At 34.8% G+C, this 144,179-nt stretch overlaps 1 pseudogene; it reads left to right on the forward strand.

Annotated features, from left to right (window-relative positions):
* Positions 1–118,086: 118,086 nt before the first annotated feature.
* LOC149789620 (innexin unc-9 pseudogene) lies at positions 118,087–120,044 on the forward strand (annotated as a pseudogene).
* Positions 120,045–144,179: the final 24,135 nt, after the last annotated feature.

A 144,179-nucleotide genomic window follows, 5' to 3' on the forward strand; every position in this document is an offset into this window, starting at 1 on the left:
TAGCTGCACAGCCACGTTAAATAATGGTAAGTGTATAATATGTACACCGATGTGTGCAGCCAAATTTGAATGCAGATAATTGCAGCATTTAATGAATATGTGATATCATCCCCTCACCCGAACATCAATATCATCACGGGTCAAGGGCTGATTTATCGGCCTACTGCTGATGTTACTATTACTACTACTGCATTATGTAACTACACCTTTACTACTTATATTACTACTATTACTATTACTATTACTACAATGTGTAGCTACAACTTAACTACTACTACTACTGCTACTTCCAATAATATTGCTACAAATGTTACATTGTGTAACTTCACCTTTACTACTACTACTACTACTACTGTTGCCACGGATACATTGCGTAACTCTGTACATACTATATAATAACCGAAATCCTTGACATTTTCATTATCTGTTTTCAAATCCATCTAGTTTTTACGAATCAATGAAGTAGATTGTTACAATCCGATGGCATAGAATTTCCTTGGATATTGATTACATATAACCGATAATTAATAACCACATTAAATACAACCCTCAAAAACCAAACTGGGCATTTAAATTTCATTACCCTTATGGCATATCATATAATTTATTTACTTCGTTGCCTTGTTATTTGAGTAAACATTTTCAAAACGGAGTTTGCAATTCATTTGATAAAAAACAAACATTATCTCCTGATATTCAATATGTTTTAATGACTGCATTCGTAAAGTTATTTTCTCTTTAATTTCACTAAACGCAGTCCATTTATGCCATCATTCAATACAAATATCTGTTAAATGGTGCAAATGATGTACATAATTCCATAATAGTTTCTAAAGTTTCAAGAGAACAGTCAGCGTTTGTTGACCGGAGGGGGAGTGGGAGATACGAAGCGACGTAATACAAGGGAGCAGCCAGTATTTGGCAAATGAAGGTAATGAGAATTGATGTAATAAAAATATATTTTCAGATAGCTCTTCTGTTACAGATAATAGTTTTCTTTGTTGGTTGACTGGTCAGCAGATTTAAGATTTTGTTCCGCGTAGACTTAACGCGCTGCTAGCTACCTGGTGGTCCCCCCCCCCGCCCCCCCCCCAAAAAAAATGAACAGACCAAACTACATCTTCCTGTGAATTTCACCGCATATGAATTTTTTTTTTAATCAGTGCAGAACGCAATTAGTCTTTCTTGACTGGGGATCGTTTTAGTAAACTTGACACTTCAGCGCATCGATCGAGTACGGCATTGTGAAGGGGCTAGACGTTTTATTTAATTATTCATGAAGCTTCATGACAATAACTATTCTCTGTTTTGTTATGAAAGTTATGAGAAAACAGGTACAAAATGGAACACCAGTCTACAGCGAAACTCTTCTCTGTTTTCTTGTGAAGATTATGAGAAAACAGATACCAACCTGGACACCAATCTACAGAGAAAATCTTATTTGTTTTGTTATGAAGGTTATAAGAAAATACGTACCATCTAGTCTGCAGCGAAAAGCTTATGTGTTTTGTCATGATGGTTATGATTAAATAGGTACAAACAATGACACCAATCTACCGCGAAAAGCTTCCATTTCGATTTCTATTAGACGTCATCACTAACGAAACTGATATATTTTTAATATTCTGACATGAACGATAACATTCGGGGGATTCCAAAACGTATCTCAGGTATGAGGAGGGTATCTACATGCTGAGAAATGTTATGCTTAGTAAGCGAATACAGTACAAATTACCCCCAAAACTATCTTTTATTTATTTATTTATTTATTTATTTCATTCATTCATTCATTCATTCATTCATTTGTTTTTACGTTATTCAACTTACTACTTTTTTATTCAAAGATGTGAAAATTTCAACGAATGATAAATTTGATTCTTTCTTCTATCATTTATTAATCGTTCTTCATTATCCCGAAAGAGAAATGCGAGTTTAAGAAAGGCAGCCGTTATCCGGGTGCAAATTTACCTTAGCTGATTGAAATTCGTCATATAAAAAGACAAACACCAAACATGGTGGAATTTGGCGGCGATATATAGTACACGTAATCATTTAGACATGATTTATTTAAATGAAGGATATTGTTTACCTGTGATATAAAAACTACTATGTTCATAACGATCTCTTCTCTTTGACTTTCTTCAGTACATAAAAGGACAAATTGGTTTTAATGACAAGCCATGTACCAAAGCGTGTATTGAAGTGTTAATTGAAACGTTAATTAATAAAATCTCAGTCAATCGTGTCTTGAACTGTTAATTGAAACGTTAATTAATAAAATCTCAGTCAATCGTGTCTTGAAGTGTTAATTGAAATGTTAATTAATAAAAGCTCAGTCAATCGTGTATGGAAATATTAATTTATAAAGTCTCAGCGAATCGTGTATTGAACTGTTAATTGCAACGTTAATTAATAAAATATCAGTCAATCGTGTAGTGAAGTGTTAATTGAAACGTTAATTAATAAAATCTCAGTCAATCGTGTCTTGAACTGTTAATTGAAACGTTAATTAATAAAATCTCAGTCAATCGTGTAGTGAAGTGTTAATTGAAACGTTAATTAATAAAATCTCAGTCAATCGTGTCTTGAACTGTTAATTGAAACGTTAATTAATAAAATCTCAGTCAATCGTGTATTGAACTGTTAATTGAAACGTTAATTTATAAAGTCTCAGCTAATCGTGTATTGAAGCGTTAATTGAAATGTTCATTAATTAAGTCAAACTCATTAATCTGCTCATTAATCAAAAGGGAAAAAACAATACATACGACAAATGTCGACAATGCGTGAAAAAGTGAATATGTAGAAAATATGTAGCTAATCTGGGTCAATCAAGAACATATTAATCTAAGCAAGAGTGGAAACAAAGGTATTTGTCTGGATTAAGTTTCATCTCGATACCACATTGAATTTTAATATATCTTGGTTTTCTCTAGTTTCTACTTGATTCATGAAGTCATTAATTTGCCGGGGGAATGAGCATGGTTAAACTTGCACTTCCGGTTTCCGTATGAATGGCGTTGTCAAAATACATCTCAGGTTTATATGGGGTTGAGCATGGTTAAACTGCTTCTGGGGTTGTCAAAAGAATGGCATGATCAAATTATTAGTTAAATTGCCGATGTAATGCGCATGGTTAAACTGCTTCTCCTGTTGCCAAAGTAATGGCATGATCAAATTGTTAGTTAAGTTGCCGTTGTAATGGGCATGGTTAAAATGCTCCACAGGTTCCAGTAACGCATTTTGCGAACGCCATTGCGGTCATAAGTTAATCTCTGCAAGAATTTGGTAAAAGGGATCAGTTCTTGATATTACTTCATATCAAAAAGATTTGCAAATAATAAAATAAATTTAAAAGGTGAAGCAATTTTCGAGGTGCAGAGACAAAATAAACACACACACACACACACACACTGTGCAGACAGCACTTGTTGTGTACTAACGTTATCAGCGAATCAATTTGGAGAACGAAAGTGGAATTAACTAACTGCAATTTGCAAGCAAGGGAGACCACCATTTAGTGATTGTACAAAGTCGGTTTTGGACAAACACAGTGATAGTTACTGTTCTAGCCATCGTTTTATATGAGGTCTTAGGACCATATACTATCTGGGCCAGAAAGAAATATCATTGAGCCTCTCTCTCTCTCTCTCTCTCTCTCTCTCTCTCTCTCTCTCTCTCTCATATCAACCCAGACAATAATGTTTGACAATTTGATCATACCGAAACGTCAGATCAATCTTTCCCACATAGAATACGTTTTTGACATTTTATCTAATTTCTTCAGATAATAGTCATCAGGGCTACGCAAAGTGATTCAAGTATAATAAAATAACATCCCCGTCATTTTAGTTTTGTCTTCTTTATTCACCATCGGTTCATAGGAAAGAAGGCACGCTTTTCCTGTGGCAAAAATCATTTCTCAAGTAGGATCGCTTTATTTTAAAATTGAACAGCATATCTTTACTCACACAATGACGGGATTTGTATAAATGGTCTTAAATTTTCATTAGTTGGCCCATGTAATTGAATAAAGGTTTTTAATTTCCATTAGTTGGCCCTTGTAACTGTATAAATAATTTTAAATTTCCATTAGTTGGCCAGCGGTAACTGTACTTTTGGTTTTAAATTTCCATTAGTTTTCTATTATTATTGGTTTTAAATTTCCATTAGTTGGCCCTTTTAATTTTATAAATAGTTTCGTGTTTCCATTAGTTGGCCTTGTAATTGTATAAATGGTTTTAAATTTCCATTAGCTGGTCCTTGTAATTGTATAAATGGTTTTAAATTTCCATTAGTTGGCCCTTTTAATTTTATAAATCGTTTCGTATTTCCATTAGTTGTCCCTAGTATTTGTATAAATGGTTTTAAATTTCCATTAGCTGGTCCTTGTAATTGTATAAATGGTTTTAAATTTCAATTAGTTGGCCATTGTAATTGTATAAATGATTTTAAATTTCCATCAGCTGGTCCTTGTAATTGTATAAATGGTTTCGTATTTCCATTAGCTGGCCCTAGTAATTGTATAAATGGTTTTAAATTTTCATTAGTTTGCCCTTGTAATTGTATAAATGGTTTTCAGTTTCCATTAGTTTTCTCTTATTGTTGTATAAATGCTTTTAAATTTCCATTAGATGGCCCTTGTAATTGTATAAACGGTTTTAAATTTCCATTAGTTGGCCCTTGTAATTTTATAAATCGTTTCGTATTTCCATTAGGTGGCCCTAGTAATTGTATAAATGGTTTTAAATTTCCATTAGTTGGCGAGCTGTAATTGTATAAATGGTTTTAAATTTTCATTAGTCGGCCATTGTAATTGTATAAATGGTTTTAAATTTTCATTAGTTGGCCCTTATAATTGTATAAATGGTTTTAAATTTTCATTAGTCGGCCTTTATAATTGTATAAATGCTCTTAAATTTCCATTAGTTGGCCCCTGTAATTGTATAAATGCTCTTAAATGTGCATTAGTTGGCCTTTGTAATTGTATAAGTGGTTTTCAGTTTCCATTAGTTTTCTGTTATTGTTGTATAAATGGTTTGAAATTTCCATTAGTTGGCCACTGTAATTGTATAAACGGTTTTACATTTCCCATTAATTGGACCTTGTAATTGTATAAATGGTTTTAAATTTCCCTTTAGTTTTCTCTTATTGTTGTATAAATGGTCTTCAATTCCTATTAGTCCGCCTCAGTAATTGGGAAAATGGTTTTAAATTTCTATTAGTTGACCCTTATAATTGTATAATTGATTTCGAAGTCCTATTAGATGGCGCTTGTAAGTGCATAAATGATTTCGATTTCCTATTAGTTGGCCCATATAACTGTATAAAAGACTTTGAATTCCTATTTGTTGACCCATAAACTTTATAAATGGTTTCACATTTCTATTAGTTGGCCCTTTCAATTGTAACCATGGTTTTAAATTTCCAATAGTTGGCCCTTGTAATTGATTAGATTATAAGAAGTGAATTCTGAAGACCGGCAGTAAAAACTTTAATATGTTAGTGCTCTGAAGAATTTTGAATTCAACGCCTTTTCTAGAATAATTCAACATTGAAATTGCCTTGGAAAAGTAGCATCAAATGAAAACATTTATCCCCGAAAATTATTTGTCAGTAAAGTGTCTAAAGCAGAAAAGACAAATTGATTAAGAAAGAAGAGCCATGTTACATGTGTTGGATCAGTCTCAATTAAATTTTTTTTCTGGAGATAAATTTTAAAATAAATATCGATTAATTTTTTTATGAACCATTAATCGCCGAAACTAAATATAAATGCGGATCATTTTGGCTAACTTATAAGTCCTGATCGTATTGACAAAAGTCTATATCCTGATCGTTTTTACTAACTTATAAGTCCTGATCGTATTGACAAACGTATAAGTACTGATCGTATTGACTAATATATAAGGACTGGTCTAATTGACTAATTTATAGGTAGTTATCGTACTGACTAATGTATAAGTGCTCATCGTATTGACTAACGTATAAGTACTGATCGTATTGACAAACGTATTAGTACTGATCGTATTGACTAATTTATTAGTACTGATCTATTACCTAATGCAGAAGTATTTATCTAATTGACGAATATATGATTACTTATTATATTGACTAAGTTATAAGAAGTACTGATCGTATTGACAAACGTATTAGTACTGATCGTATTGACTAATGTATAAGTGTTGATCTTATTTACTAATGAATGAGTACTGATCGTGTTGACGAATCTATAAGTATGAACCATACTGGTTAATTTGTGCAAAGGCATGTATCTTCTTCGTGTTTACTTTACCATTCTCTGAGTGTAGCTTATATACGATTGTTTATCACATTTGCTCAGCCCCAGTTCGTAAGTCGTGCATAAACTAAGGTAGTATTAAAAGCCACGTTTTGATGTCTGAACATTGCCGCAGCTAGAGTTAATCTCTTACGCAAGGTTACCATGACCAGAGAGAAGATCCGGCATCTTGAATCGACACAGACATTATATAGCGCGACTTCCCACCTATGTGTTACAGCTTTGTCCTATGATCAGAGGAACCCGCGAGGAACGGGGCGTGTTCTAAATCCGTTACGACGTGGACAGACAGCGAGAAGGACAATGTCCGCTAAGTTTGATTGGTTCGGGTCAAAATGACACCCAATCTTAATCCAGATAGAAGATGTGATAACAATTTCGATCAGATTTATAACTTCTAACGAGCAAGCGAAAATTTAGTCTCGCCTAAGAAGACTGCTGTGCAATTTAGGGTTACCTCCAGGAAGCCACTTGTAATTTGGCGGTAAAACTTAAATTAGGAAATTCAAACAAAGACAAAGCTTCGTAAAGGAAGCATTTTTGGGGAAAGAACATCCGGTTCAGTTAAGTCCCGAGTCTCTAAGAGGGGAGACGGAGGGGAGACTAGCAGTGCAGTCGGTGTCAACAAGTCCAGGAGGTGGATAGAGTCGAGGAAGAGGAGGAAAGGAGTCGAGGATGAAAAGGTGGAGAAGGAGGAGGAGTATATAGAAGTCGAGGAGAAGATGGAATTTGGAGAAAGTCGGAAGGAAGAGGAGAAGGAATTCGACAAATAGGAGAGAAGAATACACAGATGAGTAGAATACAAGGACAGGTGGAAAGCTATATCACACTACTAATCAAATGATGTAATAAGTTATCTCAGGGTCGAGCGGAAGGAGAGTACTTGGGAAAATTTTAATCATAGGACTATTGAATTATTATTAAATTATTATTCGTTGTATTTCAATTTGGTATATTCAATCATTAAACCGTCGGCCTTGCTGACTGTGGGCTCGGCGCTTTACATCAATCTTTCGCTAATTTAACTTCCAACCAAAATCAAGCCTGGGTGGGATTTCTATAATAATTTTAAAAAAATATTGGAAGCACCTCACCACACACCTACCACAGTGACGGCATAACAACCCGTCAAGACACACACACACACACACACACACACACACACACACACACACACACAGAGCGAATAAACAATGAATAAATACATAATAAATCAGCATATTAACTAAGTCCTAAACACTGGTCATTGACTTGTAGACAATAACGGAGTTGCCTAAATAAATAGTATCAACATGGACTTAATTAAAACGGGTGTAATGATCAGATTATCCGCCTATTCCATGAATGCAACTTTGAAAAATACAATAGACACTAGTGGATGTATCCATTGATATCTCTCTCTCTCTCTCTTGCTATTCATTGTTGAATTTCTGTAATTTTACATGTATACTTTTCTTCGAATTTGCTTTCAAATGTTATTTTTTCTTGTAAACGACAAGTTATCTTTTACATATTTAATCCGATTTCTGTTATATATATATATATATATATATATATATATATATATATATATATATATATATATATATATATATATATATATATATATATATATATATATATATATATTGTGTACTTGCTGAAAGAATTCAGATGAGTTGTTAACCATTGTCTATTGCGTAATTAAAAGACACGTGACTGAAGCATATCAGAACACGCGATTGTAAGATATTAGAACACGTGTTTGCAACATTTAGGAAAGGTTATTTTTATATAATTTCACACGAGTGCTATGATAGCAAGACAGCGTGAACCAGTCGAAAATTTGCTCATCTAGATGCTGTCATGAATATAGATGAAAGTCTAAATCGAAGTTTTATTTTTTTCGAACCCGTTTTAATGTAATTTCCGAAATAAATTATATGTTGCGATATTCTGCATACGCCAGAAATACGGATAAACATATATGCAACTAACCGATGGCATATTGTCTATCATGAGCCAACCTTTTTTGTCACGTGATCGTACATTCTGTCTTTATGCCTCTATTCGTATATATATATATATATATATATATATATATATATATATATATATATATATATATATATATATTCCTCCGCTCAGTGGAACAGCTTGTGCCGCTTCGATCTGTATAAAAACCGGTCGAATAGCCCCAGACACAACTGCGCATCAGCTGACATCAAATAGACCTTAGCCTAGGTATTCGCCAGGAAGTAGTAAGAGCCTATTAGTATGTTTGGGAACCGAATTCGTGTGTGTGTGTGTGTGTGTACCATCTCACCTCTGTCCGCGTGGGTTCGAGTCTTGGGCTTTGGACAACTATGTATGCGAGAAAACTTGATCACGTGGGTCTACGGTTCTTCCCGGGGTTTACCAAGGTCTCTTCTTTCACCATGTAATGGCCGCATTGTATACACTGTCTTGTGCTGAAAAAATGACGTTGAACACACAAACCAAGGACAAGTACACATCGCACATGTAATAACTTGAAACATAAAAGCAAGTAACATTTTTGTTTGATTTTTTTTACTATCATCATGTTTCCCTACGTTACTATGGGAGCTAAATAACTAGCGTGTGTCCTATATAGAGAACAACAGCTATATACATGTGCAATTAATTATGCATGTACAATTAACTATACTATAAATGCATAATTATGGTTCTATTTGCAGAAAACAAACGAAATGAATACATTTTTTTCTACCTTACATTGATTTTCAGTGGGATATGAAACACACTTTCAGATATGGCAACTGTTGCCATGCGGGGGGTGTAGTGTGTAGAATGTGTAGATTTGACAATGCAAAGTGGGTGTAGTGTGTAGAATGTGTAGATTTGACAATGCAAAGTGGGTGTAGTGTGTAGAATGTGTAGATTTGACAATGCAAAGTGGGTGTAGTGTGTAGAATGTGTAGATCTGACAATGCAAAGTGGGTGTAGTGTGTAGAATGTGTAGATTTGAAAATGCAAAGTGGGTGTAGTGTGTAGAATGTGTAGATTTGCAAAGTGGGTGTTTTACACAATGGTTAATATCTATGCAGTCAACATATCAATTGTTGAGACCATTTCCTATTAATATTGTAATTATGGTCACCATTTTCATATTTCCTTGTTGAGGTTTTAAACGTTATATTCAGATATGATCACGTGATCAATTAAGTCTCTACCACCTTACTTGATGCCAGTGACCATTCTTGATATTGTGTCCCACCAATTTCATTCAGTGAACGTTTTGAAACTTTATAATTTGTATTTTAAATGATTTGTGCCAACCTTACTTTAGTTTTGAATTATAATTGTTCTGGGGGAATTTTTAATAATTTGTCATTTAAATCTCCTTTTCGGAAGCAAAACACACATATAGATGGACTCATGTGTTACATAATATGACAACGATGATAACATATTTCAAGACCGCTCCGGTTGCCTACTGGTATGAGCGTCCGCCTCGGATGCGGGAGGTCGTGGGATCGATCCCCGGCCAAGTCATACTAAAGACTTACGAAAATGGTAATGACAGCTGCCTCGCTTGGCGCTCAGCATTAAGAAGTTAGTGTTAGGACTGGTCGGCCTGGTGTCAGGATAATGTGACTGAGTGGGACATCATGCTACATGTCTGCGACATGATGCCCGAGTGCTAGGCATCACTATAAACTGCCACACTGCTGCAGACATCGTAGCGATATGACTGAATGTTTTTTTATAGCTACATTAAAAATTTAAATCACACACACACACACACACAAACACACACTTCAAATTAAAATTGAAGAGAGATAAATGGTGATGGCAAACATAGTCAATTTTGACTATAATCATATTGTCTGATTAGCTTAATTACATAAATGTTGCCTGAAATGCATCATTAATATTGTTCGAAAAGGTGGTGTGCATGAACTTTAAATATAATGTAATATTCACTAATGTAATCTTTGACAAATAAAAGTATTATGCGCACTGTTTACACGTGTGTGTCTGTGATTTGATTTTTTAACGTAACTTTAACAATTTTTCAATCGTATTGCTATAATGTCTGCAGTGACTGTTTATAGTGATGTCTAATTTCCCACCCAGTCACATTATCCTGACACCAGGCCGACCAGGCCTAATACTAACTTCTTAATGCTGAGCGCCTAGCGTTGCAGCTAGTACCATTTTTATAAGTGATGGTATGACTCGGCCGGGGTTCGAACCCGCGACCTCCCGCGTCCGAGGCGGACGCACTAACTACTTAGGCTAACGGAGCGATCTGTTTACTTCTTCATTCGACTACCATACATAGGTCTATAAATTAAATCAAGGGTCTCCGAATGATATGGAAGAATGGAAGCCAGTCTAGACATGGATGAATATACAAATAGGTCATAGACGGGCATGGCTGGCCAGGTGTAGTTGACAACGAAATTAAAACTTTTAGGGAAAAGAAAATCTTTTGAGAGCTCATCCAAGTTGTAACTTTAAAAATAATAAAGAGACATTTTTTATTGATGGAATTTCAGTCATTTTACAGACTTGAGCTTAGAAAACTCATTAATGAACTTATCACCTTACTCTGGTGCGGAATTGGAAACACGTGTTTCAAACAAATGTAGATCCAAAACATATGGCAGCCAATATGGTTTGCGCTACACAGAAACTGGCGTCAAGGATATGTCTATACTTATAAACACAGATGTGATCAAGAGAAATCAGAAATTTAAAGTTATTGAATTGCTAATATAATGATGTTTCCATGGGTTTACAATAGGAACTGGATTAGTACTATGATGCCTGAAGGACTCACGGTAGAAAAAGAATTGATAGCTGGTCATATTTATAACTGAGAAAAAAACAGACATTGTTTTTTATTGATGGAACTTCAGTCCTTTTGCATACTTTTGTTTATAAAACTCATGACTGAAACGAGCACGTGATTCTTTGGTGCGTTTCGATAACACGCTTCAAACACATGCAGATCCAGAAATGCCGTGGCTCATGTGGTTTTCTCTACACAGAAGCTGTTATCAACGTTTATCTATACTGATAAATATATGTTTGATCATGAGCATTCAGAAATTTAAAAGGTATTGAATTTTTTATATCATGGTGATTACATAGGTTTACTATGGGAGCCGAGTTAGTACCATGTGTCCAGAGGCACACGGTACTCCTGTAGTCGTTAAAAATTTCTTTGAATTGCCACTATATAGCCGTCGTTGTGCTAATGTGCCGTTAAATACATACATACATACATATCTAGGCACGCACGCACCCACGCACGCACGCACGCACACACGCACACGCACGCACGCACACACACACACAAATACATACATACATACATACATACATACATACATGCATGCATGCATGCATGGATGCATGCATGCATACATACATATATACATGTTTGCTTTCTTTTTTCATAACAAAAAAATGCTTATATATTTTCATTTAATTTCTCTATTTTTTTCTCATTCGACGTCTATAGAACAGAGTACTTTATTTTTTCTCTGTACTTCAAAGAAGCAATTAATTAATTAGTCGACGTTAATTACGGATCTGAATAGGGATTATGTTTAATCAAAAGCAAACTTGTCAGGCAGCCTTATTGGAAAAGCTTTGTCCGGCAACCTAATTGGAAAAAAAATCGGTATAAAAAGAATTCAAAAGATGGATATAAATCAATATTTCTGACAGACCTAAAACTAGTTTCTTTGTGCCGTTTCAAATCGATATTCAGATAACAGTAAAAAAAAAAAAAAATGGCTATAATGGCACAGTTTCCCTTGCAAATATATGCAATATTTAATACCACTTACACTGGGTGCTTGGATTTATATTTAATATATATATATATATATATATATATATATATATATATATATATATATATATATATATATATATATATATATATATATATATATATATATATATATATATATATATATATATATATATATATATATATATATCTGTGTGTGTGTGTGTGCTATTTCCGTCAAGTCGCGAAATAACCTAGGAAGTGATGCTAGGAATACACGTCAATTTTATATGTTAGGTAATTCGACTCTGGCGGAGTGCACCACATTTGAAACGACATCAAAGGCTGAGTTTGTTCCCATTGTTACTTTGTCTCCTTCAGCCGCCATATTAATCCATACAAACGACGATAGTTCTCCATGGCAACGAATTATATGTTACTTTTTCTACTTGACGAAAGAGGCCGTGGATGTTCCGATTGGGCAGATATTGCTAAGTATGAGGGATTTCAGAAAGTTAATATTATTTTTCTTTTGAAATCTCTATACTATATTTATATTCGATCAATCTCCATGCTCTGTTCATATTCGATCAATCTCGATACCCTTTTATTATTCGATCAATCTCGATACCCTTTTCTTATTCGATAAATCCCCATAGCCTTTCACCTTCGTTAAATCCCCATACCCTTTTCTTATTCAATAAATCCCCATAGCCTTTCATATTCGATCAATATCCATACTCCGTTCATATTTGATCAAAAATTAATTCCGTCTAGACTTAAGTAAAACCAAATATGTATTAATTCATTAAACTTCTTAACGAGAAAAACGTGGAGAAAAAATCATACAGTATCTGTTGATTTATGCAACTTCCCACTATCTCGTCGCATTTTCTTTTCCAATTACATATTTTGTATCCCCATTTTGATAAGAAAAGATTACCAAAATCTGGCAGGCTTTAAAGAATCTATTATGATGTAATATAAGTAAATACAGATGGTGAAAAATGTGGATGAGATGTAATTTGTCTTCAATTTGATGTATTATTTTGTATGCATTGATTAAATAGGTTCATATATACATATGTTAATGGAATAATTTTATCATACATACTGACTCGTATTTCGCTTTTTTCCACAAAGGCCTGCATAAAGTCAGATGCAAAAAAAAAAAAACTTGGTTTCTTATTGTCGAAAGTATAATCTAAGCCGGATAAGCGATTTTTAAAGCCACGCCCTAAAACTATGTTTGTAGACCGGATCATGCCCGTTGACCATAGTTTCAAATGCCCGATCTAAGCAACCCGTTTCACTCACTCAGGTAAAAATAATCGATATATTGTCGATATATTGTCACTTTATTATGTACATAATTTGCAGGTGTTTTATATTTCTCATATCGCTAAAGATAAATGAACGACACCCTGTCTTTCCCCAATAGTTATCAGCAATATTGTCATACGACGATCATACAGAACGACGCTCCCAGGCTATGTTACCATGTTACCATGACACCAATATGTGTACCCACAGCCTCAATTAGTATCGTTCAATTAGTATTGATCCTCGGCGCAGACTTATTCGAGGCCCCATGTGGGAAAGGAGATCCTTTTGGGGGTAATCAGTAAATAAGTGTTCTTCAAACATGTATCTTAAATGTAATTTGTGCCATTTCTCTCTGTACCATACAATGGAACCGGAATGTATCTGTTTACTGCCATAGCAGTGGAATTCGCTTTGATAACAAGAGGAGCAGTTGCGACTATTATTTAATGCAACCGATATTTGAAATAATTGAATTAATCTCGTTTATTAATGTCAGTGTTAAGCCATGTTTTCATCTCTACATTTGGACATCTGGACATTACACTGACATAATTTGCTTACCCAACTTGCGTTTTCATGAACGTGTTTCTCTCTCTCTCTCTCTCTCTCTCACACACACACACACACACACGCGCGATTTTTCTATTTAAATTAGTTTTCGTAACTTTCAACTTTTCCTTTGGCAACTTTCGTAAATTTTTCTTACTTTCTTTTCTTTTCCCTCTCTCCTTTTCTTTTAAAGAGCGTTGCTGTTGTTTTTTTTTCCTTTCTCCAAAACGTCTTCTGTAACTATTTTTTCAAAAGTTTTATTTACCATATGTTTTGAATCTTATACCTGTTTTATAATTGTTCAGACAACATGTTTCACTGCCAAATGAAGATTTCGCATGATATTCTTCGTTTGCTTCCCGTATACATTTTGTTCCGTTTCCGATATATTTTTCTATAAAATTTATAATTTCATATTTTCATGTCACAATCTGAAGCAGGGCACTCCTTTTGCCAACTTGTCAATATTCCCAACTTGTCAATATTCCCAACTTGTCAATATTTCCAACTTGTCAATATTCCCAACTTGTCAATATTCCCAACTCGTCCACAGTTAATTATAACATTATCAACCGAGCTCGTCTACGCTTTATCCTACTTAAGTGATTAAACTTAGTGCTAGTTTGCACAATCAATATTTTTTTTGGTAAAAATGTGTATTAATTTTAAATATGTTTGGCATATGACATCAAACAACAGATGTCAATACCGTATGTTGTATCTTGCTCCAACGTTGCAGCTTCTCTGAAGAAAGCGCTTTACTTTCTGCTTTCCAATGAGTGACCCCAAGTTTCCATTGAATTATTATACTATTCTGACCTTGGGCTCATTTCCTGCCATTACCAAAGAGACATAAGTAAATTTTCAGCTAACCCTCTCCATAAAGGTTTTAATTAATTAATTAATTTTTTGTATAATATCCCTATCATCATTTATGCATGTTTCATCTCGACAAAATAAAATAAGAAAGGAAAATATAACGATAAAGAACAGCAAGAGATTTTGCTTCTTTTCACACACACACACACATGCTCTTGGACTTGTTAAGTCATCCAGTCCGTTCAACAAATTCTACGAGGTCATTATTATAATAAAAGCACAGCACTAACACAAATGTGCAGGTTTCACTGATATTTAATGATACTCCCTGAGAGGCTATAATAAAATCCATATAATTACTTTCATTAGTTGGCATATTCTCTCTCTCTCTCTCTCTCTCTCTCATATGAACCTCTTGGAAATGACGGAATGTCACTCTCCTTTTTCTTTGTACATGATCATTTTCTCTCTGACATGAAAACATACAAAATCGACTTCATGCATGTCTTATCGATTTCGTGAATGTCTTACTTCTAAAAAAAGGGCTTGGAAATACGTTTACTGTAAAGGGTCTGGAGTATATTTGAAGCAGTTATTGATTGTTCGCTTTGGTTCGTTAATCCTTTTTTAAGTTCTGTCGAGTTTTATTTTGGTTCCTTTTCCAGGTCAATTTAGCCATCTGACCCCATGATCTGAAAGGTCAACTCAGCCAGTTGACCCCATGGATTTAAAGGTCAACTCGGCCATTTGATCACATGGACTTAAATGGCACCTCTGTATAGCAGACGCATGTTTATAAAGCAATAGATTAAACCCATAGGCTTAGCTTTACTGCAATTTAACTTTCTTGTAAAAGGCACTTATCGATGAAAGAAAAGAAAATATTACGGTTTCTTTAACTCCTTTTATAGACATGTTTTAGTATATGAAACCACTGGTTAACTCGTGTTGGAGATTGTATTTACTTTCTGAATGCTTGAATATTCTTGCGATTAAAGTCATATGAACATTGTTTCTCTATCTCCTTTACGATCATTCCATTAGCCTTTGCTTTTATGACATGTGTTACATCTAAGAGAATATTTTTTACACTTTTAAAATCAATTACTCTGCTCTTTCTGGCAATCAAGAGATCCATTAATATTTTTTATTATGGGCATAACTAAGATAGTTTTCCTATCTGAAGAAACGTTTTTGCTGTTTCTTCTTTCACACTACACAATAAACATAAATTAATCTATCATTTCGGATGACTTTTATTAATCTATCGTTTCGGATGACTTTTATTCTCGTTCATCATCTGAATAACTGCCAAACTGAGTGGATGCACGATTCCTGCAGAAATATGACAATCCATCCGACATACGAAGAATCAATGCACATTTGTTTCCTTTACATACTTGGAAACTGGATCGCTCCGGTGGCCTTGTGGGTTCGAACCCCGGCCGAGTCATACCAAAGACTTATTTTTAAAAAAAGGTACTAACAGCTGCCTCGCTAGGCGTTCAGCATTAAGATGTTAGTGTTAGGACTGGTCGGTCTGGTGTCAGAATAATGTGACTGGATGGGACACCATGCTACATGTAAGCGGCATGATGCCCCAGTGCTAGACATCACTATAAACTGACACACTACATACATCGTAGCAATATGACTTATTTTTATATATAACTACGTTAAAAATCCAAAACACACACACACACGGTAACTCTGACAAGGAATATTCCACACCTGTAAGAAATGACAGCGTTAGTTCGAATATTGTAATTATAACGCGAACACCATCAGCAGTGTTAAGGTTTTTAACATGAATAATGTCTCCAAAATTATATCCAATGTTCTTTTAAAGGGTCTGGTAATGTATTTTTACATGAACAGTGTCATAACAATTATCGATGAGATATGTTTTGTTATAACATAGCTGTTAGGTTTATAATTAATTGTAAAGTATATAGTATTGTAAAAATCAGGGCGGGGAGGGGGGTATTAAATCACTTATTCGGATGGAACAAAAATGCCCACCGTTTGTCTCGACTTAAATACGAAACAAAATGAGGATGTACGAGTATTACCTACCGCGGTACTCGAGAAAAATTAATCTGACCGATATGTATCTATGTTGCACGTGCAGCCTTCAGAGAATTAATATGAACATTCGCCAACATAATTGAACGCTTTCTGTGTACTATATTCACATGCCTCTATATTGTTTATTTTCTGTACGAATACGGTTCAACATACCTGGGAAAAAGTCACTTCGATATAATTTTCATGCGACCAAAATTGATGTATTGCAACTTCACTGTCAACAATGTGCATCAAAAGAATGGCCCCAAACAATGGAGGATTAAAATTACTGGCACTGATATTGAGTAAATCTAACGAATACACAATCCAGAAATATTTATACGCTTTATTACTAACCATCCTACGCAAAACAATTAGTCCCAATTAATTACAATAAATGATATTTCTTTAAAGGTAAATAATAAAAGCATTAGGAACTGTGTACGTTGATCAGAAATTCTGAGTCATGTCTCGTGTTTACTCGCGTCTCGTGAGATATGATGAAACCACGTACACATTCGGGATGATACTGTTTGTAGGATCATCGTCCTATTTTAATAATGCGTTAATCTAACTTCCCTTCCATACATGTTAACCGTTATATTCTTATTGAGAAGTTTAATCCTGTGCATGCACGACAAACTCTTGCATTTAAAATGCATTTTCTGTGCATACTTGTTCTAGCCTTCAGAAAAACGCCATTGATTACATTTGTCTTCAGTGATGGCTATATATTTGTCTTCTCTTTCATAATAATGTTGTCCGTCTGTATTCGTTTATTTGTTTCTCTTTGACAATGAGACCATAGTTCATCTATAATACGATCCTGTTCAAATTGTTAAGTTTACGCAACCTAGGCGAGCATAAATACATTTGGATGAATGTATGGCGCGCTTCAAAAGTAATGTAACGATGAAGAAAAATAAAATCCCCAATGAAATGGTTGTTATTGCAATTTTCTTTGATGATTTAACACCCGCTAATTATAATTTGTCATCCCTCATTTCGTTATTACATGCCTTTAGCACCGTAAGGTTCTCTAACCTGTTCCACGAATTAAAGATATTGCTATGCGAGAAACACAGCTGTGCCAGTCTGGGTGATACTTTCCAAGAGTCTACATAAAATCCTAATAAATGAATTTCATTGATTTACATTAGAGCCATTTCAGTTCCCGTGCCGTAACGCTGACGCCAAGCTTGAGTCGCCGATAGGTCGAATTATACTTGCAACAGCAATGGAAAAAGATAACTCACTGAAACTGTATAGGAAGATAATTTTAGAGTAAATGTATACCACTTTCCTCGCCAATGCCTCCTATTTTAGGTGCTAGATACATAATCATATGTGTTTCTTTGACAAACTTAAGTATAACTGTTCCACATACCATGGCAAGTTCTTCATTCGATTGCAATGACGGGCTCAGTCGAATAGTACCTTTCTCGTGTCCCGGCATTTAATTTGTAAGATTGGTTTGGATGATTTTTTTTGGACCCTCAGAAAAGCTCTTGACCTTCAAGTATTTCCCTTTCGACTTCGCTTGTCAATACTGACGTATGCTTTTCCTGGCCCGTTTTCAATTAACGGGCAACGGTATTAAATGAGTAGCCAATGCAAATTGACTTTATGTTTAATAAAGCGAGAAAATTTTCATTCAGTGGGGTTCCTTGGTCCATACAATATTTGCTTACTTTTCCTAATAACATCCTCTTTAGACATTGATTCTTCTTTTATAGAAAAAGCCGCTTGGGCTCAAAATTGATAAGAATAATACGAATCACAGCGGTTTTGACGTCGGTACTCAGCTAATGAATCAAACGGTCCATTTATCTCGTTAATTTATGAAAAACTGTCATTTAGGTCTAAAAACAAGCAGGGACTGCGTTTATTTGACCTTTGACATATTATATTATGAGAAATGTCAATTCTTTTATGGCGTAATGGAGTGTTGTCGAGCCACGCAATGAATGACCATTTTCCATTGATTTTGGACGATTTTTATTCATCTGGGGTATATTTCGGTAGTATGACATTGAATAGATTCCAGAATATAACTTCCTCATATACCATCTTCATTGCTCAAATGAATCTCGTGGTACTGGAAAATGGACTCAGATGGAATTCTGAAATATTAAAATTTCCACAGAATCTGTGCAATAGTTAGTTCCCTGCATAGGAATGTTTCTGCAACAATGCCACGACAATTAGTTCAACTCAGCTGTAGATGCAGACATGCGTAAATATCGATGAGTCTCGAGGAAACGTTCCTCCATTTGATTGTAATATTTTAACATCAAAATAGGGAATAACCTTGTACAAAATGGATAGCATATCAATAGTGCTTTATTTTCAAGAAATGCAAAATTGACAGTAAACACAGCCAATTTAGGATAAAGCACGTTCTATAGTAAGATAGAAAAGAGTATCTAGCCGTCCACAGTCTGCTCAAAAAACTAATTTTGCATCACAGACGGATGATTTATTTTCCTGTTGACCTAATATTCAGTTGTATCTAAATGACCAAAGGAACCAAAAAGATAATTAAGGGAAGAGAAATGAGGAAACTGATGCAACATTAAAATTTATAATATGCGATATTACTTTGAAAATGTCAGCTTCTTCTGTTCAGAATAATATTGTAATGGAATGGCCACAATTATGTTCGGAGTAAAGATAATAATGTGTTGAGGCCAATCAGTGATTTCAGCCGAGCATCAGCTAAAGGTTGGACATCTTGTCCCATGTTGGAAGTTAAAACCGAACTCCAATCATTTTATTTAAAACTTTGCTTATGTCCAAATTTTCCAATTTTTATCAAGTATGTCATCACTTCTTACTTCGATATTGTTTAACTTACTTTCCAGGATAATGTTCGAGTCAAAACACAAAAATAAGATCTAATCATTTTAAATACTAAAGGTAGTTCAGATCGAATTTTAAAACTTATTGGTTACTTTCCTGCTGCTCTTTTGTCGGACAGACGTATATGCATCCTGCATAATTGCCTTGAAAATGAACAACAAAGGTATGTTGTATTTATTGTGTCTGGTGTTTCCTCCTTGAGAGTAAATAAACAATGCCTTACCATCAGCTTTTTATACTGGTAACAAGGTGCAATAGGTAGAAACAAGAAGGACATTTTGATGGTAGCAATATGGGTATATTGTTAAGGCAATACAAATTGTATTAGAAATGTACAACATATAGTATCGAGCCTTTCAAACTTTAACGTCCACTGAAAGCGGCTTTTTCAAGAACTCGTAGCAATTCGATCCGAAATTATTGCAATTTTAAAAGCCACGATATACCAATGAAACTTGCAAGCTTTATTGCGAACTAATGCGTCGTTTGGACCTTCGTTTAAATGATGAATGTTCTTCAAGGTTATCATGATTGAAAACTTCAGGGAAACAAACGAAGACCGTTAATCAATTCGATATTTCTTCAAACAGTTCTGTTTTCCAGAACAATCGATCGGTTTACATCACGGCAGCTTTACCAAATACCTTATAAATTTGTGGCATGGAGAATGAGTGCATACTGGTATTGTTCCTTGTTGATTCCACTTCCACCGAGTAATTAGGCACATTTAGACATTCATGCATAATTGGTTACGAATATCTAGATAGGTTAACAGTATATGCGGTTAATCTGTGCTCGTTGTTCTGTGTATTGTACTGATCCGTCATAGAGAATTCGATCGTTCAGGTATTGCAATACATGTACATTTCAACAATACACTCGCTTCACATCACGTAAGTACTGTGTGGAGGATACGTTCTAAAAATATAAAAGTTGTCTTTTGCAATTTATTTGTGTAAGATGGATATATTGTCTACATGATAGTTTCCGAAATGAAAAAAGAAAAGAAAAGAAAACTGTGCTGCAATGACTGACTGGCAGATGCCGTGTTCCGGTTAAAGGTCAATTGCATATCATCATCTTTTATACATTTTTACCTTTCTATCTTTAGTGGTCCTTAGAGTAAAAAAAATATTTGCAAATGCTTCCATCTCTTCAGATCCATTTCCGCCGGAAAGAAATAGACACTAGTGGGCATGTGTTATACACACAAAGAGCGGATAATCAATTGATCCCCTGAAGAATCGCCCTTCCGAAAGCAGGGAACTGGCCACCTTATCTCTAAATTTCCAGCTAAGGATGTTTTTTCGATTCCTGTTCAGACCAAGTCGGGTCTGCTGAATTGTGTGGCTTTGAGGAAGACACTTCACTTCAATTATCTTGGCCCAATATAACCTTACATGTATTGGTGTAGAGTTAAACACGAAACCAAACAGCAAATAAAATGACCTCCAGAAATGTGCTCAAATTCTTGAAACGACCAAATGAAAATCTGCAAAAACAAACGTTTCAAGAATATGCCGTTAGCAAATGCTTCCTTCTCTTCCGGTCCATGTCCGCCTGGAAGAAATATACACGAGTGTACATGTGTTTTACTCACAAAATAAGGATAATTAATTTCCCTGAAGAATCGTCCTTTGTGAAGGCACGGAATCGGCAGTCTCACTTTCCAACTTGCGTCTCAGCATTACTGGCATGATCAGAATAATTTAAGAACACCATAGGCACAACTCCCTTTCAGTGCCAAATTAATTTCTTTGCTTTAAAAGTAATTAACCAAAATGGTGATAATTTGCTCTTTCAATACATAAATCCATAATGCATACTGGTAATACACATATAACGTCTTTGATTTTAAAAGTTTATTTTAGGTAAATTTCTTGCGTAGTGACAATATTGTAGGGTCAGTGTTCTTGTCTGGCAATAGTAGAAAAAATGACTTAAGCAGGTCGACTACATGGACATTTGAAGAACTTCGTGCGATCTTTTTTTCGCAGAAAGTTTATATTCTGTATCAGCTATTACATCCTGCATATATAAGAACAGTTTTTAAAAAAAATCTCACTTTGACATTCAAGCGAAAGTAGGACTGTGGTAGGGATATGACGCAGAAAGTACTTTCCAATTAAGTACGTCTGCTAAGTAAAAATGCCCGTATGCACGACTATATGATTATATTCTTTCTCCATATATACGTTTCGTTTTATATTATCACGCATCTTCCTGTAGTTTTATAGGGAAACCACTTTCCGCAATGTCTGGTGTGTATATTTGTGACAATCTATATTAACTTCTGTCTTGATTTACGTCAAATGTGGGACCCCGGATGGCTGATTGGACTAAAGCACTCGCTTTACCGATCACTGCCATCTCACCTCTGCCCGCGTGGGTCAGAGTCTCCAGCTCGCCCAGTGTGGATATGTGAGAAAGCCATCCAGTACCTTCCCGTGGGTCAGTTGTTCTTACCGGGTTTTTCCAGGGGTTATTCCTCCACCAGTTATATTAGCCAATAGGTATAGCATATCTTGAGCTGAGAAATGGCGTTAAACCCCAAACAACAAACAACAACGCGTCAAACGTATCGAGTTTGAATGTGTAGCTAGATTAGTGAGAATTACAGGGTCGTCACGCCGTGTGTTTGCTATGCATTAATACCTGTATCCACGACAAAGTTCCATCTATTTATAGGGGATGTGCGCTTCATCGAGGTGCTTTGAGGGCTGGTACATGCTGGCAAGGCGATTGGTCGTGTGAACCACGGATCCAGTCAAAATCTCAGTAGAGGACAAAATAAAAAAATTATCAAACTTGTTAAATATTCTTTCTCCATTTATAATTTCACTTAAAATGTCACGTATCCCGTAATAGTACTTTTTGGTTTTGCTCTGTGTGTGTGTGTGTGTGTGTGTGTGTGTGTGTGTGTGTGTGTGTGCAAATACACATGGCCCGGGTAAAATAATAAAGTTTCCCTACGGTACGACCTAACGCAAGGTTTTCCTCAGTGAACACTAAAGAATTATACAGAGAGACACGAAGAATGAAGCTAGTAGATCCGGTTTGGTGTTTACGGCAGAACAACACCAGTAGGTCCTTTGGTTCCCAGCCAACTGGAGTAAGGATCCTTGCACAAGAATGCATATCGGAAGAGTGTAGAACAATAAATATTTAAACTTTGACCCAGAGAAGAAACACATCCCATAATAACAAAAGGTCTAAAATAACGAAAAAGACTAAAATAGAAACAGATAAATATCTCTATTCATTCTATCCCTTTGATATCATCGTGGCTGCATCATTTGTATGCTCTTTTATACACCCATTCTGCAGAAGAAGAAGAAGAAGAAGAAGAAGAATTCACTATTTAATGATTTAAAAGAACACCTGGAAATTTTCATCAATCAAATATGAACCAGGTCACAACATTGTTCCATCTCTCAATCAACGTTCTCTGTGAAATTCTTCCGTTTAGTAAACTGAATTAATATCAGGCTGGCCAGAGATCACTACAGAAGAAAACATAATTGTGGGAAAAATAATCAATCTAATCTCACGGCAATACTGGGTCTGGTCCTTTTTTGGCCTGGAGTAAATAATTATACATTTTACTGCATTCCTAAGAGAGATGTTGACATGAAGTGTCTGAAATTTTTATCACCAACTAGGCCTGAAGAACACTTTATTATTCAATTCTGCCACAGAAATTCAATTGTCTTTTCTTGGCCCATCTTGGCCCATCGACTTCATTACTGTGAAAGAACAATGGCTGAGATTTGTTTTCTTCATCCACACACATTTTTAACTTAGGATGAATTACACAGGGAAAATTTAAATTAAGTTTTCAACCACGGCAACAGAAACGTTAATTTCATTAAGGCACACGCTGTACATATGTGATCAGAACACTCGTGGATTTTCTGAAGAAAAAGTTCAGGTCGGGTATACTTCGATGGAGTAATACTGCCCGAAAGGAGGAAATCGCAGGAAATTAGCGAATAATTCAGTGACACTAAAGTACAAACCGTAATGAACGCGATGATGGTATGTAATGTACATATGAGGTCATAATATAGAAAACAACTGTATGAATAAAGCTTTGGCATCTGCGTGAGTATTTCAGAGATGTATTTCCTATCTTTGGCGGAAAGGCCCGAATATGTCCTAATTGACTGTATGTGAATTCTACGTTGTTCAAAGGTAAAAGATAAATTACTTAGACTCAGTCACTAATGACTTAGATTCAGTCACTAAAAACCAATCATTATTTGAATAGATACTGTCTGTAATGCATCCGTAAGTAGAACATTTACAATGTAACGAACGTTTCCACTGGTTAAAATCGGATCATATGACCATGAACCTTGAAGGTTTGAGTTCACAACACTAGAAAGGTGTCATTTGTGTACTGATGCGCCCTTTTTAGGTTCTGTGCCAACATTTTGTAAACAACAGCAAAAAGCAGTAAGGCTTTTTATTTCGTGAGATTCTTAATTTCTTGTAATTATAACAAATGAACATATTTCACATGATTCGTGAAGTTAGGAAGTTTGAGAGTCAAATGCATACCATACGTGAACGGCCTTCTTTCCCTTACCTTCATTCATGACGTCTGCAATATAATTTTATGATTCTGCGATCTGCTTTCTACTTGTAGGCATGCCATCAGTTCTTAAAAAGAAAGACATTATCTGTCAGCTGCCAGAAGTAAATAAAGACAATCAACTGGTTATTAACAATTAAAGCTAGTGCTAAAAACAATTCACACACCATATATATATATATATATATATATATATATATATATATATATATATATATATATATATATATATATATATATATACACAAAATACATGATTTTGCTGGAATTTAAATTGACGGGTATGACAAATTAATGTGCATCAGAAAACAAGAATAAACAGACTGTCAAACAATCTTTCCTTGTAGTAGTAATAGTAGTAGTAGTAGTAGTGTTGCCAACACCATGGTCATCAGAATTATCAGTGCATTCTCCCTCAGAGTCACAAAAGGACGCAACCCATAATGACCTTTCATGATATTTAGTTTTTGTTTTTGTTTTACTTTATAATAGAAAATAATACAGTAAAAATCCACAGAAGGAGAGCGATACCCCCCCCCAGAAATGCCAATAGTTTAATATCATTATCCATTTTTTTAAAAATCTTGCATAGAAGAAATTGTTACAGAGTGTTTATCTAAAATAATCTTTCTTTTTTGTTGCCAAGGACATGGTGCTGTATTCAATACTATCTCCTTTTTGTACCTTGGTAGCTTTTGGATGTTACTGCTACAATCATGGTTGTTGTACTGTATTCACAGTAAAAGGCAAATAAACGTCACTCCATAGCCACGATCCCATGGGGGCACACACATAGGGATAAGGTTTTCACCTCGAAACATGTTTTGGCCTACATCAGTAAAACCTAATAGCTGATTAATACATGTTTGCCCCGCCACTCCACCCCCGAAAAATATTTATGCGGGCGCACCTGGTCGTACCTGATAGGTATCATGCTTACCTAATATGGTTAAGTGTTTACTTTTCACGTGCTGTTTTCTAAGTACAATCAGTTAAAATAGATATATATCCGCCATGGCACGTAAAGGGTTAACTGAACATCGAAAGCTATTTTGTAACAGGAGACTAACTTCGTTTTTAATGATACAATAAAAATACACGCATTTATCTCCAGGGCTTCTTGATTTATTTTCGAACTAAATTGCCAAAGACGATTTCATTTTGACATTTATTGATGGAAGCTAAGGTCTCTATCTGGAAAAACAAAGACTGGAATTGTGTATTTTTTCCGTATCGAGTGCTTGAGTGACTAATGTGCTACCAACGTATTCTTGTTAATTGAATGGTTCTATTCTTTGATACTTTGTTGCGAAGAACTGAAGGCGTCATAGTAATGATGTAATGTTGGGACAGAGAACCCGGTCTAAAGAACATTTGGAAAAGACACACAGAAGTGTTTAATTATATTCAATATAAGACCATCAACTGTAGGAAGAAATCACATACTTAGGTATGTGTCGAAGTCTTTTTCAATAATTACTTACTGATTTCAAGCTATGCGCCGAAAAATGGTTGTTGTTGTTGTTGTTGGGTTTAACGCCATTTTTCAGCACACGATAGGCTATACATGGCGGCCAGTATTAATGGTGGAGGAAGAACCCGGGAAAACCCCGGAAAGAACCACCGACCCTCGAGAAGCTACTGGCAAGCTTTCTCACATATCCACATTGGCCGAAAAATGGTGTTCCACTCAAAATAACAACAAAGAGTAATTTACAGGAGTATGTTTGAAAATAGTGTTTGAGATTGTTCCGGGTCTTTCTTTGACTGAATTCTAATTACCCAGGGCCGGCGCCAGACCCGGCCAGACTATCTGGCGTCCTAGGCAAGGTTAGATTCTGACACACACACACACACACACACACACACACACACACACACACCGGAAAATATCAATTTCAAAATTTATAAACAATAATTTTTTTTTAAAAATGCGCCCCCCCCCCCGAAATCAGCGCTCTAGGCGGCTGCCTAGTTTGCCTATATGGTAGCGCCGGCCCTGTAATTACCCTTCTATGAAAGGGCAATCTTTTACTGAATTCTAATTACCCTTGTATGAAAGGGCAATCTTTTACTGAATTTTAATTACCCTTCTGTGAAAAGACAATCTTTTACTGAATTATAATTACTCTTCTATGAAATGGCAATGTGAGACGAATATTGTTGTTAGTTGGGAACATAATATAAAGGTTATTTACGTAAGAGAGACATATGCAGGGCCCAATTGTGGTGGCTTTCATAAATTGGTACGCAAATACAGTGGTGAATTAGAACGATTTGCTTATTTATTGTGCTATACTACAAAGATCTAAGCGCTACGTAGAAGTAAGATGAGCACGTTATGGTATTATTTTCAAATAAGTATGAATGACAAAACCAAGCATATAATTGTTCTGTCAAGATCGCAAACACATTTTTAAACACGGTGTGTGGGTTGGTTATTTTTTTTTTCTTTTCTTCTTCTTCTGTTGATTAAGCCGCAGGTGTGTATTGATTTTTGTTTAAACATTGTTCGTTTAGCTACTTTATATAAAGCAATATTTTACTGTCATCGTTTCTCAGTACATCAGCATAAAAAAACAGGAGCACAGCAACACTTCATTAATTATCTCCCCCTCCCGCTATGCAACTGAAGGTTGTTTGTCAGCTTAGGGTGCAGTGGGCAGTTTTTATGCACAAATTTAATGTTACATACATCTGCCTAATATAAAAATTCATTTAAAAAATAGAACACATGAGTGATGTCAAATAAAAAATGCCCATATTTTTGGATATGTATAATAAAGCAAAACATAAGAATATCTTTCACTTGATCTGATACGTCAGTTGAATAAAAAGTTGCTGCACCCTTCCCCCATATTTATACATGCATTTTTCATGTCCGAAGACCATTTTTGAGAACACGTGGTGCTCACAGTGCAAACACAAGCCATTTCCCTGGGTGATAATTTTGAAAAACATCATGTACTTAATAGTTTGATACTACTAAAAATAGTTGTCATCCAATCAGTTTTTGAGATATTCTACTTGCCTTGAACCAACGTGTCTATAGCTATAAGTAGCTAGCTCTGCTTCCTAGCCGACGATTGGTATTTCACTGACTACATACGTGGAGTGACTACATGAGGTGTACATACCTAGCCGACGATTGGTATTTCACTGACTACATACGTGGAGTGACTACATGAGGTGTACATACCTAGCCGACGATTGGTATTTCAATGACTACATACGTGGAGTGACTACATGAGGTGTACATACCTAGCCGACGATTGGTATTTCACTGACTACATACGTGGAGTGACTACATGAGGTGTACATACCTAGCCGACGATTGGTATTTCACTGGCTACATGCCGTGGAGTGACTACATGAGGTGTACATACCTAGCCGACGATTGGTATTTCACTGGCTACATGCCGTGGAGTGACTACATGAGGTGTACATACCTAGCCGACGATTGGTATTTCACTGACTACATGCCGTGGAGTGACTACATGAGGTGTACATACCTAGCCGACGATTGGTATTTCACTGACTACATGCCGTGGAGTGACTACATGAGGTGTACATACCTAGCCGACGATTGGTATTTCACTGACTACATGCCGTGGAGTGACTACATGAGGTGTACATGTCCAACGTCAATATCAAGAACACCACCACAAGATGGAAAAAGCAAATTCACAAATATGTCCAGATCTTTAATTGTTACTCAATAATAGCTCAAAAAGTTACACCATACCCTCAAGTTAAGAAATTTGCCTGGGACAAATTTACGAAAATGTCCCCTACCACCTTATTGGTTTACAGTGATGTTCAAACTCAAAGATACGGTTCACTTGTTTGTGCAACTTATAAAGTGATATCTGAGCCTACCTTATAAACCGATCAGATTAACAAACAAATTGTATTGGTCTAGAAATAATACCGCTTTGTTGTGATTCTTCCGCTAAAACCGGGTGGGTAGGCTGCTCTTTTGTGTGTGTGTGTGTGTGTGTGTGTGTGTGTGTGTGTGTGTGTGTGTACGTAAATTGTCCGACTTTTTACAATACAAAACTCCGTAATTTATGAATGGATAATATATAATTATGCAAAACTGTGCAAAACGTTAAGTTTCATTAGTTCCTGGGTTTCCTGCTGGACAGCACCTAACTCGAAAAAATAGTTTAGCACATTCCTTAAGGAGATTGTCGTTCAAACGCATTATGTGCAATTTATGAAGCGTCGCATTTTTGTCTGATGGGAAGTGAATATTTTTTATGCAGATGTGTGGAACAGTTCCACAATGTATCTCAATACCTTTCTAAACTGGCGTTACAGCTATGGTCAAAATGTCATCATCACGAATTAGCGACGAATTAGTCTTTTCTTTTGGGGGATGATGTTGGGGGCTTAATTAGTAAGCAGGGGATCTCCGAGATAAAACCCTTAGCTGGGTCCCAAAAATGAAGCTCCCGGAACTCCCTTTAATCGGTTCCAGTGAAATATTTTGACCGTATAACTGTAGAGAAAACTTGCTTTTGTTAACCCTTGAAATAACTCTGGGTAGCTGTGCGTGCTACGCTGATAATTTTGTCAGTTTTTAAGAGACCACCATTAAATTGTGGGGTTTTGATCTCTGGTAAATTGATAGGCTTCCAGATACCTTGAAAAAAAATATTCTTCCTCTGATTTGTAGAAAAAAAAATAATTATGTCCATTATATAACTTTAGAAAATAGCTTGAAGTAAAAGAAAACAAAATGTGGTTGTGCAAAAGAAAATGCCAGATTGTCCATCCTCTAAAAATAAAATGGCCGGTTCCTAACATCGTTATATGCGTGTGCGTGACGACTTGAACACCTCTAGCTTATTTACATGTAAGCTCACCTGCTCGACAATAAAATCCCTCCACGGGTCCCATTTTTATTCTTTTTTTTTTAAACTGATGAATGGTTTTGCAAAATAGTTTCTTTAGTCTTTCTAGGGAAATCAGAAAACCATGTTATGTCGATGTTTTTATTTATGCCGTTCTCTGTTTATGCCGTTGTTATACCGTTGTCTCTTTTGATACCGTCGTCTCATTATATACTGTTCCCTCTTTTTTTACTGTTGTCTCTGTTAATATCGTTGTCTTTGTTAATGCCATTTTCTCTGTTTATGCCGTTGTCTCTGTTTATACCATTATCTCTGTTTATACTATTGTCTCTGTTTAGACCATTGTCTCTCTATTTAGACCGTTGTCTCTGTTTACGCCGTTGTCTGTTTACAATATTGTCTCTATTTATAGCATTGTCTCTGTTTAGACCGTTGTCTCTGTTCATAACATTGTCTCTTTGTATACCATTGTCTCTGTTTAGACCGTTGTCTCTGTTTATGCCTTTGTCTCTGTTTATACCGTTGTCTCTGTTTATGCCATTGTATCCGTTTATACCAGTGTCTCTGTTTATGCCGTTGTCTCTGTTTATACCATTGTCTATGTTTCCACCGTTGTCTCTGTTTAGACTGTTGTCTCTCTTTATACCATTTTCTCTGTTTATGCCGTAGTCTCTGTTTATACCGTTGTCTCTGTTTATACCGTTGTCTCTGTTTAGACCGTTGTCTCTGTTTATACCGTTGTCTGTTTATACCATTGTCTCTATTTATGCCATTGTCTCTGCTATGCCGTTGTTTCTGTTTATACCGTTGTCTCTGCTTATACCGTTGTCTCTGTTTAGACCGTTGTCTCTGTTTAGACCGTTGTTTCTGTTTAGACCGTTGTCTGTTTATGCCGTTGTCTCTGTTTAGACCGTTGTCTCTGTGTATACCAGTGTCTCTGTTTATGCCATTGTCTCTGTTTATACATTGTCTCTGTTTATTCCGTTGTCTCTGTTTATGCCGCTGTCTCTGTTTATACCACTGTCTCTGTTTATACCATTGTTTTTGTTTATGCCGTTGTCTCTATTTATACCATTGTCTCCATTTAGACCGTTGTCTGTTTATATCGTTTTCTCAATTCATGCCGTTGTCTCTTTTTATAACGTTGTCTCTGTTCATGCCGTTGTCTCTGTTTATATCGTTGTCTCAGTTCATACCGTTGTCTCTCTTTATAATTCTTTTTAAAGGAAACGCAGCTATAACGTAATGAATTAGTCTTTTTCACACAAATCCACCTTTTTACTTCATAGATCTCCACGCCGACTATTTAGACATCTACATATTCAATAAATAATTTCTATATTATTCCGCTAATAAATCAAGATCTGTACTTAGAATTAAGGTTGCTATAAGACTCATCATCACAAATAGTTCTCAGAAGCTAGATCTGTGTACCATTCTGCCAAAACTGTCTGTCAAGATGCCAACCAAACGTTCAATATAAGACACTACAGCAAAACTACTTCGCTCTGCAAACAAATTTGTACCCGTGTCAGCTAAACGATCTACAGACACGATTTATCATTATATGTCCCTCGACTGCATATAATATAAGATGCCAAATAAGAAAAGCACTTCTGGCCAATTTGACTAAAGCTTAATACAAAAATTAGATTGTTCTTAAGGACAATTCCTTTAGTTTGGTATTATATAAAGGCTAGGGATACTGTTATGTGAAAACAACAGGAGTTTTGTTTGGTATTATATAAAGGCCTGGGATACTGTTATGAGAAAACAACAAGAGTTTTGTTTGGTATTATATAAAGGCTAGGGATACTGTTACGTGAAAACAACAAGGGATGAAACTGCGACTAGCCATAGAAATTTAACTCTCTATTAAACTAGGACATCTTAATTTGCAGGAGTATATTTATATTTATGTACTTGTCATTTTTTCTTCTATCCTCATTTACTTTCTAACTCACTTTCTAACATGCTTACAACTTAGTAAGTATTATTAAGTTTTTAGGAACTCGTATGCTTACTTATTTTTCTTACTTGGTTCCTTCCTACCTTAATGACTCACTCGCGTTATTACTTATTCACATTCATTCATGGAAACAACACTGCTCATATATATATATATATATATATATATATATATATATATATATATATATATATATATATATATATATATATATATATATATATATATATATAATACGCATCGAATAAAACGATAAGAAAGGGAGCATTAAAATTGTTTTATTATATCGGAATATTGATAAAGCATATTAAGAGATCTTTGAATCTGTATTGTAATGACAGATGTAGTTTTATATGCAATATCGTTACAACCAGACTTTTATGTACGCAATATCGTTATAACCGAATTATTTGTATGCAATATCGCTATGATCAGAAATTTTTGTATGCAAAATCGTTATAACTGGAATTATGTGTAGTACAGGAAGATAATGCGAAATCTCAGTAATGTTAGAATATCGTTATAGCCGGAATTATTTTATACGAATAAAATACTGCTAACGGTCACATAGGATCAATGTTAGTTTTCAAACAAAGCAATTGCTTTGGTTAGATAATCCGAATAATTTGAAGTACGCACGTGTTTATGAAAACAGGACAAGAAGCTAATTCTATATGTTCTAAAATATAACGGAAATCAGTGAAATGCGTTGAGCCACACTCCGGTTTTAGTCAACTTCTAAAACTTTCTTCTTCAAGTTGAGAGTTTTTAGTATGCTTCTTAGTACTTGGTTTGAAGCATTAATGTTTTCACTTAGCATTAGGATTTTCACTTAGCATTAAGGTTTTCACTTAGCATTGAGGTTTTCATTCAGCATTAAGGTTTTCATTCAGCATTAAGGTTTTCACTCAGCATTTGGGTTTTCATTCCGCATTAAGGTTTTCATTCAGCATTAAGGTTTTCAAGGTTTTCACTCAGCATTAAGGTTTTCACTCAGCATTTGGGTTTTCATTCAGCATTGAGGTTTTCATTCAGCATTAAGGTTTTCATTCAGCATTAAGGTTTTCACTCATCATTAGGTTTTCATCATTAAGGTTTTCACTCATCATTAAGGTTTTCATTCAGCATTGAGGTTTTCATTCAGCATTAAGGTTTTCATTCAGCATTAACGTTTTCAAGGTTTTCACTCAGCATTAAGGTTTTCACTCAGCATTTGGGTTTTCATTCAGCATTAAAGTTTTCACTCAGCATTTGGGTTTTCATTCAGCATTAAGGTTTTCACTCGGCATTTGGGTTTTCATTCAGCATTAAGGTTTTCATTCAGCATTGAGGTTTTCATTCAGCATTAAGGTTTTCACTCAGCATTTGGGTTTTCATTCAGCATTAAGGTTTTCACTCATCATTAAGGTTTTCATCATTACGGTTTTCACTCATCATTAAGGTTTTCACTCAGCATTAAGGTTTTCATTCAGCATTACGGTTTTCACTCAGCATTAATGTTTTCATTCAGCATTAAGGTTTTCATTCAGCATTAAGGTTTTCACTCAGCATTTGAGTTTTCATTCAGCATTAGGGTTTTCACTCAGCATTAAGGTTTTCACTCAGCATTAAGCAGCCGTGAAGAATTAAAATACCGTTATAATGTCACGCTTTGTCCTGAAAATTAGACTTGCATTATCGCCTAGGAAAGTATGACAGTTTCCTCACATTTGAGGAATTACTCAAGTCGTTTTCTAAGAAGAAAAAAAATGGCTGTTGGGTCTACTTATTTAAACGTAATGATGTTTTCATTCCATGCATAATCATTGCTTCTCATGAAATTCTTTTTGTAGTCAGAAATTTCAGAAGGAAGATAATGCCAAATATCATTATTTGTCAGAAATACCCTAAGGAAGATAATACAAAATCTAAGTATTTCAAAGAACATCATACAAAATCTCAGTATTCTTCTTCTTCTTCTACTACTACTACTACTACTACTACTACTAATAATAATAATAATAATAATAATAATATAAACTATTTTTTCTGACGATAGCGTATTTGGTTAAGAAGTGTAAGTAAGATAATGCAAAATTTCAGTATTGTCAAAAATATATATAATATATTAAGAAATATTATTGTTCTACTACTATTAGAACTAATACGACTACTATAACTACTACTACTACTACTACTACTACTAATAATAATAATAATAATAATAATAACAATAACAATAATAATCATAATAACTTTCTTTTGATTCAGAAATTTCAAGAAGATAATGTAAAATATCAGTAGCGCCAGAAATATAGTAGCGCCAGAAATATAATAGGGAAGGTAATGTTAAATCTTAATACTGTAATATAATAATAATAATAATAATAATAATAATAATAAGGTAACTTTATTTTAACCATAATACATTTGGTTCAGAAATGTAAAGACGATAATGAGATATTTCTGTAGTGTCAGAAATGGCTAAATAATGCAAAATCTCGGTAATAATAATAATAATAATAATAATAATAATAACTTTAATTTCCGACGATAATAAGATTGGTTTAGAAATGTACCGAAGATAATGCGAATGGTTCAGAAATATTGTTGTACTAGTTGTTGTTGGCTCAACGTCATTTCTTAGCAGATAATAGGCTTTACCTGGCGGCTAGTATAACTGGTTCAGGAAGAACCCGGGAGAAAACCGGAAAGGACCAATGACCCACCGGAAGCTACTGGCAATCTTTCTTAGGTACCCATATAGACAGAGACTGCGACTCGAACCGACGGTAACAGAGATGAGATGGCAGTGATCGGTAAAGGCGAACGCATTAGACCACTCAGACACTCGGGGCCCAAGTTCAGAATGTAAAAAAGATAATGCAAAATCTCATAAATATCAAGAATATCATAAGAAACATAATGCGAAATTTCAATATTGTCAGAAATGTCGTAACAAAAATAATGCGAAATCTCAGTATTGTCGGAAATACCACCAGGAAGATAGTGCGAAAATCGTCAAATTGTCAGAAATATCGTAAGAAAAATAACGCGAAATCAGTATTATCAGAAATGCCACCAGCAAGATAATGCGAAATCATAGCATTGTCAGAAATATCGTAAGAAAAATAGTGCGAAATACTGGTATTGTCAGAAATACCACCAGGAAGATCATTCTAAAATCTTAGCATTGTCAGAAATAACGTAAGAAAAATAATGCGAAATATCGGTATTGTCAGAAATGTCACAAGAAAGATAATAATATCTCGGTATTGTGATAGTAACATAACAGTCTTATTTTCCGACGGTGATAGGTTTGGTTCAGAAATGTAAGATAATGCGAATGGTTCATAAATGTAGCAGAATAATGCGAAATCACAATATTGCCAAGAATATCGTGAGAAAGATAATGTGAAATTACAATATTGTCAAGAATATCGCGAGCAAGATAAGGCGAGATCTCAATATTGCCAAGAATATCGCGAGCAAGATAATGCGAGATCTCAATATTGCAAAGAATATCGTGAGCAAGATAATGCGAAATATCCGTATTGAGGGAAAGTCTGAGATTGCATATTAGGATTTCAGTGCACATTATAAACAAATAATCAGGGTACCTTATATGTGCAGCATGAACCTTTCCATTTGGAAAAATCTAATGACCGAGTTCATGTTTTCCTAATAAATCGTTCATAAGCTTTTTAAAACCCGGAGAGATATCATCCATCCGATAAAACAACTGATATATGTATTTTTAAATGTGCAGGTTGGCATGAAACACTGGATTAGTTGTCCAACAGATCAATTAAAAATCTCAGTCCTAATTAACAATTTATCATTGCTTTCAACATCAATGTAGGATCTGTATCCGGTTGGCGTCACGACCGTACGTAGCCATAATGTATAATAGTTAATTCTAACTTGGCACCGACCCATGTTTTGAAGACCTGATGATTGCATCATATTACCAGAGTAGTTCTGTATTGCCCACCCGCACCCCCCCCCACCTCCAATAAAAGTTAAAAATCACAAAATCTCTATGCACAGTGCACATTTTCTCTTCTACTAATATTACTAATGAAGACACGAAAATATACATTCATTGCCTGATATCAGGCAGTCGAGCAGTTGCATAATATAGTGATCAAAATTATATATTCATAGGTCACGTGATCGTTGCTTTAAGATTATGCTATTACACAAGTTTCGATTATATGTGATATACATGACCGTCCGGATGTCACACATGTGCGACCCTTGCCGCGTACCTACTCGGACTGGTGAATTTCACAGAGAACAGAATTCTGAAAGCCTTCATTATCCGAGCTGTGAAAAGATATGAGGTACTGTAGCGGACAAAAGCTGGTCCAATGAGAAATTTGCAGGTGAAATTGCGATGTATTATGTCGAGAAATCTAAAATCACGTGTTGGATCAAATTGCATGTCCTAAAAGTTTCATTTTCTAGATTGAGATTTTATATGTTGAATTATACAGTGGTGGTTTAAAGTTCTATTTCCTATGTCGACGTTTTACAGTGTATATTTTGAATTACACAGCGGTGGTTGATATTTCAGTATCATATATCAAGAATCCCTAATTCACACGTTGAATTTAACTGTTTGTGATGAAAGTTCCATTTCATATGGCGAGTATTTAGATATTCTTCTGTTGAATTTCACAGCAACGAGAAGCAACATCTTTTTTTATAAAAACAATAACGCGGTCAGTTTACGAGAGCGACCTCTAGCGAAGAAATTCATAGTAATTCTCGACATGTAAATGGTAACTTTCAAGCTGTAAATGCATGAAATGTAACTGCGCCTCATGAATACACGAATTATGCATCTTAATACTCGATATTATTTTGAATTGTTAAAGCGGACATTGTAATGTTACTTTTAACACCAACGCATATTTTCACCATATAAAAAAATAGCAATTCTGACAAGTACAATAAAATGTCCAACCACCGCTGTTTAATTTAACATATGCAATCTAAAAACTCAACATACGAAATGGAACATTCAGCACAATCAATGTGATTCAACATCTTAATTTGAAACAATCGACATATGACATTAAAATTTCAACAACCGCCGTGTAATTCAGAAGATACAATCTCAAAACTCGACATTGTACATCAACATTTCATCTAATGCTGTGTAATTCGACAGGCGAAATCTAAATACTCAACATATGAAATGGAACTTTCAACATATACTCTTTGAACCAATACTTCAATTAGGAATTCTCGACGTATGACATTGAAATTTCAACCACCGCCGTGTAATTCAAACAACACAATCTAAAACCTCGACATAGAAAATATAACTTTCAACCACTACTGTTTAATTCAACAGATACAATCTAAAATCTCGACCTAGAAAATGGAACTTTAAGGACAAGCATTTTTTAAAAATACAACCCGTGAAATTGGAATTCTGAACATATGACATTAAAATTTCAACGGCAACATCCTGATTGGTCCAGCTTTTGTCCGCTACGGCGCCTCATAGAACAGTACTTCATTTGTTTTTGATAGAACATTCAAAGTTGGTACCGATAATCGGACGTTCTTAATCCAACTGCTCGAGATTTACATCTCTCGTTTAAGAACATCTATTTATTCTTGTGTAAAGAATTTTTGTTAAGTCTAAGAAAGTTTAAAATCTTACACATTGAGTGCATACGCTTTTCATTTCTATGTTCTTATTCTTTTTTTTTTTTTTCTTTTTTTTTCTTTTTTTTTTTTGTAGTTAAACCACTTATGTATATACCTGCACTTACCTTTAGGTCTGTGTTTTCATTGTATTGCTTATCATCCGTTGTACACAAATTCCCCTTTGTACATGTCTGATAAGGTGGGAACCAATGACATTTTGTGATTGATCAGATTTAAAGAGTTGTAAATTGAAATGGACGTTCTATAACTGTTCCTAACAATCGATCTACCACACCGTGTGATGTCGAGCCAGGAAAACAGAGACTGACACACGGCTGGCACGGAGTTTTGAAGTAGCTTCCAGTCGTCTCTTGTAGCTATCGTTCACCAGTCGTCTTCAAATCAAATTCCGTCAATAAGACTGGTGACAATTTCCATGACCGAAACAGATGCCGGACATGGAGTTTACTAAAGGCCAGTCATGGATTTGTTATGCTCATGAACTATTTTTCGATGATGAAAGCGCATTTCTGATGCTTAGTCTACACTAAACACAGGTCACCTGATTGCAATTGATCGCTCTCGGGAGAATCAATTCCCAGAACGCTGGTTTAATGTTGGCATCGCGCCTTCGTAATCCAGAGTAAAGAGGAGCGGTGTCATAGGCGGTACATGGTTAAACGAGACGAAATTTTCACCCGGTTTCCAAGGTGCGATTATCAAGAATGAGGTATTGGAACAATAATACATTGTTGGCTGGCTATAGTTCATCCGCTGATCTGAGGTTCAGTGATTTATCAGAGAGTGGCTTTCTTGGGAGGAAATGACTGAATCCTAGGCTCCAGCTTGGAAACGTAGAATGGTTCACGGATATCATCACCATCACCACGGCCTGTAAGTAAAAATAACTTTTGCCAACTGTCTATTGAGACATTATTCGTACCGTCATAATTGCTTTAAACGTTGTATAATTTGCATTCTATGAGCCAGGTCTTGTATAAAAGTGGCATGCTCAGTGATGTAGTCAACATGTGAAAATATTTCAATGAATACAAATGTTCAGTTTATGACGAAGCGGGTATACTGCTTATATTCTGTATCATTATTGTTCCAAGAGAATAATGTGGAAATATAAAAGTTGATGCCCTGATGGGAATCGATATAGGCAAATTGCATGCAATATCAAATGGAATCTCTCTCTCTCTCTCTCTCTCTCTCTCTCTCTCTCTCTCTCTCTCTCTCAGGATTTATGCTATGCATCTTAATTAAAATGGATCTTCAAAATTTGACCGCCGGTTTTGGCAGACAATGACGCTGTTATTAATTGCATAACCAAAGCTATTTCCCACTCTAAAGCCGATGAATTGCTGGTATCTGTGCTGATAATGTGATGCAGGAATTTTATTTTTACAAATAGATTACGGCATATGTTTCTGTTACGATACTAAGTTATATATATATATATATATATATATATATATATATATATATATATATATATATATATATATATATATATATATATATATATATATATATATATATATATATATACACACACACACACACACACAGGAATGGGATCTCTCTCTCTCTCTCTCTCTCAGCAATTATACTACGCGAATTTTAAATAGCAAGTGTCCAAGTGTCCAGTCTAAAGCTGGCGGCCTGTTTGTCAAAAATACTCATGCTTTTGTTACCTAATTCGACAATTTGATCAGGAATATGTGTTTAAAATGGATTCAAGTGTATTAGTTTAAATGGATTCACGCGTATTCGTCTATATGGATTCAGGTGTATTAGTTTAAATGGATTCAGGCTTATTCGTCTATTTCAATATTAATTATACATTTTATATTATTTCAATATTATATATATATACATTATATATTATTAATATTACATATCGCTATTTTGTCCTCACTTGGAGACAAGCAAATTCCCCCAGGGTGTTCATTTTATTATTTGTCTTGCAATCAAATACTTCATATTAGAAAAAGCAACATGTCTTTAGGGGAATTTTTTAAAAAAAAACTCGGCTATTTTGTTAGGAAAACAATCCAATACGGTAATAGTCATCTCCCTTTCAAGAAAACACAGATAATCGTTTTCTGACAACTAGTAATTTTCCAAAATTTTAAAGTTTCTTTTTATTAGGGGAATGTTGGATTTTATATTTTGCGATAAATTGATCAGAGGTCCACCTTTCTAAAAAAAATCATGCCTTCGTGGGATCCCACGCATTTCCGTTAAGAAAGTTTTGCTTAATCAAACTTCTTGGAAAAATAACTTTTAGATCTGTTATAGCTTTAGCTTGATTTTCATATTCATCGATCGTGAATGAAGATGCTTAAGTTTAATTTCTTCTTTACTCACAAGCATTCTGCAATGATTTCATGGTTCTTATTCTTGACACATTTGGGGACATATCTGGGGACACGAAACTCAAAATCAAACTGACACATTTGGGGACACGAAAGAAAATCAAACTGACAACCTGAGAAAATATGTAACTTAAAGGATAACTCTCTCTCTCTCTCTCTCTCTCTCTCTCTCTCTCTCTCTCTCTCTCTCTCTCGTTCATATTTTGCACTCGTGTGGAGAAACTTCAGATACAAATTCTGAAAGGTCTGCGAAACTCACATGATTCTAACTGAACTTAAAAACGATTCGGATTTTCATCGTGATCTTGGATGTCGGGCCCCGAAGCCGAACAATATTTATTGAAGAAAATAATTCGCCAGTACAAGATCTTAAATGGCAAGTTAATATCAAAGGCCGTTAAGTAATAAAATCAACTGGAACATTGCTCGGACATTTCCGATAGGTGAAGAAATTACCTCAGATGTTGTAGTCGGATATAAATTTGATATGTTGTTACAAAAAAGGCCGACCATATTCCGATTTTGATTGTGTTTCCTTCCGCCGTTATATATCTCCTGATGAACAAAATAGTTCCGAATACAGTTCTCAGTGGCGACAAATTACTTATTAGGTTTCTTATTTTTGTTTGATAGGAAAATGTCGAAGATGTTCAGATTGTAATCAAATCTTGCACTCAACTGATTTGTCAGTTACGCCATTCTCACAATAGTCAAATGTGTAGTGCTGTGGGAACGCATGTGAACTACGTTCCCATTTTTGTTGCGCGTTCCTTTACCTTTTTGTGCCCGTCTTTGTTCTATGTGAGTACGGAGCAACTGAGTGTGTGAATATTGAATAATGAAGTTTGTTAGTATTCACAGTGTTTAAATATTGAACAATGACGTATGTAAGTATTCCCCAAGTTTATGAATATTGAGCTATGAAGTATGTAAGCACTGAGGAATAGTGTTTGTAAGAATTCAGCATAGAGTATGTAAGCATTGAACAATGATGTATGTGAGTATTTTAAGCAATGATGTGAGCACTGACTAATGACGTATGTGAGTATTTTAAGCAATGATGTGAGTATTGTAAGCAATAATGTGAATACTAATTAATGAAGTATGTGAGTATTGTAAACAATGAAGTATATGAGTATTGTAAGCAATGAAGTATGAGTATTGTAAGCAATGACGTGAGTACTGAATAATGAAGTATGTGAGTATTGTAAACAATGAAGTATGTGAGTATTGTAAACAATGAAGTATGAGTAGTGTAAGCAATGATGTGAGTACTGAATAATGAAGTGTGTGAGTATTGTAAACAATGAAGTATGTGAGTATTGTAAACAATGAAGTATGAGTATTGTAAGCAATGCAGTGATGAGTATTGTAAGCAATGCAGTGTGAGTATTGCAAGTAATGCAGTGTGAGTGTTGTAAGTAATACAGTGTGAGTATTGTAAGCAATGAAGTGGTGAGTATTGTAAGCAATGCAGTGTGAGTATTGTAAGCAATGCAGTAGTGAGTATTGTAAGCAATGCAGTGTGAGTTATGTAAGCAACACAGTATGAATAATGTAAGCAATGCAGTGGTGAGTATTGTAAGTAACGCAATGTGAGTATTGTAAGCAATGCAGTAGTGAGTATTGTAAGCAATGAAGTGGTGAGTATTGTAAGTAATGCAGTGATGAGTATTATAAGTAATGCAGTGTGAGTATTGTAAGTAATGCAGTATGAGTATTGTAAGCAATGACGTGAGTACTGAATAATGAAGTATGTGAGTATTGTAAACAATGAAGTATGTGAGTATTGTAAACAATGAAGTATGAGTAGTGTAAGCAATGATGTGAGTACTGAATAATGAAGTGTGTGAGTATTGTAAACAATTAAGTATGTGAGTATTGTAAACAATGAAGTATGAGTAGTGTAAGCAATGATGTGAGTACTGAATAATGAAGTGTGTGAGTATTGTAAACAATGAAGTAGTGAGTATTGTAAGTAATGCAGTGTGAGTATTGTAAGCAATGCAGTGTGAGTTATGTAAGCAACACAGTATGAATAATGTAAGCAATGCAGTGGTGAGTATTGTAAGCAATGCAGTGTGAGTATTGTAAGCAATGCAGTAGTGAGTATTGTAAGTAATGCAGTGTGAGTATTGTAAGCAATGCAGTGTGAGTTATGTAAGCAACACAGTATGAATAATGTAAGCAATGCAGTGGTGAGTATTGTAAGTAATGCAGTGTGAGTATTGTAAGTAATGCAGTGTGAGTTATGTAAGCAACACAGTATGAATAATGTAAGCAATGCAGTGGTGAGTATTGTAAGCAATGCAGTGTGAGTATTGTAAGCAATGCAGTAGTGAGTATTGTAAGTAATGCAGTGTGAGTATTGTAAGCAATGCAGTGTGAGTTATGTAAGCAACACAGTATGAATAATGTAAGCAATGCAGTGGTGAGTATTGTAAGTAACGCAATGTGAGTATTGTAAGCAATGCAGTAGTGAGTATTGTAAGTAATGCAGTGTGAGTATTGTAAGCAATGCAGTGTGAGTTATGTAAGCAACACAGTATGAATAATGTAAGCAATGCAGTGGTGAGTATTGTAAGTAACGCAATGTGAGTATTGTAAGCAATGCAGTGATGAGTATTATAAGTAATGCAGTGTGAGTATTGTAAGCAATGACGTGAGTACTGAATAATGAAGTATGAGTATTGTAAGTAATGAAGTGGTGAGTATTGTAAGTAATGCAGTGATGAGTATTGTAAGCAATGACGTGAGTACTGAATAATGAAGTATGTGAGTATTGTAAACAATGAAGTATGTGAGTATTGTAAACAATGAAGTATGAGTAGTGTAAGCAATGATGTGAGTACTGAATAATGAAGTGTGTGAGTATTGTAAACAATGAAGTATGTGAGTATTGTAAACAATGAAGTATGAGTATTGTAAGCAATGCAGTGATGAGTATTGTAAGTAACGCAATGTGAGTATTGTAAGCAATGCAGTAGTGAGTATTGTAAGCAATGAAGTGGTGAGTATTGTAAGTAATGCAGTGATGAGTATTATAAGTAATGCAGTGTGAGTATTGTAAGCAATGACGTGAGTACTGAATAATGAAGTATGAGTATTGTAAGTAATGAAGTGGTGAGTATTGTAAGTAATGCAGTGATGAGTATTGTAAACAATGAAGTATGAGTAGTGTAAGCAATGATGTGAGTACTGAATAATGAAGTGTGTGAGTATTGTAAACAATGAAGTATGTGAGTATTGTAAACAATGAAGTATGAGTATTGTAAGCAATGCAGTGATGAGTATTGTAAGCAATGCAGTGTGAGTATTGTAAGTAATGCAGTGTGAGTATTGTAAGTAATACAGTGTGAGTATTGTAAGCAATGCAGTAGTGAGTATTGTAAGCAATGCAGTGATGAGTATTGTAAGTAATGAAGTGGTGAGTATTGTAAGTAATGCAGTGTGAGTATTATAAGTAATGAAGTGGTGAGTATTGTAAGTAATGCAGTGTGAGTATTGTAAGTAATGCAGTGTGAGTATTATAAGCAATGAAGTGGTGAGTATTGTAAGCAATGCAGTGTGAGTTATGTAAGCAGCACAGTATGAATAATGTCAGCAATGCAGTGTGAGTATTCTAAGCAATGCAGTGTGAGTATTGTAAGCAATACATTGGTGAGTATTGAACAACAAAATACGTGAGAAGCAATGCAGTGTGAGTTTTGTAAGCAATACAGTATGAGTATTGTAAGCAATGCAGTGGTGAGTATTGTAAGCAATGCAGTGGTGAGTATTGAACAACAAAATAGGTGAGTATTGTAAGCAATGACGTGTGTACTGACTAATGTAGTATGATCTAAAAGGGAAACCATGTATTGCTATAGAGATAGAATCCTCAAGACATTATAAAGATATTTTGGTCGAATACATAATTCGATCCACGGATATAATTTTATACACGGATAGAAGATTTACATACATAATTTTATATCGGATTGAAGATTTATACACATAATTGTTTACATGGATATAATTTTATACACGGATAGAAGATTTACATGCATAATTCGATTCACGGGTGTAATTTTATACACGTACTGAAGTTTTATGCACGTAATTCTAGACACGGATATAATTCTAACCACGGATAGAAGATTTGCATACATAATTATATACATGGATAGAAGATATACCTACATTTTCTAAACCTATAAAACCCAAGGTTTCGAAGATTTTAAAAGTTTTGACTTGAGTAGTAATTTTTGTTTATTAAAAGTTTCAGCTGCGCAGTTTTCGTTCTGCATTTGTCTGGCAACAGTCCTAGTTTATCAAAATGATTTCTAGAACTCGATTGCATAATTCACAACAGTACCAGGATAATATTTTAGTCCAATGAGGATCTTGCAATTCCTATTAATATTCATGACACGTTTCCCCTCAAATAATCTCTAAACACAACATTAAATATGTATTCAGACTGATGTTAGGCATGAACATAAGACTAATTAAAATATCCCAGCTCTACTGACTTGAACACAATCATATGGTGTGAAAACGCATTTTTTTTTTACAACTACCTGACATTTTGAAAATACCCCACATCCTACAAGAACCCACCTGACCTAACCGCTCCAATCCAAAATGATTTAATTCTTCAATGAATTAACGTGACGCTACCAGCTAATAGGGCATTACCCCAAAGTTGTCAACAGGTTTTATTATTAATGATTGTAAACACCCACGTCTTCAACTATTTATAGATTCTACACAATCTACAACCTCAATATCTTCAAATAGAATTGTATACCAGTGTACAAAAATAACTATCTAATATATTGATTGTATTACATTTCACAGTCATGAATACACGTATATAAGCACAGTCATGCATCAGGAGTTATATACATGACAAATACATAAATACCACTTAATATATATATGTGTACTTACAAGTTTTATGTATATGAGTATATATTCACATACGACATGTAAAAGGCCTTCCATATTTAGACAATTTGTAAGCTTCCTCTTAAATTCAATCGTCGTAACATTTGACTAATGTAGCCAGTCATTTTGTGTAATCACTTGTAAATTTATTATAAATTTTACAATGATTATTTTATTCATGCTGATTCAAGACAGGAAGTTAATGGGAAATCACCATGGCAACAAATAAACTTGTATAAATTGTTTAGTTTGTGTTCCGTATATTGTTTCAAGTGAAGACTTTAATGAAAGCTGTTAAAGCAAATTTGGCCGTATTTATTTCCTACGCACCAGTTATTTTGGCAGAACACTTTATCTATAATAATGTTCAGGTCATTCCTACGGATCAGATCTCGAATTCATGCCGGAAGCTTCCATTTGGACGACCACAGTTATTTACGAAACAAGGAAGGACCGAGAAGTTGAAATATTTTTTTCCATTCGCAACTGTCCTGTCAGTCCTACAATCAGTCCAATGGTAGAAATAGAAGAGATGGTCAGAATAGATTGATTCTGGCTTCATCTTTGGGAATAAATTTTCGGTTAAGAAAATCTCTAATTTTTCTGAAAATGACTGCGGCGAGTACATAAGAGGAATAATTTTTGCTTCGCAGAAATAGCCGAAGTTGTCCGAATGTCCGTTGCCAGCGCATGTGCATTTAGCGAACCCGAGACTCACACAATAATGGTTTATTTATGTCCAGATAGCTCCCTTCCACCACCACACAGCGACCACCGCCCAACGAGTTTATGTTTGTAGCAGCCCGATATATGCATATACCATTAAATTCTCATCTCTGAACCATTGTCATCGTTACTGAAACAACAAAGTAGCATATTTCTCGGATCTCCTTTTCCCGTCTCTACTGCTGGAAATCGAAATAAGACCCTGTGTTTTCAACGTTTTTGTTGCTTGCATTATGAAGGGATGATTCTGAAAATTGTCTTCGTGACACTACAGCAGAGCGACGATATTCTGGATTATTCGTTCCTAATTAATCCACCCATAACCATTTTCCCTATTGAGTTTTCAGTTAAAATCATTAATTGGTTCAGTTAATTGCCTGCTTTACGGATGTAAAGTTATACTTTCAAACACCGCTGTTTGATTCGTTCGAACAGGTGATTGACTCTGTTTTTATCCTTTTAGAACTTTGTCTTTGATAGCAAAGAAAATCCTTTCTACCTGCTATTTTTGTTTTAAAACTAAATGTTTATAACCAATAACATATTGAAATGTATTCCCAAGAATCTCCCAGGTTCATTTTGAGAAATTATGTGATGATGAAATTCGACTCTTGCATTGCAAGATGAAGGATAAGAAATGAGTAAACCAGATGTTTTCACCTACCGGATATGGGCGTTAAGCCAGTATGTAGAAAATTTCAATACATGATATATTCACTTTTCTCTGCATACAAGATGAACCTGATTATGACAGTTCAATGTTTACACCATATCCAATGAAAGTACAATATGTTCGGATTAAGACACAAGTTAAAATTAAAACATGACTATTTACACACTAGCCGGTGATTACACAACATGTTAGGGTGAATTTGTATTAACTAAAGGAAGATAACTGTTATGGGCAAGTGTGTGTGTGTGTGTGTGTGTGTGTGTGTGTGTTCGATTAGGATTTTTAACGTGGCTTTAAGAATTTTTCAGTCATATCGCTATGATGTCTGCAGTGTGGCACTTTGTAATGATGTCTAGCACTGGGGCATCATGCTGCAGACATGTATCATAATGTCCCACCCAGTCACATGATCATGATACCAGGCCAACCAGTCCTAACACTAACCTCTTAATGCTGAGCGCCAAGCGAGGCATCTGTAAGTACCATTTTTGTAAGTATTTGGTATGACTCGGCCGGGGTTCGAACCCACCACCTCCCGCTTCCGCGACGGGCGCTCTAACCACTAGGTCACATGAGCAGTCGTTATGGGCACGGATATTGAGATGAATTACTTAGATCAAATAAATAATAAACATTTATTTCAATTCTGATTAAGGCGAGTAAATTCAACTTTGTTAAGATGGATAATTGTCAATCACAGAAAGTGTGTCAACACATTTACAAAATAGTTATTAGTGATGTTGACATTTGTTGAGATATCAGCCTTCTTACAAATTTAATGTTCTTTGCGTCCTATTGGGTCATTGATTTCTGTGTTAAAGATACGACATCAATGTCTTTCTTTTCACTGATACACAAAAATGTGATGATCTTCACGTGTCAATTTAATTTATTTAACTGCCAAATATAAAAGAAATAAAAGAATGATCTCTTGTGTATAATCCTATAATGCGACCGTTTCCAAGCGCAATTAATTTTTGCGGACTGCACTTGAGCATCGAGTCCATGAAATTTCATAGCCATTATTTACACATGTTTTAGATGACAATGTCAGGTCCGCGAAATAACTTTTTCATCAGGAAAACGCGAATTTTAGAAGCCGTGAAAATGCAGGTTCGCGATATTTACTGAAAGCGGTGAAGAAATAACTTAAAAAAATTAAATCAATTTTAAAACCCCGATTTAAGGACTTTGAGCAGAATTGTGTGCTGAAATAGAAATTTGCATACCTTAAGATGTATTGTAACTGTCGGTGGTGGTTTCAATATTACGGTTGACACATACATGCTGTTTTCTCGGTGTCTTACTCTCTTGTGAGAGCTTGTTTTATTGCTTTGACAAAAATATCAAATATATTATTAATAACTCACAAATAATTGCTTCATCCAAAAATGATTCAGCATGCATCGTCGTTCAAACAGATCTGCCAGAGATTTCTGTTTTCATCTCGTTATGATGTCAAATACTTCCTGGCCGATCGTCTAATAACCCTGTCTAATAATGCAAAGTGTTCGGCTGACAGCAGCATGGGACCCGTAATATATTGACTCAGAACCTTAGTTTTCCTTAACCACTTTCGTGCTAGAAACTTTTATTCAAACTATTACCAGACATCAAAAAGAAATCAATCAATGCAATGAGATTGCTCGATCCAAGCCCGTGCTTTGAATCCGCCATTTTATCGACTGGTTTACTGTTGTCACACCATTAGTTTAGATGGTTCTAAGTTGTCAATTTACTTGTTTATCGTTTTCTTTGTAGATAGGAGAGAATGATACTAATGCAAATGATAATTGGATGATGCTGGAATTTAGATTCTTCAAATCATTAATCCTTAATCGCTTTTCCCATCACAATTAGGTCTCCGCAACCAAGAAGTAGTGCACGAATGTCAAAAATAGATGTTCGTTTTAAAAGCCCACACATCGCATTGAAATAACTGATGCGAAATGAAGATAGTAATCCTCTCTCTCTCTCTCTCTCATACACACACACACACACACAAACACACACATACACACACACACAAACACACACACACGTGAAAGACCAATGAGAAGCCAGTTTCTTGTGGAAACAACAAATGTATAAACAATCAGCTGGTAGGAATTTCATTGGATTCATTGCATGGCTTTCCCATGCAGAATAAGCAGAGTTCAAGGATCGCAGCAACACAAATTGTTTTAGAAAGTCACTTTTTGTTATCGTAGAACATCAAATTTGTGCAATCGCTCATTTTTCAGCCCATATGGGAAATACATTTGCACAATGGTTATCTATTAGATCTGCTTGTTCCTTATGATAAATAAATTCGTCCAATGGTTTTCGGCTATTTTTTTTTTAACCTGAGAAGTGCAAGTCAAGAACGGTGTCCAAAAACTAAAAGATAAAACGTATATTATACGATAAAAGAATGCATTCTTCTTCTTATTATTATTATTAGTAGTAGTAGTAGTAGTAATATTGTTATTATTATTATTTTTATTTATTATTATTAGTAGTAGTAGTAGTAGTAATATTGTTATTATTATTATTTTTATTTATTATTATTATTAGTAGTAGTAGTAGTAGTAATATTGTTATTATTATTATTTTTATTTATTATTATTAGTAGTAGTAGTAGTATTGTTATTATTATTATTATTATTTATTATTATTATTATTACTATTAGTAGTAGTAGTAGTAGCAATAATAGCATTATTATTATTATTATTATTATTATTATTATTATTAATTTTGCTCATTAATGCGCCCATTTCACGTATTCATTGTAAACATCTTATTGTTTGCGTACGTATGCATTGGTAAACGGAGATATTGTAAACAATCAAGGATAGTGAACAATATTACACATTGGTAATGGGCTGTTCCCATGGGACTTTTGCGCTGACAATTATCCGCCGTGACGGGTTCATTAAATTATCTTCGCATGCCTGTAACTAACTTCGGTATACACAGAGTAAACAATAACATATTTGTACCCGGACGGAATGGAATCAAAACAAAAGATACTTCACAGTTGAAGAGCTTTGTCAATTGTACGGTGACTAGGTCATCTAAAAAAAAAAGTATTTATTAATTTTAAATGTTTTCAGTTTCAAGTAGCACTTTTCACTGTCAATACGTCAAGCACTTTAATATATCCTCGTATGACAAAAACAAATAAAGTGAAAACTATTTCTTATAACAACAGAAATGATAATTCGGAACACTTTCTCTCTTTTTCAAAAAGGACTACCAACATTGTTTTTTTTTCTAGCATCTGTGACAATATCTAATATATTTCCCAGATGGCGCATCTCTCTTCCCTCCTCAAAAGTTCACTGCCAATGCAAATTAATTGCAGAAGAAATCTGCCAAAGTTTCCAAAGAAAATAGAACATGGAAATTTTAAACCATCACTTTAATTGTTATGCTATCATCTTTTTTTTTTACAAACTTAAGCGACTACTTAAAAACGAGGATGACCTCAGGGTATGCGTTAATGTTCGTGCATGTAGTGACGTTGTTTACATACGTCATCTGGGAAACAGTTTGAAAAAGGACGAAGATACTCCGAGTGTGTGAAAGGTGTCAAAGAAATAATTTGCATTGTTAGACGATGACTTGACTGTCACTCAGCTTAAGTTGCCAAACCAGCTTTGTTGTTTCACGACCCACCAGAACTATGACGCGTTCGTCTGCGGCGTTATGAATCGAGATACTGATTGTACAATGGGGCAAGCTTCGTGTTCCGACGACGATATTCAAAGTTTGACCTTGTATGTAACCTTCATAGCTCAAATGGAAAAAATATGTAGTTTTTCGGAAGGTATTACACAGTCTTCATGGACTTAGTGAATTATTTATTATTACGCAGTTTGTCAAAAGCTACGTTGATTGACAGAGATGAGTTCAATGTTATTATTGTAGCGATAATATATATCACGTTTTTAAATAATAATAAAAAACCTAATATTTGTTCAGTTAATTATTTCAGAAACCCCGTAACCCCGTCGCCCATTTATAATATTAACTGCAATCATATCATTAATACCCATGTCAGTCTTTCGCATAACTCAATTCTTGAAGAAGTTTTATTTTTGTCCAAGAATGTGCTAGATAACGCTTGGAAGACGAATGGGCGAATAAAAATTCAATTAACGACCATCGAGCGGGAGTTGTTTTTACGTGTTTCATTCCAAAACCATTACTGGTTATACCTTTGTGAGTGTGGTGTTGACAGAATATATAATTATCTGTCTATAATTTATTTTAACTCACAATTATAGCTCAGTGAATCATACATGAGAGACTATATTCATCTCGTGGGACGCCATGTTTATAAACTACTCCGCGCTTTGATTCGAGGTCATCGACTGGTAAAAAATGGTCACAGAAGTGTCCGTGACAGAGAAGGGTGCAATATATCGCGTAATGAATGTAAAAATTTAGGATGAATACGCTGATTTACTACCCTGTATTTATATTGTATTGTACCTAGAGCTCAACGCACATTGAATTGTCGATTTTATATCTCATTGCACCCAGTTCTTTTATCCTAATTATACCGTAGAATTATATTCGACTGTACCCAGTGCTAATAGTACTCATTATACTGTGCATTTATATATGATTGTATCCAGTGAATATGACACAAATTTTACTGAATATTTATAATTGATTGTACCAAGTGGTTGTGACGTAATTACATTGTAGAATTATGTTGAATCGCATCCATTTGTAATTATCTTAAGTATATTGCAGATTTATATTTGATTGCACCCGGTGCTTATAATCCAATTTATAATATAGATTTTTATTTGATTGCAACCAGTGCTTATGACCCGCAGTATATTGTAGAATTATATGTGATTGTACCCAGAACCTTTAACCGGCAATACATTGTATATTTACATAGTGACTTGTACACTTCTTACGACTGTGTAGGCTGGCGAGTCACATAAGGAGGCGAGAGTATGCGAGATTGAAGTAGCAGGATGCGAGTCATTACAAACTTCTGTAAATTTCGATATTTCTAACACACAGGAGCAATATAAGCATTCAGCCTCGTTTCAGCATGTTGCTGATTAGCTTACAAGTAGCCTAGTAAGCACATCATTCCGATTATGTGGTTGCCAGTCTAAAAGGTAGCCCTAGAAAATAGTCAGCGCTGTCATAAAAACATAGATGCCACACAAACACACACACACACACAGAGTGCTGGGGCAGGAAACGATGTCCTCAAGAAAGACAGCGCTGGTTTGTGTTCGGGGCAAACAAACGATGTGTCGAAAACATCACGATATCGTGAAGACAGTCGCCACTAGTCTGTGTTTAAGGCAAATCAAGGATATGCAGAAGAATTGCCTGAGGTACTATCGGAAATGGAACGATATGTAGGCAGGAAAGGCAACTTAAATAGCTTCTTCGAAAATATATTTCCAGGAAATTATATTATTTATTTATTTCACTTGAGAAAGAGATATAAATGTATAAAACTAGCAGGGAGAAACTTCCAACCTTATAATTTTTATAAATAAAAAATATTTAATTATATTGACAATGAAAATTGAAAAAAAGTACGAAAGAGGTCTTTACCTCACAAACGATTAATCAGTATATATATATATATATATATATATATATATATATATATATATATATATATATATATATATATATATATATATATATATATATATATATATATATATATATATGAGAGTTCATAATCTAATTTTTCAACAATCTCTCTCTCTCTCTCTCTCTCTCTCTCTATCTCTCGCATGGTGTGGTGCTGTGTATTGAACTTGATATACTCTGCACTGAGATTTAATAGATGTTAATGAGGATATATACCTTTTTGGAAAATTGAACATGTCCAGTGACGTATTAACGTATACTTTAACAAAAAAGCATGATGTTAAACATGTGGATCTTCACGCGAAAATCTTCCCTCTGCATGCCCAAACAATAGACCTAACTGATATACAAAATTCCCCAACAATGCGCCCAGCACGATATTAAAACTAAACAGACATGTTTAAACCCCGTGTGTTACTTACAAATGATTTTAGAGCAATTCTCACTCTTGCCGCGATCGATTCATTCACTTCTACATATGGTTACTTTGTTGATAAATCGCAGTCATGTGGGTCGGGCTCGAGGTCATTGTTTAGAATCATTCCCTAAACATCGGACCTAGATGATATATATCAGAGGCCGACTCGGCCAACACGCCGGTACCGGCGAAGTAAACACATTTATAACATAACATCTGTTTTTTTAAACTTGGGTGATCTTGACTTTGATCAGAGTCAAGTACTTGATATGTGTGGTATGAAGATGAAAAATGTGTAGGAAAATACACATCGTATTACAATCAAGAACATTCCATGAGGCACAAGCATCTCTCTCTCTCTCTCTCTCTCTCTCTCTCTCTCTGTCTGGCAAAAGTATTGGTATGTGTAAAGCTTGAGAGAGACATATATTAACAGAATGACATATGTGAACAAATGGATATGGATATACTAATAATGACATACGTGTAGACAGATGGATAGAGAGGTATACTAATAGAATGATATACATGCTGACAGATGGATATATATGCTAACAGAATTTCGCGTATGGGTAACAGAATTACACTGACGTAGAGAGATGGATAGATATACTAATAGAATGACACATGTAGACAGATGGATAGAAATACTAACAGAATTACGCTCTTGTAGACAGATGGATAGAACTATACTACCAGAATGACACACATGAAGACAGATTGATAGAGATATACTACCAGAACGACACGCATTTAGACAGATTGATATATATACATATATATATATATATATATATATATATATATATATATATATATATATATACTAACAGAATGACACACAAGTAGACTGATTGACAGATATACTAACAGAATGACACATGTAGACAGATGGATAAATAGGTATACTGACATAATTACACTCATGTAGACAGATGGATAGATATACTGACATAATTTCACACATGTAGACAGATGGATAAAGAGGTATAGTGACACGATTGCACTCATAGACATATGGATATATATACTGACATAATTTCACATATGTAGAGAGATGGATAAATATACTGTCATCATTACACTCATGTAAACAAATGGATAGATATACTGACATAATTATATATATATATATATATATGTTGATAGATGGATAGATATACTGACATAATTACACATGTAAACAGATGGATAGATATATTAACAGAATGACACACATGTAGACAGATGGATAGATATATGAACGGAATGACACATATGTAGACAGATTGATAGATATACTAACAGAATGACAAACAAGTTGACAGATATACTAACATAATGACATACATGTAGACGGATAAATAGGTATACTGACATAATGACATTCATGCAGACAGATGGATAGATTTGCTGACATAATTTCACACATTTAGACAGATGGATAGATATACTGACATCATTACACCTATGTAAACAGATGGATGGATATACTTACATAATTACACATATGTAGACAGATGGATAGATATACTGACATAACTACACTCATGTAGGTAGATGGATATATATATTAACAGAATGATACATGTATACTGATGGACAGATAGATGAACAGAATGACACACATGTATACAGATGGATAGATATACTGACATAATTACACTCATGTAGACAGATGGATTGATATATTAACAGAATAACACTAATGTTGACAAATGGTTATTGAAATTGCCTAATTGCTCGACTTCATCAGACTTGCAGCAACAATAAACCTAGAAAACTTGTAAACCACTTGTTAAGACAAGCTGGACGTGTATATATATATATATATATATATATATATATATATATATATATATATATATATATATATATATATATATATACACACACACACACACAAATGTGAGAAACTGGTGTGGAATCAGCCCGAGCGCTGTCGGAATCTATCGATTCTTTCATCAGTGGCATGAAAGCTATATATTGGGATTACATAAACATGACAAGAACAAAACATGTAAAAAAAAAATCACGACAAAATTAATAAAATTATCAAGGTTGTACGGCGCTGCTTTTTAACGTGCATCTTAAGTTCATGGCGCAAAGTGATTAGAACAAAGGGGTCTTATTCGTGGCCTAAGGTGATTGGTGTAAAATAAAGATGTACGCCATCTGTAAGATTGTCAGCAGCTGTTTAATTAAGAATTTATCCCAGATATTGTGTGTGGGAGTGTGTGATTTGGATTTTTTTTACGTAGCTTTAACAATGTTTCAGTTATATCGCTACGATGTCTGCAGTGTGACAGTTTATAGTGATGTCTAGCACTGGGGCATCATGCCGCAGACATGTAGCATGATGTCCCACCCAGTCACATTATCCTGACACCAGGCCGACCAGTCCTAACACTAACCTCTTAATGCTGAGCGCCAAGCGAGGTAGCTGTTAGTACCATTTTTGTAAGTCTTTGGTGTGACTCGGCCGGGGATTGAACCCACGACCTCCCGCATCCGAAGCGGACACTCTAACCACTAGGCCACCGGATATTGTATTGTGAGGAGCAAGTGATTACTTCGAATTTGTTAAAGTAATGTTTCAGCTTAGTATTACAAAACTGTTGTGAATAAATAAAATATAAAATAAAACTGACTGCGTTTTCTTCTTTTTACAATTGATGATACAAAATTGTACCGAAAACTGGATGTTGAGATCACATTTGTAAGAAAATGAGTTAATGCAATGAGAATGTGATTTTTTTAAAATATAAATTCAAAAAAAAAATTCCTTATGTCTGCATAGAAAATGGTCTGAGTGTGTGTTGAATATAATGCCGGTCAAGAAAACGGTAAGAGCGTATATCGGGATTAATTCTATGTAACATACAGACGTAAAAAACATCGACTATGATTTAGTCAGTTAATGATATTAATTTGCATCAAGTAGTGAAATTAATCCAGTCGGTATTTCTGCCTTCATCAGTCTTTGGGAAGCGTTAAACAGTCGGCGCCTACGTTTATGACTCACTGTGGACAATTAAACTAAGGAAGGAAATTTAAAGCGGAACGAACACCTTTATTACGACCGATTGTCTCGTAGACAGATGATTAGGAGAAAGTGTAAAATACTTGGACCGTTATTCTCCGTTTGTTTCATGGCTTTTAACAAATGAAAACATAATCTACCGTACCATAATAAACATCACTGGACACGTACCATTCTTAACATCTTTCTTTGTCGGTGTCGGTTTTTAGACATGTTAACGATCCACGTAAACGCGCTTATATTTGTATATAAGAAACCCTGTCCCACTTGGTTCGCAGATGACCAATATTAATGGTCAGAAATCAGTAACTATTTATTGTATATTTCATATTTACTGGGACCATTGACTCTGCCTGCAAAGTGAGAACAATTATCTCGTGTTTAATTCAAGAGTCAACAATTGGACTTTTTGACCTTTTCCTCAGTCACTCAATGGCTCATCCACGGGGAAATTCTCGTACTTTACCATCAGATAATGCAAAAACCAACGACCATGTCAATATATTCCGAGTTATGAAGTCTCGCAGGGTTGTGTCTTCGTGGTCCTTCTCTTTGGGACTGAACATCTTACGGTCTGCCGGAAGCAGTACCCCCACCCACACCCCGGCACAACTGAATTGTCAGTCTTAAACATCGGAAAACGTTTTACTATGTGACGTCATCGTCCAACTAGACTGATACCCATATGTATACCGATTCAAAATGGCGGAGAGGAGTTTGCTAACTTTGTTCTTATAAATACCATTTCACATGTGAACAAGAACTAGTTTCTGTTTAATTGGCTTTTAGTGTTTAAGAAGAAAAAAAAACAACAACATGAAACGGAGGACTAAGACACATTCGTCCTTCCCTTAATGTTGTGACTTGATTTTTATTTGGACAATTCCTTAATAGAACGTCTTTGTTTCGCAACTACAAATTCCAAGGTGAAGTACCCCGTACCTTCCATGAAATAATCGCAATGTATTATATTATCAGTGAGACTGTTCCATGTCACCACAATTTGCAGATTGTAACATTATTTTCAAAATTGACCAATTTTTGAAATTCATGTAGAAGAAAAGTGTTCAAAACTTTGAATGCTTATAATCTGGTGTGTGTGTGTGTGTGTGTGTGTGTGTGTTGGATTTGAATTTCTAACTCACCATTAACTTTTTTTAAGTCATATCGCTACGATGTCCGTAGTGTTGTAGTTTATAGTTTTATCTAGTACTGGGGCATCATGTCGCATACACGCAGCATCATGTCCCACCCAGTCACATTATCCTGACACAAGGCAGACCAATCCAATCGCTAACCTCTTAATGCTGAGCGCCAAGCGAGAGTGCTGTTAGTACCATTTTTAAAATGGTTTAAGTATTACTCGGCCTTGGTTCGAATCCACGACCTCCCGCATCCTAGGCGAACGCTCTAGCCAATAGGCCGACTGAGCGGTCTTTATAATCTGTAAATGGAAGATAAATAGGACGTGGGCTTTTCTTAAATACTGAGACGTCACTTTATCATGGGATACGAATCTTTCCAGGTATTATGTGGTTACTTCTAGCCACACATTTCAAATGCAATCAATAAAGATCGATTTAATACATTATGAATGCATCCAAAAAAGATCGATTAGTGAAGGGAATAGAATGACACTACCCCTCCAATACCCCGTTCCGAAAGAAGTTTACATAGGAATTTAAGCGCAAACAAAAATGCAATTTTCTGCCAAATCAAGAAAAGTGAAACCCACGAGAGTGAATATACTTAGCCCTAACACTTAAGGTATCACTACTGTGTGTGTGTGTGTGTGTGTGTGTGTGTGTGTGTGTGTGTGTGCGTGTGTGTGTGTGTGTGTGTGTGTGTGTGTGTGTGTGTGTGTGTGTGTGTGTGTGTGTGTGTGTACACGTGTGTACGTATGTGTGTGTGTGCACGTGAGTACATGTATGTGCACGTGTGTGTGTGCGTGCGTGTGTTCGTATGGGGAATGAGCCTCCTGTCATACCATCCCACTGTAATACAAGCATCACATAAAGTTTTTTGTTGCGAAAACATTTTACGGTTCTGTAATTGTTTGATATTGTTATTCTTTATTCGTCTTTTATTTCCTAGAGATATAACCAAATTTATGTTCGCACGGTAGATAAATGTAATACTTCCCAACGAAGAGATAAGAAAGGATATAATCAATACTCCAGTGCCAATGCGACCTTTCGCTAAATAGCACGCGATGTTGATAATCGATAACTTTTGTAATAAACTGTCCAATTATGACATATTTATAGAACGGGTCAAAGAACGCATGATTTCGTGATGTAATGAAATTGTGTGTATTCATTTCTGGATAAGCGTTGCAATAACTACAGATACGGGTTCAGAAAACACTGACAAGATCATTATTTTGTTGGCATCAGCTATTGCCACTCTTCGGTGAGAAACTGCGTGCAGACAATTTCCATCTTGAAAACCAGCAGTGGTTGTTGTGGCTGATTTCTTTGAAATAGATGCCACTAATTCCGCGAAGAAAGCAATAAAGAATGGAATATTCACTCTTAATTTAAAATACGATGTATTTCCCCATCTCAAGGAAGGGGTTTTCAAATGGTGGTTGAGGAGAACTTGAGAACATTGATGGCTCCGTGACAACTGAAGCAAATTGAGTTTCGTTTCGTTAACATTTTGTTGTAGATATAATTGGGATGGAATATTGTCCATTAAACAAAGTAGAAAATTAAAAATTATAACTTATTTCACAAGGGAAAAGGAAAAAGATGGAATAAAAACATTAAAATTACAACATGGCAATTCAAACCAAACTAGTCAAGAGTTAACCTTCACTTGGTTGGTAATTAAAACCAAACTCGTCAAGAGTAAACCTTCACTTGATTGTTAATTAAACCCCAAACTCGTCAAGAGTTTACCTTCACTTGATTGTTAACTAATTAGGCACCAAGGGGTTTTCTGCCATGATTTCCACAACAGGCTTGTGTGCTTCAGCTAAAGGGGCGAAAAAAATAAACCCCTCTCCATGTTAATAAACCTGATCAACCGATATATGAAGGTGATATCTGGAAACTCAGGAATGCAGATTTAAGGAATATAATTAATGTTTGTTTTTTAAATGGGGTTAATTGTTTGCCTTTATTTGTGGAAGCATCAGAAAATGACAAATCAATCACTAGGGACGAATATCGAATGGTGTCGTTCAGAGTCAAAGCCCATTTAACCAATGAAGTTCCGCCAATAATTTCATTTTAGAAAATCGCAAATTTTTTGCACTCCAGATAAGTAGTTCCATCAAAACAACTGTGTATGAATGTATGAAGCATACGAGTCCACATCACAACTATATCGGTGGGAATAGAGGTAAATGTGTTATAATAAACAAAAATACGAAAATTTGCTGATATTCGGAATCTTCATTTTAAATTTCACTGAGTTATGTACACAGCAGCTATATCCCATGAAGAAAAACAAAACAGTGAACTAATTTATTTATTTATATTTTTTACGTTTTTCCTATTTGGCTGTTGTTTTTTTAATTATATATATTTTGATTTCTGTGGTCTTTTTGGTTATTTATGTTTAGTTTCAGTGGCTTTTACAAGAACTGTTGTATTTAAACAATTTCTAATCGTTTTGTGCCCAGCAATTACTCTCCATATGTATGGATGGACATTTATCAAGGTTAATTAGTACTCCGTTTCTTCTAGGAGTAAAAATCGGGACATTTTCATGTACAGTGTAAACAAAAAAAAACATACAGTTATATCTGTGAAGTTTAACGGTGAATGCTGGTAATTCTCTTTAACGATAGTTGGAATATCAAGCTTGATTTATTCAATTTTGAATACGCACGTGTCAGTAATGCAACAGTGAGTCTGCTGCGGATTTCATCTTAATCTATTTGCTGATGACCTAGAATGATACGTATTATGTTGTATGCTCGTAATTGTTCAACCCATGCATTCATGCATGACCTGTTAATAACATATTCTGTTAACACACGTTCTGTTCATGAATATTATATTCGTACACTTTCTATCCATACATACTCTATTCATACATACGTGAATATTACATACTTTATTCATGCATACTCGAATAATATATATTATATTCATAGATACTCGAATAATACATGTTCTATTAATGCATACTCGAATAATAAATACCCTATTCATACATACTCGAATAATAATAATATTCTATTCATAGATACCCGAATAATACATGCCCTATTCATACATACTCGAATAATACATACTATATTCCTACAAACTGGAATAATACATGCCCTATTCCTACATGCTCGAATAACACCTGCTCTATTCATACATACTCGAATAATACATAATTTTCTATTCATAGATACTCGAATAATACATGCCCTATTCATACATACTCGAATAATACATACTATGTTCCTACGAACTCGAATAATACATGCTCTATTCCTACATGCTCGAATAACACCTGCTCTAGCCATACATACTCGAATAATACATAATTTTCTATTCATAGATACTCGAATAATAACTACTGTATTCATACATACTCGAATAATACATACTATATTCCTACAAACTCGAATACATAATATTCTATTCATATATACTCGAATAATAAATGCTCTATACATACATACTCGAATAATACTTACTCTATTCCTGCATACTCGAATAATACATGCTCTATTCATACAAACTCGAGTCATACGTGTTCTATTCATGCATACTCGGATCATACATGTTCTATTCATAATATTCTAATCATACATACTCTATTCATAATACTCATATCATACATACTCTATTTATAATACTCGAATCATACATACTCTATTCATAATATTCGAATCATACATGATCTAGTAATAATATTCTAATCATACATACTCTATTCATAATACTCAAATCATACATACTCTATTTATAATACTCGAATCATATATACTCTATTTATAATACTCGAATCATACATACTCTATTCATAATACTCGAATCATACATACTTTATTCATAATACTCGAATCATACATACTCTATTCATAATACTCGAATCATACATATTATATTCATAATACTCGAATCATATATGCTCTATTCATATACTCGAATCATATATACTCTATTTATAATACTTGAATCATACATACTCTATTCATATACTCGAATCATGCATACCCTATTCATAATACTCGAATCATACATACTCTATGCATAATACTCGAATCATACATACTCTATTCATATACTCGAATCATGCATAATCTATTCATAATACTCGAATCATACATACTTTATTCATAATACTCGAATCATACATACTCTATTCATAATACTCGAATCATACATATTATATTCATAATACTCGAATCATATATGCTCTATTCATATACTCGAATCATATATACTCTATTTATAATACTTGAATCATACATACTCTATTCATATACTCGAATCATGCATACCCTATTCATAATACTCGAATCATACATACTCTATGCATAATACTCGAATCATACATACTCTATTCATATACTCGAATCATGCATAATCTATTCATAATACTCGAATCATACATACTATATTCGTACATGTTATGATTATAGACGATCAATTCATATGTATTGTTTATACAAACAATATTCATGCATCCTCTATTCATACACACTTTATTCATGAATTCTCTATTAACACATTCTCTATTTAAGCATTTATACATATTCAGTTCATATCTACTCTGTCCATGAATTCTCTATTCATAATTTCTTCGTTCATAAATTATTTATTAATACATACTCGGTTCATACATTCTCTCTCTCTCTCTCTCTCTCTCTCTCTCTCTCTCTCTCTCTCTCTCTCTCTCTCTCTCTCTCTCTCTATATATATATATATATATATATATATATATATATATATATATATATATATATATATATACACGTGTGTGTTTACTATATCATCACCTGAAAGATTTGAAAAACCGTTTTATCATCGCCTCCCGCTACATAAGACTCTAGATCAATACCACAGAACTTGCTCCATGCAGGTTATTGGATTCTCTTTATTAGCTTGCTTGTTTCCTGTACAAGATATACTTGTATCTCCCCAAAGTCGAAACATGCAATGATGATTACTTTCATGTGTAACACTTCAAATAGATACGAAAAGGTTCTTTTTTTGTTGCGCGCACTAAAACATTGTATTTTTTTACTGCGTGGTGTGTGTATATATATATATATATATATATATATATATATATATATATATATATATATATATATATATATATATATATATATATATATATATATATATATATATACATATGTATCTTACGCGGCATATTTAGAGATCTGATATATTCAATAATAATAATAATAATAAATAATAATAATAATAATAATAATAACAATAATAATAATAATAATGATGATGATGATGATGATGCTAACAAAAGGTTTGGGTTTCTTGGGCGGGTAGTTGGGCCTGAGTAATACATATTTAGGGCAAATTTACATGTTATCTGGGAATAAATCTTTTTTATAAAGGGATAAGAAAAGGCTGTATATAGAACAGTATCCAAAATTTTTCCAGCTATGTATATAACTACAAATACAAGACATCAAAAAGCAAAGGGTGAACCGGACCAAATTTGTTGCTGAAGCAAAATCTTGCAAAACACAATCGAGTTGAAATTTTTCTTTGAAATTATCTTTATTAGAATCTGTCGTAACTGTTCAAACGTAGTCTTAGGAAATTATTGTAATACAGACACCCGTTAAACTAACGAAAACGCCATAAGCTATCATCAATGCTTTATCCTTTTCCATAGGAAGACAAACCAAACCAAAGACAAAACAACCTACAATAAATAGTGAAGATATCTCTGTAAGATGTTTGTGTTGCACGGGCTGCACGTTGCCTGCTCTCCACACTCAAAGCATGACGTTCTTTTCTATAAAGATGTAGATATATTTAAATTTCGAAAATATTTTACAAATCAATATCCAGCTTAAAATTTTCAAAAAATATTTTACAACTCTACATCCACTAAAAGTTTCAAAAATATTTTACAACTCTACATTCGCCCTAAAATTTTCAAAATATTTTACAAATCTATATCCACCTTAAAAGTTTCAAAAATGTTTTACAACTCTACATTCGCCTTAAAAATTTCAAAATATTTTACAAATCTATATCCACCTTAAAAGTTTCAAAACTATTTTGCAACTCTACATCCACCTTAAAAGTTTCACAAATATTTTACAACTCTATATTCGCCTTAAAATTTTCAAAAATATTTTACAACTCTACATTCGCCTTAAAATTTTCATAATATTTCAAAATAAAAACATATTAATAAAACATTGAAACAATACTTTTCATGATGAGAGTGAAAGAATTTATGCTTAATATTGCAAGTCGTAATTACAGGAGGAAAAACATAATTATTACCAAATTTGACAGCTATTGAAAGTTACCAAATTTGACCGCTATTGAAAATTACCAGATCTGACCGCTATTGAAAATTACCACATTTGACCGCTACTGAAAATTACCAAGTCTGACCGCTATTGAAAATTGTCAGCTATTTATTATTAGAAACAGTTTCACTTTTGTTTTGATGCCGTCATTGCTTACAAGTTATAGTCGTCTGTAAGTTTCACTTTATTTTTCATTATAATCCTTGTAAGGTACCAACAAGTGTTTGTTTGATTTCGATATTTAAATGACGTTAAACTTAAATAAAATTGTAATATAGATAACCATGACTTATTGGCCTAGTTTTGACAGTTTGAATGTATGATTCGAGTATGTATGAATAGAGTATGTATGATTCGAGTATGCATGAATATGAGAATATGTATGAAAAGAGATTATGTGAATATAGTATGCATGATTCCAGTATATATGAAAAGAATATGTATGATTCTAGTATGTATTAACAGAGTATGTATGATTAAAGTATGTTTGAATATAGTATGCATGATTCGAGTATGTATGAAAAGAATATGTATGATTATATTATGTATTAACAGAGTATGTAAGATTAAAGTATGTTTGAATAGAATACGTATGAACAGAGTATGTTTGAATAGAGTACATATGATTCGAGTATGTATGATTCGAGTATGTATGATACTAGTTTGTTAGAAGTTTGTAAGGAATACTAATTAACTTATTTGCTCTTCTTTATGCAAATTGATAGCAGTCATTGACGTCAATGGCCTACACATTATTTACCGTAATATCACACTCTGTTAACATTTGGATTATTTATACAAGAAAACGTCTTGCATTTTCGGTTGAAAATACAATTTTAAAAAAATTGGTTTATTGTAAATATTAAATGATTTATGATAGCCTGTATGTCTTTACATGTTTCTAACAGTCCACTGGATGTTAGTGCATTATGACGATAAACTATTTATCTAGCCCTTTTTCATAAGTTATAACTACTGTTTTCAACATTAATGTAATGGAAGGCTGAGTATAATAATAATAAGAAGAAGAATAAGAGTATATTATACAACAGCTTAGATTACTTTAACTCATACCCAACAGAGAATCACACCCGAATCATGGGCCCTGGGGTAAGAAACAACCGGGCCTCTCCTAGATCTTGTTCAAGCAAATATTTTCTTTTAAAAAATTTAAAGTGTTGTTTGGCCTTGGCTCCGAGGATTGCCCCCTTCCCTTGACAGACCTAAGGATCTCCATGGGTTAACCCACTAATCGCCTTGCCTGCACGTAAGAACCCCCCACAGCCACTGGACTACGCACATCCCTAGACCTGGATGTAACCTAGTTATTAACACTGACTCATAATACATGCATTGACATGGCGACCCATTTATTAACTTTCCGGATACAGTCCGGATACCCCTGCCAGGAATGAAGGCATATAGATGTTTATGTTGGATATTCGGAAAGTGGATCCTACTGGAAAATGCGTAATGATTCGGACTAAAATGTTCTATAGAGAAAATATATTATCATACAAGTCGGATATATATATATATATATATATATATATATATATATATATATATATATATATATATATATATATATATATATATATATATAAAGATCTGTTCTGAGAAGTTCTATAGAGCATCTATAGCAAAATTCACTGATGGATGCTGAAATCGAAGATTTAAAATGTTTTGCACAGAAAGAGTACAATGACGTGCTTAGAACTGATTTATCAATAGCAATATCCGTCAGTTTTTCTTCTTCCGTATCTAATATTTTCCAGGAGTCTTTTTTCTGTTCCTTACTTGAAAAATTTATACCAAATGTGAACTTTTACAAAAGGAAACTGATAACGAAGATAACGTATCAAAATCGCTGGTTGTCATTTTGGCGGATTTCCCGATGTTAGTGATAGATTTAAATGTGCATTGTGTCACTTGTTCAAGAGTCTTTTGTTTCCTTTGAAACTAACATAATGCGATTTAGTTCAGCTACTTCAAAGCAAGAGAAAATATGTAGAATCGTGTTTCCGGATAATGACTAATGTTCTTTTCGCAGTCATAAATTAATGCCGGTGTTGAATATCATAGATCATATGCACGAAATAAGTAAAGTTTACTCGTGGATGTTCCGTTTCCTCTTTTTCCAGAATAGTTTTTGAAAAAATAATGGATAAAAAATAATGGATGTTTAAAATAGTCTGATGCACATCTACTTTAGTAAAATAACTGTTTTCAGGTTTTAATAAATAGACCTGGAGTATGTATGTATGTATGTATGTATGCATGTATGTTGTTGTAGGGTTTAACGCCATTTTCAGCACAAGATAGGCTATACATTGCGGCCAGTATAACTGGTGGAAGAAGAACCCGAAAAAATCTGGAAAGAACCACCGACCCACGAGCAGCTACTGGCAAGCTTTCTCACGTACCCACATTGTCCGAGCCCGAGACTCGAACCCACGCAGACAGAGGTGTGACGGCAGTGATCCGTAACGGTGAGCGCATTAGACTACTCGGGTATGTATGTATGTATGTATGTATGTATGTATGTATGTATGTATGTAACCTTACAATTCCACAACAGTTTCGAAACAACCATTGAAAGAAGCAACTTACATCAACAAAACAAACGTTAACGTCAATAGACGAGAGAAACCTGGACTAATGCATGTTTCATTGACAGGTGGAATCTACTAACAATAATTAAATAGTATTAAAAAGCAACTAAAAAAACGGTATTAAAATGATTGAAGTATACGTCTATTTGTGTCGTTGTCAGAATAGCCCAATTTTATAAGAATAATTACAGATGTAGTGATCTGTTTAATTACGCGTTTATCGTATGGATAACCAAAGTTCAGGCTAAGACCAAAGTAAGGAAATCTTGCGAGGCGGAAGTCAGCGTCATCTAGCGTCAGATACTACATGAAGTACTTATGACGTTATATCCCGGTAAAGTTACGCGTGGATGAGGTCATAAAGAAATGTCATGAGATGTTGTATTGGAACAACAACAACAACAGTAATAATAATAATGATAATAATAATGGACTCTTTAATTTGAAATAAACCTGATGTCCTTAAATAACGTCTCAGCAAGGTACAGATTGCTTGTGATCCCAAAAAAAACATGAAGTTGGAGCAACTTTAACAAAAATCATCTTCATATCTTACTTATAGTTTATGTTTGTTTTTGTGCGCCATTTTTGCCTATTTAAGCTCATCCGCTCTGACTATTCGTTTGGTGTTAGACTGATACGCTAATTTCAACCTTCAGTATGTAAAATTGTCATTATTTTACGTTATTTTCATCTCTTGTTCCTTTTCTCGAAGGATCAGATCACAAAAATGCACTTGAATTCAGAGCTTAATTTAAGATTTCCGCCGTTTACAAAACGCCTTCAGCAATGAAATATCGTAAATCCTTTTCGACAATTATGAGCAGTCTTTAATTCTTCTATAAAGATAGAGATATCGATAATTTTTCTATATCGAGATATCGATACGTTGAAACAAAGTAATGAAAGAAAATGCCATGAAAGGTTTTAGTTACGCTGCCAGTTAGATGAATGTAACCAATTTAACCATACTATAACTTACTTAATTTTCCGCGTGTAATGGCCAATACCGTCGTCATTTTCTGCTAACCGATACACGATCGATTAATAATCGAGTTATTTGTCCACGTTAAGGTTTGCTGTAAAAGTTCATATTTTTCAAGTAGCTAGAATTCCGAAAACAACGCGAATAGTGCCGAATGGAATTTTGACCAAAAGATATTTTGTTTTTAAAAAAGGTAAGCGATTAATTGGTCATTCGATGAAAATTGAGAGCGCTCAATCAAATCGGTTAATTGGTAGTTTCGATGAAACTGGACAGCGCTTAATTCAATCAGATCGGTTAATTGATAGTTTTTGCTGAAAGCTGACATTGGATCAGCATTATTAATTACTTAGTATAATTGTATCGGACACTGGGAAGTGAGGTTGTGACTATTAACCACTATCTGAGCCATTTCTGACACAAGCAGTGTTTTTTTTTTTTTTTTTTTTTTCATTTGGGGAGTTTGGGTGGGATTGTACACTATATTCAGCCAATTCTGTTCTGTAGTGTATTGATTCAATTCTTTTAACTTAACCGAAATCGAAAAGCAATATTTACTTTTCAGGAAAAGCTAACTAAAAGCTTTCTTTTTGAGAGACTGGCACTCTGTTTTCAATTTAATATTATTGAATATCCTTGATTATCTCTAAACATAAAGCTCGAGAACCCTGCTAATGAAAATCGACATTTCTTTGAAGAACTCCGCCTAGAGTGAAAAGCACAGTATCAAAGATAACCCAACCTTAAGTCAACAAAAAAAAAACATGGACCCAAACACTTTAATGGAAAGCCCGAACGCTCCAGCTATCATTAGTTGGCCCAGTTAGTTAGTGACGTCATTCACACGCTAGTAATGTCATTGCTACAGATAGCCTGGAAACTCCGCCTGAACTGCAGTTATTGGTTTGTAGCCTCATATTAGCGGGATGCATCTTGGGGGAAAAATATAACATTTTCATAAGTCAAAATGAAGCATACATTAACCATTTTTACGTGGTCTTTGTTATTTAAAACCCACTTTTGATTGATAATCATTCTGTGGTAACATACAAAGAAGGACCATGTCAACACGCTCGTGTATTATTGAGCAAAGACGACGTGCTAAGGTTTTGATTACCACCTGGTTAGAACAGCACTTGGCAGCGATGTATTTTGAAAGAGTATGATTTGTGAGGAACGCGAGTTATTTGCGGCCACACGAACACCGGAAGTGTGATGCAGTTTTCAGCGACTCCGTGACCTTTATTTACTGCGAGACAGTTTGAAAAACCGTTTGTAATATGTATGTATGGCACATTAAATAAAAGACAGACCACAAAACGTCCTTTTAATTGTTTCAGTTGCTTCACTGTACATTTCTTGACTCTCTTAACTTACTCTCGATCTACCACTAAGATGTTTTTGTCCTGGCGGGATTGCTTACGTATGCTGTGGGTTGAATTTGTTTTATCACCAAAAATAAAAAAGAAGATTTATATAAAGAAACAAGCTTTACCACAAATTAATTTTAAAAATATAAGAAATGAACGGCGTCCATCCCAAATGAATGTAAAGGAAACAAATCGGAACTTAAAGAGACATAAACGAACTATTATTACTGAAAATATGAATTTAGATCTAACCTAACAGTAATTTAGGTCTAAACTAGCATTAATTTAGGTCTAACCTAACAGTAATTTAGGTCTAACCTAACAGTAATTTAGGTCTAACCTAACAGTAATTTAGGTCTAACCTAACAGTAATTTTAAGAATGTTTGTTGAAAGTAATATTATGAGGTATTGTGAAATATCAAAACTGAGTATTACTATTAAGGTAATTTAGTGGACAATACAATTAGCTTTCTTGCAACGTAAAGGAGCGGAGATAGTTAAGAATGCGGATGACGAGGGCAGTACAGTTGTAGACAGAAAAAGAAAAAAGATCCACCGAACACCGATCATATTTTCATACTCCCATAATCGAACAAAGGCGTAAGATTCAAATTCATTTCATGGTCACTTGTAAAATAAAGTATATATTGTAAATATAGTCGAGACATCCAAAACAAAAAGAAAACTATGAGGGAAAGCATTGCACGTTTTCAATTTCTTTTTGTTAAATATATTCGGTGTTACTTTTCTTACCGTTTTAAACCATTGAAATTTGATTTTATTTGGTAATACTATATTTATTTGTAATACTTATATTAGTTAATTCCTGTTAGTTCATTTTAATGTTCAGTTTTGGTTAAAGTTTTGTTAACTTTCGAGGATAGGGATTATTTGGGTTTTTAATACTTATTTAGTTCAGTTTCTGAATTGAAGCACCAGATCGGAGTATGGTAATTATCTTTATAAGTAATTATTATATACTAGATCTTTTGAAACTACTTATTACAAATGTAAACGATGTACATAAGGCGCATTGATAAGAAAAAAATCTAAGCTGCCGTTTGATGAACACAGAGTGGAGGAATTGAAAAGGAAATGTTACAATGATTGAGAACCAAGCTATAATTGTTGTCCCTCTGAACTAATGTTTTTGGATGCGATTTTTTGCGGGGGAGTGGGGGTAAGATGCATTGAAATTTTCGGTAATTTCAGGAAACGGTTCTTATTCGGAAGATATATCCAGCTTGAGCTTGACAGCTCCAACCTTTTCAGAGAGCCCAAGCCTTCACCGTTCATGAGTCTTGATTTTATTGATAGGAATTAGCTGTCGAACGGGTGGCCAGCAAACACTAAGAAGGCATGACATAAAACAGTGAAAGTATCGAATGGTTCTGACATACAACAATGTCTTAAAACATGAGAACATAATTCTATCTATAAAAAATATTGATTACATCCCTATGAAATCTCCAAGGTCGAATGCTGATATTTACATATCACTGAACGAGAAGCTCGCATACATACCTTCAAAAGAGACTTCCAAGTGTATTTTTAACTGAGGCAAATGTGATCTTTCAAACAATCTCGACACGCATAGTTACACCCATGGTTACACAAATCGATTTTTTTCTATTGATAAATTCCGTCTAGATAAAATGCGTAAGAGCGGTTTAAAAGATAGCGAATTCTAAGATAACACACAATACCAGTGTTTTAATGTAACTCTGCAATGTTTCTGCTATCATAATTCTACACGACATTCCGATAGAGAAGAAGCTACGAGGCGAATGATTCTTCCCAAAATTACTGCCTCCGTGCAATCATTCAAGCTTCCATTTGTTCTGTACTACTATTCATTGTTAAATAACGTTGTTTCTCACTCTGATTGTTAAACGAATTGTAACAACCTATCTCATAGTCAAACTTCATATAGGTCGGTGGTGCCTCAGTAGTAAGCGCGCAGACCATATAATTAGTGGATTGGGGGTTTAGTCTCGTTCAGGCTACCATTGATTGGTTGCCGTGGTGTGCCTCTTGAGAATCCTGTTCAGACCATAACTAATTGGCTTTCGTAATTTGCCTCTTGGGAATCCTGTTCAGACCATCACTGACTGGCTGCCTCTTGGGAATCCTGTTCAGACCATCACTGACTGGCTGCCTCTTGGGAATCCTGTTCAGACCATCACTGAGTGGCTGCCTCTTGGGAATCATGTTCGGACCATAACTAATTGGCTTTCGTACTTTGCCTCATGGGAATCCTGTTCAGACCATCACTGACTGGCTGCCTCTTGGGAATCCTGTTCAGACCATCACTCACTGGTTGGCTAGCGTAGTTTCCTCTTGGGAATCTCATTCAGATCGAAATTGATTGGTTGCCGTAGTTTGTCTCTTGGAAATCCTGTTCACCTGTCACTGATTGGCTGACGTAATTTGCCTTTTCGGAATCCTATTGAGATCATCTCTAATTGGCTGTCTGTTATGAATCCTGTTCAGACCACAGTTGACTATTTGCAATAGTTTCCTCTTGGGAATCTTGCTCACACCATCACTGATGGCTGCCTTAGGTTGTCTCCTGGAATCTTGTTCAGGCCACCACTGATTGGCTGCCTTAGTTTGCCTCCTGACAATCCTGTTACGGCCATCACTTATTAGCTGCCTTATTGTACCTCTTGGAAATCCTATTCAGAACATCACTGACTGGCCGCCTTATTTTGCCTTCTGATAATCTCGTTCAGACCATAATTGATCGGGTACCATTGTTTGCCTCTTGGGAATCCTGTTCAGAACATCATTTATTAGCTGCCTTAGTTTGCCTCTTGGGAATCCTGTTCAGACCATAATTTATTGGTTGCTGTCGTTTGCTTCTTCTGAATCTTTTTCAGACTATCACTGATTGGCTGCCATAGTGTGCCTCTTGTGAAGATACATTAATGATTGGCTGCCGCAGTGTGCCTCTTGTGAAGACATATTAACTCCCACTGTCTCGGCAATAAATAGTGTTTCATGTACTGATGGGCCGTGAAATACAACACAATGAATCAATCAGTTATTCACAAATCTGTATCGAATCAAGATCGGTTGAACAAGAAGTCTTACAATGTGAAGACGGCAGTGTTAACGGCTGCCTCACAACCGTGGCGTATCCATGGGCATCGCACTTTACTCCAAATGACTCGGCACCAAACAACTTCCTTGTGTAGCTGTGCCGTAAGACACCAAACCAAACGACTGCTTGAAGTAGAAGAATCCGAACGATTTGCAGCAACATCATTAACCTCAAAATGACGACCCACCTAATTCTCACGTCCCGGGGCAATTAATCTCGGAATTCCACGGGGCAAAGCGGTCGTATTACGAATTCGTCAAGAATGTTACATGTTGACGTACATTGTATTTCTATGAAGAAAACTGTGGTTGTGTTCTGGAGTTTTCTCTTAGGTGGCGCTATACAGTTTCGCATTTTGCATAGGGTTAGGAATTTAAAGAAAAAGAATGTCCCCGGCTTTCCTCACTGGTTATACTGGCTATTTAAAAAAGACCTTGTATATCTTAGGTATATTGCAAAGAACCTTTAATTCCCTTTATTTTGGTGTATGATTGATGGGTGTACTATGGGTTATAGAGTATACAGCTTGGCCTTACTTCAAATGTGCACCTTTCAAAAAAGTGCTAGCTCTACTTGGTCATTTTCACTTCCTGAACTTCAGAGGTCAATTGTATAAAAAAGAGCCGATAACTTTTTTTACATTTTATATATTTGGTAATTCATTCATTGCACTTTCAGAAGCTGGTATTGTCTAGTCTGGCAAAATTCATTTTCCCTATTTTAATAGCTGCTATGTATAGTGTACTTTAGACTAATTCAGACTGATTTTTTAACACAAGGGAGCAGTCATTTTAGTTAGCAGTGTGCTTAAATCATGTAAAATTTCCAAAAGTACAATATCAAAAAGAAATATCATCCACATTACATTAATGTAGCATAGAGGTATGCAAACATTCTCTCCACTGTGCATGTTTTAAATGCCAACTACTTCACCTTACATACGTCACTCTCTCAAAAGTACATATTATCTGGTGAGCGCCACCTTAGCAGGCATTCGGGAGCGACTGCTATTATCATCGTGCGACATCCTTGATTCCGACAAAGTGTAACCGAGATTTATGCTTAACTTGACAGAAGCATAATTACCGCCACGTGAGGTCGCTAATTTGTAGTCGTAGTTTGTTGTTGAATGGTTGCTTGGTTTCAGCACCACTCTCAACACATTATTGTTAGCTATAGTTTGTTTACTGAAGCAAACTGACATCTATCTTGACTTCTCAGCCATCAACGCTTTGAACAAGATCGCGTTTCTGTTAAGTAAATTCGTGGTTCGCACAAAGCACGTTCACAGCGCATAACGGGATATATTCAAATCGAAAATTAACCTTGAACTCAGATTTACGAAGAAAGCTGAGGCAGGATAAGGTAACTCATCCAGTATACTCAGGAATATAATTCTTAATGATCAAATGAACTTATAAGATGTTCATGTTACTGGTGTACCCCGATATTGCTATAATTTGAGGGTGTGGATACACGATACGGCTATAATTTGAGGGTGTGGATACCTGGTTTCTGTTATTTCCTTCCTAGCGATGCGTAACTTCCTCGAGTAAAGGACTGTAGCAAGTGTTTAAGTGTTGAATGGAATTGTTGTTAGCAATGTTCTTGACTATTTCAGAAACAAAACAATTGGAGATCTTTGAGTTTGTTACCTCGAGTAACAACACTTAGTGAGTCTATAATTAGAACGAAATCTAGAAGTCACTGTTGCAACAAATTTCTTGCAGAAACCAACAGAACTGAGGGTCGAGGCCCGTGACTTTGTCAAATTTACAAGTCTTTGCGACACTTGCCACGCACTTGTTAAGGTACCGCTTTACAATGAGTGTAGGATTCCCAGAGCGCACAGCTAATAAGTATCTATGTGGAAAAAAAAACTTGAAAATCAGTCAGCATGTCTCTAACCATCCCCTGCATGGAAACATAATGATGAAATCTTGACCGAAATGAACAGAAATAGGATGCAATCGTCCCCTGCATGGAAACATAATGATGAAATCTTGACCGAAATGAACAGAACTAGGATGCAATCGTCCCCTGCATGGAAACATAATGATGAAATCTTGACCGAAATGAACAGAAATAGGATGCAATCGTCCCCTGCATGGAAACATAATGATGAAATCTTGACCGAAATTAACAGAAACTGGATATAATCGTCTCTGCAGTAGCACGTGTTTCTCAAGCGTAATCCGTTCACTCATTTTATACCGTTTTGGAGGCACCCTACAGTGTGCTAGCGTTTATGTTAGAATGTGTGTTGCCCCATCGTCGCAGAACCGTACGCTACGGTCAATCTGAAACGATAGTGTCCTTCGCGGTTTTGGCCAATCTACTTGCTTCATATATTTGTATGACTCAGATTTTATTTGCATTCAGTTTCTGATTCTTAGGCTTGAAGGGCGTGTTCGTTTCAGCAAACATAAAAGGGTTCCTCGATTAGAAAAACCAATACAGCATTCAAAATTTTAGGACCGTGTTAATCCTATTGTGTGTTTGTTTGGTCCTATTTCATAATACCATGTTAAAACGAGGCAATGTGGTAATTTTAAATACTAATATACAAGTAGACATTTGTTTCAAGTTAACGAAGAATTGGTCACAATTCGTTTGTTGTCGCAGTACCAATACGTTTTCCTTACTGGTGCCGTAAAGGTGTTTTTCGATACGCCCACCCACCTGTGAACAGCGTAGTCCCAGAATACCGTGTCCATTATGCAGGGTAAATACGGTACTTTTTATTTTGGTTTCAAGTCCTCGCTCAGACGAACATTTCTCATTACAGAATCTGTGGAAGTCCTCATTCAGGCAAACATTTCTCATTACAGAATATCTCGTGGGTCGGTTTTTCTTTCTGGGATTTTCCCGGGTTCTTCCTCCACCATTGATACTGTCCGCCATGTATAGCCTATCGTGTGCTGAAAAATATATTTAAGCCCTACAACAGCAACAATCATTACAGAATATATATATATATATATATATATATATATATATATATATATATATATATATATATATATATATATATATATATATATATATATATATATATATATATATATATATATATATATATATATATATATATATAAGTCCTCATTCAGGCGAAAATTTCTCATTACAGAATATAAACAATGATAGAAATATATTGACAAGGTTATGACAACGGCCTCTCAAATATATTTGTCACAAACTGATTTTTTCAGACGTACCAATATGTGATCAGCAGTGCGTGTGTGTGTGTGTGTGTAACGACTTGAAAAGGCTTATGACTATATCAATGTATCAATAAATTCTCACGCACCCATGCAATGGTTAGCAATTTTGACTGAAATTATACCTTACCTTTGCGATGTGCATTAAGGAGGAAAACTACAAATTTTTAAAGTACACTGACTTTAATTAACTCCAGTACTATTTTAGAAATTGCAGTTTCAAACCCCATGTAGCATACATGCGAATGTCCTGGACGGGAGGGTGTTTCTCCTTAATTGAGGGCTGTCTCCCATGGCGGTATTGGTAAAAAGAAAGAACAGTTCTCTGCCTCTGTGTGTGTGTGTGTGTGTGTGTGTGAGAGAGAGAGAGAGAGAGAGAGCGCTTATGTTTGTGTGTGCGTGCGTGTTTGATGTGTGTGCATGCGCGTGTGTGGGTGACTGACTGACTGACTGACAATAGGTGATCCACCAAAAACAAAAAGAAAATATGTACTCTACAAAAAAAGAAATGAGTTCACAGTTAAGTGGCCATACATAAATCATCCGAATTATACAATAAAATGGTTTAATGATCTCTGATTAACCAAAATATGTATTCGTGTGCATCCATATACATATTGTATTAGCTTCTTTAATGAGTGTTGCTCGAAAGGCTTGAGAGGAAGATCCATATAAAGAATGCACATTCTGAACAACCTTGCATTTTTCCGATGAGAGCTAATGGTAATCGACTAAACGATAAACACCATATATTTTTTTAGTGTGATGGATTAAGGCAGAGGACAGTCCAATTCAAATGAAGCCATCGTAAAGCTATCAAATCATCTTCAAAAGTGACATGATTCGCTGTATATATGACCGATATGCACGCAATTTCCGTACCAGAAAATAAACTAATTGTAACCCATTCTCTATAACGTCATGGCTGGCACCAATTTATATCCCATGCACTGATCCGACCCTAGATCATGACTACGATCGTTCATAGCGGCGTGGTCTTTCAGCGACTGTGTACAAAAGAATTACAGATGTCGGAAATATATCACTGTCATAAATTTCGCTTCTAACTTCAAACAGCTAATGTAGTACAATATACATCTGTAGAAGATCGACTTATTTCATTTCTCGTCTCGTTTATTCCTCATCGGTCTTTTAAAGTGTCTGATTCTGCATTTCCAAAATAGAGCAAATCGGATCAATGTTAATTCTGTATTTTAATCACGTCAAGCGGATGTATTCAAAGCAGATATCGGAAGCAATATCAAAAGGCACGTCTAGATTTCCATGGATGCATTTTAGATCGACAACTGTCAAGGTTATTGCTAATACCGATTTGTCAAATCAATTGGTAGGGTTAAATGGGTTCTGTTCCATACATGTTGCTAATGGGTTCTGTGCATGTTCTGACTGTTTGAACATGTTTTACCAAACCGTATTAGAAACTGTAATTTTTGGGTTGGCCTCGCGATACGCATAGAATTCGAATAATTAAGTTACATCTACAGTCATGTTTATAGTGATATGTGACCACTTGGGTGTCAAGGTTTACCTGTCAATCCTTGTGTCAGTAAGTAACCAAAACCTATTACATGAACCAGTCTCCATAACAGGTATTATCAATCCTATTGTCAGTAAACAAAACCTACCACATTTCCCGTTACCATGATAAGTATTGTCAGTCCTTTGTCAGGAAGTAAACAAAACCTACCACATTTCCCGTCACCATGATAAGTATTGTCAATCCTTGTGTCAGGAAGTAAGCAAAACCTACAACACGTTCCAGTCTTCAGAACAAGTACTGTCAATCCTTTTTTCATGAAATTAGCAAACCTACCACATATTCCCGTCTCCATAACAGATATTGTCAATCCTTGTGTCAGGAAATAACCAGACCTACGATACAAACCAGTCTCCATAACGGTTATTGTCAGTCCTTGTGTCAGGAAGTAACCAAAAGGTTGCGCACGCAGAATTAGAATAATTATCGGAACAATTATCTCCCTTAGAGAATACCAAGTCAAGCTTCTGGGCCGTGTTTTAAAGATAGACGAATCTGCGTTTAAAGACGAAAATGTCATTCAATTAATTAATATAAGAATGAGAATCAAAAATAGCATCCTCGTATGTCAAGATTTTAGCAATCATGTTTTAATTAAGCATCCCCCACACATTTTAGCGGTGCACATGTTTTTGGTGACATGGTGCGCAAATAGGTACAAAGAACAATTTTTTTTTTTTTTTGAATTTGCTAGCAGTTTCCATCCCGCTTCACGTTTACGAACGAGAGTCACCATGCAAATGAAACATATTCTTGGATATTACAATATGACAAAAAAGAACTGACTTGCATTGCAAACCCTTACTCACTTAAATAAGTCTTTGGGTGATTTTATTAAGGTAATGTAATAACGTAATGCGTGTAACACTAACAAACAGTAAGCACGCGAGTGAAACATAAATGATATACATAAATATATAATGAACTATTCCATTAGTATTCTTCATGGTTTGTATTACAAGATTTTTGGAGCTTTTTTTCCAATGTGTACGTACGCACAATAAAATGTACATTTTCTTGTACTTTGCAGGGCAGATAAACAAATATAAACAACCATGTGAAGGAGATATAGATAAAACATATATATTCGTGACCAAATAATTAACGACGTTATTTTAATTCTAATTCGTTATTTGTTTAGATTACACGAATCAAGGACCAAAGACCAAAGAACATGCTTAAGACCAAACCATGCCAATGAGACCAACGTACGTTTGTTTCTGCTTTGCAGTGCAGACAAACGTGTAAACTCAGAAGGATTTACAAAGAGATATTTATGTAAAAACAGTTTACGAAGAAGTTCAGTAGCTCTACACCTGAAAACCTTGGCTTTTTCCCATTCGTTATCTCTTTTATAAACCCGATATATTCTTTTTTGGTATGGAGTGTGATCGTATCGTTCCATATTGACAGTAATATTGAGATAACCACCTCTAACTTTGCAAAAAAAGTACATCGGGTTTTCTGTAACAGTTATATTTGGTTCTCTGACCGAGTTTAACAATTAATTTATAGACTCTAAATCTATCCAATTCATTAATTTTGCATTTCAGATCTCTACGCCAATACCAGTACATCTTTGCTTGAACACTTTCGTAAATATTAGTTCATCTCCTACATCTTTGCTTGTACCAAGCTTCTCTTACACCTTGATTGTACCAAGCCACTCTTACATCTTGATTTTATCAAGCATCTCCAAAACCATGAGAAATGAGTGTATCTTTATTTTTATTAGCCCATATCTTCTGGATGATTGCGACCATTTTGGATGGATATTAAAACAAATTCTTCGAAGTCTACTTCTGGATTGTTTCAACCAATATTTTATTGACTTCATAGTGCATTACTTCATAGTGTATTACTTCATAGTGCATTACTTCATAGTGTATTACTTCATAGTGCATTACTTCATAGTGTATTACTTCATAGTGTATTACTTCATAGTGTGTATTACTTCATAGTGCATTACTTCATAGTGTATTACTTCATAGTGTATTACTTCATAGTGCATTACTTCATAGTGCATTACTTCATAGTGCATTGCTTCATAGTGTATTACTTCATAGTGTGTATTACTTCATAGTGCATTACTTCATAGTGCATTACTTCATAGAATATTACTTCATAGTGTATTACTTCATAGTGTATTACTTCATAGTGTGTATTACTTCATAGTGCATTACTTCATAGTGCATTACTTCATAGTGCATTATTTCATAATGTATTACTTCATAGTGTATTACTTCATAGTGTATGTTGTTTAATACTGCTGTTTCTCCCTAAATTAACCCATAGAAAAAAAGTGTGCATTAATTTTTATCGTTTCAATTCTCTCAATTTCCAGCACCATACTAAAGCCCCAAATTTCAACTACACATGACTGAAGAGGCAGTCTCTGAAATATCATATCTACTGAGAAGTTTCAAACCAAAGCAAATTGCATTTGACTACAAATAATGACTCGAATCCTTCTTCAGAGTGCACTGTTTAGCACTTTTACCAAGATTTTAGCCCTTGATATTTCTATGAAGTCACATTTGTTAAAATTAACCTTTAACCCCGTTAATCATAATATGATTTAAGTTGGTTAAGTAAACATTGCATCTCAATTGCCGTATCAGCAAATATACATCATCGACATATAGTAAACATAAATACATCATCGACATGTAGCAAATATAAATACATCATCGACACTTAGCAAATATAAATACATCATCGACAGATAGCAAATATAAATACATCATCGACATATAGCAACTATAAATACATCATCGACATGTAGCAAATATAAATACATTATCGACATGTAGCAAATATAAATACATCATCGACATGTAGCAAATATAAATACATCATCGACATATAGCAACTATAAATACATTATCGACATATAGCAACTATAAATACATTATCGACATGTAGCAAATATAAATACATCATCGACATGTAGCAAATATAAATACATCATGGACATGTAGCAAATATAAATACATTATCGACATATAGCAACTATAAATACATTATCGACATATAGCAAATATAAATACATCATCGACATATAGCAACTATAAATACATCATCGACATATAGCAAATATAAATACATTATCGACATGTAGCAAATATAAATACATCATCGACATGTAGCAAATATAAATACATCATTGACATATAGCAACTATAAATACATTATCGACATATAGCAACTATAAATACATTATCGACATATAGCAACTATAAATACATCATCGACATGTAGCAAATATAAATACATCATCGACATATAGCAACTATAAATACATCATCGACATATAGCAACTATAAATACATTATCGACATGTAGCAAATATAAATACATCATCGACACATAGCAACTATAAATACATCATCGACATATAGCAACTATAAATACATCATCGACATGTAGCAAATATAAATACATCATCGACACATAGCAAATATAAATACATCATCGACACATAGCAAATATAAATACATTATCGATACATAGCAAATATAAATATATTATCGACACATAGCAAAGCAAACAGTTTTAATATGGCATTAATGTTTACATAATTGATGTCACTGGGTCACTGAGCAAATTCAAATAGACGTTTCAACATTTCTAATAAATCGAATAAAAACATCTAAAAAGTAATAGAACCAGTCCTCGCGTGAAATTTTACTGGAGCCCTAATTGTGTCTGCCTTGTAATAAGTTTCAAATATATTTTTGTCATTTTTTTTACAAGCTGCATGAGTAATTTATTTTTGTAGTCACTTTTCCTGTGTGATGTAACGTTTTGATATACATAGGATTTTGCACGAGATATTCTTGAAGGCAATCTCGAGATAAAACGGCAATCTCGAAATGGAACGATACTTCATATTCTTAGTCCTCTAAATGCCATTCTTTTTAAATTGTGACCCGATGTATCAAACCAAGATTATCTTTTAGTGAATGTGTTACGCTGTGTTTATTATCTGTTATTTTCTTCATACCAATATTTTCGCAAGAATATGAACTAGTGTTTCGTTAGCTTATCAAAATTAGATGATTCAATTCTATGTCAAAAAGACTCAAACGAAAGTTATGCTCACGCAAACTTTCCTGATATGCAGTTTGCTTTTCTCGAGTCCATATTAACAATGTCAGAGGATCATTTCATATATATATATATATATATATATATATATATATATATATATATATATATATATATATATATATATATATATATATATATATATATATATATATATATATATATATATATATATATATATATATATATATATATATATATATAACACGTGCTTAAAAAGCATGGCTTTTAAAGCATTGGTATAAAGCAATTTGATATACCAATACTAATGGTATAGCCAATTGTGATCCGCCCATTGCTCAATAATACGCATATACAAACATTCTCGCGACCGTATGTAGTTGATTCGAGTTCAGTGATGAATTTCCACACAATAATCGTTTGTGACGAGTGAAAATAACAATAAAAAGTATTAATGATCCCCATTTTCTAAATGAATTTAATATGGTACACATTTTCTTTGCAATCCTTTCTGGGGTTTTTTCTTCCCCCTCCCCCTCATGCGTAACGGACAAACTACGCAGAAATGTGGACTAAGAGAGAAAAAGAATTTGGGCTGGATTAGAACTTTGAAATAGAAACTACACCAAGTAACATACAAGAATATGGTTCGTCGTAAGATGTGTGTGCACTTTCCTTGGGATTTATAAACAGTATTTATCAATGATACAAAGTTGCAAACCATGTCGACATTATACGGTAAATGTCTTGGTTACGTCTTACACATACTGCAATGAATTGAATGTGTTGTTATTGCTGTTGTCTCTTAAACATATTATAATGTTCTCTAATATCTATAAAATGACGAGCATAGATGATTTTCGTTTGTATCATCCCAAGATGTCTCTGGACTTATCAATGATGGTAAAAGTTAAGTCAAACCGAACAAAGAGAAAAGAGAGAGAGAGAGAGAGAGAGAGAGAGAGAGAGAGAGAGAGAGAGATTTTATGGTCGATGGTACTGTTACTCAAGCAGAATAATGACTTAGATCAACTGTAAATATATTAAAATATTTTAATTACCACTTGTTGGTTCGTCATTTCGCTTAGTTTCTATTCCATATTAATTTCCATGCGCCGATACGTGAATGGCTAAGCGTTCATGTGAATGGCGTAGCTAACCAAGTGTTTGTGGTACTATACTTTTATCATTAAAACCGTTTTTCATATTTAAATCATTAGTGTGTATTTAATCAATGTGAAGAAAAATAGAAACTTAAAAAAAGAAAACAATCAACTTATCAATATGCAAATGTGATTGTGGATAGCCACAAAAGGCATACACCAAATGTAGCAGACACACACGGGGATGTGAGAAGTTCATTCATTCGGTCAATACACAGCTGCATTTAGTAAATCTTAACTCCATTTAAAGGGCAAATATATGTATTTGTATATGATATAAATAAAATATATATCAATGATATACCACTCGGCAAGCCTCGTTTCTTTTTAATGAAAAACGTATTCATCTCGCGGTACATCATCGATACAGCGTGCATACTAAACATTATATATATATATATATATATATATATATATATATATATATATATATATATATATATATATAGAGAGAGAGAGAGAGAGAGAGAGAGAGAGAGAGAGAGAGACTGTGCGTGTTAGAGAGAGAGAGATACTGTGCGTGTTAGGATCACTCCAAGAAACGCTGCCAATCCCGCACAGGAATTGATTCTACTGTTTTTAAGTTATATGAATGTCTTAATATGATTATCTTGACAGACGTTAATCAGTCGTACTTCCATAGTATGTGTGATGCATGTAAAGTTGCCAACTCCTTCATCGCTACCAACACGACTATTTACGATTCTCAAATCTGTAGTTTTGCAAACATTCAATAACGGGAGGACATAATCATTGACATCCATGTTAATCAAATTATTTCTATCTGGCAATGTCACAAATCTGCAGTCCTTGGCATGTAATCAAAAACCTTCCGTTCGGCTTATGTGTTCACATAAAATGTATTTTGTGTGTTCACATAAAACGTATATTGCGTGTTCACACAAAATGCTTTTGTGTGTTCGCATAAAACGCATTTTCTATGTTCGCCTAAAACGTATCCTTTGAAAGAACGAGATGCTTAATATACAGTGAAGATAAATGGCACTTAAACAGAAGTTGATACAAAATTATAGATCCGGCTATGGAGAATATAAACCATTGCTAACAACCGCGCCTTTCTCAAAACAACATTCCACCCGGATGCCACAAATACTGGACAAATTCGTCAACGAATATGTTTGCAGAATGTTAACCCGGCAGTCTCTGACACGGCTATCTCTCTCTCTCTCTCTCTCTCTCTCTCTCTCATACGAGCATCTTAGTATTATACCCTGGACATACCCCATTAGAGTGGTCCAACAGTTAGAGTACCAGACTAAATACCCATTAGACTATCACAAAGGTATGAGTACCAGGCTAAATACCCATTATATTAGCATAATGATATGAGTATCTGACTATATACCCACTAGAGTATAAAAAAAAAGGACAGGTTACAGTACCATACTTCATTTCCCATAATAGTACCAGACTACATAACACTGCATACAGAGAATGATCTCTTTTTGAAGACGTGGTAATATTGACCGCATGGCCGTGGAGAGCGATCACGGATCCTAAGGTAAGAAACACCAGGACCTCTCCTAGTTCTTGTTCAAACACAAAAAAAATCTTGTTTAAAATTAAACAGTGTTGCTCGGACCGGGTCCCCTTACGGTCCTGGTCCCCAGGGATATATCCCCGTTTCCCCCACCCACCCACCGTCGATGCACATTTGACACGATGAGCTTATTTAAATGTTTCTTATCCATTTGAAGTATGTGCGAAAAGACGAATGTGTGCGTTTGAATCACTCTCTGGGACGGTCGCCACTTTAAAGATATTTAATTTCATTCATTGTTTACCACAAAATGTTGTTTATCGAACAGTTTATTCAGAAATATTAACCGCGGTCACATCATAGTATTTCGACCAGTGCATGCATTAGATATTCAAAGGCTTCGCAATTATTCTTTGTTCACAAACGGAGTGTCTACACCACAAGGTCACAGAGCATTAAAAAAATATTTACCTACCGAAGAGTTGCCGTCAATTTTTTTTAACCGAAGTTTGTTTATAGCACAGTCACCTAGAACGGGGAAGAGGGTGGGGGGAGGTAGTGGGGATCCAGATTCTCGTCAAACAAATTTTTCTATTAGTAGAGTACATCCAGAATTAAGTTATGCTGGATGGGGGGAGGTAGGGTTTATGGCTTTCCTGCTACCCAAGGGAAATAACAAGAATTGCAGTTTTGTTTAATAATCATATTTATTAAATGTTTACATCTAGTAATTTAGTTTGAAAACGAAATGCTTAAAACTGTATCAGACTATATATATATATATATATATATATATATATATATATATATATATATATATATATATATATATATATAGAGAGAGAGAGAGAGAGAGAGAGAGAGAGAGAGAGAGAGAGAGAGAGAGATAGGGTTATAGCTCAAATCGAGTAGCAATATCAGATCTCTCTGGAAGCATTCATCGATCACTCTATTGGTTAGTTGTTACATGTTTGCCAAATCGATCAGAGTATTTCAGGCGCTGTTTACATAAGTTTCACATTGGCATTCAAGTCTCCTTTACGCGGATAATGATTAGAAATATGGCATTTAACCTGTAACCGATAAAGCATGTGTGAGACAATAGAAAGCTTAGTTTTATCGTTCCTGTAATAGCTCACTTTGTTTGTATTATCATTTAACATTTTCATGCAAAACAAATATGGGTGATGTCAGTGAAAGGTATCTCAGATGAATCAGTCTGTAAATGAAAGGTATCCCAAATGAGTCAGCCCTGTCAGTGAAAGGTATCACTAGTGAGTTATTCCTGTCAGTGAAAGGTATCTCAAATGAGTCAATAATGTCTTTGAAAGGTGTCCCAAATGAATTATTCCTGTAAATGAAAGGTCTCTCAAATGAGTCATCCATGTCAATGAAAGGCCTCCCAAATGAGCTATTCCTGTCAATAAAAGGTCTCTCAAGCGATTCATCCATGCCAATGAAAGGTGTCCCAAATGAATTATTCATGTCAATCAAATGTATATCATTAATGTCAATGAAAAGTGTCCCAAATGAGTTATTCCTGTCAATGAAATGCATCTCATTAATATCAATGAAAAGTGTCTCAAATGCGTTATTCCTGTCAATGAAAGGTATCTTAAATGAGTTATCCGGGTCAATGAAAGGTTTCTCAAATGAGTTATTCATGTCAATAAAAGGGATATCAAACAAGTCATCCATGCCAATGAAGGGTGTCCCAATTGAATTATTCCTGTCAATGAAATTTATCTCAAATGAATTATTAATGTGAATGAAAGGTGTCCCAAATGTGTTATTCCTGTCAATGAAATGTATCTTAAATGTGTCATCCATGTCAATGAAAGGTATCCCAAATGTGTTATTCTTGTCACTGAAATGTATCTTAAATGTGTCATCCATGTCAATGAAAGGTATCCCAAATGAATTATTCCTGTCAATGAAAGGTATCCCAAATGTGTTATTCTTGTCACTGAAATGTATCTTAAATGTGTCATCCATGTCAATGAAAGGTATCCCAAATGTGTTATTCCTGTCAATGAAATGTATCTTAAATGTGTCATCCAAGTTAATGAAAGGTGTCCCAAATGAATTATTCCTGTCAATGAAAGGTATCTCAAATGAGCCATCCATGTCATTGAAAAGTATTCATAATTCGTCAGCCATTTATATTCTGAACCCAAACTTGATTGACTTAGAATTAGAGAGGTGATGAAAAAGAAAAAAAAGGAAAAGATATCTGGAAGAAATGTAGTAATTACATTTTCGTGACTTTTTGAGCTTTTTGTAATACCTAGAGACTTACGCTAACTGTAAGATGTGAACCCCGGATTTAGGCATGTAACTTACTGCAGAGAGTTAACTTGGAAATGCCATTTTTTCGTCTCCTATTTTCCGGATATTCTTTTGGGTTACAAAGAATATAATTGCAGATTTAAACAGAAAACAAATCGAAAAGGAAGTAGAGACACGTAACAAAAATGAAGCTCGATTGAATGAAACAGAGAAGGAGACATAACAAAGTAACATCCAGCATGGAAGACAGAGGGTCAGAAAAATATCGCATTGACATATGTTGTAAAAGAGAGTCAGATGGGCAGAAAATCAGGGCCATACATAAATGTATACATACATACATACATACATACATACATACATACATACATATATGCATACATACATACATACAGACATACATACATACATACAGACAGACAGACATTCACACACACACACACAAGTATGCATACATACATACATACATACATACATACATACATACATACATACAGGGGCCCCGAGTGGCCGAGTGGTTTAAAGCGATCTCCGTTACGGATCACTGCCATCTCACCTCTGTCTGCGTGGGTTCGAGTCTCGGATTCATCCAATGTGGGTATGTGAGAAAGCTTGCCAGTAGCTTCTCGTGGGTCGGTGGTTCTTTCCGGGGTTTTCCCGGGTTCTTCCTCCACCATTAATACTGGCCGCCATGTATAGCCTATCGTGTGCTGAAAAATGGCGTTAAGCCCTACAACAACAACAACAACATACATACATACATACAAACATGATCTTTACAATCATGTGTATTTTTTTGTTTGTCATGTTTCTTGAAGCGCACACCAAAAATAATATACACCGTTCTCAGTAATATTGATTTTTTAAGGGCTGTAATTAAAAATCCCATTAAATGTAATTTTGTTTTCCATTATAGTCCTTGTTTTGTCTTTGTTTTTGTTTTGACACAAATTAAATTTTGAAGTGTGATTTGTACTTCGCAGTTAAACCACAGATCCCACTCTCTGTTATCTTTGAATCTTCTCTAGCCCAACATTTCTCTCTACGCTGCACCAGCCACAGCCCTACTCTCAAGGTCTGTTTTAAAAATATACATTCCGTTTGCACATCGATAGAACACGTCCAATCAATATCGCGCAGTTTTTAGTCTATATTTTGAATGGCTTTGGTGGAGTTGCGCTACTGCCAATATGTTGGGTTGGGTGGGGGTGGGGCTGTTGGATGTTGAGGTGAGATTACAAATTGTATTTACGTAGAAATGTAAACACTCCTCGAACTCTATTACAAAACATTCCCCATCATGAAACATACCGTCGGTATCTACATGTTACTTTGCACAGAAATTGCATCATACTTTGTTTGAAAGCGCAAAAGATCCTATCCTACGCTTTAAGTATCATGTGCCCTCACTACCATTTATATATTCCGTTGCCTCACTACCCTTTAAGTATACCGTGTCTTCACTACCCTTTAAGTATACTTTGTCCTCACTACCCTTTAAGTATACCTTGTCTCCACTACCCATTAAGCATTGTGGCCTCACTACCCTTTAAGTATACAGCGGCCTCACTACCCTTTCAGTATACCGTGACCTCATCCCCATTAAATATCGCTCATTCCCTAATACACAAACACACTCAACGCTTTTATGCATAAAGTGCATAAGTTTTGAAAACTTGTCTATTAACCTACCATTTATTAATAAATTTACATAAGGCATATTTAGTCGTTCAACTTACGAGTGACTATATTTCAAATGTATTTACATGGATCTTCAGCTAATTTTAATTTAATTTTAATTAGTTTTTAATTTTAATTGTATCTAAAGCTAGTTTTAATTTCAATTTTAATTAGTTTTAATTTATTCACACCATCGTTTTAACCCCTGAATTGGAATCATTAAAATGTTGAACATGAATTATATATTCTTTGTATAATCAATAATCGATAATCGATAGGTAACAGGGGATTATTATACTTACCTCCGTCTATACTGAAAGAGTATATATCTGCCTTCATTTTCCTTGCATTTATTTTTCATGGCTTCGAGAATCGATAGGTAACAGGGAAATATCATACTTACCTCTGTATATGCTGAAAGAGTACATTTATGCCTTAATTTTCCTTGCATTTATTTTTCATGGCTTCGAGATTTTAAGAAAAGGTGACTCATCTTATTGTATATTTCTCTTCTACATTCAAGATGTAATATTTTGGGGGTAATTTAATATATATTAAGCAAGAAATGGTCGTTGGAATAGTTACATCATCAACTAAAACCCATTCTGGTACTTATTTTCCTGTTTTCCAATGTGAAGAGTATTTTTATAGCATGATGGCGGACAGTGCATGGAGTAGTGTTAAGTCTTTTATCTTCCTTATTGATTAAACCTGCCACAATTCATAGTCTGTGATGTGTATTGATCTAATCTTACATCGATAGCTCATATCCAGTACACAGATGCCGCACTTCAGAACTCGACCCAAAATTGGATTTTTTACCATTGTGCCGTTGGCACCGTTTATTCAATAAAAGGAAAAATACCTTCCTCTTGAAAGAGAATGTTCTTTCTTTATAGGCAACAGGGACTAGTTTAATTCCCACAGGTCAATGAACAAGGGCCTAAGGAGAAATTAACTAATCCACGTTTACAAAATGCATGCTTGGGTCAAAATCAGTCGCAAATGGTTTTATTTTTAAAATATTATTTGGAAAAAAAACAGCCACACAAATTTTGGAAGGATTGGCTGACTTTTCGATTTATCGTTTAATTGATTGATTTTTATTCAGTCCAGTAATCTATTAATCGAATGAATTTGAATAAAGAAACAGAAAGGACCTTTACAAATGGTGAATATATCTGAACGTGGCGATAATATCTTTATCATATTTAATTTTAGCTTGAGGATTAAACGCGTAAAGAGACATACGCTAAATATAGCTTGAGGATTAAATACGTAAACAGACATATGCTAAATATAGCTTGAGGATTAAATGTGTAAAGAGACATGCGCTAAATATATAGCTTGAGGATTAAATGCGTAAATAAATAATTATAAATATAGCTTGAGGATTGAACGCATACAAAGACAAACGCTAAGTATAGCTTGAGGATTAAATGCGTAAAGAGACATATGCTAAATATAGCTTGAGGATTGAGAGTGTAAAGAGATATACGTTAACTATAGCTTGTGAATTGACTGCGTAAAGATACATATGCTAAATATAGCTTGTGGATTGACTGCGTAAAGAGACATACGCTAAATATAGCTTGAGCATAAATACACAAAGAAATACATGCTAAATATAGCTTGAGGATTGACTGCGCAAAGAGACATATGTTAAATATAGCTTGAGGATTAAATGTATACAGATACATACGCTAAATATAGCTTGATGATTAAATGCATAAAGAGATATATGCTAAATATAATTTGAGGATTGACTGCGTAAAAAGACACATTCTAAATATAGTTTGAGGATTAAATGGGTATAGAGACCTAGTTCTGAATGGATAAAGTCTCTGGAATATATAATGAATCAATTCGTCACCACTTGCGTTTAAACCTCTTTAGGGTGGAGAAAGATGCAGAAGGCATTACAGTTGAATTATTAAAATATCATACATACTAGAGAGGCAGGAGTGAGAGACAGAGTAAAAGGAATAGAGAATTATTCTTCCAGTTTATTCACATATCCCGGCAAAATGTAAGTAGTGCGTTCGTTCTGCATTACCATGATACACAAATGTTGTGAACGCATGTTTTAAACAAGAAAAGCAATTTTAGAAAACGAAACAAATAAAGTGCCAAGCCACAGAAGAGAGTATCTGCGAATACTTCTTTTTCAATATTACACCACCCTCCTCAAAGCCTGTTCCAGCCTATAAAATAAATTAAAACTGTTCTTATTTTCGCTCGCTTTCTCTCTGAACGCCAAGTGAGAGAAATTGATTACCAATCCTGCCCATCAAATTCTTTCACGTCACGTAGTTGGCGGGTCCGACAAGAGAACCGCGCTAAAACCATTACTGACCAAATTAACAGCGGTGCTTCGCAATATAAACACGCAAATACTTGTCATAAAGAACAAACTTATGGAATTAATATTTTATTTCAGCATCTGCGCACATAATTGGTCTGATTGGATTACTCTTCCTACATAATATCGCTCGTCAAAGAAAAAGAGAAACTGTTTGAATATTGATATTTCTCAACGACAGTAATCAATTTTCAAAATTACTTCAACCTTAAAGAGCGTTGTAAATGAGTTGCCTGAAACGAAATTGATGAGTTTATTTCGACGCACGGTATCGTTTCAAGGAGAATAATATAACATGCAGGCCTTGCTGACAGCAGCCAACGTAGTGTGTGTGTGTGTGTGTGTGTGTGTGTGTTCATTCATTCAAACACATACGCGCGCTTGTGCGTATTTATATCGTTCACATTATGCCCAGGTTATAAACTCCTAGGGACCTGGAATTCGCATGTTTTCGTATTTTGGTTTATGAAGGCCCATATTACATAAACATACGCTCGCTATTACAAAATACTACTGTCTGATCTCTGTCCGCGTGAGTTCACTTCTCTCGCTCAGCCAGTGCGAATAGGTGAGAAAACTGTCGGTGGTTCTCATTGGAGTTTTTTCGGGTTCTTTCTCCGCCAGTTGTACTGTCCACCACATACAGCCTGTCTTGCGCTGAGAAATGACAGTAAACTCCAAAACAACTTTCCAGACAACAAAAGCATCGCAGTAGAGGAAATTAAATCACTGGATCAAGTTACCTCGCTTGCTGGTGAAAATTACCTGAAATAATATACAATCAGGTCACCCCCAACTGAGAACTGCTAAATTCAAATCTCTGTCGATATTTCATAATTATCTCCGTTCCATTGATATTTCATAAATTAGCTCGCGTTAATCTTAATGTACCAATAATATCCGCCTAAAAGTGCGTTTGCAGACGAGAAAAGTAACGCAGGCCGGAGTTCCTGCCATCTGTTTAATCTAGTCTGCTACTGTAATACTCCATAACTTTTGCTGTAAATAGCTTGTTTAGAAAGCACCTGTTCTCAGATGAACTCAGTTATTATCAAAACCAGGACTATATATATATATATATATATATATATATATATATATATATATATATATATATATATATATATATATATATATATATATACCTACCTAATTGCAAAGTACACAAATTCTTTCTCACGAGCATTCCCGCATTTCACAATGTTCAGCCCTGCAAAAACCCATTCTGACAAACGTGGCAACATTTCTGAATTAAGGCACTCACAAGCACGTCTTAAATGTTTTCTTCAGTGATGTCTTGGGGGGGGGGGGAGGGCAGGTGTGGGGCATTTGCCCCCCCCCTCGAATTTGCTTGTGCTGTAAAATTGCTGTAGCCTATAAACGAAAATTAACAAACCCGTCAAGTTTTGCCCCCACCCACCCAATCAAATTTTGCCCCCCCCCCCTTTTATTTTTCTTCATGAAATATACAATGTATCTGTAAATGAAACTGATTTACAAATCACGAGTCAGAAAAAAATAACAGAAGTCAATGATTTAAATTTAAATGGCATTAAGGAGAACTAAATAATATATTTAATAAGTAAATAAATGCAGTTAGTAGAATGGGAGGAAGAAAGCATGAGAAATAAAGAGAGAAAGTTTGTGTCGTTAAGTGACAATTTATAATTTTTCTATAAAAATCCCAAGTTAATTAGGCAAGACACATAACGGTCCGATAAAAGACGCATAACGGTCCAATAAAAGGCGCATAACGGTCCGATCAAAGACGCATAACGGTCCGATAAAAGACGCATAACGTTCTGATCAAAGACGCATTACAGTCCGATAAAAGACGCATAACGTTCTGATCAAAGATGCATTACAGTCCGATAAAAGACGTATAATATTTTTTATTATTTCTACCTTTTTAACTTTAGCACGTCAAATGTATCAACAAAACATGAATATATTCGTAATTACTGATACATGTTCAGTCCAACGTATGATTATCGGACTCATTCAAACCAGATACGTCCATTCCGATGTCTACTGTTTGACCAAAATTTAATCATCTGGATCATCATGCAAACGGTTCAAATTCCTGTAATATTTTCAACAAGAGAAAAGAGATCCACGGTTAAAATGTTTCCCCAGAAAATTATTCACTTTGAAAATTTTAGAAATGAGCAAAGGAGGGCATGGAGATACGAATGTATATTACACAAAACACACTATTAAACCAGTTTGGCACAAGTTTACATCATGGATGTGCTGTTTCATGTTGTATCCAACAACATATCTCACAACCAGTCTGTCACAATCGGAGATACATTGCGATGAAGCATGAATAACTCCATCGGAACAGAATTACCGCATGGCAATTCTTACGAAATCGTGCAGTGCTTTTTACAACAAGCGTGACATTTTAATTTTTGCAAAAGTATTCACATTTCCAGCACTATATGCTATGAATCAGTCGTTGCTGAGTCAGTCTAAATAAAGGTTTTCCACAATGAGGGATCCCAACCTAATTCTCACTTAATAGTCAAGGTAATGAATTACTGACTCTTTTCTGCAGAACTTTAGTCCATAGCTCTGTGTGTGTGTGTGTGTGTGTGTGTGTGTGTGTGTGTGTGTCTATATATATATATAAACAGAGGCATACATACATACATACATACATACATACATACATACTAAGTTACTCTGAGACAATGCTGCCAAGTTCCCATTGTGGTGGTTCTGTAGCTAATAGCGGAGTTTACGAAGACAGCAACAACAATGAGTCAAAGCCGCAAACATGGCAAAGGAATATCACCAACTTTCGTTTTCGTCACAAGATGGCGCCTTTACTATTCTCGAAGTGCATTTTCCGTTTTCTTTTATTACACGTACATTTAAATTCGGCAGTGATGTAATATACCATGAGAAAGCAACTCCGGCTTGAAGGAGAAAATTTAAATTTCGAATGACAGTGAAACAAACCTTGTTCATATTGATTACAGATAAACGTTTTGCAGAAGAGGATGACGACAGTTTACAAGTCTTACTTTGACTGGTCAGTGAGAATTGGGAGAAAATCCCTTCGTAGGTATTACAAATTATGACATTAATGGCGGCATGTCGCCGGCTAGCTGCTTTATTTATGAAAAGTGGATAGGATTATTTTATTTGACAAGGAAACTGTAGAAATCCTTGCTAAACCATGACTCAAAAAATGACTAATTCAAAGTATATAATGCTGAAAATGTGAATATTTATTGCAGAAATTAAGAAATCCACGACCCGAGTGACTGTGCTTCCTACATTTCTGCATCCATGTACCTGTAAGTATGCATACATTGTAGTGTTACGGTGGAGCAAAAGTCATTATAACGTTAAAGAGGTCAGGACAGTTTGGAATTGAAAGAATGAATGAAAGAAAGAAAGAAAGAAAGAAAGAAAGAAAGAAAGAAAGAAAGAAAGAAAGAAAAAAAGAAAGAAAGAAAGAAAGAAAGAAAGAATGAAAGAAAGAAAGCTTCAGTGTTAAGAGAATAGAAGAAGCAATAAGATGAACACGTGGTATACTGGTTGGGTTATCGAAAGTTACAAAATGTTTGTACACATCCTTCAAAAATCTGAAAACAGTTCAGACACCTTATGTCATAAACATGCCGCTGTACAAGGGTTATACGTGAGTGTCTTTCGTACTGCATCACTGCGGGTAAATATTGGAATTTCCCTCATCTTATCAGTTGGTCTTGACATTTAGAAAATACTCTTGTCCGTACGTGTCACATTATCAGTAATCAATATGCATCTCCAAACATAAATATGTTCTCAACTTTTCCCAGTTCTGTCGAGCACCTCTTCATGAGTCCAATAATTTATCCGTGGAACTAATTAGAGGGTGGCATACAGACAAATAATTAAAAGAGATATCGCTTTAAGGTCAAACTGCCGACATCAATGGCAATCGTTGTCATCCATGCTTGTGTGTTGTTGTTTCTTTTTCTGTTTTTGTTTTTCTTTTCTTTATTTTTTTTTTTTATTTGGTGGGTTGTTTTTTTTTTGCACGTCAGTTACATATAACACATTCTCAATCCACGTTACCATAACGCTATTACCAGAACTATCTACTGTTCATATTACAGAAATTCTATTCTAGAATGACAAGTCAATTTTGATACTCACATGTTGAATTTTGTGTATACTTCGCTGACAGAGTCCTCGGATGTATAAAAAAAAAAGCGCGATTTCCTTTCCTTTCTATACTTTGCATTTTTTGTTTATTTTTAAAATTTTCTAGACGAACATGTTAAAAGTGCCTAATTATAGGTCTCTCCTTAATTTCGATTATCTCATTATTCCCTAGTAAGGATCATCCGAACAGCATCATTTCTCACAATGTTTTCTTAGACAGAGACATTATAATCATTTATCTTATCACGTGAAATATAACTATTGTATTACTTTGTTTCAACATTTTCATTACCAACTCAAATGTTTACTTCAATTCCTTTTCTTTCAATGTGGTCACGAAGAAAACGGAAAGAATTTCCGTGATAAAATACAAAAAGAAATGTCCTGTACACGTGCTTCATAATTCATAGAGTACAAGAGAGGTATCCTTTACATTTGATTCATGCTACATGAAGTACAAATTAATTAAGTTTAAAAAATGAAATTAGTTTGGATTGTAAGATTAACATTTCGATCTGCGTGACACTATATCATATGTCCACAGCATGAATTAGCAATCTTTACTGAACCAATCATACCAAGAAATGTGCTAAAAACTAAAAAAGTAACTTCATTTTCACGTGAAGACATTAATTATTTGACAAAATACCCAGTTTGGCTCATTATATGTATAATCTATATATATATATATATATATATATATATATATATATATATATATATATATATATATATATATATATATATATATATATATATATATATATGTGTGTGTGTGTGTGTGTAATTGCATGTGTGTATGCACCAACTCAAACTCTGAGAATTCAAAGTAATAGCATGGGATTTCTTTGGTTTTGTTGAGAAAAACAGTCGAAGAAGCCGGTATGGTATGGGAGAAAACGGACGGTGCAGACGAGAAACAACCGGAACGTTTTCTGCCAAAGACAGATTTGTCTCACAGATTCCTCGATAACTTGACACCGCCTCCCCCCTCCAGAAAATATTTATGGATCCGCCTTTAGATGATTACACTGAAAAATAATTGACAGACTCGCAAGTTGACGTTACCTCGTTTTGAAATGACCTAGATCATGAACCCCATGTATGCGTATTAGAGAAAATGGCGCCTTTACTTCTTGTGGAAACAATTACCATGATTTACTGTCAATCTAGTCACATTAGTGAATTTATTCAGGCAGTCTAATTTGCCGTCATTTCCCATTTGATTGCTTATCTGCGATGGATAAATAAATTCATGAATCCAAACTGTTCAAGTAATTTAGGTTAGTTTTGCAAGTAAATACATGTAGGATTTTATACATGTAGCAGATCCGTATTTCATTTAAAGAAGAGCTCCATAAAGACTATTCCTAAATCTAATATGTCGTGTTGTTAACCTCAAGAAACACTGGCGCCTTCTGTTAAGATAAATTGGAAAAACGTTTACTACTTAAATATACCATAATCGCTTCAGTTTTTATACAAATTTACAGCGGCACCACAAAGCCTGAGAAATGACAAATCTGAAATCCTCATTAAAGAAGTTCATAAATGTGTGTGTTTGTGCGCGCGCGCTTTTGTGTGTGTGTGTGTGTGTGTGTGTGTGTGTGTGTGTGTGTGTGTGTGTTTCAAGTTTAAATTACATAAGCTTTATTTAAATTTATTTTCATTGAGCAGGAAACAAAATTAGGTTTTTCTCTTGAACACTTGACGAATTGTTTAAATAGTGTTTTAATACAGATATTTAGACTTGCATTGCTTCTTCAAGCTTTTCTGCTTTGCTTTGGAATTGTGAAAGTTATTTTATGAAATATCTTCTGTTTTACAGATTCCAAATGTCTGATATTGATAAAGAACAATGTACACAGACCAAAATGAATTTGAAAATAAATACAAAAAATATTAAAACAAAAAATATGCCTGAGTTTAGGTTCAGACTCTGGCACTGTTGGTTTAGTACTGTATAAAACTGACACAGAGGATTTAAAATGTGTGTGTGTGTGTGTGTGTGTGTGTGTGTGTGTGTGAAACGCGACAATGATACATGCCAAAAACTATTTTTAACAAAGAAGATCTATTTTGGAAACATAAATATCATTTTGATCAAGTAGTTAACACTATTCAGCGGGCATGCCAAATATTTGGAATCGAGGTCCTTGAAATTGCATAACGTTTTCCTTTGCAACTTTGAGTCTTGTTCCATATATTACTGTTTTGAATTCAAATTCCTTTTAAAACCTATCACATGATGAACGTTTTGATTGAGAATTCGCCTTGCAAGGGAAACTATATATAGTGGTAAATGGTACTCGTCTTCATGAGCACACAACTTCACCTTATACCAGTCTCGGTTTCAAAAGTACTTAGTAAACATAGACATGAACATAGGACTCATGGTACTAATGGTTTGGAAAAATGGGAACCAGTCTGGAAATGGATGAAGATAAAATTGAGTATATATATGTGTTTGGCTGGCCAGAATTGGCTGATAATGAAAGTAAGATTTCAGTAAAAAGAATCGTTTGAGCGCTTATCCAAGTTGTATCTGGAAAAAAATAGTAGAGACAGTGTTTTACTGATGGAATTTCCGTCCTTTAACAGTTTTGAACTCATTACTGAAATTAGCACCCGACTCTTTGGTGCGGAATTTAAAGCACAACTTTTAAACACACGTAAATCCAGAAAATTTTGCGGCTCATATAATTTTCTCTACACAGAAGCCGACATCCAGGTTTCATCTGTACTGTTAAATATAGGTTTAATCATGAACACTCAAAACTTTAAATGGTGTTTGCATAGGTTTTCTATGGCATGTGATAGAATCTTTAGTTTACCCCGCCAACAGCGTCGATTGTTAAGCAATATTTGCACATTATTGAGAACCGTTTCACGTCATGACATCTATAAATTTAACCTAATACTTATAGGATTATCTAGGCTGAACGAACTGTTTGGGATAAATCGGCTATTATCAATGGCCCAATTAAATCCGCAATTTTCATTCCTGTTAATAGAACATAAGGGAAATGCTAGTAAATGATTTGATTCTTTCCTTTTTAATAACTACATCATTTCAGAATGATTTTCAAACATCATTTTTTGGTTAAATAATGTATTCATTCTCGAAGATAGAAGAACACCAGCGATTAAGACCAGTCAATCAAAATTTCGACGATAACGTATATGGGTTGTCGATCGATTGTTTTTCCAACTCAGTTAACTTTATCTCTCTCTCTCTCTTCTCCATATACAGTGAATATAAGATCCCAAAACAACGTAAAGCGTCAACAGTTCTTTGCAGCAACAAAATGAAACAAAGAAATGAAATAATATGGAAGCTATTGGCGTACATGTCCTCTTGAAAATTGTTGGAAGGGCATTTGCATCTTGAGATTGACCGTACACTTCAGAATCGTTTATTATCTTTAATTGGTATTAGGGTTGAGTTAGTGAAAATCAATCCAGTTTTGTCCGCAATGCCTTGCAAAAGTAGCCAGAGTAACTTGCAAATATTGGCCGATTTGTTCAAGAATGTGTGGTTTTGCAGTCTTCTGTTTAAACTCACACTTGTAACCGAAATTGGAACTCATTAATTTAGGTTCGTATGTCATCAATTTTAATTTTAATTTGGTGACGCATTTTTTGGCATTTTTGAAAACGGTGATTCTTAGACCTTTGAAACGGAATTTAATTTATTTTTGCATCTTTAAGGCTCAACACCAGGTGATAAAGTTATCAGTTAACTTCATGTGGGTTTTTTTCCAGCACAAATATCAATGTTGTAAAACCATAAGCTTGAAAAATACACTGAATATCAAAATGTCATGCCACTGTGTACTCAACTCTTAGGACATTTAGCGTGTTGTTTTGCAGAATATTTATTTTCTTCTTTAAACATGACAGATCGGTGTCAGGTGTAAGAGCTCTGTTCGGTATACCCTTCCGCATGTCCATTCTGCTTTCGTCGGAGCCTTTGTTCCAGTAGCATTCATAATGGTCCCTTCTTGATAACCCGACTGAATCGATCGAAGGCAAAGTTCGTTCTTCAAGACCAAAGCTATCCGATTTGTTCGCTCTGATAGGAAACTCTGCTTGAAAGATAGACTGACACTGGAAATAGGGTGTTAGTTTCAATTAAGTTCACTGGTACGGCTATTCATTACAAAAAGACAAATCAATTTGATAGCAGAGCGAAGAGAAATGTGTTGTTATTTGGTTAAAAACTTTGCGTTCATGCGTTTTATCAACAATAATGGAAAAAATCGTCTTTTGTTTCTTCTAGTTTTTCTCCTTCGGTATTTAATCGAATTCCGCTGGCCAAAGCTATCTATTTGTCCAAGCACGAAGACTGAATGGGAAACTACGAATAGGTTCAGCACTGGATTATGTGATTACGTCAGGGGTCACGTGACCTAAAAAAAATTCTCAAGTAGATATACGGAGACGTAGTGCATACAGTGGAAATATCTGCTCATATCTGGCACAACTAATGTTGTCTTCCAGTTAGTGAAGGGTTGAAATAATGTATAAACACCCTTATTTGTCACTTTGATGAAAGATGTGTGAAACTCTGCACCCTTTGGTCTCTATTTTAATGTTTCTCTTTCGCTACCCTTCGCTGGTCCCACTTATTTTGCCGCCCGATGAGGAAACGCGTCGAAGTCAACTAGATTAGCCATGGAAACCCTCTTCTGTGAAATGTGATAAAATGTAATTCTCCCTTTCTTGCTTTTACCCAACCCTCTCCCAACAGTATCAGAATATGAATACTAACTGATTTTCATGCAGCTTAAAAATGCAAATAAGCTTTTTATTTGCCAGACGTGACGTGGCTGTCTGTGGCCATGTCTCAGTCTAGAATAATATCTTTTCTCCATCTTGAGGTGTTCCAGTAATACACCAAATCTTACCATCGTCAGAAGTCACTTTCGAAAATCCGCTACGCTCCTTTTCACAGAACGTAGCGGATTTTCACATCTAACTTGCGACGATGTATCTTCCCCTCCATTTAAATGACCTACCAAGATCACACGGAACTGAATATAAAGAAGAGCTAGCGTAGCTAATGTAGCCTCTACCTAAGACAACGACGTTTATAGTTAACACAAAAGAGTCACAGACCAGGAAAGTTGTTGACGTTGTCAGTTTAATGAATCAACATTTAGAAAATACATTCCTCCCTACCAACGAAATATACAATTCATATTCATCGATCAAAATTCTCCAGTTTAGTCGACCATTTTGAAATGTTTGCACGCTGTCAGGCTCTTCAGTTTCGGAGGTAAGTAAATCATGCATGTAGTCCGCATTCCCATAATGCTTCAATAGAAGTGAGCAGTTCTGATAAACACCGAAGTCATCAAGTTTGCTTTCAGGCCTCACAATGTAGTTTGACTGTTATACTGGTATTTGTTTCGTCAATGTAGACTTGTTCATGAAACCAGTCGTAGGCTTTTGCTTGCATTGCTTAAGTTAGGATATGTGGTCACGTGCATAAATACATAAAATATTGATAATTTATTTGTACATCAAGCAACAAATATAAACTTGTCAACTTGATAAACTTCAATCATTTTAAAAACTCTGAGATCAAGTGGACGACGTTTGGACAACAGTTGGCGAGATGTTTCGAAACAGACAACATGAATATATATATATATATATATATATATATATATATATATATATATATATATATATATATATATATATATATATATATATATATATATATATATATATATATACATGCATACATACATACATACTGAAGTGTGAAATATTAAAACTTACTGGGGAAATAATTTTAGTATTTGTTTATAACTATATTATCACGTGTAAGAATATATATCTTTATATTTTCATGTCAAAATATAAAATTTCCCATCATGCTATGCGACGCTTGATTTTGTGTACCAACTCAAGTTATACACGCAGCAACAGAAACGAGTTTTTTGTGAGCTATAACAATTAAATAGGAACTGCATTACATTTCAGACTTTGAAGTTATTTCCTCTTACTTCCTTGACTACAATAATAAACCCCGTCATGAACTGCTGAATCGGACTCGCTTTGTGGTGAACGCCCCCTTAAAGAGAACATAGGTATTATTATTGTACGATTTAATTTTAATTGTATGGCTGAAACATTTAAGTCGCAAGCATCTAAACAGTCCTTTTGAATGATTCTCCTGTATTTCTCCCCACAGAACAGTATTTATTAGTGTCAGAGACTCTAACAAATCCACACCCCACGCCCCACTTATGATAAAAAGTGAGCTATTTTAAAAATGCACATTACATTTTGTCAACATAGCAACCAATGTTATGCCGAAAGACAGGAACATGAAACTAGCCAGAATTATTCCTGAGATGTCAACAATAAATTTTTAAGTTTAAAAAGGGATGGAACAGTTCATAAAGGTCAAAGTTCAAAAGGGTAAAATATTTGCCTATTGTTTAATATGGAAGAAGCGAATTTGCTTTTTTATCATTTATTTTTTAATTTCATTGCATATAATTGAAAAGAAACATTTGCACTATATATTTCTTTTACTTAATGCAACAGTTTTAAATTTAAGTTGACTCTATTCCTATATTCTGAGACTTCAAATTTCCCCATAATTAAGGTCACTACTCACACAAACATGCATCATGGTAAATTAGTAAAATGATCATGATTAATATCAAGATGAATGTACCATTTTATTCAGAACATCATACATAATGATATTAAAATAAGAAAAATAATCGCATATATTTTTATATTTCTTTTAAGGTGGCGCTCTACGGTTTCGTATTTTGCATAGGGTTATAATTTTATAGAAATATAATTTCCCAGTCTTTCCTCGCTGGTTATATTGGCTATTAAAAAGATATCTTGTATACCTTAGGTATAGTTCAAAGAACCTTTAATTCCCTTTATTTTGGTGTATGATTTATTGATGTAATATGGGTTATAGAGTATACAGCTTGGTCTTGCTCCAGATGTTCACCTTTCAAAAACGTGTCCGCTTCACTTGGTCATTTTCACTTCCTGAACGACGTAAATTGTATAAAAAAGCCGATAACTTGTTTTGCATTTTATATATTTGGTAATTCATTCATTGCCCTTTCAGAAGCTGGTATTGTCTAGTCTGGTAAAATTAATTTTCCCTATTTTAATAGCTGCTACAGATAGTGTACTTTAGACTGATTCAGGCTGATCTTTTTAGCACAAGGGAGCAGTCATTTTAGTTAACTGTGTGCTTAGATCATGTACAATTTCCAAAAGTACAATATCCAAAGAAATGTCAGCCACATTACATTAAAGTAGCATATAGGTATGCCAGCATTCTTTCCACTATGCATGTTTTAAATGCAAACAACTTCACCTTACATACGTCACTATCTCAAAAGTACATAACAACTGGTGAGCGCCCCCGAATTGTAACACTTCCTAATAAACGTATGCATCATTAAAAATATAGAGGAAAATATCATCAGGTCTCCGAATGATTGCTACCATTGTTTTCCGTAACAACTGATCAGTCAAAATAGTGTGTATTGATGTGGGAAAAACTTACCCAAACATAAGTGTAACTTTAGTAAAGAGTCGTAATCAGTAATCAATACAGCATCCAGCAACCGAGTCAAAACATTTCAACTGCTAATGCATACGTAGGAAGTTGAAGAGCTTTTGATTAGAGTATAACTTTAAAGTTATGTAGATTTCAAACTACGACGATGTAACAACATAATTTCGAGATTGTTTCTTCCCGCAAGGGAGAAATATTTTGCCTTAGTTTTAACTTGCCTAGTCCAATCTAATCTAATTTGTGTCTCGAGATTTCGACTGGTGCTTTTTATGCTGATTGATTTTTTTGTGCGTATTGAACTACTGCATAGGTTAATTTAGTTATATAATTTAATGCATTGGTTAATTTAGTTATATAATTTAATGCATTGGTTAATTTAGTTATATAATTTATTGCAAAGGTTAATTTAGTTATATAATTTATTGCATATGTTAATTTAGTTATATAATTTATTGCATTGGTTAATTTAGTTATATAATTTATTGCATAGGTTAATTTAGTTTTATAATTTATTGCATAGGTTAATTTAGTTATATAATTTATTGTGTAGGTTAATTTAGTTATTTAACTTATTGCATAGGTTAATTTAGTTGTATAATTTATTGCATAGGTTAATTTAGTAATACATATTATTGCACTGGTACATTTAGTTTGTTTTGTTGTTGTTTTTCTTGGGGGGAGGGGTCTTTTAAACTTATTTTATTGTTATTTTATCAAACAATATGGGATTAGGCAAGAGTTTTTTAACTCATGTAGGCCCTTTCCCTTTCCTAAAACATAACAAAATGATCAAAAGTTGATAATGATTTTTTAAAAGCAAAAGAGTACATCCGATAGACAAGGTAAATAGACATGAAACGTTTCGAAGGGAGAGAGGATAAATATTAAATATATAGGTGTGTAATTAAGTAAATAAGCAATTAATGAGAGAGAGAGAGAGAGAGAGAGAGAGAGAATGCATTGGTTAGAGTCGCGTCTGCCCATTTCGTTTATTGTATAGATTTATTTCCTTTAATATAACTTTTATATAATTTTAGGTATTAACAACGACCATTTTCGTGATTATATTTCTAAACATTTAGGAATTTTACAAAATTTGTTTCTTTACTTCGTTCTACTTCATATTTTAATGATCAATCCCGAGTTAGACAAGACGCGTGTCGAAAGACGGCAAAAGAACTGGAATCTTTGAGTACGAAATAAGGGACGATAGAGCTGGAATCTTTTAATATTAAATAAGGGGGATTGTAGCTGGAATCTTTGAGTATTCATAAAGGGACAATCAAACAATCAAACTGGAATCTTTGAGTATCAAAAAGAGGGAATAGGAAAAATAGTGCTTAATATTTACATTGTCAGAACCACATGTACACATCGGAGAGCTGACTAAATTCATTCTGCAAATATCGGATTTGAGGAGTCTACATGCTTACCTACGCCTAGTATGTATGACATTAAGCTGACGTAGCCAGTATCATAATACCGTGGTGACCCGTTAGTTGGATTAGATAAATTGGTTGTTTTTCCGTTTTATTTTCTTTAAAGAATGTCAGATTAGGCGATTTTCCGATTTCTTAAGGGATAGAGTTCCAAAGAACAGTAGTAGATAAGGAAAAAGGCGCCTGAAAAATCAAAAGTCCGGTAAAGAATGGTGTGATACTTTGGGGATTAAGTTGAAGACACTGAGATGCGTCATATGTACTTTGTGGGAAAGGTCGCCGAGATAGTTAGGAACTTGAGTATTTATAACTTAATACAGTATGCATACTCTTTCCTTTTTCCTTCGTTGTGCAGGAGTTTCCTCATCTAGTTTCCCCATCTAGTTTCCGCATAAAGAGACCCTCTAGAGCAGAGGTGTTCAAACTTTCCGGTGCAAGTGCCGCATGCACAAATTTACACCTTGTCGCGGGCCGCATAGGTCATTAAGTAAAATAATTAATATTGGAAATAGCAAAAACAAAAGGTTTTTCTAAATAACATCTAATTAATTTTCAGTTGTTAATGTGTTGTTAATATTTGAAAACTTAAACTTAAACTTCAAAAGAAGCACATTTATTTGAGAAACAGAGTAACATAAACAGAGTCAGTGCGAATGATGACTTGTTCCTAGGCCGCATGAAAACCCTTGGCGGGCCACATGCGGTCCGCGGGCAGTAGTTTGCCCACCCCTGCTCTAGAGTAATAAATGGGTAGACCTGTAATGATTGGGTTAATTTACTTATATAATCGATTGGATAGGTTAATTTACATATATAATCTATTGGATAGGTTAATATTATTTAGTTATATTGTCTATTGCATCGGTTAATTTAGCTGTATAGTCTTTTGCATAGGTTAATTTACTTATATAATCTATTGCATAAGTTCATAAGATTTAGTTATATTGTCTATTGCATAGGTAAATTTAGTAAATGGATTGGAATTGAATATCATTATTGTGTATAGATCTTTAATTTTGCTTAGTTCTTGAACATAAGTCAATATCAACTTGAGAGAATTTCATTTCTAAACAGTAATAGTACAGTTTAATACCATAACATTGCAGTCTAATACAATGAAACTACAGACTAACATAGTAATAGTACAGTCTAATACAGTAAAAGTACATTCCAATACAGTATAATACAGTTACAGTGCATTCTAATACAATATAAGTACAGACAATTAGAGTCAAAGTACAGTGTAATACAGTAAATGGATCGGAATTGAATATCATTATTGCGTATAGATCTTTAACATTAGTCGATAACAACTGGAGAGAATTTCATTTCTAAACACTCAAGTTAAAGAAGAAACCGACCACAAAATGCGACACTGATATCCGTTGCTCGGTAAGTCGATGGGCCCCAAATGGCTAATTCGTCTATATGAAGCAATCCAAAATTAAGAAAGGCAATCTTCCATTTTAAACTTTTATGGGCAATAAACAAACTTTAATGGGCCGAGAATCTATAATATTACCCTTGGAACAAAACAAGTGCTATATTTGACTTCGTTTTATAATGGCCATTAAAAACTCTGTTTACTTTAAATAGTCTGCTCTATTTCTCTTGCAAATTGACGATGGTCTATCCCAGTGATATCTCCTGATATTAGAATGGTACTCCTACCTTTGTACTACTCTAATGGAAACATGAAGTCTGGTACTCTTACCTTTGTACTACTCTAATGGAAACATGAAGTCTGGTACTCTTACCTTTGTGCTACTCTAATGGAAACATGAAGTCTGGTACTCTTACCTTTGTACTACTCTAATGGAACCATGCAGTCTGGTACTTTTACCTTTGTACTACTCTAATGGAAACATGCAGTCTGGTACTCTTACACCTGTACTACTCGAATGGGGTGTGTAGTCCGGTACTCTTACCTTTGTGCTACTCTAATGGAAACATGAAATCTGGTACTCTTACCTTTGTACTACTCTAATGGAAACATGCAGTCTGGTACTTTTACCTTTGTACTACTCTAATGGAAGTTTGTAGTCTGGTACTCTCACACTTGTACTACTCGAATTGGGTATATAGTCTGGTACTCTTACCGTTGTACTACCTTAATAGAAGTATGTAGTCTGGTACTCTTACCTTTGTACTACTTTAATGGAGTATGTAGTCTAGTACTCTTACTTTTGTACTACTCTAATGGAAGTATATATTCTGTTACTCTTACCTTTGTACTACTTTAATGGAAGTATGTAGTCTGGTACTCTTACCTTTGTACTACTTTAATGGAGTATGTAGTCTAGTACTCTTACTTTTGTACTACTCTAAAGGAAGTATGTATTCTGTTACTCTTACGTTTGTACTACTTTAATGGAGTATGTAGTCTAGTACTCTTACCTTTGTAATACTTTAATGAAAGTATGTAGCCTGGTACTCTTACCTTTGTACTACTCAAATGGAAGTATGTAGTCTGGTAATCTTACCTTTGTAATACTTTAATGAAAGTATGTAGTCTGGTAATCTTACCTTTGTACTACTCAAATGGAAGTATGTAGTCTGGTACTCTTACCTTTGTAATACTTTAATGAAAGTATGTAGTCTGGTACTCTTACCTTTGTACTACTTTAATGGAAGTATGTAGTCTGGTACTCTTACCTTTGTACTACTTTAATGGAAGTATGTAGTCTGGTACTCTTACCTTTGTACTACTTTAATGGAGTATGTAGTCTAATATTCTTACTTTTGTACTACTCTAAAGGAAGTATGTATTCTGTTACTCTTACCTTTGTACTACTCAAATGGAAGTATGTAGTCTGGTACTCTTACCTTTGTACTACTCAAATGGAAGTATGTAGTCTGGTACTCTTACCTTTGTACTACTCTAATGGAAGTATGTAGTCTGGTACTCTTACCTTTGTACTACTCAAATGGAAGTATGTAGTCTGGTACTCTTACCTTTGTACTACTCAAATGGAAGTATGTAGTCTGGTACTCTTACCTTTGTACTACTCTAATGGAAGTATGTAGTCTGGTACTCTTACCTTTGTACTACTCAAATGGAAGTATGTAGTCTTGAACCCTTACCTTTGTACTACTTTAATGGGTTTTTGTAGTCTGGTACAATTACTTTGTACAATAAAAATGGAATATATAGTCTGGTATTCTTACCGTTGTGTTACTCTAATGTGTATGTAGTCTGGTACTCCTACTTTGTGCTAATCTAACGGGGTATTTAGTATGGTACTCATACCTTTGCGCTAATAAACTGTGTATTTAGTCTGGTACTTTGTACTCCTATAATGCGGTATTATGCAAAGATGCTTAGTATAGGAGAGAGAGATTGTTGTTGTTGCTGTTATTGTTGTTTGGGTGTTGGTGACATTTTTCAGCGCAAGAATGCTGGTACATTAACTGGTGGAAGAATTTCCCAGGCAAACACCGGAAGGAACCACCGACCTACTGGAAGCTACTGCTAAACATTCTCAAATACCCATATTAGTTGAACCCGAGACTCGAACTCAAGATAACAGAAGTGAAATGGCAGCGATCGGTAAAAGCGGGCGCTTTAGACCACTTGGCCATCCGGGACCCCAGAAACAGAGAGAGAGAGAGAGAGAGAGAGAGAGAGAGAGAGAGAGAGGGGAGGTAGAGATGGAGAGTGAAGGGGGAAGGAAAAAGTAAGAAGTAAGACGGTGAACCGCCTGACGAATATATATATATATATATATATATATATATATATATATATATATATATATATATATATATATATATATATATATATATATATATATATATACATAAGTAAGAAATCTAAAGTATAGATCTCAGAAATATCAGCTATTTCATCTCTGATTTGAAATGAGTTTGAAAATGATAAAAGGTGGTGTTAAACATTTAAATTTTCTATATTGATTAAATTTTGCGAGAGAATGTCTTTTATTGCAGCCTTTTCACCCTTTAGTGTTTAAATGATTGCTACTTGCATTGTAATGGAGAAATTGCATTAAAAGCCTTTCCGTTCCTACTCATGCATAAGGCAAGTTAAAGAGCTATTAATAATCGGGACATAATCGATGTGGTTTTTTCCAGTTACTGTGTATCTTTCACATTAAATAGCACATTTGTTGTAAATATTCCATTTTAACCATCATTCCTTTCATAGAAACGAGAAATAAATGCACTCTCATCCGCCCGCGTGAAATAATTTATACTTCTCTCTCGCTGAAGGACTGTAGCTAAATGATCATCAAACTTTCAATATTTATGACTGCAGTCAAGAAAGATACAATTATTCTGACTAAATTCATTTGTGTCGTTCATTTGGGAATTCAAGTTTTTGACGATTATATGTTAGACTTTGTAATCAGGCGAGACCCATTCGCTAGGTCACGTGAGACTCATCTTGGCCAACTTGATTCGCATTCCTTATAGTATTGGTAATTCGGTTTGATGTTAGCTTCAATCTTCATAATACAAAAATAAAAAATTGATTTTTTAGAAATATCGTTTTGTGAGTGAAGAAAGGGTGAAATTAGATCATACATATTGTCAACATAAAAATGAACTCAGTCTGACAAGAAGAGTTTTATTTTATCATAGCATAAGATTTGAAATGAAAAATGTTTCACCTATTAATTGGACTCAAATTAGACCTCGTCTTAGCGTATTTCAGCTTATTATCATAGATTAAGTGTCGTAATCTAATTAGCATCCTTACCATTAGCACGTCATTCTTGTTGTCATCTCTAACTTCATCATCTTCGTCATATTACGTGGTTGTAATTGAAATTACTTTTTAAATGATTCTTAGATAAATGAGTCATATTTCTTTTTTCCTTTGTCTTTCTCTATTTCGCCCATTTGTTGGCAAATTGGAGAAAACTTTGTTTCTTAAAAGTCTGTAAAATGAAATTATCTTTCATTTATTTGTCTGTGTGTGTGTGTTTGTGCGTGTGTGTGCGTGTGTGTGTGTGTGTGTGTGTGTGAGAGAGAGAGATACAGCTCAATTTGACTAACATGTCGCCCACTTTGTCGTGTTTATAAATGAAGAATGTTTCATCTATTTATTTCGAAGTTGTCCTCATACAAAACTGAACACAAATATTATCATTTCACACAAGACTAATCTAGCTTTGTATTTATCAATACAAATTTGGTTTGTAAACGAATCAGTACAATAAGGAATACAAACTTTATTCAGTTTTGGATGGCTTGTTTTTTTGATAATGGAAAAGGCGGCGTTGTGTATCGATACTGCCGGTATCAGTCGTCAGACGGTGTGTTGGTTCGATACTGTCCGGTATCACTCATCAGACGGTGTGTTGGTTCGATACTGTCAGTATCACTCATCCGGTTATTGACTTCTGCTAGGGACATTAGGAGAAAATCGAAACTGAAGATCATCAATGTCACGTTCTCGTAGATTTATAATTTAACTTGTTTGATGTTGCGATTCCAAGAACACTGTATCTGTCTTCAAACCGTAGACTGATGAGTTACGGATGGACGTTATCTTAGGCTTGACTAAAAATCAAAGATCATTAACGATTGAATACGCGTGTATCCGAGAAGAAATAAACGTGAGTGAACGTGTCTAAAAAGAACATGCGTATTTCTTTTCTACAAAAGATCGACCTCACATAACTGTTTTGTGTACGCAAAAGAGCCATCGGCTGGATTTTAGGTGCAAACAAAGCTGTTGCTCTTCAGTCCCAGAAATGTACTGGCATAAGTCTTGTTTATTCAAACTGTGTTGCAAGTTCGAAAACTGAAAGAGGAAACAATGTTTGTTCTTAAATTTAAAATAGTAAAGACATTTTTACCAAATCCTGTCGCACACGCACAAGAAATACAACAAAAATGATTGATTAATTATAAATACCCACTACCAACAATTTATAGACTGTTCGTTTAGTAAATGAATTTGTTGTTGGAGATCAAAATTGTATTTTTCCATCCTTCCTGAGTTTCGTGTTTAGACATTTGTGTGCGTTTATGGTAAGACCATTCGATACATATGTTTCCACCGGCATGCCAAAACAAAAATACAAACAAAATTTGAAGAGGAACATGAAGTGGACATGCAAAACAGGATAAGAAGTATTATAACCATCACCACCAACACCACCCAAAAATATAAATGAAACGTTGCCAGCCAACCAAACCAAACGGGTGAACTGTGCACTTAAAAAAAAAAATATCATAGTTTATGATCTAGTTGACTAAAGCGAACGCTCACTAAAGCAGCTAATATGGTTCTACAATTTACCGACACCTTACTACTGAAACACAGTGTCATTTTAACAATATCCCCAAAAGAGTCACGAGAGAACACTCTTGCTGTGTTGATTATTTTGTATGAGTTACTTCCCTTGTCTTTAATGGGGTGATTTTGTGTGTAAATAAAAAAGAAACAAATTCAAAATTTCAAACAAAATATTGTGTTATTGTATGGTCATGCCACATATGCACATACTTGTCTAATCAACTAAAACTGCATTTGTATAAAATGCACCTGGATCTCCCCTCAGGATATCTAATACGATTAGGGCAGACGATATTTAAATCTTGCTGCAAAAGATGTGGCAACTATCTTGTGACAATATACATGCTTTCTAAATGAGCAGTCGCTACATCGTTGGTATCGACACTTTCTACGTCTCATCTTGCTATCTTACTTGGTCCTTTTTGAATACCACAAATTTGCAGAGGATATATATATTTTGGAGTAGATATAAATAAATATTTCACGATTGAAGTGAAGTGCTACCTCATTACTACTAGAAACGTAGATTTTAATTCTATTATATGTATTTTTAAGGGCTAAATCGGTCTATTTACAATTTACAGTTTTACATGTAGTTTTTCCATGTTCGATGACAGTACGATTATAGTCTGATTCTACATCCCCGTTTGTTTGTACCCCCCTACCGATTTAAAAAACGAAAACGTTTGTGTGATAAAAAGTGCACAGAACTAAGTCAATTGAATCATTGATTTATAATTTCTAACCTGACTGTGACCAGAATGGCACTAATGCTGGCATCCCTTGCATACTTTCATGGTTAACGGACTTTCCATACTAATACGGCGCCATATTGCGTACACTATAGGCAAGTTTATTTCCATCAGACAACATAATGACGTAGTTCATTCTGTTCGGCAACCATTACGCTAGGAGTTTGGAATTATATCCCTTTGCAGACATGAACATAGAAATTAAACCGCTTGTTAAATACACGTGAAAAGCAAATTTGTTGTTGTCATTATTTTCCTTTGCTTGATCCGACATTGTAAATATCGGAAAGCAGACGACTTATGTATGTATCTCTGTAGTCGTGATACACCCATTTGATGAAAATGGACTTGTCCAGGAACTGGAAATGGATCCGAGCATGTCCGTCTATTACATTTAAAACTTCCGTTAAGCATGAAACGCGCAGACGGTCACGGTGTTAGCACCACTCTACTCATAGTCAGGTTAGAAACTATAAATCAATGAATGAATTGACTAAGTTCCTTGCACTTTTTATCACACTAAATGTTTCCATTATTTAAATCGGTAGTTGGGTACAAACAAACGGGTTTGTATTGTCAAACTATAACAGCTACATTACTACATCGAGAAAAAAAAAGAAATTTTCGATCCTTTTTGGACAGCAACCTTTCAGAAATTGAGTACTAGCATATAATGCATTTTCTTAAAGTAAATAATACTGTCGTATGAAAATGAAGAGATCTTTATTTTTGTTAACACATTTCTTGCGCGGATTGATATGGTGAACATGGCTGGGATGTGTAATTGAACCTATAAGATTTGGTTCTTTATTAAGTTTATATCTGCATGACAACATGAACTGCTTGGCTTCAGTAAGCTTGCATTCTTGTTGGGTAACAGATGATACACCCACATTTCAATGGTCACTGAATTTCGATTTAGTCACAACTCATCTATTCACAATTTCTCTCTCTTTTTCGAAGATAAGTATGATTGTTCGCGAAAGCTAAAATCGCTACTGAAGCACCTTTTAAAAAATTTTTAAATAAAATTTAATCTATATCTTTTTCTTACAAACTGGTACCGTTGTTAGAAGAGATAACATGTATACGTCAATGTAAGGTTACACAGAATATCGAACGGAACAGGCCATGTAAGTTCTGTCACTGGTAATTAACATGATTCAATTTTTGTGTGTGAGAGAGCTTTCACATTTGAATTAATCAATCTTTTTTTTTATTATTTTGTCGTGCGTATACAACAGCCCAAGCCAAACAGTCTTTACCATTTTAAATGTTAACTCATATTTTAGAACCCTAAATAGTCGTCTGCTTTCTTGGTCACCTACGTGTCCAAAATCAGATCAAAGAATGGCCACTCTGATCTTCACGGATTCCTATCATCGTTGTTCAAAACTGTCAGAACACGTACATTTCAGAACCGAAGGTAGCCGATTAAAGCGGGAGAAAGCTCGTTCGATGATTTTGTTGAATAAGTGCAATAAAGTTTAAGTTGTCTGAAGCAAACGTTTAACTATACCACAGCGAGTGGCCATAATACAAATGCCCATGCGTAGAACTATCCTAAGTCTGGCTTCGCAGCTCGTCCTTATTGTCTTCTCTGGTTTATTTGTTACTTAACACAGAACGTCGGTAACAATGGAAAGCCCTCACAACCCTGAAAATAATTTTTAAAAATATCAATGGTTCCAAACGTACCAAGTTAGAAATTATGAGATCATTTTACGAGTGAAAAATGAGTCATTTGACATGATTTGATAATTTATGCCAAGCTAACGTGCATGAGCAATCAAGAAATTAGGTTGTACATCACTGAACTGATATAATCAAAGCCAATACACGGTGTCTTCATTTGAATAAAACCTATATAATGCATTCAAAGTTGTTTTACTCGTCTGTTCTACATTCACAATGAATAACAATCTAATTTTATCAAACTGCTATCACGTTGAATAACAATTTAATTTTAATCAACTGCATTCAAATTGAATAATTATTTAATTTTATTCAACTGCATTTACACTGAATAACCATTCAATTTTATTCAACTGCAATGGCACTGAATTACCATTTAATTTTATTATTCAACTGCATTCAGATTGAATTACTATTCAATTTTATTCAACTGCATTCACATTGACTAACCATTCAATTGTATTCAACTGCATGCACAATAAATAACCATTCAATTTTTATTGAACGTTTTTCAGTTTGAATAACTATTCAATTTTTATTCAACTACATTCACATTGACTATTTAATTTTATTCTAGTGCAATCACACTGAATAACAATTTAGTTTATTCAACTGCATTCACATTGAATAACAATTTAGTTTATTAAACTGCATTTACATTGAATAACAATTTAATTTTATTCAACTGCATTCACATTGAATAACAATTTAGTTTATTAAACTGCATTCACATTGAATAACAATTTAGTTTATTAAACTGCATTTACATTGAATAACAATTTAATTTTATTCAACTGCAATCGCATTTTATCCAACCGCTAAATAGTTTATGCCATCGGATTATTAATTAAAGATGTACGAACTGCATGCAAGTGTTGGTACAAACGTTCGAAGAAAGGTCGCTGCGTGCTCACTGATTCACACATTACTGTCAATATTAAACATAAGGAATATATTTTATTTCTACGGCATATTGAGGAGGGAAGGAGTATAAATACTGACATTGTTCCACCTCTTTTCATCCCTTCCCCAATCCACCGACTACATTGTAAGTTTTTAAAAACTTAAATCGGATAAACATATTAAATGGCATGTGTTTAAGTGGTGTTTGGAACACCAGACTGATATTGGCTGCCAGCTTAACTATTATTACCCAATGCTCTGTCAGTTTGGTCATCATCATCTTTATTTCCTTCCATGGAAGATTACATGATATAAGAATAAATCATCTGAATACAATCAATAAATAAGTATATTTTTTTAATTTATTTTTTTAAATTTTTTATATTATATTACAAAATTCTTACACTATATCAGTCAACAAAAGTGTTCGTCAGCTGCATAAGTTGCAAGTTTCAGTACCTTATTTGCAAAAGATAGCTGCACACTGCATGACAAAGTATGCTGCATACAGGACGAATAGCTTGGAGTTTCCTTTGTCGATTACACCTGAAGGTAACCTTTTACCTAGAAGATATTGTAGTTGGAGCTCATCTTCTGCATTAAATAACGTAATGTGCAGGCTCAGTGGAAATTTATCAGTAAGGAAATCCCAGAAAGAGTTTCTGAAATTCGACATATAAGGACAAGCAACACAACAATGAAGTATCAAGTCTGTAATAAACACCCCACATCTAATGCACATTTCGAGCTGTGTTTGAGGAACGGCCGCCCATAGTTTAGCTACATATGTAAATACCTTAGTGTGTTGTCTGGTTTTAGCCGACTGCCACACCGAGGCAGGTCGTAAGTATTTGTGTATCGAAGAGAATCTATCAAAATCTGCTTGATTAGACGTACGAACTCTCCAGAGGCTATTTTCAAGACCAACAATTTTTGACCTTACAATTTCTTTCGAATTTTGTTTATCTGGAATTTCAGAATAATGCAAATAATCAGTTAGATACCCGAGCAAGTCAAACTTCTTTGAGGTATAATATAAATTTGAAATTAACTCGTAGCTTGACATGCATCCGTTCAAAACGAAGTGAAATAACGCAACGTTAAACACACGTTTAGTATGTAGGCATCAAACACAATCTGTGTAAAAACATCAATTTTCTTCTATCAATTTCGGACTGCGCTGATGTCCATCCTAGCATTCCCAGGGCGATGTCTGAAAATACCTCAGAGTTTTATCCAATAAAACGAGGTCACTTTTTGAAATGTTACACCATAATTCAATTCCATAAAACATTGAAGGGAAAATTACCTTTTTAATTACATTTACAGCAACCAAAGGATCTAAACCATTCGGTTTAACGCCAATACCAAACAGACAAGAACAGCTTTACTATTATTACCCCAATGCTCTGTCGGTTTGGTGACAAGAACAGCTTTATTATTATTACCCCAATGCTCTGTCGGTTTGGTGACAAGAACAGCTTTACTATTATTACCCCAATGCTCTGTCGGTTTGGTGGCAAGAACAGCTTTACTATTATTACCCCAATGCTCTGTCGGTTTGGTGACAAGAACAGCTTTATTATTATTACCCCAATGCTCTGTCGGTTTGGTGACAAGAACAGCTTTACTATTATTACCCCAATGCTCTGTCGGTTTGGTGACAAGAACAGCTTTATTATTATTATCATTATCCCAATGCTCTGTCGGTTTGGTGACAAGAACAGCTTTACTATTATTACCCCAATGCTCTGTCGGTTTGGTGGCAAGAACAGCTTTATTATTATTATTATTATTATTATTATTATCCCAATGCTCTGTCGGTTTGGTGACAAGAACAGCTTTGTCATTATTACCCCAGTGCTATGTCGGTTTGGTGACAAGAACAGCTTTGTCATTATTACCCCAGTGCTATGTCGGTTTGGTGACAAGAACAGCTTTGTCATTATTACCCCAGTGCTCTGTCGGTTTGGTGACAAGAGCAGCTTTACTATTATTACCCTTATTACCCCAGTGCTCAGTCGGTTTGGTGACAAGAAGAGCTTTATTATTATTATTATTATTATTATTATTATTATCCCAATGTTCTGTCGGTTTAGTGACAAGAAGAACTTTACTATTATTACCCCAGTGCTCTGTCGGTTTGGTGACAAGAACAGCTTTACTATTATTACACCAGTGCAATGTCGGTTTGGTGCCAAGAACAGCTTTATTATTATTATCCCAAAGCTCTGTCGGTTTGTTGACAAGAACATCAAATATGGTTATTTTTTAACTGTGTTCATTCAACCCACGTTACACTTGAATGTTAGAATATTCGTTATGCAAGACGTCATGAAAGATGACGTTTTGCAAAATTTGCCAACCAACGAATAGGCACTCAAACAATACCTTGACTTAATCTCTAACCATGAAATTAGAATAAAATCGAAAAATAAGGCATGTAGTTCTGATGGCTTCTGTATACAAAATAAGATTTTTTTCTGATCTTTAAAGATTCTTTCTGAGATGAACGCGTACAGAATGTGTCCTGTGTATTTTTTGTAGCATCTAATTTACACTATAGCAGTTGAGGTTCACTGGGACGCTTACCCAACAATCAATTTGCTCTGGGTCTTTAATCTATTGGTGTGTGTGTGTGTGTCTGACTGTCACGCAGGAACTCGAGTTCAATTACGAACGGCAGCTAAAGCCTATTTAATTTGTGCGAAAACACAATTTTTTATTTTTAAGTTTTGTCAAAATTAGTTTATTTAAGCAAACCGGGAAATGTCTCATTATCGTTTATACTGGCATACATAACTGGTCTTGACATTTGGAAAAGGCTTTGAAACACACAAATCGATGCAAAACATGATGGTTTCACCCCTACTTCCAGCTACTATCGCGCTGAATATATTCCCCCATATTTAACGCGCAAATATAAATGCATCAGTACCAGCCTGTACCGTATATATGATAGTGTGTCCCATTTAAAACATCGAACTTGATTTTCTTAGCGATCGACAAGTTTGTCTACTCCTGTGAAAATTTCAGAACATGCTGTCAAATATCTTAACCAATGAAATCTCTCTCTCTCTCTCTCTCTCTCTCTCTCCAACAACTACGGTTTCCCTATATTTAGCAAACACCCCTTGTTTTAACATATTGACATATTAACTTTGTTCTATAATGATGATGAATGACCGCAAAATAGCCTATATTACGGACAACTGGGCAAACCCACTGAGTCCGTTATGTATGTATGTATGTATGTATGTATGTATGTATGTATGTATGTATTGTTTGGTACCCTTGCAGTTTTCGCTACAATACGAATAAAGTAAAGAAGTCAGGGAAGCAGACTAAAAATGTATTATAAATTCGAAATATTATGGCGGATAGCTAGTAATAGTCTTCATCAGTCTGAGAAAACGAGATGTGAGAGAACGAGATCTGAGAGAACGAAATATGGATAGTCTAATCGCGATAGGTCGTTTGAGAAGCTAATTCTAATTTGGCGTCATGTTCTTCAGTTTATACAGCACATTCTTACATTGGCAGACTCTCTATTAACAATAAATGATGCAAGGTGTCAGGTTCTTATTTCTTCACGCCTTCCCTAATATTGCTTTGTACCTCTCAGACAAAGATATTTCAACCAATTTCGCTGTAGATTAGTCAGCTCTCTTTCAAAGGTATCACTATGTGTATGATTCACACTAGATGTCGCACCTTTCAAACGCATGTGCAGATGCAACCAATACAATCGGGATCATAAGGACGATTATGAGAATGCAAACCATTGATACGATACGTATAACAAGCCTTTTGGGACCTAGACGATGAAGAGGTAGCGAAAAGAGTAGCATTGTATCGTTTTATTTCACATAGCAACATCCGTCCTATCTAAAGAGAAAAAAAGCTGGACCTTTGGGAGAAATATCGGTTTTCAAACGCGATGCTAAGGCACGGGTCTGTATACTTATAGTTTTGCTCGATTTTATTACACACTTTGTTTTTCTTTGATGTATCACGATGTTCTACAACCAGTTCTGTCAACATGTAAGGAATTTTTTTTCCCTGTAATTTCTCAGGGCATTGGTTCGTTTTAGAAACCTTATACAGCCAGATATTCAGTGTATACATTGTTTATGCTGGTTCCACGGTGGATACATTCTTTATTCTGGTTCGACAGTGGATACGTTGTTTATCCTAGTTGCACAGCGGATACATTATGTTAGTTCCACAGTGGATACATTGTTTATACCTTTTCCACGGTGGATACATTGTTTATACTGGTTCAACAGTTTATACACTGTTTATACTGGTTCCACAGTGGATAGGTTTATACTGATTCGAGGGTGGATAGATTTTTCATACTAGTTCCCCAAGTATATTTTATTAAAGTGCGGATAACAGTTGCTTCATTTTCACTTATGCGAATAAAGTTTAAAGACCTTAACTGGCGATGTGGATTCGTTCGCAGTGTTGGATGCTAATCGTGACACTGTATAATATGTTGGATAATACTCAAATTTATAGAAATTAGGATTTGTTGAGGAAATGAGGATTTTTTTATTTTTTGCGAATTCGATGCCATAAATCTACCTAAATAAGAATTGAGAGTATCGCTGAAGAAACTTCAGGTTATACGGGTCACGAGTTTGATAAAGAATATAACGTCAAAACATCTTTGTTCTGATGTTGTGACTGAGTCGGTCATTGTGAGTTCACGCATATTTATGTAATTTTGTGATTATAAGTTTTGAACTTTGAACTTTTGGACGGTGAACTTTATTATCTGTTATGCAAACCTGACGATGATAGAGAAGATGATTAAGAACATCTGACTGACACTCTTCTCTGTATGTTTTCAGAAGTCAACCTTCCATATTTTAAAACCAAAATGTTTTGTAAAGAATATTTTTGGGTGCATGTCCGAATTCTTTTTAGGACAGGAGAGGTCGTCCACCTTGCCCTGTCTCTGGGAAAGGCAATTGGCACAGTATAATATTTTGACGTGATGATGTACCGTTAAACACCAGTCGACCAACCAACCACCAAAAGATCAATTCGAGCCAGTTATAGCATCATTTCAATCATTACCCGAATAGCAGGCTGATTAGTAATCAATCACTCTATTGAGAAGGGAGTGGACTGGGAAACTCTTAATTTTTCGTATTTCCAAAAATATTTGTCTATTTCTTGAAAAAGTATTTGTTCATCGTTTTATTTGGTATCTTTAATTAGAAACAAACAACAACAACAAACTATCATGGAGGTAAATCTTCGCATTGTACCATAAGAGTAAGCAGAAAACCCAAGTCGGGATATACTCTGAGTTGTATCGATGATTTCCACACGCGCTCTTGAGACTTGTATCAAAAACAACATATCGATATTTAGGAACTATTTCATCAAAAATTGTTTTACTTGTCAGAAATACCAATCATGCCCTCATTAGAGTGCTTATTGTGTTACATTTCCTTTCTTTAGGTTATTTCTTCCATTCATAAATAATTCATTCTTTTTCTCCAGAGTTCGTAGTGGTCAGCAAATTCTTTCTCAGTTATAACCTTTGTAGTCATCTTTGATGTGTATTACTTTACTATTGATATGTATTGCTTTTCTGTTGATATGTATTACTTTACTATTGATGTATATTACATTACTGTTAATATGTATTGCTTTACTATTGATATGTATTACTTTACTACTGATGTGCGTTACTTCACTATTGATGTTTATTACTTTACTATTGATGTACATTACTTTACTATTGAGGTACATTACTTTACTATTGATGTGTACTACTTCACTATTGATGTGTATTGCTTCACTATGCTTGCTCAAGTGACGTAATATTAGTACATGTACTATATACACCATGCACTCACAAGCTGAGTCCAACTGCAAACAACATAGACCCGGATATTGTGTCGGCATATCAGGGTCAATGTTGTTTCTTCTTCTTTTCGACTAGTACAAATGCATATACTCAGATCTGCTGGCTGGCGCATTATGCGAAGGCAGATACGGGTCTGTGCAGACTGAAGTTTGACTTAACTCACATACAAGCGATTACATACCATAAGTGGTTGTCACAAGTGTAAATTATAAACGTTACATCTATGGAAATGAACCGTTGCTCTCGAATGTCCCTTAGCAAAGATGTCCATCTGATAGATAGATAGATAGATAGATAGATAGATAGATAGAGAGACAGAGAGACAGAGAGACAGACAGACAGAGACAGACAGACAGACAGACAGACAGGTAGATATGCATGCATGCAGGCAGTCAGGCAGGTAGGTAGGTAGGTATGTCTGTCTGTCTGTCTGTATGTATGTATGTATGTATGTATGTGTGTGTGTATGTATGTATACATGCATGTATGTATGTATGTATGTATGTGTGTGTGTGTATGTATGTATGTATGTATGTATGTATGTATGTATGTATGTATGTAAATTGGAATGTAGGTGGGTAGGTAGGTATGAATGGATGGAAGGATGGATGGGTTGGTGGATGGATGGATGGATATATGTATCTAGCAGCGTTTTAGTGTCATTATAGTGCCAGCTTAACATAAAGTTAGAAATCTTAAAATCAATCTAGAATCAGCTTTACTGTGTCTGTTTATTAACAGAAACGTTTTAAGTGTACAAGTAAGGAAAAAGTTAGACAACTTAAAATCAATCTAGAATCAGCTTTACTGTGTCAGTTTTATAACAGACACGTTTTAAGTGTATAAGTAAGGAAAACACCATTGCTTTAAATTGCTTTTATTCGTTCACGGAGAAAAAAAAATAAAGCAAGAAAAGATGACGCTTTGACTTTGCTGTCTTTCCTCGAAATAACCTAACCTGAAGACGTGGATTTAATTAGATAATGTAGGAAGACCACCCCTATTTCTTTAGGTGTTAACTTATTAACGAACACGTATATATCTCAGAGTCAAAAGGCGACCGTGTTTTCTCTTTTCTGTAATTTTGGAAGTCCGAAAAGGATAGGTGATGAATGCTGTTTAACAGAAAATTTGAGTATGTTTGGGCCTACACAACGAATACCCCAGAACTTTCAGCATAATAACAGAAAAAGAAAATAGTTTAAAATAAGTAGTTTGAACAGAGATAATGGATCCTGGCTTTTAATTGGAAGATAAAACGGGGCCCTTATATTTTTGGAAGGGTTCTATAATGTTAGCATAAGTACGAAGTAACTGAATTTCTGATTGGCGCGTTGTGCTATTCTCATACATATTTCTCCATTCCTGACTAATTTTGTCTCTCTTTCCAGGCTTGACAGTGTTCTGGGAAGCTTTGCAACATACGCACGGCTAAAGGGCAGATATGATGACGACTGGATAGATCGTCTGAATCATCTGTACACGACCATTGTATTCATCATCTTCACGATAGTCGTCAGCACGAAACAATATGTCGGCGAACCCATCCACTGTTGGTGCCCAGCAGAATTTTCGGCCGCTATGGTGGACTATACGAACAACGTGTGCTGGGTCTCCAACACGTATTTCGTGCATTTTCATGAGGATATACCACGACTCGACGCCATGAAGGAAGATCGTGAAATTGGGTATTACCAATGGGTTCCCATGATTCTCTTGTTTCAAGCTCTACTGTTTAAAATCCCATGTATTTTGTGGCGAATTTTAACAGCGTCGGCCGGTGTCAATTTGGACAAAATCGTAACCTTGGCGGCGGAAACACAGTACATATCACCGGATGACCGAGAAAGGACTATAAGACACGTGGTACGTTACATGGATCGTTGGTTGGAAAACTCGCGAGAATACCGCTCAGGATGTCTAATACGATTAAGGCAAACGATATCCAAATATTGCTGCATCGTGTGCGGAAAAAGATACGGCAACTATCTTGTGACAATATACATGCTTATCAAGCTGCTGTACATGAGTAATGCTATTGGTCAACTCTTCATTTTGAACGAGTTTCTTGGTACGAACTACAATGTTTATGGGTTTGAGGTTATGGGACAACTGTCACGTGGCGAGGCTTGGGAGGAGTCGCCGAGGTTTCCAAGAGTGACGATGTGTGATTTTGTCATACGGCAACTACGCAATGTGCAGAACTACAGTGTACAGTGTGTATTACCCATAAATCTGTTTAACGAAAAGATTTTTATATTTATATGGTTTTGGTTGGTGTTCGTCAGTGTCCTAAGCAGCGCAAACTTTCTTGTCTGGTCCTATATCATGGTGTTCAGACAACACAGAATCAGGTACCTCAAAAAATTCCTCCGTGTCAATGACTGTTACAAGACAGAGTTGGACAAGAAAATGGCGGTAAAGTTCTGTGAGCAATACCTACGGCAGGATGGTATTTTTGTCCTTAGACTCGTTGGTAAAAATGCAAATGACGTACTGGTGTCGGAGCTCATTTACCAACTTTGGAACCATTACCGCAATAAACCATTGTTCAAACACGCCAACCAGATTTCGGATGACAACAGCAACGTTTGACTAACCGTGCGGAAACTGCTCGGGATTCTAAAGTCACAACAGACTTCGATGTACGAAAGTTTCGAGCACGAAGTCGTAAATCTAGCCGATAGTGGCCATAACGTTCCGAATGGATACGTAGTTTCCGATTATCATGAAACAGAAGTCTAGATGTTCTATTTTTAGAAATGAGAGTTGTGATATTTGATACATTAGCATAGCGTTTAATTTCCACCATTATGAGATAGTGACAAAAATGGAGTAACCCAGGCAAATGATATTCGGGGAAAAAGTACAGTGCGTTTTCGTATAAATAGATCTCGAACATGGTAGTAAATGGACAGTAGATGAATTCACAGTTCTTTACTACATATGCATAACTCTAGAAAGGAATGTTATCGACACTACAAAGTGTGATTATGGTGATGTTATAGCTGTGAAATACGTCACTATTATGTGACATTTCATTATAATCAGATATGTATATTCAACGTGACGTCATTCACCGATTTGGCCCGAATGTTGAAGAAGTAAATATGCATCTATAAGTCATTTTGAAAAAGCCTTACATTCTAGGCAATTTCAACACCAAGACAATTTTGACCTACATTTTTAGTCCAGAAAAAGCGTTACAAAAGGTTTGTCTCCCTTTAACACGGTAGCAAACCCACTCTGATAAACATACTGATGCAAAAGTATGTATCAGTGAAGAAAGTCATATATAAAATTGTACAGATTTATTTCTGGAAAGAAATCAGATGTAATATTTATACAACAGTGAGCAGAATATAATTCGAAAAGAATGTAAAAAATATTTTAAGTGTGCTACGTTGGCTAAATTATCTATTATATATCGTGTTATTAATATTAATATTATTATTATTATTATTATTATTATTATTATTAGCGTTATTATTATTATTATTATTATTATTATTATTATTATTATTATTATTATTATTATTATTATAACTATTATTATTATTATTGTTGTTATTGTTGTTGTTGTTGTTGTCCTCTATATAATGTGCATCCAACTGTGGACATCATAAACTTTGCTCATTATATGGTACCTACACGAGTCTCTGCAGATCCTGATGTGTCGTATCTTGATGCACCACCAACATCTTGAACTAAACAGATCCTGATGTGTCGTATCTTGATGCACCACCAATATCTTAAACTAGACAGATCCTGATATGTAGTATCCTGATGCACCACCAATATCTTAAACTAGACAGACCCTGATCTGTCGTATCTTGATGCACCACCAACATCTTGAACTAAACTGATCCTGATATGTCGTATCTTGATGCACCACCAACATCTTGAACTAAACTGATCCTGATATGTCGTATCCTGATGCACCACCAATATCTTAAACTAGACAGACCCTGATCTGTCGTATCTTGATGCACCACCAACATCTTGAACTAAACAGACCCTGATCTGTCGTATCTTGATGCACCACCAATATCTTGAACTAAACAGACCCTGATCTGTCGTATCTTGATGCACCACCAACAAGGGTATATACAGACCCTGATTTGTAGACACAAGATGCAGCACTAATAAGGTTCTATTCGGATCTGCATTCATGTTACTTGTCATTGCGTGCGCTTTATGTGCGGGCTACACTAAAAAACCTTTATATTTTGCTGTACCGTAAAATACCAAACAACCCTATTTCGGATGTTGCAAACATGTACTCTTTGTACCAATTGTAATAGCCTTCCGGGAATAAATGTCTATCGATTCAGTGTAGAATTTCAAGAATTACAAACAAATTGAATTCTGCGATCGTGTGTCAGTTTGTATATATGTCAATGTGTAACATTGGCTTTGTATTTGCCGGACAACCCAAATTTGAACATCAACATTTTAAACGATCATATCTTTGACAATTTAAACACGAGCGCCTAAGCAAATTGCTGCAAGGACAATACGATCTTGTAATACTATCTAGAAATCATGTGAAAAACCAGTTCTGTGCGAACTTTGTAAATAATAATAATAATAATAATAATAATAATAATAATAATAATAACAATAATAATAATTTTAATAACAATCGAAGTAGAATAAAGTAACATGTTTGATGATTGTCTCTCTCGCTCCTAACGTATGTATGCATATATATATATATATATATATATATATATATATATATATATATATATATATATATATATATATATATATATATATATATATATATATATATATATATATATATATGTGTGTGTGTGTGTGTGTGTGTGTGTTTCTCTAATCCATTTAAAGTGTATAAAATCACAGTCTAAACAAGCCTGCTTAACATTTTCCAATTAATGGGAATAGCTCTCGAATATATTTTTAAGAGAAAAAGCCAAACCCTGCACGATAGACGTAACTCATAAACTTAACTAAATCATTCCATTTAACTATGTTGAAAAAATAACTTAACGTTTTCAGCCTTAATATTTTTCTTCATGCATTAAAACCTTAAGCGATGACCTATTTGAGGCAACAGATAAGTATGTTTTACAAGAAATCGGTTGAAGTACAAGCTCAATAAATATCAACGTTGCGCAAATGAACGAGAAGTTCAAAAAAATAAAAAGCCCAAACCGTCCATTTCTTGTACAGTTGGAAGACTTTGGTCTTGAAGGTTAGGCATCATTTAAAATTGTTTTCCTGTTGCTCATGCACACAAAAAAAAAAACGTTTACATGGAACTGACCCATATGCAAATTGACCCTTTATTGCACATTTTCTAAATCAAATATTTGTCTACTTGCTTGCTTTAATTAACTTGGCACCGGTCGCGCAAGACATCGTCAGCTTGAGATATTATCTTTCAGTACAAACGTAAAAATGTCCTCCTAATATGAACTTAACATTGCGAAAATCTGATTTGCCCAAATTTAGTCTTTACAACAGCGGTTAGAGTCAAATATTCATTCACTTAAAATTTCATTAGAACGATTTTGCTCGTCTATTTTTAAGATGATTAATTTCATAAACATTTTTCAGCTTATACCTTTATTCAAATACTCAAATAGTATAAGATAATTTCATAGTTTGAATTAGAAAATGAAAATGACATGACTTGAGTTAACTGCCGTATTTTTGCATATTCCTAGTTGTTTTACAGTTTTTGAGTGCCATAAAAGAGCATATTGCATTGAACAAAATTTAATATATAAGGGAAATGTGGATACATTATTGTGTAACCGGTGCCAGTATCGGTATATAGCTAACAGGAAATCTAATAACAGTTCATAAACATATCATAATTCGGCGGATTGCCAATACAATTTGAACATTTTAAATATCAGATTTATAGCGCAAAAATTATCGTCGAACCATGCAGCCTGTTGTTTAGGTTACCCTGCACAATTTTCAATATTGAATCTTTGAAACTTAGTTTAGGCAAATAGTTTGCATGTGTTTTTCTTACGATTGATGAATGGTTGTGTATTGCAAATATTTTGTGTATTGGAGATATTTTGTTTCTTGAATACAATATATAAGTTTCAGAAAGTTAACGTTTTTAATATGCTACTTATATGCTTCACATCACTACTACTACTACTATTACTATTATCAATACTATAATAATAATAATAATAATAATAATAATAATAATAATAATAATAATAATAATGATAACAACAATGATAATAATAATAATAATAATGATAATAATAATAATGATAATAATAATAATGATAATAATAATAATAATGATAATAATAATAATAATGATAATAATAATAATAATTATTATTATTATTATTATTATTATTATTATTATTATTAACAATACTATAGTAGTAGTGGTAATAATAATAATAATAATAATAATAATAATAATAATAATAATAATGATAATAATGATAATAATAATAATAATAATAATAATAATAATAATAATAATTATTATTATTATTATTAACAATACTATAGTAGTAGTGGTAATAATAATAATAATAATAATAATAATAATGATAATGATAATAATAATAATAATGATAATAATAATAATTATTATTATTATTATTACTTTTCATTATCGTTATCATTGTTGTTATTATAATTATTATTATTATTATTATTATTATTATTGTTATAAATGGATGTATTTTCAAGTTGTTAGATGAAGAGAGACTGAAATTGTTACAATGTATTAGTGTGTAAATTATTCACATTATTTCCTTCTTTATTTAGTTGTTGTTTCTACTGATGTATAAATATTTATACTTACTACTTCTATAAATCTAAATAGGTTTCAATTCTGCACCGAAATTTTCAATTTAAATTTACATTCAAAGTCCTTATTAGTAATTTGAAAGATTTTTGGCTTTTTATATAAAATTTTGTCATGTTGAGTAATACGAGATAACGCTGTCAGTTCACAGGAAATAATTAATCTTGTAAATGCTACAGCTGTATTTGATGACTTAGAGAGTATGGCGGGGTTGTAATTTTTTTAAACCAGGTTGAATAGAAAAATGCTGTAAAGATCATGATGTTTTTAAAGATGAAAGCAATTTATGATTATGCTTCCTTCTCGGTTTTGTGTAAGCACTCTATTTTCTGGCAAGTAATATACAGCTTTTTCAAGCTGTTCTCTTCTCTCGATTTATTATATCCCGTGATTTTGTTCCCTCTCAAATCAAATGTTGATTTTTTTTTCTTTTACATTTTTAATTACTGCATTGTTAATGATGCAGTCCGAATTATACTATCTTGAACTAATCCCTTCATTTTAACTGAAAACATTTTCTTTTAAATTTAAATTTAAATTTAAATTTTTATTTCAAAACCATCTAGAGAGCAATATAGATAAATGGATCTCTCTAAAAAATAGTTGCGGAGGACCCCGAGTGGCCCAGTGGTCTAAAGCGCTCTCCGTTACTTATCACTGCGATCTCACCTCTGTCTTCGTGGGTTCTAATCTCGGATTCGGCCAATGTGGATATATGAGAAAGCTTCCAATAGTTTCTCGTGGGTCAGTGGTTCTTTCCAGGGTTTCATGGGTTCTTCCTCCACCATTAATACTAGCCGCTATGTATAGCCTATCGTGTGCTGAAAAAATAGCGTTAAACCCTACAACAACAACAGCAACAATAGTTGCAAACAGGCTATCAATGGCCCTTTGCAAACAGGCTACCAATAGCCCTGTGCAAACAGGCTACCAATAGCCCTTTGCAGACAGGCTACCAATAGCATTTGCAAACAGGTTACCAATAGCCCTTTATGAATAAGCTTTGGTCTAAGAAAATAAATCAAAACATTTACTCCAGGAATGCACCAAACAACATTTTTCTGTCAGACTATTGATATAAATATATAATTATTTTGTACAGTATTTTATTGAAATTGGATCCATGATTTTGTTGTAGAAGGATATAAATTTAATGGAGTATAAAAATTAACCAGAGGATGAAAACTCCGGTTTCACTCTTTATATTTCTCCTCTAACACCCACCACAAAGTCCTCCCTCCCTCTCCTCTAACACCCACCACAAAGTCCTCCCTCCCTCTCCTCTAACACCCACCACAAAGTCCTCCCTCCCTCTCCTCTAACACCCACCACAAAGTCCTCCCTCCCTCTCCTCTAACACCCACCACAAAGTCCTCCCTTTTTTTATTTAGAACTTGAATGAAGTTTTAATCTTTGTGTTCTTGCTTGCTTTAAAATTAACAGGGAAAAGCTTATAAGAAATTATAATATTAAATTAAGTTCATGGACATGAAATATATTAGAAGATAGTACATAATGTAGCAGAGCGCTCGAAAAAGATTATGTAGAATAAAAAACGTTTCAAATGGTATAAAAAAATAAACATGAAAAAAAAAATATTTGTAAAATCGCATGGCACGATTCTCTCATCCTAATACAAATTCGTAATTGTCACTGCCATTAGAACTCAGATAAAAGAACTTTGCTTTTATTTATATATATATATATATATATATATATATATATATATATATATATATATATATATATATATATATATATATATATATATATGCAACAACTTGAATTTTGCTTATATGTATACTCGGAAACTTAGAACTTTGTTTAAATTTACATGCGACAGAAATCATTTGTAAAACTTGCTTAAATGTATATTTGACATCTTAGAACTTTGCTTAAATGTATATGCGACATCTTAGAACTTTGTTTAAATGTATATGCGACATCTTAGAACTTTGTTTAAATGTATATGCGACATCTTAGAACTTTGTTTAAATGTATATGCGACATCTTAGAACTTTGCTTAAATGTATATGCGACAGAGTAAAGTCATTTGTAGATTGCATGTAGTCTGTGGAAAGTGTTAATAAAGAAACCGCTAAAAGAAATTGGTACTCCCCATAAATTCGGTCCTGAAACGATGTCTCCGTACCTCGTACCGGTACACGTATCTAGCTAAGTTTTGCCTGCTTGGGTAGAAATATGCTAGGGAATTTTCGAAAACTTAATTTACGGCAACAGTTTCCCCGAGTAGTTACTTATTTCCTTTTTAATCCATATATATATATATATATATATATATATATATATATATATATATATATATATATATATATATATATATATATAGGCTCACAATCTTATCTGAAATTGGGTAAACGCCAAAAATTCGAACTAACATAAGAGGTAAAATCAAAATGAAATTCTAGTTGTTATTGTTAAATCTAGTTAAATTGTAACACTCCTTTACTCGGGATCTGCGTTTCCGGATAAATTTCCAAAAGAATTTATTTTTTTGAAGCAAACAAGCAAACTTAATTACACGTGTGACACAAAGTCGATCTGGCACACTGATTTCGAAAGCACTGGGAATGACGTAGTGTCTTGAAACCAGGATTTGGAAAGGTGCTACCGATGATTTCAGTGGTTTTGAAAGCGATGTAACAGAAAGCGCTTTATAACAGGGATCGTATTTGTAGGTATCATATTATGTAAAGAAAAAAGTTTCATAAATAGTGTTCATTATATTTAGCGCAATACGGAGAAATTTTAGACAAAATATAGCCTCCGTTTCACAGATAAATGCTCAAAGGTGAGAAGCACCAACGCTTTAAAATGCGTCCACGTTACATATATCGCGAAATCTGCCTTCAGGTATAGGAAAAAAATTGCGATTGCAGTTTCTATGCGTGGGAAGAATGTACTGTATTTATGTAATCCTCAACCAACTGTGAAAATCTTAGGCTCAGCTCTGCCGTTGCACAGTGCGCGTAATATGTAGAATGCACGGCCTTATCATGAGCAAGTTTCTAAGTTTAGCATTATCTGAACGAAATAGTCATCCCCCATTTTATATATAATTGCGTAATGATATAAAACAAACAAAATAATGTAGTCTGTTTAACATAATAATAAATATTGTCTTAAAGTGAATACGAATATTTTCACTCTTTTACTGAACGAAGTATGACAAGGTGGAGATAACTCCTTAATACACTATATGATACTAAAATAGTATATTTGATTTGAATATCATTGTTAACAAAAATTAGTTTCCACACCTGGCGTTAATAGCACGAAAGTCAGGCGATATTTGCCGTTATCCGTGGAATGGATTCTATTCCAGCTTAGAACGAATTATGAACCTATAACTTAACACATTTATTGGGTGTGACTGTATACGAATTTCTTTCTAATAAGAGCTTTCTAATAATTGCGTACAGTGAGTGACAGGGATACGCACCTTCTTCTCTGTATATAGGGGTGTCAATATGAATATGATACAAATATATATATATATATATATATATATATATATATATATATATATATATATATATATATATATATATATATATATATATATATATATATATATATATATAAATGACTGATTTGAATGCATGTAAAGATAATTACTATAAAATGAGACATTGTTAGAACTTGAATGTTTTTGTTTTTCAGCATTTATATTTGTTATCCCCTCATTAGATGGATTTAATTTTTATCGGTATGGCTGCTTTGTGGCCTATCAGAAATCAGTCCAGGATTATAAAAAGTCACCACAAAAATGAATACCTGACTTATTGCAAGCAATAAATACCTGACGTAGTGCTAATCTCACAATACTGGCAAGTGACAATCGTTCCAACGATTTACAAACGCCTGTTCAAGAGAATGGAGAATGTTGTAGTACATTTTCATAAACTTTATCAAAGCTGTTGGACATAATATAGTATACATTTTCGTATACTTTATCAAAGCGATGAAATGGGCTTTACTATTTTTAACCTCCTCGGTATTTTCCAAATGTGTATTTTTACGGAAAAGACAGTGTTGTCCCAACTGCAGGCTTTGCTAATACCAAACACTGATATAAACGTATTTCCTTATTTATGTACATGTACATAATGTTGATTGATTTAGATGTTTATTATGGAGTTAGAGTATTGAAGTTTTTGACAGAGTGTTACGTCGTTGTATAGTTTAACTAAACATTCCTTATAGTTGATAAGATAATATGATGACAGGAAATTACCCCGAACAATGCCAAAAACAAAAGTTCACCAAAAATTCTATGTTTAGCTCAACATTTTGATTGGATATAAATTTTTATCAGTCACCAATCAAAGTGTTGTTTTTTATGCATGAAGATCGTGTAACAAGACAAAGGGGTTCAGTTGTTTATATTTGTATAAAGCGTGATATTTACCACCGAATTTGTACAGCAAACATCATTTCCTACAGAATAAACTATGCACACGAAATCGTCCTCTTTTTCTTGTATATGTATGGTGTACGATCAATTCGCCTGTATCAAACTGAGTTTGGACTGGTGTACGATCTATTCGCCTTTATCAAACTGAGCGTGGTAAACGTTCTGGTGGCAGTCTCTTGTGGGAGGAAACCAAAATGGCGCAGGTTAAAAAAATCATTAAATTTAAAATCTTAGCGTATTTTTGCATGAAACAGCAGGTAAACACGGCAGAACTTTATACAGTGTAACGTTTCTGGTAACTGACGCTTGACAATAACGATCTAGAAAACTACCACCCTGTTCTAACCTCATTTCATGTCAAAAAGCGTAGAAAGAGTTATTCTATCCCAACTTGTGTCTCATCTGATTTCAACGTCGCTATAGCGCTTAAACTGCCGTTCTTAAGGTAGTTAACAACCATCTCTCTGCTTTAGATTGTGGAAAGATTATAGACTTACCCTCTTTGACATATCTGCGGCATTTAACACAATCGGCTACTATATATTACTTCATTGTCTCTAGAATATATTTGGTATTCATCTTACGGCCTAATTATGGTTCAAATAATACTTATTCAACGGGACAGAAATTGTGTCCGTAAATGGAAAACATACCAGCTCAGTTGGTTTATAATTTGGTGTTCTACAGGGCTCCATTCTCAGTCCCGTTCTGTTTGTTATATGCACTTGGCCGCAATAAAAAGTAATGGATCTACATCCGGTGTCTCACCAGTTGCATGCTGGTTACACTCAAAAATACAAATCCAACTGCCCAGCTAAAGTTCAGGCTACCATCCAAGGCGTAAAGGCGGGTATTTCTGATGTTGTTGCTGTTGTAGGGTTTAACGCCATTTTTCAGCACAAGATAGGCTATACATGGCGGCCAGTATTAAAAGTGGAGGAAGAACCCGGAAAAACCCCGGAAAGAACCACCGACCCACGAGAAGCTACTGGCAAGCTTTCTCACATAACCACATTAGCCGAATCCGAGACTCGAACCGACGCAGACAGAGGTGAGATGGCAGTGATCCGTAACGGTGAGCGCTTTAGACCACTGGGCCACTCGGGGCCCCGCATTTCTGATGTAGAGTATGACATGTAACAAGCTGTAGATGAACAATGATAAAATTTAAGCCTTCCTGATCACCACAAAAAATCACATATTTTACCTCAAACAATACATATCAGTAATACCAACATTAAATTCAAAAAGTCAATACGAAACCTAAGTGTCACTCTCGATAGTAAGATCTCCGTACTCATTCATGTTATGACCAAAGACTTACAAAAATGGTACTAACAGCTGCTTCGCTTGGCGCTCAGCATTAAGAGATTAGTGTTAGGACAGGTCGGCTGGGTGTCGGGATAATGTGTCTGGGTGGGACATCGTGCAACATGTCTGCGGCATGATGCCCTAGTGCTAGACATCACTATAAACCGTCACACTGCAGACATTGTAGCGATATGGCTGAAAGATTGTGAAAAATGCGTTAAAAATCTAAATCACACACACACACAAACACACACACACACACACCTTCATGTTATGAACATATGAAAGGCTGCATATTTGGCGTCGAGACGCATCAGCTCAATTCGCAGTTCTCTTCCGCTTAATGCCACTAAAACACTTATGTGTTCCTTATGACATTCAAGACTGGACTATTGTAATTAACTTCTATCTGGTTCGTCTCAGTATCTACTACAGAAAGTTCAAAATTTCAAAACACAGCTGCTCGGATTATCCTTACAGTACGAAGAAGTGAGCAAACACACCCCATGCAATGCAACTACCACTGGCTACCCGTTCAATCCTGAATCAAACACAAAATCTGTTCAATGTGTTCCACTTGGCTGACTGGCTCCATTCCAATATATATATCTGACCTCTCCCATGTGTATACCCCATCTCAAAAATTGCGCTCCTCTTATGGCACTTTTATTCTCATTATTCCCATTGTTAAAACGAAGTAATACGGACAACGTTCTTTTGCGCGCCAGGCCAAGCTTCTTGGAACGAATAATACATTGATCTTAGATACAAGGACACTGTGATCCAATTAAAGAGTCCTGTTAAAACTCACCTAACTGGACTACAAGAACAGACCTAAATACCTAATAATGTTTACTTCCTTAATTATTGTCAGCGAATATTTCTTTTCTAATTTCATCGTGTTTGGTTTTTGTAATATTGGTGTTATATTTGTTTTTATGTGTTATCTAATATTGTAAAGCGCGTAGAGTTTGTAAAGATTATGCGCTGTACTATATTATTATTGTTATTATTATTATTAAGCTTGGTTTAACTTAGGCAACGCTCGTTTTCGTTCCTCTTCGGGTTTGTTTCCTCTATGCCCTGAAAGCCGACGCAGGTTGGGTTACTCAAGGTAGCAGATAACTATTCTCGGCCAGAACATACTGTATCTGAATAAAGAATCTGCAGATACCAGTCTGAGGAAAGGACCAAACACACACACACACACACACACACACACACACACACACACACACCCCTATTGCAGTTTGTCAGTATCAAGCGGATTCATATTAATCTTATCCATCAAAAAAGTACTTACATCATTAACACCATGACGTCATTGTGTACATGACGTCAAAATGACGCTAGGCTTAAATATGAATAAAATGTTCTTGCAGCATTCTTCTTTGAAGATGTTGATTGACGTGCTTTGTTTTTGTTCTTATTGTATTTAATCTTATTCAACACTTACCTCGCGGCCTGGCACTCCAAAACATGGGGAACCACGTTTTCATTTCACTTCTAATTTTCTCCCTGCCCGCCCCCCCCCCCCCCAACCACCACCACCACCCTCGCCTCCGCTTTGGCTATATTATGTCATGTATGCACATTGATTCATTTTAAATTTAAATAAATTGTTCTTTTAAATTTTAACATTAAATTTCCTTAACCAAAGTCTATTCCATTCTGATTACTGACTACTATGCACAAAGAAACTTCCAGACGAAAATTATCTATCTCTATGGTCTTTCACAATGGTGGCCATGTGCTAAACATGGGTCGAGATAAGAGCACTTCAAGTGGAATCGTCACAATATAGTGTAGTTCGAATTTGTTTATCAATATGCGTAGATTTCATTCCGACATCACAACGTGCGACATTCAATCCGGATTGTACTGGGTCACACGTTTAGGTTCATTTCGTCCAACAATGTCTACGTACTTTAACTTTGATATTGCCGTATGCACTTCTCGGGGCGTCTAAACAATGACTTCCAAACGAATGCGTACGTAAAGGAATCCAAATGAAGCGAATACTTGCCACTTAAAGGTATGATGAATCAAATTCTAAAACGTGACGCCCATTACTGAAATAGTCGGTGTTGAATGCCTACGTTACCTGTGTGACTTTTACTATTGTATATGCACTGCGAAAGTGCAAGTGTGATCGGTGACCCCTGTTAGCAGAAATCAACATAGTAGTGGCATACATTGGCAAGCCAGTATCAAAGGCGCGTAAACAGTATTATCGGGGGGTGGGTGTTCTACTGCTTAGAAAATAATGTTATTAGCATGACAGTGACATTAATCTCATAACGGATAATTAGGAACCGCACCTGTGAACTACAGTAATTGGTAGGTAGCTTCAGATCGGCGAAGTGCATCATGGGCAAGAGGTACGAAATTTCAATTTTTTTCCAAAGTGGATGTTGATAGTTATTTGCAATCTCAGGAGAACCGAAAGTTTCACGCATTTGTCCACGAACGATCAACAGAGTCGGGGTCGTATGTATGCCGGCACAGTAACTCATAGAAAAATAATTAATTTCATTTCGCTCGCTATTTCTTTGCTAAAGAAAAACCGTAATCTCTCTGGACCACATCAGATATATCTCCAGAGTTCCCACGCTACCGGGAAATCGGGAAAAAGTCGGGATAAATTATAATTCTTTCCCGACCGTAAAAAAAATCTTTAATTTTGCAAATATTGATGAAAGTCGGGAAAAACCCAGGAATTTTCCGCCAACACTTGACGCCCGAAACAATCACGTAATTGAGTCGTAACTAAACTGATCGTGAGTTAATTTATCAAGTTCTAACCAGAATATTCGGAGGGTGCAGTATGGATAATCTGGTTGCTTGCATAAAACATATGCTGAGTGAATCCAAACAACCAGTGGATTAGATTCGTCTGGTACACTTTTATTTTCAAAGTCAGCTCGATATCCGTATATTTCCTTACATGAAAAGTATGAAAACCTGTCTAGCATCACAAGAGGCCAACATGGTGGTGGAAAGTAGCCGCTTATCGGATGGCCTAGCAAACTTTAAACGTTGTTAGATCGAGTGATACATGCACGAAATCGATATGAAAATTATTTATTTTCTTAGAAATTGTGAGTATTAAAATTATTATGTTTTTAATCTGCTAAAAGACAAGATAAAACAAAGTCGTTGATGAAGTGTGACCTGGTACTCGCGATTTGCATTGCTAGTCGCATGAGTACACAAATATAACAACCCACATTTTCAAATGTTGTAGAGAATTTTAAAAAAAATATATTAAATGAAAGTCGTATACTGGTTGTAATCAAAATACCAAAATTAAAGAGCACAAAATTTTCCATATTTATATATTCCGAGAACAACTTCTGGAGTTTTGTTGTATCACTGACTACCACGTCGACATATGATCTCTGCTTCATAAATCAGACTGGCCAGATTGCTGGTTTTACAAAAGGTATCTGACTTTCATTTATTATAATTGAATTTCTGTACAACAAATTTATAAAGAAATTTGTTGTTGATATCACGTGACTATTGGACTTCCGATGTCGTCATTTGAGCTTTGTGAAGACATGTGACTAGTAATGCAAATGGCGAGTACTGGGTAAGGTTTCATCTACGACATAACGGTTATAATACTTGCCATTTCTGAGAAAATAAATCATTTTCCTATCGATTTCATGCAGGTATGAGTCGATATAACATAAGTTTAAATTTTCTAGGCCAGCTGGTAAGCGACTACCATATATCGTTACCGAACAGTGGCGGCAAATTCCATATTTTCGATATTCAGTTGCAGTGACCCCATACCCCATCCTAAATGTCCAAATATGGAAAATCGGGTGGGAATATTCAGAGGAAACCCAGATTAGAAAACGGATTGCTATTCGTTTTAAGCCAAATTGGTAGTCCAAACTGTTGAATCTCAGAACTGAAATGAGAAATTATTGTCCCTTTTGTTACATATTAAAAAAAAATACGAGCCCCTGTATCAATACAGGTTTGGGGACTGGTTTAACAAATTACAAGAAGACAAGTTGATTTTACAGAAAATTTTGTCGTTGTTTATACAACAGTATATCATTTTGAAGGTCTTTTGTCAAAATTTAAATAAACCCTTTTGAAAAAGTTTTTTTAAATGATGGAGTTTTACCCAGATCGTCTAAAGGAGATTAGGTTGTTTGAAAAATATTGTTTGGGATTTTACTGGCACAGATAAATTCAGGGTTAAACTCTTTTCGTTATAACACAAGATTCTAGTTATTTGCGTTTATTGTTTTTTTTATATACTGTAATAGGAAATGTTACTTTCTATGAGATGCACACACACACACACACACACACACACACACACACATATATATATATATATATATATATATATATATATATATATATATATATATATATATATATATATATATATATATATATATATATATATATATATATTGTTATAGAATTCATTAGAATTAAAGGTTTGAAAGAAAACAAAACATAATTTATGTTCATTATGTTGGTCCCACTTAGCAACATAATGCAGCAAAATAAAGTTAGAATTTGTATTCTGTACATTGAAATGACTTGACATGCCAATTTATAGGAATATAATCAAACTTGGTTCGTGTGATAAATTTTGTGGTTTTGTACATGATCATCGCTTCTGACTTCGATGTTTTTTGGAGAGTCTTGAAAGAGAAACATCTTTAGATTTAGAAAATGCATGTTTTATAATCTAATTTGTTCTTTAATTCCATTCAGTAATGGTCATATGTGAACCTTGAGAAAGAAAGTAATTTCATCCTGGACAAACCCTGGAAATAACCTGGAAATATATTTTTAGAAAAGCGTGGGAACCATGTATCTGATTGGATTAACTGGGGGATATACAGAAAAGCTACGAACGAAAACAAAATAGTCATTCGGTACTACATGGTCAGTTTTATTTCGTAAATAAACCAGGAGGTCCAAAATGGCCGCACCATATATTCGATATATAAATTATAGGATTGACATCGAAATTATGTATTAAACTGGGCGATAACGGCCTCCGTCGGCTTTCGTCGCTTTTTAAAGGAAAGTCAAACGATAGCTTGGAGAGAAAATGAAGTGAGACGAAAACAAGTAGCCCCAAATTTTGCGAGGCGAGGCGGCGCTGTCAGCGTTGAATCAGATTAAATTAAACTAATTATGCATTCAAAACATTCCAAATTACATCTTCAAGGTAAGAAATAGTAACATAAATCTTAATCTTCAAGAATGTTGTAGATTTAAGTTTTGCTTAACCTTTCTTAGCATCATACAAAGGACATTAAATTTTCTCGTATCAATCGGAATATCCTCAGCCCTTTCCATTTCATGCTGCAGAAGAAAAAAGATCATATAAATAATGGCAATTTTGAACTGCCCTCATGCCCGTGGTTGTTACTGCATCATAATGGCTTCATAACGTCACAATCAAATAGATGACGTAACATCAATAACATCAACGCAAGCAACAGCTACAGACAATTTAAACTTAATAATTTCATCCATTTCTTTTGTTGCAAAATTAATATTAAGAAATGTGCGGATATTTCGTTGATTCTAAAAACGTTTCCGAGTGATATTTCTTTCAAGACAAAGCTTATTTTAAGACTCTTTTTCTCGCACATCAAGCTGGATATTCGTCCGCCAAAAACTTACCAATTTAAGAAGTTCATTGGAATATTACTCGGTATGATTCATTATATTGAATGAGAAGTAATTAATGCACCCGTTATGTACATAACATGACTCTTGCACGAATAATGTCACTGCCTAACCAAAAGAGGGACAGATAGTACTTGTTACAAGTTTATGGTATTGGCTTACCTATTTAGGCAACAAACAAAAAACGGAAATTAAGGACCGAATGATCGCGTCATCTACACTGACATGACGGGGCAGTGCTCAACAGCGAAATAATGTAGTCGATATTTGTCAGCAGAATGGTTCCCTTGTATGGTTTTACTAAAAGACGAAAAAGTTATTATTGTATATTATTGTTCAGAAAAGTATAACAGATTGTGAAATTAATGAAAAAATACACAATGTACAAAATGACAATGTGCTTCAACTTTCACCTTAACAGACAAGTATATCAAGTTAACAAGTTTCCCAGTCAGATTATATTCCTTTATAATCTTTTTTAATCAAAAAAGAAAAAGTCACAATTAAATACAACTGTCTTTCTTCCGCTACCAAGGGTCTCTCTCTCTCTCCCTCTCTCTCTCACACACACACACACGCGCGCGCGCGCACACGCACGCACGCACGCACGCAAGTACGTAGACACACGTTGATAGTAGTATTACTAATAAACACCACATATGCATCTGCACCCCTTCCAGAACAAACCTCAATAATGTAAATTAGCAGTGTAATTTTTCTCCACCCGTTAGACTGTAATACCATTCTTGACATAAACTAATGCCCGAATACTTGCGACTATTGATTCCAAATTTGGAGGAAACAAAATTTATAGTGACAATTACTCACGTTCACCTTCATAATACACTCTGACATTATATACACGGTAGTGGGACATCAATATTTAAAGAACCTTGCGATGAATCCCAATTAAAATTAGCAAGTACGGAAGCCAACACAGACCCAAATAACACTGATCTCAAGTATCGAATCTTTCAATATAAGTACATTGAAAACAATGAAAGAAAGAAATGGAATTTTTAACTTTTATTTTGACTGGTTCCATTTTGTTAATGTTTACACAGTAGTGTTTCGAAAATGTAATAGGGATCCACTGCACTCTGACCTTAGTCAAATTCCAAAGATATTTTTCTGGTCTTATCGGACCTAATCTAAATCAAGGACGGCAAGAACTTCATATATACAGATTTTTCATTATATGCTATGAAGACTTATCTTTTGGACTTGACCTTATCCAAATTCAAGTTAATTTTCTTCCTGATCGGAATCATTGAGTTTGTTTCGTAAATATGTTTATCTCACTCTGTATTCAAAGAAAATAAATTATTTGTTGAATTTTACAAAACTTGTTGGTTATTACTCTTTCTATAACATGTTTAATACGATAGCGTCGTTCTTTTAAATACATTGAACCACTATTCCTACATTAAGTTCAGCAGATAATAAGAGAAAACGCACAAAGCTGATCTGACCACAGGTTACTTGATGACCTAAGGTGGCGCTCTACAATTTCGTATTTTGCAAAATTTTAAAGAGGATTTCCCCGGGTTCCTCGCTTGTTATAATGGCTACTTACAAACAAACTTGTATATCTTAGGTATTGTTCAAAGAACCTTTAATTTCCTTTGTTTTGGTGTATGACTGATTTATGTAGTATGGGTTATCGAGTATACAAATTGGCCTTACTCCCGATGTGCATCTTTCAAAAACCGCTAGCTCCGCTTGGTCATTTTCACTTCCTGGACTTCAGAGGTAAATTGTATTATAAAAAAGAGCCGATAACATTTTATTACATTTTATATATGTAGTAATTCATCCATTGCACTTGCAGAAGCTGGTATTGTCTAGTTGGGCAAAATTTATTTTCCCTATGTTAATAAGTGCTAAAGATAGTATAATTTAGACTAATTCAGGCTGATTTGTTTAGCAGAAGGGAGCAGTCATTTTAGTTAGCTGTGTGCTTAGATCATGTACAATTTCCATAAGTACAATATCTAAAGAAAAGTCAGCCACATTTCATCGAAGAAGCATAGAGCTATGCCATCATTCTCTCCACTGTGCATGTTTCAAATGAAAACAACTTCACCTTACATAAGTCACTCTCTTAAAAGTGCATAAGAACTGGTGAGCGCCCATAAGCCTGATCTACTACTTCGATAAAGCCTTTACAGGATCTTGATCTCGAATATCGCTCGGCTATTTCCGTCAAGTCGAGAAATAAGTTTGGATGTGGTTATAGGAATATATATCAATTTGATAGGTTTTGTGATTCGACTCTGGTGGAATGCACCAAATGGGGGTGCTCACCATCAACCCATATAAAGAACATGGCGTTGTTCCGACAGCTCACTTATGTTTTTTGCGATCTGAATAGTTCTGTTCTGGTGATTAGTGTATTACTTAAGAGGTATTTATCCGTCGGTGCAATGACACGAGATGTTACGAGAATGTTTTTAAATGTACATTTTATGTATTTTGCCGCCCGAGGAAAGGCCCATACAGTCACGGGAATGAGTGGATTGGAGGGGGAGGTGCATAAAAATGAACGTGAACAACAGGAATAATTCCTAAGGCAATCTTTCTATACAGTTAGATCATTACAATTTGGGCATGGAGACGCTTAAAATGCAGAATCTTCAATGGACTATATCTCCAGGTCTCCCACTGTGGGTTCCATTATACAGATTCTCTGCCTACTTGTTCCGCCCTTTTGCCCCAAACAATATTCCGGGTTCCTCCCTGACAGGTGAGTTTGGATGAGGCAACTAGGATAAGGAAAATAGTCATCAGGACAACAAAAATCGACATTCCCCTGATGTTGTTAGAGGTCATATGTTTGGAATGTGCAAGGCTGCATACTATATTATCAAGGGTTATCTCCCTTTAAGGTGTGTGTGTGTGTGTGTGTGTGTGTGTGTGTGTTTTACACGTATGAAATACGAATCTGCGACAGAGGACTTGAACTAACAGGATATATTCTCGCCTGAAGACGAGTTTCAATCAAATTTACTCTCTCTCTCTCTCCTTGAAGTATTAAAAAATGAGAATCGACTCGTGTAAATGAGTGTAACTTTCACTTGTCCCAAGATTTGCTATTAGCAAATGACTCAATTTCAGAAAATTGAAAATTGAAAATCAGTTATAACGGGATGTGCAATTAAACATCTTTTGCCGTTTAGTCTAAAACCTTTACATGCTGCAACTTAAATATAGCACTTAATAAAATAAAATGAAAAAATTACATTCAGCTTTAGTTTGAGGTTGGACTTTTATGCAAAGCTTCTTCAAATGGACTGAGAGGGAAACGTCCGTCTGAAACTCAGTTGTCGAATTTTATAGTCTCTAATCATGGTCCTGCTTTCTATGTTCGCCATCTTGACAAAGCAACAGAATTCACGATAACGGGTTTCCGCTGGACAAGTTTCTGACCTATACAATTTGGAGAAAACATGCCTATGTGTTAGAGAATTTATGTTGCGAACAGGCTTCATCATATACTGCTGTGTCCAGGCTGGCATATTTGATTACAGCTCGCGCGGGTCCAGTCGATACTTCAACACCTCTCCTTTCCCGTTCTTTTCTTGGAATCAAGATTAATGAATACAGAACCGGCGATTCTTATGCTGTAATTGGAAAGACCTAATCTAATAATTGTCTGAGGTAAATTCAGTTTCTTTTAACAGGATGATGTTAAATTTCTTTGGTTGTTCCAATGTTGGGTCAGACTAAAGGTTCAATTTCTAGATTAACAAATGGGATTTTGCTCTCCCGCAGAATGGACCGCTGCGCATATTGGATGATTATGGTCTCTCGGGGTGAAAACATTTCACTGCAAATTAACCAGTCTGATTTATTTGTAGGGATTCAAAAAGTTGATTTTTTTCAAGCCAACATGGTATTGATATCAACAGTGCATTATATAATGGATCGTGGGAGTAAGAGTTCATAAAAGCGTTTTCTTTAGATGATATAAGTTTGTTAATCAACTCAAAACAAAGAACAATTTAACTGAAATTTACGGTTAAATTTGTCTTAAGTTGCCTCCCTTGGAACGCAAATGACTGTCCAACTTGATACTCGAAATTTTCATGTGCAAATGAATTTTCTGTAAGAGAACCAAAAAAGAAACCGAAGCGGGTAACTGTGTGCAAGGGACCCAAAAAGTGGTTATGTGAGGTGGACAACTGTGTGTAAACGATCCCCCAAAATTGCTGCTTGATGCGAGTATTTATCTGTAAGGGACTCAAAAGTTAGAGGAAAGTAAGTGTGTCCAAGGGAGCCTAAAAGGGGCTATTTGAGGCGGGTAATTGTTTGTAAGCAATAACAAAAACTGACTGTTCGAGGCGAGTAAATGTGTGTAAAGATTCGAGGAGAGTAACTGTGTATAGAGACCCCATAAAGTGGCTATTTGTAACTGTTTGCAAAGGATTGAAAACAAACACTGAACTGTTCAAGGTGAGTAATTGTGTGTAAATGACTCTAAAAGGGGTTATTTGAGGCGGGTAAGTGTTTGTAAGGGATTTGTTTTTAAATGGCTATTTGAGGCGGATACTTGTGTCTTAAGGATCCGAAAAGTATATGTCGAGGCTAGTAATTGCGTGTAAGGGACCCTAAAGGGGGCTATTTGAGGAGGGTAATTCTTTGCAATGGATTAAAAAACAAAACTACTGTTTGAGGCGAGTAGATGTGCGTAAGGGATCCGAAAAGTATCCGTTCGAGGGGATTAACTGTGCAATTGATACTGACCACTGAGGCAAGTTTGAAAGCGCTTGTTATCATATGATCGAAAGGATTCGAATTAATAGTACAGAAATAGTGATTGACAGAAATGCGTTGTTTTATTTTGTTTTGTTTTGGTTTTTTTTTTTTTTTTGTGTGTGTGCCAACAGAATAACACGAAGGAAATTAGTGCTAAAAAGTTAATAGTCAGCGATAAAGAGAATATCGCATGTCTAAGAAGTCCGAAAGCAGGCAATGAGCTCATGCTACAGAATAACGAAATCCGTCCCCAGCGCGAGACTATTGAATCTTCTGATAACTAAACATGAAGACTGTCGCAGAAAAGAAACCGAGTGGATCTTTGGACTAAATGAATAAGACAAACACAATGTGAGAAAGATGGAAATTTATGAATGAATTAATAAAGATAAATATATGATGTAAAAAGACAATGATTCTCTCACGCTCTCAACATACGATTTACTCAAACCACTTTTCACAACATTCACACCTTGAAAATAAACAAAATTAAACATTAAATCAATATGAAGTACAGATCCAAGAAACCTCATGGACTGCAGATACGCTTCAAACAGTATTTTACACTATAAGAGATTCACATAATCTGGAATATGAATTTTGCTAAGATTCAAAATAATCTTATGAACATAACGAAGATTCAAAATAATGTTATGGATATAAAAATGCAATGGAACAACAATTGATCCAAACGTATGCTTCTAGACCCCTTGTACAGTCGCACGATTCCTTGGGTTGGCCCACACTCTTATCGACCGCTCGCACCCTTTATGAATCCACCACTAGTACAGTCATACGTTACACGTACAGACAGCATACAGCACCTTTTTTAATTTGCTACGTCTACGTCCGTGGCACAGACACACGTACATACCTACATACGTATCGACAGCACGCAGCATTAAGGATTCTGGAAACTCCAGACAGCTCTAAACAACTTTAGACGGCTTCGGACAGCTTCAGACAGCTCTAGTCATATTCACAGTCACATTGACAATCACACTTAATAGCGACAGACACAATCACAGCGACAGTCACAATCAGCTACAATAATAGTCAGCTACAATAAAACCAAATTGGTCATAATAATAGTTTCTGTATAATCTCTAGATATATGATAATACTTTAACCTCTCACAGTGACTTGTAATTCAATACTTTAAATCTGCGTTGTAATAAATGCATTATTACGCGATAAGACATTACAAACCGAATAAGCTTCGCATATCAAATGAAAATGTAAATTTAACACTTACCCCTATGGCTGGAGAACAATGGAGAGTGTACACTCCTTGACGTGATCCAAAAACGACCAGTGAAATTGATCTTACTTAAATCCATAGGAGAGTGAGTACAAGTCAGGGCAGAATACCCGTGCATATCACGTTAGTCATGTTACCTTGTCACAAGTAATTTCGGGCTAGGTACATGTTAATACAGTAGCTTACCTGGAAAAACACGTATTCACCCTAGACAACGTTGTACGCATGTACAACGAGAAATAGTCGAATGGTTTTAAGACAAAACCAAGTTATTTCTTTGCCTAATTCTGTGACAAAGACATGTAGACAAGTGAACATAAAGATTAGTAGACATTTAGACATGTAAACAAGATGACTCAAATTTCTTTTTTTTTTTACGAAACTGCTAAAAAACATATTTGGTAAAATAAATACAATATTTGTAAATAAAAAAGGTATCAACTGCTTATGCTACATTAAAGGGTACTTTATCAAGAAATCGTAACAGAAGGAAATAACTCCGAAACATCGTGGGTTGCTTTATTAATTTTCATGATAAAGCTTGAAACAATTGGTGTAAAGGACTCACGGTACTAATTCAGTTTCCATAGCAAACCTATGCAAACACCATGATTTTGAAAATTAAATAACTTAAAATATTTAAGTGCTCATGATGAAACCTATATTTATCAGTATAGATGAAACCTGTATGTCAGCTTCTGTGTTGAGGAAAGGATATGAACCGCGGCATTTTCTGGACATGCATGTGTTTGAAACATGTGCTTTCAATTCCGCACCAAAGAGCAAGGGGCTAATTTTAGCAATGAGTTTTCCAAACTCAAGACTGTTAAAGGACTGAAATTCCATAAATAAAACAATGTCTCTAAAAAAAATCACTTACAACTAGGATAAACACTCAAAAGATTCTTTTTCCTAAAGCATAACTTACATTATTAACCAATCCTGGTCAGCCAAACCCATATATACTCTATTTTATGTTCACCCATTTCCAGGCTGGTTCCTATTTTTCCACACCATAAGTACCGTGTGTCCTATATCGAATCGAAGTGTGTGTTTTTTAATAAAAAAATAGTCGTTTAATATTGTTATTTTGTTTTGTGTTTTAGAAAAGGTATGTTCTTGAGCAATAAATATCATAAACTGATTTTATGCCATCAAGTTAAGAATCTTGCATCTGACGTCCAAGCGGGGAATTGATTCGCAGTTTTAATAGTGTAGAACATACACACTATACTACATACATTTTAACAGTGTAGAACGTGCACAATACCTTACATACATTTTAACACTGTAGAACTTGCACAATACCCTACATACATTTTAACAGTGTTGATCGTGTATAATATTCTGCATGCATTTTAAGTGTAGATGATGACAATAATAATAATAATAATAATGAGGACTTTGTATAGCGCCTAATCTTTAGAAGCTCTATGCGCTTTACAACATTAGACAACACCTTTAAGATAAAAAAACATATAATAATATTATTACAAAAACAAACACCATGAAATTAGAAAAAAACATTAAAAAATAAAAAACATGATGAGAATATTTCAGGTAGAAAACATTATTAGGTATTTAGGTTTGTTCTTGCAGTCGAAATAAGTGAGTTATGAGAGCCCTCTTGAATGTGACCACTGTGTCTTTGTGTCTAAGTTCAGCGGGCAATTTATTCCACGTTGCTGGGCCCTGGTATGCAAAAGTATAGTGGGAATAATGAGTATACGATTTTCAGAAGAGAAGCGTAAGTATCTTGCTGGTGTATATACATGGGTGAGGTCAGATAGGTATGTTGGACTAGAGTCCGACAGTGAAACATAGCACAGAGAACAAATTTTGTGTTTGATTCTGGATCGAATGGATAGCTAGTGTAGAGTACAGAGCAGCGGGGAGGTGTGCTCTGATCGTGTTACTGTAAGTATGATCCGAGCAGCTGTGTTTTGAACTTGTTGAAGTTTCTGGAGTAGATATTGAGATGAACCAGACAGAACTGAGTTACAATAGTCCAGTCTTAAAAGTACTAATGAACACACAAGTGTTTTAGTGGCATCAACTGAAAGATATCTGCGAATTGAGCTGATGTGTCTCAGCTCAAGATATGCAGCCTTGCATATGTTCATGACATGTTGGTGCAATGTGAGAGTACTATCCAGAGTAACACCCAGGTTTCGTACTGATTGTGTGAATTTAATTTTGGCGTTGCTGATATTTATTGTTTGAGGTAAAGGATGTGAATGAGAAAGTCTTTGTGTTGCGATCAGAATGGCCTCAGTTTTATCATCATTCATCTGCAGCTTGTTACATGTCATCCATAATTTCACATCAGAAATGCACCTCTCTACACCTTGGATGGTAGCATCAACTTCAGTTGGGTGGCTAGATTTGTATATTTGAGTGTCACACACTGGATGATTATCTATGACACTTGAGAGCGGCTGAGTGTATAGAATGAAGAGAACAGGTCCAAGAACAGACCCCTGTGCAACACCACAACATAGATCAGCTGGGCTGGAGTGTATTCCATTTGCAGATACAACTTGTGTCCTGTTGACCAAGTAGGACTTGAACCACAGTAAGGCTGTATCATGAATGCCAAATACATCCTGGAGACGGTGTAGTAATATATCATGGTCTATTTGTCAAATGCTGCAGACAAAACATGGAGGGTGAGGACTGTAATCTTTCCGCTATCCAACGCAGAGAGAATGTCATTAACTACTTTTAGAAGAATAGTTTCAGTACTGTGGTAAGGGCGATATGCAGATTGTACATTGCTAAAAAGACTGTTTGAATTTAGATGAGACACAAGCTGGGATAGAACAATCTTTTCTAAGATTTTTTATATGAATGGGAGATTAGAAACTGGGCGGTAGTTCTTTAAATCGTTATGGTCTAGTGTTGGTTTTTTCAGCAGAGGTTTTACAATGGCAGTTTTCAAAAATGATGGGAATTCCCCGGATGAAAGAGAGAGGTATTAATAACATCAGTTAGTGAAGGCAATACTGGAAATAAGCACTCAAGCAGCGGTGATGTTGGAATTGGATCAAGTTCACATGACTTTGGTGCACTCTTCAACACGATTGTACGTAAAAAATCCATAGAGACTGGTTCAAATGCTGCTAATGGTTGCCGCTCAAATTCTGTATCCCAACTGTATGGTGACGACGAGTCAATTGAAATTATGGTGTCAAGCTTATCTCTAATGGTTTGTACTTTGTCACGGAATAAATTTGCAAACATGTCTGGAAGGACGACTGGAGAGAAGGTA

This window comes from Sinohyriopsis cumingii, chromosome 10 (genome assembly GCF_028554795.1).
Source record: "Sinohyriopsis cumingii isolate HCF-2022 chromosome 10, ASM2855479v2, whole genome shotgun sequence".
NCBI classification, from domain to species: domain Eukaryota; kingdom Metazoa; phylum Mollusca; class Bivalvia; order Unionida; family Unionidae; genus Sinohyriopsis; species Sinohyriopsis cumingii.